The following is a 137,889-nucleotide window of genomic DNA, read 5'->3' as shown; positions in this document are numbered from 1 at the left end:
TCATAACAGCCCGTGAACCAAAGGTTATAATCCTGCATTTACAATGATGAGACTAAGAAGTGACAAAACTAAAACAAGGTCATTTATGTAGCTCCCGGCACTGTATTTTTTCTACACTGCTACTGACAGCTTAAGGAAGAGGTGAAGACAGGTGAGAGTTGGGGTTAGTACTAAGGGGCTGGAGACTGAGCACCTGCACTGCGAGAATGTGAAGAATAGATGACATCCTAAAAGGCCATGTCAGAGCTGGAGTAGCGGTGAAGTCGAGGCCACTTCTTCCAAACCTAGAGCCCACCGGTCTGTGCACACAGCTAATGCCAGTGCCGGAAGGGTTTTTGTGTGGGCTGATAGCATACACACACAGAGGAACTAGGTGCCTGGGCAGATTCATTCAAAGGAGGTTGGGTAGAAGACGGCCCCTCTCCTGGGCAACTGGGCAGTGGGACAGTCTGTCTGCTGAGTGTGCAATAAGTAAGTCCTGTGAAAGCAAAACAGTCCTCTTTAAAACATGAGCTCAATAGTAGTAGAGTGTTGGCCCAGGGTATGGAAATCCTGGGTTCGATTCCTGGCCAGGGCACACAGGAGAAGTGTCCATTGCTTTTCCACCCTTCCCTCTCTCCTTTCTCTCTCTCTTTCCTCCCTTCCTGCAGCCAAGGCTCCCCTGGAGCAAAAGTTGGCCTGGGTGCTGAGGATGGCTCCGTGGCCTCCGCCTCCGGTGGTAGAATGGCTCCCGTTGCAATGGAGCAACGCCCCAGAGGGGCTGAGCATCGCCCCCTAGTGGGCATGTCGGTTGGATCCCAGACAGGCACATGCGGAAGTCTCTCTGCCTTCCTGCTTCTCACTTCGGAAAACACAAAAATAACAACAAAAACATGAGCTCAAAATTATAGCTACATAGATGTGAGACTGTGGCTTTCTCATGATTAGATTCTCAGGATGACACCTTAGTCAAGCCAAATATGAACTAAAATGAAACAATACACAAAAATATCTTACAAGCTTTGTGAGTGTTCTCTAGAGAGAATCTGCTTTTCTTTTTCTTTTATATTTTTTAAAAGATGTATTGATTTTACAGACAGAAGAGGGGAAACGAGGAGTTTCTTCACTCTAGCTGTTCATTGGTGGTTTGTCGTATGTGCCTTGACAGGGCAAGTCCGGGGTTTCAAACCGGTGACCTCAGCGTTCCAGGTCAACGCTTTATCCCTTGCGCCACCACGAGGATCTGCTTTTGTTTTGAAGCTGAGGTGGAGTGTGACTTCCTCAGTATCACCTTCTGTGAACTTTGGAGACAGAATGAGTTGCCTCCTCCTGCACACACAATCACTGGTGGAATGGTATTTATCACAACACATCGTAAATAATTATTTGTTGGTCTGTCAATGCTGTTAGTGAGTTTCTAGAGGGCAAAGGCTGTAGTTAGTCATGTTTTATCCTCAGCACCAAGCAGAATGCTTGGCTACCTGACAGTTGCTAGTAAGATTTGCTTGAATTAGTATTGCGCTGTCCCAAAAAGACAACGCGCAGGCCCCATGGGAAGGAAACAGACAGGAAAGACAGAGTCCTTCTCTGCACCGCAGATCCTCGCTGTCTTCCTCCCTGTCCCCACCCTCAACATTATGTGATATGTAGCTTAAATGCTACTTCCTTCCACCCTGCGTCTGACTGTCCAGGGTCCTGTCCCACGCTCCCGGGCACTCTGACCTCTGTCAGGGCCCTCGAGCACTTTCCTCTTCTTACTTTAAAAATAATGTTGAAGGGAGAGGTCCCGTCTCATGTCCCTTGTAACACACCCTGTCACCTGACATTGGCCTGGCACACAGCACATGCTCAGTGAGTGTTTGTTAATTAGCAATTTATTAGACTTCAAAGTACTCAGAAGATTATAGGCAGTTTGTATCATTTCCGTGGTAAGCAGAATGAAGGCCACAGCATCTTAGGAGCCCTTTGTCTTCCTGATGAGTCCTTCTATGGTGTCCCACTGCTCCTTGGTGACCTGACACAGGAAGAGAGAGAGGCCCATTGAATGTGGTTCCTGCATGTTCTGAGAGCTTTGTATCCTAGCTGCTAATGCTATATTATATTCACAAAATGGCATTACCTTCCCAAGGCTGTTGAATTCTCCTGAAATAAATGCTTCCTCTCCACCGTCAAATCTAATGACCTAAAAATAAAAACAAAAACTCTGAAACTAACTCCTTTTTAAAGTTTCTAAACCATGAGCCACTTTCCCGTACTTGGCACCTTCCATCAAACCCCAAATTTTAGAGACAGAACTGATGATTAAACCTAAACTGATTTATTTTGTTTAGAATCTTCTTTCCATCATCTCCACAATTTCAAATTCTACTCACTCTTAGAGATCCCCTCAGAACCATGTCTACCAGAGGAATTTTCATTGAATAAAATTAATTTATTGGTGAATCAATTCTATAGGCTAAACAATGATTATTATTTTGATATTATTTGAAATACTATTTGAAATGTTTTAAATATATTTACATGCAACATTGTCACAACTGGTTCTGTAATAGGCCATCCCTCCCTCAAAACCCACCTCCCTAAAGTGAAGAGGAAACAATGCTTACAGCCCCACTAATCCAGGAAGCATAATCGCTGACCAGGAAAGCAGCCAGATTGGCCAGCTCCTCCACAGTCCCCAGCCGGCCACAGGGGATCCTGTTGATCATTTCTTTCTCAAATTCTCCAGTTGGGTCTAGGCGGCTAAAGGCACCCTTAGATATTAAGAAAATAATTAGATTGTATTTCTTTTAATGCAACTCATTTCTGATTTAAGAAACAAATTTGCATAACATGGAATGTTCCTATGGCAGTGTGTTCGTACCTTAGGCCTTGCAAGCAACAAAGAATTTTGCCAGATTTTTCTTTAGAAGAATTTTTTTAACTTTAGCTCAAAACAGGTCATTTTATCTAATATTGACCTAAAAACAGCACTGGAAAGTGTAACCATTTAAATCTTATTTCTGCATCTGTAAAATCAGGATACCTAGCTCAGCTGCCTCACACAACAGCCAGAAGCATCAGATTAGAAAAACTATGGTTGTGCTCTGACATGCACAAGCTCTGGCGTGGGGGCTGGGGGCCACTGTCAAGGCAAACAGAGGTGATGACTCAAGTAGAAATGTGTAAGAGGAAAGTGCTTTTCTTCTCCTTTCTCCTCAAATAAGAGGCACGGAGGAAAACAAGTGTGTAGGGGTACTGATTCAGGTAGATCCACACAGAGAAAAACTGTAACTAAATTTGCAAATAATTCCTGCCTCCTGTGATGGTAAGGAGCAGACCAGGGTGTGGACGTGACCTGAGGGACAAGAGGCTTGGACTTTGCTGCACTGGAGACTGGAGGTGACAGCTGTCCTTGATGACACAAGTGATCCCTGAGCCACCAGCAGTCCCCGAGCAGGTGAGAAACACCAGGGACAAAGGGGGTGGCGGTGCCCATCCTGGTTCCATCAGTGCTGTAGGCATTTCTGCATTTTGGTTTTCTTCACTCTCGGTGACACTGCATGTTTGTCATTCATCCTCCACTACACACAATGTGACAAGGTTTCACCTCTGCACACAATCGGCCCTCAATAATCCTTCCTAGATTAAGTACTAGGAAGATGCTTCTGTGACTAGAGCTCATTTCCGAGCATGCTTAGCACAGTGCACCCTGATCGTGTATGTGTGGAGTTATTTCCCATCACCTTCATTAGACTGTTTATTGTCGCAGGGCCCAATGAGCTAGTCAGTGATGTTTCACTCACCAGGGTGGTTTTCCTTTACGTTTCCACTTTTTAAACGGCTGAGTAAACTAATCCAGCTGTCTCTGTGTTAACATTTAATACCCAGACCACCTACCACCCAAATGCTCCTTAGCATTATCTTCCGTGTTTACACACCTGGGACAAGTTACTAAACTTCACCTTGGCCTTTAAACTACATTCCAACTGGGACTATAAACCTCTGTTTTACATAGAAACAAAAGGTGTGAGAGAGACATCACTGGGTGGCGGGATAGAGCAGTGCACCGTCCGGGACCCGTCCGTGAGGACCTGCTGCGCATGCGTCTGCAGCGTGAGTGCCGCAGGAGAGGGCCACCAAAGGTCTAATCAGACGGCAGTCACGTGACATGCACAGGGAACAGGCACAGACAACGGTCACAAAATGCTACCTAAAGCAAGACCAGGCCTCCTCTTAAAACTAAAAATAAACACTTTCACTATTTAAAAAAAGCATGTCAAAGTGAGATTCTTTAAAACATGGTAAAAGCTAAGTATAAGACAGAAATAGATCTTCAAAGCAAGACAAAATGGCAAAAGTAATGGCATAAAAGATTCTGGAAGATTAAGACACTGAAACCGATGTGATGAAGTGGTCACACATGGCCAGACCCCTCCTCTCATTTCTCAGACTGGATAATGCAAAGCCCCTCTACCACCATGCACCACACCCAGGCCTCCCCGGAAGTCCTTCACACACAGGCAGAATACATCTGTCCACGTGTCCTTCCTTCACGGCTCACAAGGTGACAGCAAGCAAACCGAGACTCACTTTGGTTTTTATAGGCCCGGGCTGAATCACGTTGAATCGCATTCCATATCGACCCCACTCAGCTGCAAGGGACCTAAAAATGAAAATAAACAACACAAAATTTAGACTGTATGTTACAAGGATAACACCTATGCCTGGTACACGGCAGAGACTCCAGCCCCAGGTACTGTCATCCACCCCATGTTGCAGAGCAGGCACGGAGCACACAGGTCAGTCACGGGTCACTGAGGCCAGTGCTCAGGCTCAGGGCTCACTCCAGGTCGCACCCTTGGTCACAGCTGCACTGTCACGTACATGTTGTGTCTGTAAACACTCTGCTATTCACATGTCAGAACCGAGTCTAGTGTGGAACCCACATCTCTAGAGCAGGTACAACACCTGGTGGAAAACCCTGAGGGAAGCAAAGCCCCTTGTGCTCGGGAGTCAGTCCTGCATTTATAGGCTCAGGGTAATTGGTGCAGCGCATGACATCAGCAACCTCACAAACGCTTTGATGAAGTAAGGGATGGAAGACAAAGATGTAAAATGCTGACCATGGACACGGTGAGCTCAACTGTGCTTTCATACCATTGCTGAGCTGCATTCAAAAGGAAATAGTAGCCCTGGCCAGTTGGCTCAGTGGCAGATCATTGACCCATATGGATGTCCTAGGTTCAATTTCCAGTCAGGGCACATGGGAGAGGTGACCATCTGCTTCCCTTCCCCCCATTTTCTTTCTCTCTCTCTCTTCCCCTCCTGCAGCCATGGATCAATTGGTTGGAGCATGTTGGCCCAGGCACCGAGGATGGCTCCATGGAGCCTCTTTCTCAAGCACTAAAAGTAGCTCAGTTGCGAGCATGGTCGCAGATGGGTAGAGCATCAGCCCCAGACAGGGATTGTTGGGTGGATCCCAGTCAGGGTGCATGCAGGAGTCTGTCTCTGTATCTCCCCTCCTGTCACTTCAAAAAATAAAAAATAAAAGGAAACAGGAACCTAACCAGGTGTTGCTGAGAGCCCTGAAGTAAACACAGCAGCAAAAGCAAACACAGAGCCTGGAACAACCTGTATGAAAAGCCTGCTGTGCAGACACATCTGACTTTGTTACCTATGCTTATATGAGGACTTCATATTCACGTGTATACATTTAACCTAGCTCAGAAATGACTTGGGTAACTTATAAGAATACCTACAGCACAAACAAGGAAGAGAAGATCATTTGAAAGAAAAAGAACGAAGCACAGGGATCTGAAAGAACCTGACCTGAGTGTTGTGAGAGCCCACAGAATTACACCAGGGAGTCACGCACTTCCACATGCACTCCTTCCACAGTGTCGCATGGAAAGGTGAGCCCTGTCAGTCACGTGATGAAAGTGCCCATAAGAAAAAAGCAAGCCAATTTCTCAGGAAGAACACATGGTTTCTGATAAATGATCAGAAAAGCATTTCTCCCAGAAGATGTATACAAGGAAAACTGCAATAAAATACTGTCCTTAAGACAATGTCCTTTTGCAATAGATACAAGGGGATATGTTTTATGAAATTGTACCATACCCACTCATGTCCTGACAGCATCCCTTCAACGCCAGTTCTAGGGGGAGGGGTGTGTGCACCAAGCAGTCTGTCATCTGACTTAATCCTCAGGGCATTCAGAGCAATGAGTGTCCTGCATGTTGTCTGGACAAATTATAAATAAAAGTGGCTTCTCTGCACACTCCTCTGACAGAGTTCACGGCCTCAGCTACTGCTGCGAACAGCCGGGGACGCAGTACCTTCACTCAACGGAATTCCTGGGAGGAACGAGTCCATGGCATCCTGTGAAATGCCGAGTGACCAGGAACGAGACTGCTCAGAGGTGCGCCAGGAAAATCCGCTGAGTGCTGGCTCTCTGCAAAGAGCTGCACCTGAGAACAGTTGTGACACAAGGAGGAGCCACCACAGCTGCTTGCTCTGCTCGTCAGGGTGCCAGTAAGCACAGCACGCTTAGCATATGTTAACATCACTGCCGTTCAACATACAGATTCTCACTGCACTCACCACATGCCAGCCCTCAGAGGAGGTCAACCTCTTTTGTCAGATTGCATACCCTCCTTCTCAGTTGTATGATGACTCAGTTGCTGTCCTGGGAACTGAGTACCGTGCATCATGACTATTTCAAGGAAGAAAGTGCCTAAGTCTACTGAGAGAGACTGGAAGGCTTCCCTGAGGAGGTGACACTTCAACAGACACTTGAAGAGGATCAGAAGTTTGGGTGGGGCGAGAGCGAAGGACAGGGTGAGAGGAGACAGAGGGTAAAATGGAGAAGAGGAAAGCGGGCATCAGGCCATAGGAGTAAAGGACAAAGGGGCAGGTAGCATGCAGGCCTGGGGGCCGACCAGCCTCAGCCAGGATGACCGTGTACTACACACAGGAAGAGAGGGCTGCCAGGATGCAGCTGCAGAGAGAGGCACACATCTCCTGAGCACCCACTCTGGGAAATCACTATGCAGTGATAAAAAATTGAAACCCTGGAAAAGACTGAAAGGTCAAACAAAACAAGTATTAATATTACACAAGCAGTGCCGAATTAGTCAAGGTCCAATCACTTACTTCCAATACCATCTGACCTAGATTCCATTTCTTTTTGTCTGAAACAAGTGTGTATGATTTAAATGTTAAAAGTATGTGAGACTGCAGGAAAAGCAGCATGCAGTCTGCAAGCACTGGCTCGCTGTGTCCCTGTCCTGCCACCATGAGTGTGTGTAGGTGAATGGCTACACATGACTGTGGGAAGGTCTATGCTCTAATGGCACCTGCAAAGCTGTCCCCAGAGCCCACTCTGTACCCTGCCAGACTGGTCCATGGCTTGCATCTTGGAATCGACAATACTGGACGGCCTTTATTTCTTAGGGTGTGAGTCTTCCCACTAGATGGGAACAAGGTTTTCAGGATGCACTAAGCAGAGAACAATCAATTCTGTTCCAGAGAGATGAGAGAAGACACCCAGAGGGGTGACATGCTGCAGGGTCACAGCAGGCTCCAGCAGGGCAGAGCAGGCACAGAGAGATGACAGCGGGGTCACCCTTATGGAGGCGTGGAGCAGGTGAAGGGGATGAGAGCCAAGATGACTGTGATGTGAGGACGCGGGTCAGGTGAGGCGGTGGTGCCTCTGCCTCCGTCACCTTACTCCCTCAGTGTCCGGCACACTGCCTGTACTGTGACCACTTACCAGGTAACTCAACGAGTGAACTGGGCTGGGAATGCCATACTGAGTTTTGGCTTTCATTCCAAAGAGTAACGGAAAAATGAGGTATGGCTTTAGCAAGGGAGTACCATAAACAGATACATGTTTTTAGAAAAATAATTCTGATGGGAAAACATTAATTAAACAGAATAAGGAAGGAGATGGTCGCAGAGAAACGTATTACATAGGGTGACAGTCAGTCAGACAAGCACCGGCGAGATCCAGCATCATGGCAGACAGTGGGAAAGGCTGGAGGAGAAGACTGAAGCGGCCACAGGACCTGGCACAGGGTCACTGGTCTCTGTTGCCCATTAATTTCACAAAGAATGATGGAAGGGTGTCTCAGGGGCAGGGAAGTACCAGTAAAGGTCCAAGGAGAACAAAAGGCCACAGTCCTGTGCTAATACAGCAGCCGCCACAGACAAGACTTCGTCATTTTAAATTTAAGGTAATTAAAGTTAAATAAAGTTCACTTTCTCAGTACAGAAGCATCGTTCACTGTGGTCCTGGGCAGTGCAGACATATGGAGAAAGTCCCACTGGGCGGTGCTGCTGTGGACAGAGGACTCATCAGGAGAGGGGCCGTCTGTCTCCTGGTGAATCCAAGCTTAACTTCTGTTTCACTTTTCTCCAGATAGAAACCACAGAAGGAAGAACCAACCATGCCACCACAGGTCAGTATTTACCGTGAGCAACAGAGCAGTGCGGGTGTGCTCGCCTGTTCAGGTCAGTGTTTACTGTGAGCGATGGAGCAGTGCGGGTGTGCTCGCCTGTTCAGGTCAGTGTTTACTGTGAGCGATGGAGCAGTGCGGGTGTGCTCGCCTGTTCAGGTCAGTATTTACCGTGAGAAACAGAGCAGTGCGGGTGTGCTCGCCTGTTCAGGTCAGTGTTTACTGTGAGCGATGGAGCAGTGCGGGTGTGCTCGCCTGTTCAGGTCAGTGTTTACTGTGAGCGATGGAGCAGTGCAGGTGTGCTCGCCTGTTCAGGTCAGTGTTTACTGTGAGCGATGGAGCAGTGCGGGTGTGCTCGCCTGTTCAGGTCAGTGTTTACTGTGAGCGGCGGGAGCAGTGCGGGTGTGCTCGCCTGTTCAGGTCAGTGTTTACTGTGAGCGGCGGGAGCAGTGCGGGTGTGCTCGCCTGTTCAGGTCAGTGTTTACTGTGAGCGGCGGGAGCAGTGCGGGTGTGCTCGCCTGTTCAGGTCAGTGTTTACTGTGAGCGGCGGGAGCAGTGCGGGTGTGCTCGCCTGTTCAGGTCAGTGTTTACTGTGAGCGGCGGGAGCAGTGCGGGTGTGCTCGCCTGTTCAGGTCAGTGTTTACTGTGAGCGGCGGGAGCAGTGCGGGTGTGCTCGCCTGTTCAGGTCAGTGTTTACTGTGAGCGGCGGGAGCAGTGCGGTGTGCTCGCCTGTTCAGGTCAGTGTTTACTGTGAGCGGCGGGAGCAGTGCGGTGTGCTCGCCTGTTCAGGTCAGTGTTTACTGTGAGCGGCGGGAGCAGTGCGGGTGTGCTCGCCTGTTCAGGTCAGTGTTTACTGTGAGCGGCGGGAGCAGTGCAGGTGTGCTCGCCTGTTCAGGTCAGTGTTTACTGTGAGCGGCGGGAGCAGTGCGGGTGTGCTCGCCTGTTCAGGTCAGTGTTTACTGTGAGCGATGGAGCAGTGCGGGTGTGCTCGCCTGTTCAGGTCAGTGTTTACTGTGAGCGGCGGGAGCAGTGCGGGTGTGCTCGCCTGTTCAGGTCAGTGTTTACTGTGAGCGGCGGGAGCAGTGCGGGTGTGCTCGCCTGTTCAGGTCAGTGTTTACTGTGAGCGATGGAGCAGTGCGGGTGTGCTCGCCTGTTCAGGTCAGTGTTTACTGTGAGCGATGGAGCAGTGCGGGTGTGCTCGCCTGTTCAGGTCAGTGTTTACTGTGAGCGATGGAGCAGTGCGGGTGTGCTCGCCTGTTCAGGTCAGTGTTTACTGTGAGCGATGGAGCAGTGCGGGTGTGCTCGCCTGTTCAGGTCAGTGTTTACTGTGAGCGGCGGGAGCAGTGCGGGTGTGCTCGCCTGTTCAGGTCAGTGTTTACTGTGAGCGGCGGGAGCAGTGCGGGTGTGCTCGCCTGTTCAGGTCAGTGTTTACTGTGAGCGGCGGGAGCAGTGCGGGTGTGCTCGCCTGTTCAGGTCAGTGTTTACTGTGAGCGGCGGGAGCAGTGCGGGTGTGCTCGCCTGTTCAGGTCAGTGTTTACTGTGAGCGGCGGGAGCAGTGCGGGTGTGCTCGCCTGTTCAGGTCAGTGTTTACTGTGAGCGGCGGGAGCAGTGCGGGTGTGCTCGCCTGTTCAGGTCAGTGTTTACTGTGAGCGGCGGGAGCAGTGCGGGTGTGCTCGCCTGTTCAGGTCAGTGTTTACTGTGAGCGACAGAGCAGTGCGGGTGTGCTCGCCTGTTCAGGTCAGTATTTACCATGACGGGAGCAGTGCGGGTGTGCTCGCTTGTTCAGGTCAGTATTTACCATGACGGGAGCAGTGCGGGTGTGCTTGCCTGTTCAGGTCAGTATTTACCATGACGGGAGCAGTGCGGGTGTGCTTGCCTGTTCAGGTCAGTGTTTACTGTGAGCGATGGAGCAGTGCGGGTGTGCTCGCCTGTTCAGGTCAGTGTTTACTGTGAGCGATGGAGCAGTGCGGGTGTGCTTGCCTGTTCAGGTCAGTGTTTACTGTGAGCGATGGAGCAGTGCGGGTGTGCTTGCCTGTTCAGGTCAGTGTTTACTGTGAGCGATGGAGCAGTACGGTATACTCACTTGTTCAGGTCAGTATTTACCATGACGACGGGAGCAGTGTGAATGTACTTACTTGTTCAAGGCTTCCACTCCAGATTTCGCAGAAGCACTGGGCACCACAAAGCCCGACCCCGTCTCAGCATAGATGGTAGTGACAGCGAGAAACGCTGCTCCTGAAATTTTAAAAGGACACAGAATGAACAATGCTGCTAATTCTGACATGCTCTTAGCAATGTCTTCTCAGATATGTCTCCTTGGGCAATGGCAATAAAAGGAAAAATAAACAAGTGGGATGACATTAAACTGAAACGCTTCTGCACAGCAAAAGAAACCAGCAGCAAAACAAAAAAAGACCTTACTGAATGAGAGAAGATATTCACAAATGACATATCCAATAAGGGGTTAATATCCAAAATATATAATGAAATCATACAATTCAGTAACAAAAAGTAAATCTGATCAAAAAATGGGCAGAGGGCATGAATAGACATTTTTCCAAAGAGGACATACAGATGGCCAATAGACATAAAAAGATGCTCAACCGCCTGACCTGTGGTGGCGCAGTGGATCAAGCGTCGACCTGGAATGCTGAGGTCCCCAATTCAAAACCCTGGGCTTGTCTGGTCAAGGCACATATGGGAGTTGATGCTTCCTGCTCCTCCCACCCCTTCTCTCTCTCTCTCTCTCTCTCTCTCTGTCTGTCTCTCTTCTCTAAAATGAATAAATAAATTTTTTAAATAATTAGAAAAAAAAAGATGCTCAACTGTCACTAATCATCAGAGAGGTGCAAATCAAGACCACAATGAGATACCACCTCATACCTTTCAGAATGGCTATCATCAATAAAACAACAAACAAGCACTAGTCAGGATGTAGAGAGAAGGGAACCCTTGTACACTGTTAAAGGAATGCAGACTTATGCAGCCACTGTGGTAAGCAGTATAGAGTTATCTCAAAAAATTTAAAATGGAACTGCCTTATGACCCAGCAATTCAGGTCATAGCATTGATAACTGACAGGAATCTTGGAAGACTAAAAACTAGCTTCCCTCCTTTGAAAAGTTTTAGCAAATACATTTTTAATGAAGCCCACAGAATTTTAATCCAATGTGAGGAACAAAAATAGATTCCAGTCTGTGTTAAAATGAAAAGACAATGATGAGAGAAGCAGGGAGAGTCAGAGGGAAAGCAGGGTCACAGGGGCTGGCTGGGAAGAGTAAGAGAGACTGAGAGACATGAAACTCAGAGATGAGAGATGGAGAGAGAACGGAGGACAAGGGACAAGCTGGGGGGGGGAGAGAGAGAGAGAGAGAGAGAGAGAGAGAGAGAGAGATGAGTAAGATGTGAAGAGAATCAGAAGGAAGGAGAAGAGACACAGAGACCAAGGTCCTGAAGCAGAAAGTGGAGAGAGGGGTCAGTCCATGCTTCTATCTCCCTTCCCTGTAACCCATCCCTTTTGAAAAATCAAAATCAAAAACAAATCACTCAAATTCCGACTGAGATCACATTCCCTTTGTGCATTGGGAATCTTGATGAAAGCCAGGACAAAAGGCAGGAACTCTCAGCACACATGGGAAGCTGGACCAGCCAGCGCCCTCTGTCTGCCCCAATACCTTCCCACTGTGAGCTGAGAACTACCTGGGATGCTAAGGAAGGAAGCTGGCCAGCCCCGGGTGTCCTTGAGCCCTGAGGGATGTCCTTCAAAGAACACAGGACCTTTCCCCTTGGAGCTTCTCAGAATAGTCACACCTCTCTGAGAAAATCCCCTCTTCCTTCAACATCCCCCCCCCCACTGCTCAGGGACAATGTCCGGTCCTCCTGCATCACCAGGGCTGGCCCACGAGCATCAGCATGTGTTAGATGAACACACACACTGAGACAGAGGCGGATTTTAACGACGGGCACACCGGGTGCGTGTCCTGGGCCCAAACTCCTGAAGGGCCCTGCAAAACCCCAACTTGACACTTTTTTCTAATGTAAGGGACCCAATATTTTCCTCTGCGCCCCGGGCGTCAACCGATCTTAATCTGCCTCTGGTTCAAGACACATGTGTACACCTGTGCTACACTTTGTACACATGGATTTTCATCCAGAAGTTTGTTCACAAGGCTAACTCAAATGTCCTCCCTGTCACTCCCTGAAACCGAGTGCCCCTCCAGTGTCCTCACCCTCCCCGTGGTGATCCTCACCCAGATGACTAATCACGTAAAACCCCCTGATCTGGCCAGTAAGGCCTCCTCTAAACACCCTGATTTATCCCTCATGCCATCCATCCATGTGCCAGAAGACACCAGCCGTCCCTGAATGGTCCCCTCATCTTTGCCACCCCCAGTGTCGTCATAACCTTCCCAACCAGCCACATCCCTCATGAGATACCTTCAAGAGATCCTAAGGAAATAACACCATTTCTTTCAGAATCAACACCAAATTTCCCCTGAGAATGATTCTAATTATACCCAACCTGTCTCCCATCCCATTTCCCATTGCTCTCCCTCCTGCCTCCAACTACATCTAAAAATTCGGCTCAACCTGACCTTTATCCCAGGGAGAGGGGGTCTCTCCTACCCTGGAATGCCAATGCTCTTGAAACACAGTGATCACCGCTCATGACTGCACGTGAGAATGACCGAAGGACCCTTCCTCTCCATTACATTATGACTGTCCAGTGCAGGCACTGCCCCAGTCCGGGCCCCCGACGGCACACAGCACCTGCACAAGAGACCCAGTGAATAGGGAAGAACACACAATCATACCTTTCTGTTCTTTAATTAGTTGCTTCCCAATTTCCAGGGTCACAAAGGCTGTGCCATTCAGAACTATGTCGGTGATGGTCTTCCATGCATTAGGGGACAGTCTTTCGGTGGGAGAGATAAAATTACCTGCTGCGTTGTTTATAATGATCTAGTAAAAGAAGACGGCGAATTAGAGGAACTTTAAAATGAGGAACATTCTCCCTCAAGAGTTTCAATTTCTGAAACTTACTGACATAATAAAACTAGTCTGCTATGAAACATCATGAGGTCTGAGCCTATGAAAATCTCCTGTTATTTTACCAAATTTCAGAATCCTAATTCTTTACTATAAATCAGGGTAGAGTCTATTACTGAGAACATGAATACAAATGAAGCACCCACCCTGTGACTGCATTTTATTTCAAGGAATCTCAATTGAAATGCCTTTAATTTAAGTGCAATTTTGGTGTAGCTCCTGGCTGATGACCCTGTTTTGTCACTATCAATAAAGACTTCACTTAGTCCTTCAGCGGACTCAGTATTATCACTGTCTGGATATATCTTTAACATAAACATGAGCTCTCTGAGACTACTGGAGGAAATGGCTTCCTCCCAATATGGGACCCTAACACAGTAACACAGGTCTCACAGGGAGAAACCTGGACATTCTCCTAGGCTCCTTGTCTGTATTCCTCTCCACTGAGAGGGACGGTCAAGGAGACACAAAGAGCATGGATCCTATAAGCTAGACACTGTGTTCTTCGTAGTTCACAATCTTATCAAACAAAGTGAAATCCAGCTTGTGCTTCATGACTGTAAATGCATTTTTAAAGTATTCCTGAAGGGCCATGGTGTCGCTGTCTGTTCTAATCTGGCCCCTGCTTCTTGAAGGGACAGACAAGTGCTCCAACAGGATTGTGGTGACCCTGGTGGGCAACTCCAACACCGAGGCCTCACCCCCAGGACTCACGTCAGGGTGTCCTGCCACTTTGATCAGCTCCGACACCGCACTTTGTACCATGCCAGGATCCCGCACGTCACAGGGAACTGCATGAACCTGCGAAGTCATGAAGATAAAGGAATCCTACATTTTTCAGACTTCCTAATGCAAAACGTTGAGTGGACTACTTAAGCATGTTATAATTTTTAAATTGGAATTAAGTAACTCTTTTTAATGTACCTTGTTTCCAGTTTGAGAAGAAATTTGTTCTGCAGTGGCTTTTAAAACATCAATCTTTCTAGAAATAAACACATGGTATTTTGCATGAGTTCTAAAATTATGTCATATATGTTTTCTTTCATAGATTAAAAAACAAAGAGAATCTACAGTTTTTTGAGAAAATACAATAGCTAAAAAATCAGTTTGATTTTTAGTTGCATCAATTTTCTAGAAGTTTGATTCAAGCCCTGGCCAGACAGCTCAGTTGGTTAGAGCATCATCCTGATATGCAAAGGTTGCAGGTTCGAGACCCAATCAGGGCACATACAAGAATCAACCAATGTTCCATAAATAAGTGGAATAACAAATCAATGTTTCTCTCTCCCCTTTCCTCTCTTTCTAAAATCAGTCAATATATTTTTTCAAAAGTTCAAACAATTATGATACTAATGTATTGAATTATTTACATTTAAACCAGTTATTTTATATCTACTCATGGATTTTTTTTTAATTACAATCACTTATATCTGTTCCCAAGTCTGCTTTAGAAAGAAAGCATATTCATGGTATAATGTAAGCTTATATTATACCATATAAAATATATGCTGTGCATAAAATCTGATAGTAGATTTTTAAACCATTTATAAATAAAATGCATTGCATGCATTCAGAACCTCATACTTTTGAAAGAAACATAAAAATAAACCATGAGTATAAATTATGTAGTGCTACAAAAATATTTTAACTCTTAAAAATATTACAGCATAACAAATGTTATTTTTTGTTATTATGCTGTAACATCTGAAGGAAATTCCCTTGTAAACTATTTAGTGACTGTCAATCAGATGACTATTTCCCTACTTCAAGTGTTTACACCATGCAAAACAGAAGGGGTTGACTTTTGACCAGTCTTAAGTTCTTACAGTCAGCCTCAGTAATAAATTCCTTCCACGTGGTCTCACCTTCCTACACTTATCACAACAATAGACGTTTGAAGTATCTTCCCATCTCATGGAAAATTGAAGGATTACGTCCATCATTCTCCTACACAGCTATCTACTGAAGCAGTCATTATAACTACTTCCACTGAGAAGAAATCAATGCAATATGTTTTTTAAATTATTCATTTATTTTTTAAGTGAGAGGAAGGGAGATAGAGAGACAGACTTCTGTAATCTCCGTGACTGGAATCTACACAGCAACCCATTTGGGACTGATGCTTGAATCAACTGAGCTGTCCTCAGTGCCTGGGGCCGACACTTGGACCAACTGAGCCACTGGCTGCGGGAGGAGAAAAGGGAAAGAAGGGGGAGGGGGGGGGGAGAAGCAGATGGTCATTTCTCATGTGTGCCCTGACAGGGAATTGAACCCAGGATATCTGCATGTGGGGCCGACGCTCTATCCACTAAGCCAACCAGCCAGGGCCAATGCAGTACTTTTTAACTTCATTTCTAGGTACAGAAAAAAGTCTATCCCTGCAGTTTGGAAATGTACTCATCAACCGTTCCATAATCAATCATTATTTCTATCATCACAAGTTGTAACAGGTTTTTCTAAGGAGATTCACTTAAATAAGCTAATGGATATTTCATAGGAGATTAAGATGCAAACCAAACCACTCTGGCAAAATGTTTTCAACCTTGAGGCACAGAATGGTTGTCTAAAAGGCTCTCTCTGGATACGTGTTGACTGACTCACCGGCTGGCTATCACGCACTGTGCACCGAGGCTGGACAGAAGACTGGTCATTCCTCTGCCAAGGCCAGTGCCTCCCCCAGTAATGAAAGCCACTTTCCCCTGAAAACTGTTAGGTGGCAGCATCGCTTTTTGAAGGGGTGGAAAGAATTTAGACTGAAAAGCGTCACTGCTTTGATACAATGTTTTCGTTCCATAACTGAAAAACTAGAAGAGAAAAAAATGAATTGAAATTAGCACATATATATTTCCACGAGATGAGTTTGAAAAAAATTGCATAATCCAAGAATATGCAATTTCTTGGATTAACACAGACTCACTATAAGCATGTTGGCATTGTGATTAATCAGTGATTACTCTTTTCTATCGGAATGTTAAGTGACACAGGGAAATGGTTAAAATCATGGCCTCTGGATAGAGACTATATAGCACAGAATTTTCTCCCCAATTGCACAACCTTCAGCAAGCTGTTTAACTTCTTTCTGCCTCAGCTTCTTCTACAAATGGGGATAATAGAACCTTCCTGACAGGACACTGTGAGGATTTTGTAAGCTGATGTGAGTAAAATACCTGTAACACTGTTTATCACATACTGAGCACTCTATAAATGCTAGCATTATTATTTGCAGATGTTTTACTTAAATTTAACTTTAAAAAACTAATATAAAGCATATTTGTCTTTTAACAAAAAACATTTTGGATTAAAATCACATACCACCTTTGAATCTTATATTTTACAGCTTGCACTCTCATATTACTTGTGAAAACCACTGCCATTTTCTCACATTTAATTATAAAAGCAAGCTTTAAGTGTTGAGCATAATAACAAAAAATAAACAGCCAACACTCATTAAGTGCTTACAATGTGTCAGGATTAGATGTCAAACTAATTCTCCCCACCCCACAAAATAGGTGTAATTGTGACTCTGTTGTACAGAAAGGGCCCTGAAGATTAAACCTATTGCCCCGGTTGCAGAACTAAGATTCCAACAACATGGACTGTGTATAGCACCTTGATACCTACCACTTCTCTCCCCTCACTGAGCTCCTACTGAACTCAATAATCCCACCAAAGGCATGGGATATTCTGGTAGTACTCCAGCCCTCTGGGAACTACCAGTGTCGCGTGGAAGAAACCTACTCAACATACAAACTTATGTCAAGAGGAAGAGGGGCAGATTTGCCAAGGGAGGCAAAGAAGACCTCCTGAATCTCCTTCTCCCTTAGCTTTTATTGATCAGAAGCAGAACAGAGGTAACAGGATTACAAGGGAGGGAGGCCAGGTGATAAGGGGAAAGAATGACTAGTGACCATTTTGCTGACATGGACAAAGGGCTAATTTGGGTCAGTACATTTTTTTTCTTTTGCTAATTAACAAGCACAAAGGAAGGGGCAATCTAGAACCTCAAGGCTAACTTTCTAAAGCTCATTCGTATGTATTCCTTTGTGTCTGCACAAAGGTCACTCACTCACACAGCTTCTCGGTGTTTGGATCCAAGACACATTCCCTCAGGGCTTTTAACTCAAGTTCACCTTTCTGAGTCAGAGGGTTCAAGGTTAGATGGGTGATTCCCTACATGTTCCCCACTGGGTCATGGGTACAAGTTTTAAACTCCAGAGTCTATCTTTCCTGCTAGATTCCCCCGCAAGCCAAGTGGGCCCCATGGTTAATCAGGACATCTAGAAATTTACGAAAATAATTAGAAATGTGGTCAGTAGTTTCGAATAAGGCTGGTCATCGACAGGAAACTGCACAAGAAAATGCTTATGATATAATAATAAGTAAAGGAAGAAATACCCAGTATGTTCCTAACTATATATAAAAATACATACATGCTTAGAAAAAAGACCAGAAGGAAACACCAGGAAGCAGTTATTCAGTACCACATGCCAAGGTCTACTAGACTTTCAATATGTTATCTCATGACAATGCTAGAAGGTAAATTCTGTCAACATGCCCATTTTATAGATGAAAATATTGAAGCACAGAAAGGTCAAGTCAATAATTACAAGAAAGAACTGACTCAAATCCAAGATGTTGGGCGGATAAAATGCATTATGCTCACTTTGTTAAAGATGGCGCTGCCCAAGTGGAGGCCGTTGCCCAGGTGATATTAATGTGTGTCTCTGTGGGCAGGCAGAATCCTTGTAGCCTGGGGCTTGGTTTTGGGATTAAGCCTTTCCCACCCGTTTTAATGTGGGGTGGTACAATCCTATCATGCCTCAGAAAGTGACTTTGTATTAGAGACTTCCCTATTTTGTATATTGGATTAAAGGTTTGGATTTCTACACTATAAAATAGGGGCAGAACGGGAGCTTGCTCTCTTGGTTCCTGAGATTATCATTAGAGGAGAGAGCAGAGAGAAGAGAGCAGAAAGAGGCCATGTGGCCAGGAGAAGCAGCCAAGATGGCGGAGTATTGAGTGAAAGGCCAGTTTGTGCAGTTTGACACTGGAGAAGGAAGGAGATGGGGAACAGAGGTGAATAAGTCTGGTGAGCTAGAAACCTTTGATTCTAGAAAACTCGGATAAGTCAGTAGCTTTATGAGCACTGAATGTGAGTGGGTTTTGGAGCCCAGTGTGTGTTTTTACTTGCCCTCCGGGTGCAAGCTAGCATTAAAGATGACAGCCCATCAGTTTTTGGTTTTGGCTCCGTTGTTTCTTTACCGACTGTCCGAATCCAATGCGAACCTGCATGGGCCGGGCTGCTGTGATGATAGTGGCAGCCGCGGCCAATGGCTTTACACAAGATGTGTGTGATTTGCGAGACTTCCGTTACTTCACCCACTGGTCATCTCTAGGTGAGGAGGTTATGGATGATTATTTGCTCTTTTTGGGTAGTTGGTTGGATTTTAGTATCTTCAAAATATATTCCATAAATATAATTCGATTTTTTAAATCAAAAAGAAAATGTTATTGTAAGGCCAGTAGCCATGGCCACCATCACAGCCACCTGGTCCATGCAGGTTCGCATTTTATTCGAACAGACGGTAATGAAACAATGGAGCCAAGAACTGGCTATTACATTTAATCCTAGCTTGCAAATGGTGGTTGGGCGAGAAATACACATAGTGGGAAAACACTTCCCTTTTCACTCAGGGCTCCCAAAGCCACTGATTCATCCGAGTATTTCTAGAATCAAAGGTTTCTACCTCACCAGCCTTATTCACCTCTGTTCCCCATCTCCTTCTCTCTGCACACACTCGGCACAAACTGGCTTCTTCTTCAGCACTCTGCCATCTTGGCTGCCTCTCCTCTGTAATGCTAATTTCAAGAACCAAGAGAGAGAGCCCCTGGTCTCCCTTATTTTATAGTGTAGAAATTAAAGTCTTTAAGCCAGTATATAAATAAGGAAGTCTCTGATACAAAGCCACTTATCTGAGGCATAAATGAGATTCCTCATAAGAGTGCACACCCCACATCATGCAACAGTCAAGGATGTGGGGAAAAGCTTAGTGTTGAGAAGATCTTAGTATTAATAGGGTGAGAAAGGCTTACTCTTCAAACTAAGCCTTCAGCTATAAGGACCCTGCCTGCTTACAGCTGTCCCCTACACCCAATGCAAACTATAAGCAAGCAAACATATACATCATATTTGCAAACTTATTTGACCCACAGATATTGAAAAACAAAATCCAAGGAGTATAAAATAATTTGGTGAGGATACATTTGCAAATCTGGTTATGCCCCACACTGGCCATTTCATTTCCTTTGGCCTCATGTTGACAAAGCACTTTCTTTTGTATCCTTTTGCCAAAGCATGAAGTCCACGCAGGCCACAGTAATCTTTCTCCATTTAAGCAGCAGCTTTACCTTAGACTGCCACTGCCTCTGAGCAATTTCATCAGGATGATGAACTGGGAAGATTCTGAGAGTAGGCTGGTGAGTTGGTCATTATCAAGTAATAATGAAAAAGTGTACTCTCATTTTCTACAGGCTCTACAATGAATTTTTAATTATTTAATATTGATTTGCATGGCAAATTTGATGTGGTGTTTTATAAAAGATGAATTAAGCAAGATATTTGCATACAAACTTTTTTTTTATTTAAAACATTTTCCAATCTCCTAACAGGCAGATGAATGGCTATAAAAGTAAAAAAAAAAAATCACATTTGATATTAACAATTCTCAACAAGTGTCTATCCTATAACAGATGTCAACCCAGCACCATTTCACCCACTGTATCTGAACTGATCTGGTCAATACTAATCATGGCCCCCCTTCACCATGATGAAAAGAAATTGACATGCTATTTTAATTCACATTACCTTCTGATAACTCATAGCATGTATGCTGTTGAATATTCAACTTGAGCCATCTGTTTGCCTATAAGCTAGCTGATTTCAACATTCAGACCCACAGAGAGGACAAACCTCAAAGGATCTTACTGTATTCAACCTCCTATTTCTACAAAAGATCCTGAATACACTGAAATGGTATTTTGGCCATTTCATTCGAGTCATAAAAAGTGGATAGGATATAGTCTTTTATAGGTTTTTCAAATTTCATTTTGTAGTTTTTCTGGATATGTTGTTTTTGAGAATATAAATGACACCTATATGATCAAGATTGATTCTTCTGGAAATCTTTAAATCTCTAAAATTCTCCAAATGAGTCTTTTTATATGGGCAATACAACTTTATTTTTTTAAAGTAAGAAAGTTCTAAGATCTTCCAGAAAAACAAAATTAGCCATCATTTGCCTCCCCATCCACACTCCCCACTTGCCTACATTGTATAAACTGTGTCCTCCTCCTTCATGTGTCCTTATATTCCATCATCTAGGAAAGTGATCCTACCACTCAGCCTCAAAATGCAATTCTGAGTGTCTTGAATTTCTCTTCCCTAGTGGATGAGCACTGAGATCGATGAAACTGGTTCCTAAAATACTTAAGTATCTTGGCTTACCTAAAATGACTAGAATAAACATCTAAAATAGAGATAGATTGGTGAGCAAAGGCCAAATGCCTTTGCCTAGGCCTGCCTAGTGTTTTGAAAAATGTGAGCCAACATTTTGACCTTGGGAGAATTCAGAAAACAATCAGAAGCTCCACCAACACTTTGGTCCGTCTTCCTACCTGGCTGAGATCAGGCACCCTTAAGATGAGGCCTGGGCTCTGTCCAGCCCAGTCACACCTTGTCACTGGATGGGCTATCAATACAGGACCTTCAGGGATCCAAGACGTGTGAGTGTGTGACTCTTATCTAAAACCCAAGAAACCAATGCAAAAAAGAAGGGGGGAAAAGTGTGGTATATTTTTATACCATAAATAAGTTTCATATAAAACAATTATCTGTAAACATCACTGTTTAATGTGCTTGGTGCATTATTCTAGAAATCCTTTCAAATCTGCAGAAAACACATAATAATAGACCGTCATAGGGAAGTTGTGGGTCTAACTAAATCCATATTTAAATAATGCTGAGCTTGGCTATTTCCCCATCATTGTCATGTTGCTGTTGGCTAGGCCTCTACATTAAAATCTCATCCCTCAGAAACATTAATGTCCTCCAGTCAAAATATAAAAATTAAGCTCATTAACATAGCATTTGAGCTGCTGGACAACATGGCGTCGGCTACCCTTTTCAGACCCCCTTCCCCCAGCTCCCCAGGGTAAGGGAGTAGTCTGCGCTCACCAACTGCTCAGCATCCCTGACACTCACTGAGCACTTTCACCTTCTGGCCTTCGCCTCTGCTTTCTCTTCAGCCTCAACCACCTACTTTCTTTCTCAATCTGGCAGAATAAGACTTCAAAACCAAGCAAAAGTGTCAAAAACTCTGTTGACACTTTAAAACTGGTGCCTCTTTAAAAATGGGCTGAGTGACTCCCTGCAACAGGGTGACAGGCTTCCACACTCAACTGTGACACCAGGAAGGCAGAATTGTCTCATTCCCCTCTGGGAATGGGGTTTCTGACACCAGAGCCTTCAGCACATGCTTATGTGACTGGCTGTAACTCTGATGATCAGGCTTCCAGTGTCATAACTCAGGAGAGCAAGCAAGTGGAGTCACATATAGGCATGAGATACAAATCCAGCTCTTTTAAATTTTCCCTTATTTATTAATTTTAGAGAGAGAGGAAGGGAGTGAGAGAGAGACAGGAACATAGATCTGTTCCTGTATGTGACCCTGGGCAGGGATTGAACCAGCAACCTCTGCAGTTCGGGACAATGCTCTAACCAACCCAGGTATCCAGCCAGGGCCAAATCCAGCTCTTTGCCACTTGTTTTAACAAGTTAAAATAGATATTTTCAATTCCAATAACTTCAAATATTGGCATCTTTAAATTAGTTTACATCTAGGTAAAGAAAATCCAAGTTTATTGATATGAGTATTAAGAAGCCACTTGCAAGTAGAAAAACTGGGCAAAGAGCTTTAAAAGGTAGTCCCCACAAAGAAAATACATACAAATATATTTACAGCTCAAAAATCACATTTAAACAAAGGAGAAGGATATCTTAATAAGAAACAGCTTATTAAAGTCATTTTTACAATCTGTTGATATGAATTAGGGCAATGTCTTTGGAGGCCAGTTAGGCAACATTTATGAAAATGTTAACTATAGGCCCTGGCAGGTTGGCTCTGTAGTAGAGCATTGGCCCAGCATGTGGATGTCCCAGGTCTGATTCCCAGTCAGAGCACACAGAAGTGACCATCAACTTCTTCACCCTTTTTCCTACCCTCCTTTTCTCTCTCTCCCCAACTCCTACAGCCATGGCTCAAATAGTCTGAGCAAGTTGGTCCTGGTGCTGAGGCTGGCTCCATGGCCTCGCCTCAACATGCACATCTGGTTATGCTCCACACGTGCTAAAAGCAGCGGCTCTAGACAGGCAGAGCATCACCTGGTAGGGGGTTTGCCAGGTGGATCCTGTCAGGGTGCATATGGGAGTCTGTCTCTCTGCCTCCCTGCCTCTCACTTAATAATAATATATATTTTTTAATGTTAACTATAAATATCATTTGAGCCAGTGATTCCATGTTTGGGAATTTTTCCAACAGATATATATTCACTTATTTGGGGTGGGGTGGGGGAGAAGCTATGTTCAAAGACATCCATTAAGATGTAAATAAAACTTAAAGAGCAATTTCATTTATAACCACTTTAAAAAGAATAAAATACTAATAAATTTAGTAAAAGCAATGCAAAAGTTATAAAGACACTCTGTGTTCTTGGATTGGAAACTCAATTTGGTTAAGATGGCAAAACTCCCCAAGTGATCTACAGATTCCATTTCTATCAAAGTCCCAGTGTGCTTTTTGCAAGAGTTGACACACTTATTTTAAAATTCATTTTCAATTATTATTTTTTTAGGGACTCGAAATAGACCAACATACTCTAGCAAACACTATTTGTAACAGAAAAGACTAGGGAGAAAAATCTGCATTTCCATAGGAGATATAATCAGTTAATCAGGGCCCATCCATATAACAAAATACTGTGCAGCTATTAAAAGCAGGATCTCACATGCTTAATAATGCTTAATATGTATATACATTGCTACATCTACAGTCATTAGGGCAGAGAACCAGTTGTTAAATTATTTGAATCCCACCACTGGAACCATTCCAGCCACTAATGCCAACAATTTTTAAATGTCACAAAAATAAGAGACCAAACTAATACCCCATGGCTTGCCATAGGCCATGTGAACCTCCTGCCCTGTGCCTGTGAGGATTGCCGGAGCTCCTCCATGGGGCTCCTTAACTCAGGGATCTGCACAGATGCCTTAAGCTTCTGTAGAACACAGAGACTTTGTTGCCACAGCAACGTGAAGGTCCAGCTGAGCAAATATAAAAGGAAGTTATCTGGACTCCAGGCTCCAGTAGCCAGGCTAAATGATGCAGCTATTCCCAACAGCAAGGTAGAAATTACATCTTTGAGTAATGACACATCTTATAGTCATGAACATGAGGCCTTGGGAAAGTAGTAGCTATGTGCTATAGGGTGTGCTTCCTGTTTCTTGTTAGTTATCTATCTGCACTTAGACGTGGACCGAACAGATACTTCACCAATGTACTTCCCTGTACAATAGGGAGATGAAAGCAGATGAATTCACAGGCAGTTTGAAATATTCAACTGGGGTCTTCATGCCTGCTGGCCTTCTATTCACATCATCTCTTATTTATTCCCTATTACATTAGCCAAAACTAACACGACTCTTTTGTATTAGTCATATTAGTTAGAAACAGAAACCCTGCTCTTGAGTAGGGTTTATTTTGATTTGGAAATGGGCTTATAAAAGCAGCAGTGAACAAACTAGATGAAAATCCTTGCCTCTAGGTCTATATTCTGGAATTTCTGTTTGGGTAAAGAAAGATTCCTTATGCTTTCCAGATGAAAAACACAAACAAGGAGGAAAAATCCAGTCAGCCTTACACTTGTCCCTGACAATATTCAGTGTCAGAAGACAATGAACCATTGTTTAGTTCTAAGAAAAAACAAATGTGATACATCCAAGTCAAATTATGCCTACACACCAGCCCTTTTACCAGCACAGCAGATGTTTGGAATGATGGTCACCAAACGATAACCATAGTTAGTTCTGGGTGACCAGTGTAAGGTCATGTGTTACTTTGTTGTTGTTTTTTATTTTATTTTATTTTTTTTAATTATAGATCAGCTTTTAGAATTCTTTTTTTTTTAATTTTTTTAATTCATTTTTAGAGAGGAGAGAGAGAGGGAGAGAGAAAGACAGAGAGGGAGAGAGAGGAGAGAGAGACAGAGAGAGCGAAGGAGGGAGGAGCTGGAAGCATCAACTCCCATATGTGCCTTGACCAGGCAAGACCAGGGTTTCAAACCGGTGACCTCAGCATTTCCAGGTCAACGCTTTATCCACTGCGCCACCACAGGTCAGGCTGTTGTTGTTTTTTAAATGTATTTAAATGTATTACCTGAATTTATATTGGCCAGGTATTTTTATAAAAGCAACAGTTATTACTGTTAATAAAAACAAAAGAAAAAGCTTGGCTGTGTGTGTTACAGATCATCAAAGAATAAATCTGCAAAAGAATAGCAAATTAAAAGAAAGTCTCATGGCCCTGGCCATTTTGCTCAGTGGATAGAGTGTTGGCCCAGCATGTGAAATCCTAGGTTTGATCCCCGGTCAGGGCCCACATGAGAAGCAACTATCTAATTCTCTTTCTCTCCAGCTCTCCCCCTTCTCTCTCTCTCCCTTTCTTGCAGCCAGTGGCTCAGTTGGTTTGAGCGTGGTTCCAGGTGCTGAGGATAGCTGGGACGTGGGCCTTAGGCTCTGAGGATAGCTCCATTAATTCCAGCATTGTCCCCAGATTGGGGTTGCCGGGTAGATCCTGGTCAGGGTGCATGTGGGAGTCTATGTCTCTATCCCCACTCCTCTCACTTATAAAAAAAGTCTCATAAAGTAAACTTAACCTTACTACATGAGATGGATTGTTATTTTTCTTAGACTTATTTTGTTCTTAATGCTGTTGATTTTAAGGTCCATTTATTGGTTACCATCCATAGCTTTAAAAAAGTACATAGGACTCAATGACAGTAGACATCTTTTTCAACCAAGGAATGCCAAAGAATGCCCAACACTCAGTTGGCACTTAATTGGCATTTCCTGATGAACAACTAGAAAAGCGAATGTTTCCCTCAATACAACTGAGGACAGGGTTTTAATTTAATTTTTGAAATCTTTGTTCCCGGGTCCAGGTACAGAGCCAGTTATTGAATAAACATTTGTTTTGTAGCTAATCACACAACTTAACATAGCACTTCTTAAACAGGATGTGTAGAAGAAACATTTCTCTTGGTTCTTGGTAACAAAAATACTCAAATAAGGGTGTTTTTTTTTCCTTCTTTTAACTGTATCAAGTTGTATTTGCACTCAAAATCAGGTTTCCGTTTCACAAACATGTAGGCAGACTTGTCTCCTCCCAGGAATTCAAAAGAAGGGACTCACACCCCCGCTCCCCCCACAGCAGGGTCTCTGCCTCCAAACCCCATCCTCAAAATAAAATGTTTCTTTTTTTTTTTTTTTTTTTTTTAATTTGGAAACGGGGAGGCAGTCAGACAGACTCCCTCACACCCACCAGGGGGCGATGCTCTGCCCATCTGGGGCGTCGCTCTGCTGCAATCAGAGCCATTCTAGCGCCTGAGGCAGAGGCCACAGCACCATCCTCAGCGCCCGGGCCAACTTTGCTCCAATGGAGCCTTGGCTGCTGGAGGGGAAGAGAGAGACAGAGAGGGAGGAGAGGTGGAGGGGTGGAGAAGCAGATGGGTGCCTCTCCTGTGTGCCCTGGCCGGGAATCGAACCTGGGATTCCCGCATGCCAGGCCAACACTCTACCACTGAGCCAACCAGCCAGGGCCTCAAAATGTTTCTTAAGCAAAAGAATTTTAAATTGCAATTAATTTCTAAACGAGTTATTTTTTCTTCCTCTCAACCTATCGTGTCCAGTGGTCTCAGAGGAGCTGGGATGCAGTCTGTGTGACCTTATCACCACAAGCCTAATGATCTGTGTTATAAAAGAAAACGGAGCTTTTTCTACCCCAGGATGTTTGTAGGATTGAAATGAGAAATACCCGTGAGAAGGAATCAGAAACCCAGAAACCCGGAGCTTTGCCGACGACATGTAACCTAAATCCTCACAGGCAGAGGATACAATATCAGCAAAACTACAGCCTTGAACAAATATGACTTTTTAAAAGAAAGTTCTGCTGCATGGGAGACTCGTCAGACCATTTCCTCGTGTTCCACCGTATCTGGAATTTGTCTGTGCTCTCAGGAAAGAACACTAGGGCGCCCATTCCATGAAACTGTCAAAGGCGTAGTCACAGTGGACAGGTTATTTTTCTTGTACCTGGCTACGGAAACTGTGCTTAGTTGAGTCTAAAAGGCTCTTTTAATTTTGTCGGGGGAGGGGCTACCTTGGACACTGGCTTCCTTTCACTTTTTGCCCTTCGCTCAGCCAATGGCAGGCCTCGCGGGCACGCTGTCCGGGGCACAGGTGGGCGCCGCCAAGCACCACCTCCAGGTGGGGCGTTCCTACAGCGGGGTGCTATCTCTTTTCTTTTGTGAATGTGTCTGTATAAATGTTTACTCGCACAGACAGCACGTGAACGAGTGTTCCTCATTAGAAAGGGCTGCAAATTCGGCCAGCGGGCCCGAGCCAGTCCCCCGCCCGACCCCGGCCGCGAGCACACGGTGCCCTTTCACCCAGTCCGCTCACAGCAGGGAACGTGACGGCTCTGAGAACCGCGGCTTGCCCTCCCACGCAGCGCGCGTCAGGGACCCCCCACCCTCTCCTGCGCCCCGGAGGCGGGCATTAGCCGCCCCTCCAGCGCCGTCTTACCCGCCGAGGACTGCGTCCCCAAGCAAAGGAAACGCAGCCCAGCAGGGTCATGGCGGACACAGCACGGGTCAGGAAACTCGGGGGCCCAAGAGCTGGGGAAGTGACGTGACGTAGCTCGAAGAGTGGCTGGGCCCAGGGGGCGGAGTCGGGACCAGTCTAATGCAAAGAGGGCAGAGCCAGAACTAATCTGACGCTAGGGGCCAGGCGGGAAACAACAGCGGAGTCATGCGGGAACTAAGGGGCTGAGTCAGGCGGGTCTGAGACCAGGGGGCGGAGTCAGGGCGTGTCCAATATTAGGGGGTGGAATCGGGCGGAGTTGGGGCGTGGCCTAGACCAGATATAGGGGTGGGGTTTGGGGGGTGGTTGGGCTTTGGCTGAACTAGGGGACGGAGTCGAGGCGTGGTGTGGAGCAGAGGGCGGAGTCGGGACTGGCGGGGACCAGGGGCGGAGTCGGGGCGTGTCTGGGATCCTGCTAGGACTGGAACTGGGGACAGGTGCACCTGGATGCAGAATGCCTCAAGCACATTACCCCGTCTGAGTTGGGTGGTGCGGGGCTATGCTCTTCGAGGCTCCCGCTCGCTCTTCATTGTTGTCCCTGATGCTATGTGTGCGGCCTGCAGGTGTCCTCGTAAGAGTGCTCTGTTGACGTCAGGTTGTAGCTCCAGGGCACGGCCTGAACCTTTCTTCCTGCCGGCGTTCTGCTATTCAAGTTGGATTCAGCAGAATCCTCAAGTGTATTGGAGGCCATAGTGAGCCCGTACATTTTCTAGTAAAAAGGACCAAAAACCCATACTAATTGGTTAGGATCCACCAAATCAGTGAAATTTAGGGATGCTGCGGTCCATGGCATAATTTTTCTATGTTCTGTTTAAAAAAGACTTGTGTCTTTTAAAATATATATTTATATTACTTTCATATTTAGATCTATGATGCAAATGGAGTTAATTCATGTTTTGCGTGTGTGAGATATAAGATCAGTGTTTATTTCTTCTTTAGTGTTAACCGATATCCCCAGGATCATTATTGGAAGGAAATAAATAAACAAACCTTTTCGTCATTACTCAGTCTGTATTAATACTTTTGAAAAATTAAATTACTTTGTATGTGTGGATAGTTTTTGGGTCTTTTTATTTTGACTCATTTGCCTATTTTCTATCTTTGTGCCAATAAAACACCGGTTTAATAACTATAACTTTATAATACATTTTGTTATATAGTAGTGTAAGTACTTCAGCTTTTCCAAAAATTTCTTGTCTATTCTCAGTCTATGCATGTCCATATACATTTTAGAATATGCCTGTTAATTTCCACTCAAAAAAATCTGCGACATTGAAATTGCATTCAATGCATAGATCAGTTTTGGGAGAAATGACCTCTTATTAGTTCATGAATGTGGTGTAAATAAATATTTAGGACTTAATTTCTGTCAATAATGTTTTATGTTAATATTGCTTTATATCACATCTTTTGATAGATTTATGAGTATTTGATGACTGATGCTATATGTTTTTATATGTCATTTTCTATTTATTTTCTCAAATAAAGGTATATAATTAAATTTTTATATAGACTTTGTATTCAGTAACCTTATTAAATTCACTTAATTTAAATAGTATGCCAATATATTTCTTTTAGATTTTAAACATACACAGTCATGTCTTGTGAATAAGGACAGTGTGGTTCCTCCATTTTTAATTCATATGCTTTTTCTTTTTATCCTTTATTGCAGCAGTTCTCAACCTGTGGGTCGCGACCCCAGCGGGGTTCAAACGACCAAACACAGGGGTCGCCTAAAGCCATCGGAAATTTCCGCCGGGGTCGCGACCCACAGGTTGAGAACCACTGCTTTATTTCATTGATTTGGACATCCCACGCCATGTTGAAAATAAGTGGCAAAAGCAAATATGTCCTTGTTTTATTCCTAATACCAGGGGAAACATTCAGTTCTTCACTTTAAGTGTAACATAGGCTGCAGTTTTTTCATAGATGGCCTTTCAGATGAAGGATGCTCCCTCTATTCTTACTTTGCTGATAGTTTTTTTCCCTCAATCAGGAATGGATGTTGAATTTTTTAAATGCTTTTTCTGCAACTAACAATATAATCATATGATTTTTCTCCCTTTTGTTATTTTGATTAATTACATTAACTATTTCCCCCCCGCCCCCACAACATCCACCCTTCCATTTCTGAAATAAACTCTATTTAGTCTATATACCACCTGACTCAGTTGGCTAATTTTGTATTTAGGATTTTTGCATCTGTGTTCATAACAGAGACTGGTAAACCAGCCTTTATTTTAAGTGACATATTTCTTCTTATTACAGAATGCTTTTGAAAACCAGAACTTCTATGATTAGAATTGTGCTGTAGGGCAGTGGTCCCCAACCTTTTTTGGGCCATGGACTGGTTTAATGTCAGAAAATATTTTCACAGACCGGCCTTTAGGGTGGGACGGATAAATGTATCACGTGACTGAGACAAGCGTCAACAGTGAGTCTTAGACGGATGTAACAGAGGGAATCTGGTCATTTTAAAAAAATGAAACATTGTTCAGACTTAAATATAAATAAAACGAAAATAATGTAAGTTATTTATTCTTTCTCTGTGGACTGGTACCAAATGGCCCACAGACCAGTACCGGTCCGTGGCCCCGGGGTTGGGGACCACTGCTGTAGGGTGTTCACTTTGTCGGGTGGACAATGTGGAATGGATCTGCGGCACAGGCTGAGGGTGGTGAAGGAGTAGAGCAGGGGTCCCCAAACTTTTTACACAAGGGGCCAGTTCACTGTCCCTCAGACCATTGGAGGGCTGGACTATAAAAAAAAAACTATGAATAAATCCCTATGCACACTGCACATATCTTATTTTAAAGTAAAAAAATAAAATGGGAACAAATAAAATATTTAAAATAAAGAACAAGTAAATCTAAATCAACAAACTGACCAGTATTTCAATGGGAACTGTGGGCCTGCTTTTGGCTAATGAGATGGTCAATGTCCGGTTCCATATTTGTCACTGCTAGCCCTAACAAGTGATATGACGTGCTTCCGGAGCCATGAGGCGTGTGTCCCACATCACCAGAAATATTACTGTACGTGAGTGACGCAGTGCTTTGCGCCACCATATACAGCAGGGGTCCCCCAAACTTTTTACATAGGGGGCCAGTTCTCTGTCCCTCAGACCGTTGGAGGGCCGGAGTATAAAAAAAACTATGAACAAATCCCTATGCACACTGCACATATCTTATTTTAAAGTAAAAAAACAAAACGGGAACAAATACAATATTTAAAATAAAGAACAAGTAAATTTAAATCAGCCCTGGCCGGTTGGCTCAGCGGTAGAGCATCGGCCTGGCGTGTGGGGGACCCGGGTTCGATTCCCGGCCAGGGCACATAGGAGAAGCGCCCATTTGCTTCTCCACCCCCACCCCCTCCTTCCTCTCTGTCTCTCTCTTCCCCTCCTGCAGCCAAGGCTCCATTGGAGCAGAGATGGCCCGGGCGCTGGGGTTGGCTCCTTGGCCTCTGCCCCAGGCGCTAGAGTGGCTCTGGTCCTGGCAGAGCACGCCCCGGAGGGGCAGAGCATCGCCCCCTGGTGGGCAGAGCCCCCCCCCCCCCGTGGGCGTGTCGGGCGCATGCGGGAGTCTGTCTGACTGTCTCTCCCTGTTTCCAGCTTCAGAAAAATACAAAAAATAAAATAAAATAAAATAAAATCAACAAACTGACCAGTATTTCAATGGGAACTATGCTCCTCTCACTGATCACCAATGAAACAGGTGCCCCTTCCAGAAGTGCGGTGGGGGCCGGATAAATGGCCTCAGGGGGCCGCATGTGGCCCGCGGGCCGTAGTTTGGGGACCCCTGATATACAGCATCCACATCCTGTGCTCCTCACACTGACCACCAATGAAAGAGGTGCCCCTTCCGGAAGTGCCCGGTGGGATCAATGGCCTCAGCGGGCTGCAGTTTGGGGACCCCTGGAGTAGAGGCTCGTGGAGTAGGTAAAGCAGAGGCTGCATCAGTTAGGTCAAAGTGGAAATGGAATGAATTCAGTTCCTGTTTAGATGAAAGTGTCACTTATGAAAAAGAAGTTAGAAATGTTGCTTTGAACTTGGAGAAGAGTAACAATAATGAGTTGACGGGGTGAAATCTTTGTTAATCATCACCATTAAGATGCTTACAAAGGAACTGAAATTTAAGATATTGCAAACGCATGGATTTACATATGTGGTTAGTGTTAGTGTGTGAGTGTCTTTAAGTATAAGATTTCTTTACATTGCTTTGGAGTTCATTTTTAAAGCTATTTCAATTTACAATCAGAAAGATACAGATAACCTAATATTGGCGGACACCTTAAAAAGGGAGCAGTACTCCCACAGCACACTTCCAAAGGATTGAGCTATTTCCTCCTATCCACCAGGTGGCGACCAGGCGACACGCCACCCTCTGCCGCTGTTTTCTACGCAGGCGCAGTCTCGAGGCGCGCACGCCACGGAGCCCGCGAGATCGCAGGCACATCTGGTAGCTGAGGCTTCGCAGCCCTACGTCACCCCGACACTGAGACCGCATCCATGTGGAAGTTACTCCCAGACGCGGGCTCGGCCGGAGGTGAGGCGGAAGGGAGGTAACCGAGGGCCGATTTCCGCGGGACACGCGGGTGGGAGTGGGTCTGAGCAGCGCTTCCGGCTCGGCCACGCCCCTGTTGCCATCTTCCGGCGACGGTGGGCGTCGGGCACGTGGTACGGGGTGTTAGGCAAGTCCGGCGAGGGGCTGGGCTTCAGGTGTAGAGGCTATGCTGTCCTCCGAGTCTTCCGCGCGGCGCTGCCCGGTGTCGCTCTGCGGGTACCTCGTTATGGCCCGGCCGCTCCGGTGACAGCGGCCCTTGAGGGTGGCTGTCCGCCCACTGAGTGTGAGCAGCAGAGGCGGCGGGCGCCTGAGTTCGGAACACCTGTGGAGCTTAGACGTGAACGCGGTGAGGGTTCACGGTCCGCAGTGTGGTTTTTCACCTTCCGCGTCCTTCAGAGAGGCTTCGCTGGAACGCCACAAGTTCATGTGTGGGTGCACCGTTCACATTGAAACAGCGAGATGAGCATACTCCGTTGAAGTACTGTACCTGTGCCGTATGCACCTGCGCGCGTGCGCTCACCAGTTTTCTCTGTGATCCTCCCAGGGCCGCACCGACTTTTGACGGGCGTTGAGTACGAGGTGGGAAGGAAGAACTGTGGCATCCTCATTGAACAGGACAAGTCCATCAGCCGCAGTCACGCCGTGCTGACCGCCAGCTTCCCGGGGACCAGTGCGGTGTGTTCCTGTGGCGCTTACTCCACTTGGGGCCAGGGTGGTCCCGAGTGCCTTGCCTGTGGGGGCTTGTAGGAGCTTGCACTGTAAAAGCTGTTACAGAGTTTTTTTATCTTTTAACTTTTAATATCTTAGCTTAATTTTTTATTGACTTTTTTTAGAGAGAAAGGAAGGGCAAGAGAGAAGCATCGGTTTGTTGTTTCATGTAGTTGTGAATTGATTTGGTTCTTATTTATTTACTTACTTATTTATTTTGGGTGAGAGGAGGGAAGATAAGCAGACTCCCGCATGTACCCCGACTGGGTGACTGGGATCCACCCGCAACCCTATTTGAGGCGAATGCTGGAGTATACTGGGCTGGTGCGCTCCAACTGAGTTATGGCCAGGGCCACTGGAACAAATCCAGCTACTGGCTGTGGGAAGGGAATAGAGGGAAAAGGGGGAGAGTGAGGGGCAGAGAAGCAGATGGTCACTTCTCCTGTGTGCCCTGAAGGGGAATTGAACCCTGGAGTCCAGGGGTGGGGAGGCGCTCTATCCAATGAGCCACCAGCCAGAGCCAATTGGTTGCTTCTTATATGTGTCCTGACCGCGGATGAAACTCCCAACCTCCGCAGATCCAGATGCTGCTCCAACTAACTGAGCTACCTAGCCAGGGCAGCTGTTAGGTTTTTGTTTTGTTTTATAAGTGAGAGCAGGGGAGGGAGGGAGACAGACTCCCACATGTGCTCCTACCGGGACCCACCCAGCAAGCCCTCTATAGGATGATGCCCTGACCATCTGGGGCCTTGCTCCCTGGAGCAACTGAGTTATTTTTAGTGACCCGAGGGGGATGCCAGGGAGCCATTCTTAGCACCCAGGCCATCTCCCTCTAATTGATGGAGCCATGGCTGTAGGAGATGGACGTGGGGAGAGAGAGATGGGAGGGAGGGGTGGAGAAGCTGATGGTCACTTCTGTGTGCCCTGACCGGGAATCAAACCCAGGACTTCCACACACTGGGCCAATGCTCTACCATTGAGCAAACCAGCCTGGATTTTTTAAATGTTAAAAAATTAAGTACATTTCAGTGGCCATACCAGTGGTGTTTGTTGTTTTTGTTTTGTTTTGTTTTGTTTTTGTGTGTGTGTGTGTGTGTGTTTTTCTGAAGCTGGAAACGGGGAGAAACAGACTCCCGCATGCGCCCGAACCGGGATCCACCCGGCACGCCCACCAGGGGGCGACGCTCTGCCCCTCCGGGGCGTCGCTCTGTTGCGACCAGAGCCACTCCAGTGCCTGGGGCAGTGGCCAAGGAGCCATCTCCAGCACCCGGGCCATCTTTGCTCCAATGGAGCCTTGGCTGCGGGAGGGGAAGAGAGAGACAGAGAGGAAGGGGGGGGGGGAGAAGCAGATGGGTGCTTCTCCTGTGTGCCCTGGCCAGGAATCGAACTGGGGACTTCTGCACGCCAGGCCGACGCTTTACCACTGAGCCAACCGGCCAGGGTTTTTTTTAATAATCATATCTTTTTATGTCTTTGCACTCATTGCTTTCTCATTTGTTATTCACATCTCATCAACTTTCTCTTTCAGACTACTATTTTCTTTTCAAGATTTTATTTATTGATTTTTAGAGAGGAGAAAGAGAGAGAGAGAGAAAGGTGGGAGAGGAGAGGAATTGGAAACATCAAGTCATAGTTGCTTCTCATATATACCTTGACCAGGCAAGCCTGGGGTTTTTAACCAGGGACCTCAGCTTTCAGGCCCATGCTTTATGCGCTGCACCACCACAGGTCAGGCTGTTTGTTTAGTTATTTGAAATTCCTTTCCCAATATTTTACATTTATTGAATGATTTAGAAACTCAGAGGACATAGAACATACTTATATTTATTTATTTAAATGTTCATTGAATGCTTACTGTATGCCAGCCTGGGGATAGAGCACTGAACAGATCTTTAGGTCTCCTGCTCTAAAGGGTTGTGCAGCCCTGTAAACCGGGGTATTTCCAGTACAAGGTGGGTTTGCACACTGGGAACCAATTTGTTTTATTATGGAAAACAGGTGTTGTTTGTGCCCTACAACTCTTTTGAATGGCTTTGACTTGAGGTTGGTTGGTTGGTTTAATTACAACTTTGGGTGATAAAGGTACAAAAATATATATACAAACGGCTGTGCTGGTGATAATACTGATTGTAATAAGAATGAAAACCCATTATTCTTAGCAAATGCATATCAGCAAATATTCCATCTGTTCAGTGATATTTAGGTTTTGTGTCTCTGTTCTTATAGGTATAGAAAAACACTGTTGAATATTTACTAAGTGGTAAAACACTCTAAATTATTTGTTGACTTTTTTTTTCCAGAGTCAAACACTTGAAATCCCCATCTTGACGATAAAAGATACTTCTAAATATGGCACCTTTGTTAATGAGGAAAAAATGCAGAATGGCCTTCCCCGAACTTTGCAGACAGGGGATAGAGTTACTTTTGGTGTGTTTGAAAGTAAGTTCAGGTAAGAATTTTTAAAATTGATGTACAAATAGAGTGCCTTATTTTATACTAACCAGATTCTGAATTCCCACTCAGTACAGTCTTGAGCTTTGTACCACTCACATGTATCAGTGGGCTTTGTCAGTCACAACAGAAGGAGGGAGAGTTTGACTGGGCCGTGGGTACCTTGATTTGGCACCAGTGAAAATATAACGTTAACTTGATTGTTGTTTTTCTTAGTTGTAACTTCAGATTTAGAGAATGATGATTTCATTATCCAGAAAGTTTAGTAATACATAAAAATTAAAATAATATGTGTGATGTGAGCCTCTAGATTAAAGTTCTATAAGTTGCCATTTCTGTACTTACGATAATTACTTTATGTAACTCATTTACAGAGTGGAGTATGAACCTTTGGTTGCATGCTCTTCTTGTTTAGATGTCTCTGGGAAAACTACTTTGAATGAAGCCATATTGCGTCTGGGAGGACTTACTGTCAACAATTGGACAGAAGAATGCACTCACCTTGTCATGACATCAGTTAAAGTTACCATTAAAGTAAGCTGAATGACTTGTCACATTAAAATGCATTCTATGAATTTAAGCTTACTCATCCACTATACACAGCTGTTTTCAAAGTCATTTACTTTAAATCTATTACAACTATTAGTTGTAGATTTCTATATGCCAACCCCATGCTTTTGTATCCCATTTAGGGTAGAATGGCTTTTTGATGACATATTTATTATGTGAAACAACAGAAGCACATGAAATTGTATCTCACATTTTGACTTGGCATTTAAAAAAATGACTTATGTTTTCTGTTCCCCAAGTTTACACAGTGGAGCAAAGTGACTAGAGAGCAACTGCCAGTCTTCAAAATTACTGTCTTCTGTCTCCTCATTAAGTCATCTTCCTCTACTCTTGGTCATCTCGTGCTCTTTTATTTGGTTTACGACCCTAATCAAAAATACTTTTAAGCCTGACCAGGCGGTGGTGCAGTGGATAGAGCGTCGGACTGGGATGCGGAAGGACCCAGGTTAGAGACCCCAAGGTCGCTAGCTTGAGTGCGGGCTCATCTGGTTTAAGCAGAAGCTCACCAGCTTGGACACAAGGTCACTAGCTTGAGCAAGGGGTTACTCGGTCTGCTGAAAGCCCGCAGTCAAGGCACATATGAAAAAGCAATCAATGAACAACTAAGGTGTTGTAACGAAAAACTAATGATTGATGCTTCTTGTCTCTCTCCATTCCTATCTGTCCCTATACATCTCTCTCTGTGTCTCTGTAAAAAAAAAACCCCAAAAAACCTTTTAAGTTCTTGTAGTTTAATATTACTCTAATGTATCTTCATAATCTAGAGATTTTAGGTATGTACCTTTAGATGATACTGATTATTCATTAAAACAGGAATATATTTTGGTATGCATTCAGATTTTGCATCTTGATCAGATTTGGTTATATCCAAAGCTAACTGAAGAAAGATACAGGAAGATGATTCGTCTCCTTTTAAACAGGTTGATTATAGATATGTAGCATTGTTTTAGGTTAATATCTGTAGTGAAAAGCAACAAATGCTAAGATTCCTTTATTAGATAATAGAAAAATCTTTTGGTAGCTAATATAATTAAATCAGAATGTATGTATTATAGTTACAGAGGTGTCGTAGAGAATGACTTGCTGCTCAGATTGAATCTCATTGTATCTTGGGTTATCTCTGACCAAGGATCGTGTTATCTTTGCAAGTTTATGAAATTGACATAAATTTAACAGTACTAATTTATGTCAGTACACTCACAGATAATAAATTCATATATCAAATTGTCCACTTACTAGTTTGCAGTAGGGATGCACCATTAAATGATCAGAATATTTATGTGTGGACTCTCAGAGAGCAAGGTAGCTGAGAAACAGAAAAGGTAATCATGACCTTGCTTGGCGGCTGTGAAATAGCCGAGTCTGACAGACCTGGAAACTAGCACCTATTCACCAGAGCATACACTTCCAGTGATTGGTCCAGCTGCCATCATGCGGCTCTTCCCATTAGCAAGTCCTGGATATATACCAACAAAGGTTTGCAGAATTGGCCTTTTCAATATTTCTGATCAATCATGTTCCAAAAAAAGGAAAACTTGTTACTTTTGGGGTAAAATTTCCAAAAGTACAGGTTAGCTTATCTTTTTAAAATTGTTGAATATTAGAACAACATAAAACTTATAGAATATTCAGTTCAATTTTTATTCTCTGAAGAGGAAACTGAGGCACAGAACAGTGAAATCCTTTGCCCAGGATTACATGTTTTGGAGCTCACTCGGTCCACTATGGAATTGCACACTTTTACTTCATACAAGAAGTCAATTATTTCATCTGTTGGTGTCTTTCAGATTCCATTCTTGGGAGATACCCCACCTTGCTTGCTCATATTTAGGGAGTACCCCATGGTTTTGGAAGCATACATAAATACATTCTTTAGCTGGATTATTTTCTAGAATTATGTTGGATCCTCTTCATTTTCTTGCCCATGATAGTATTTTCTGATATTTCTCAATTTTGTGGCTGTATCTTATTTGAGACTTATCATATAATGCACTTGCTACTTAAAGCCCCCACCCCATCTGTAGATACTTATTTTGAGCTTTTACCCAACCACAAGCAGTTACTCCTTTGTTTACTTCTGTGAAACTACTTTACTCCATATCACAGTCTGTTGGAAAGGCAGTTAGATAAGAAGGTCTTTCCTCTCATGTTTATCTCTTGATTCTGTCTTCTCTAGGGCAGATGTTACATTACCTCAATCTTAACATATACAGTACTTTGTAGCATTTTAATGGTTTTGAAATTGGAATACATTTTAACACTGATTTATGTTTTGTTTTGTTGTTCTACTTCCCCCAAGAGGTTTTTAAGTTAATTATTTTAATGGGTGGGTTTTATATGATAATTGACTACATAGTGATTTGTATACTAAATTAAGCAGTTGACCGAACTGACTTCTTTTTTATAGATTGTGGCTTCTTTTTTTGTTTTGTTTTGTTTTTTTCTGAAGCTGGAAACAGGGAGAGACAGTCAGACAGACTCCCGCATGCGCCCGACTGGGATCCAACTGGCACGCCCACGAGGGGCGAGGCTCTGCCCACCAGGGGGCGATGCTCTGCCCCTCTGCAACCAGAGCCACTCTAGCGCCTGGGGCAGAGGCCAAGGAGCCATCCCCCGCACCCGGGCCATCTTTGCTCCAATGGAGCCTTGGCTGCGGGAGGGGAAGAGAGAGACAGAGAGGAAGAGGTGGGGGGTGGAGAAGCAAATGGGCGCTTCTCCTATGTGCCCTGGCCAGGAATCGAACCCGGGTCCCCCGCACGCCAGGCCGACGCTCTACCGCTGAGCCAACCGGCCAGGGCCAGATTGTGGCTTCTTTATAGAGAGATAAGGAGGGAAGAAGACTAGCCCCTTTGTAGTCTATAACTTACAACTCTTTAAAATAAGCTTAGCGGGACTGGTGGTGGCACAGTAGATAAAGTGTCGACCCTGAATGCTGAGTTTACCAGTTTGAAATCCTAAAGTCGCTGGCTTTGAGCGTGGGCCCTTCAGTGCAGGGTTGCTGGCTTGAGCAGGAGGATTGTCCACACAACTCCAAAGCCCACCAGCTTGAGGCCAAAAGGTCTCTGGCATGAAAAGCCCAAGGTTGCTGGCTTGAACAAGGGGACACTGGTTCAGTCCTCATCAAGGCACATAGGAGAAGCAATCAATGTACAGCTAAAGTGAAAGCAACTGTGAGTTGATTCTTCTTACCCTCTCTTCCCTCCTGTCTCTCTCACTCTCAAAAAACCCATTTTTTAAATAAAATAAACCTAATAAGTAAATAAATAGCATGAATACATGTATTCACACATGTTCTTTTCTTCTTTCTAGACAATATGTGCACTCATTTGTGGATGTCCGATTGTAAAGCCAGAATATTTTACTGAATTTCTTAAAGCAGTTCAGTCCAAGAAACAGCTTCCACAAATTGAAAGGTATATTTTGTACTTTAAATATAATACAATGTGACATATAAAGAATGATAGCACTAATTTAGGTTAGTTCCCTCTTTAATGACTTTCAGTATGTAAGGTTATAGTTCAATTTTATTGAGGTTTTTGTTAATATGTAAAAAAAGGTTCTCCACGTTTTTTGTCGGTTGTTTCTTATCTTAACAAGACAAATGTTATTTATGTGCCACTATTTAAAGAAAAACATTGAAGGACAGTGAATGGTACAGAGGTGCCGTCAGTAGAGCACATGGGCCAGTGCCGCATGCCCTGCATGTGGACACTCCGGTCTGTGGTGCAGAAGCAGCCTGTTCTGCAGACACATAGTCCCAGGGCATCAATCACAGCATCGGGCCTCACTCAGCAGTACTTGACCGGCTGATGGTTTAAGTATGCACTGTTCTTAGTGTAAGTGTTGGGTTTTTTAAGTAATAGTATTTGCAAAGCTGAGCACATTGCCTGGAATCATAGTAGGTGCTTATTGAAAGAAATGTCACTAAGTACAATATTTGGAAAGATTCATAATAGCTTTATTTGCTTATTTGGATGCTTTGCTAAATGAGTGATCCACCAGGCTAAAGGATATGATATTTTTTTTAGTAATGTTTGAAGTAATACAAACTATGGTTGAGGAGAAAGATACTTGGATTTTGTGTTTCAGATCGCATGGTTAAAGTTCTGGCAGCTAAAATGGTAGGTGTTTTAGTCATCTTAGCATAAGACCATGCTTCTTAAAATACATGTCAGTAGATTATCGTCTATATGGAGTAATAGAATGACAACGTTTGTAAGCTCATCTTATCTCTATAAGATAGTTTTGAATGTTTGAAGAGATTAGAAAATCTAAAATATTATTCAAGTTAAGTATCATTAATTTTAAAACATTACTAGCGAGTATAAGCTATTTTGCCTAGTGCAGGTTACTTTAGGGAATTATTTATTTATTTATTTTTTTTTTTAGAGAGGAGAGAGAGAGAGAGCAAGGAGAGAGAGACAGAGAGAGAGAAGGGGGGAGGAGCTGGAAGCATCAACTCCCATATGTGCCTTGACCAGGCAAGCCCAGGGTTTCGAACCGGCGACCTCAGCATTTCCAGGTCGACACTTGATCCACTGCGCCACCACAGGTCAGGCCGAATTTTTTTTTTTAAGACTTGATTTGCCTGACCTATGGTGGTGCAGTGGATAAAGAGTTGACCTGGAATGCTGAGGTCACCAGTTTGAAACCCTGGCTTCCCTTGTCAAGGCATATATGGGAATTGATGCTTCCTACTGCTCCCCCTGCCCTTCTCTCTCTTTCTCCCCCCTAAAGTAAACAAATTTTTAAAAATGACTTTATTCATTTCAGAGAGAGAGAGAGAAGGGGGAGGAGCAGGAAGCATCAACTCCTTTAAGTGCCTTGACCAGGCAAGCCCAGGGTTTTGAATTGATGACCTCAGTTTTCCAGGTTGATGCTTTATTCACTGCGCCAACACAGGTCAAGCTAGGGAATATGTTATACCTGATAATATACATCTCCTTAAAGTAACTGAAAATCAGATTTTTCTTTTTGTTTTTATTTTTCATTTGGGAGGTCTCTTGTATTTTATAATCTGGTAAACAAATAATATAATGTCTTTTGACTCTGGAAAGCAATTTTCAGATTTAAAAATAGTGGATTACAAACTTATTTTGAGTCTTGGGCCCTGTAAGAACAGCTCTTTAACTTGTGCACTCCCAGCTTGCGTGGCACTTCAACAGTTATATTTTCCCCTGAAGCCTGTGTATGAGCCTCCTCAGGAAGGGGATTAATCCGGTAAATAACCACCCTTGTTACAGATAGTGAAACACTGTTTTTCTGGTTGACCTGGCAGTGCAGGGGACTGGGGCTTCCACTGCTGAGAATGTGTTTCATGGTCTTAGAGATTTTAGAATTAGTCATCGATTCCTGCTTATTGTTCAGAGTCTCAAATGGTTTTGACTTTAGGTTCAGTGTAATGTGTTTTTTTTCTGGCTTCAGGTTATGACTTTATTAATTTACATGGCGACGCTAAAACATTTCTGCCATGAGATTGTTCAGTAACTCCTAATTCATTGTTAACTAGGAGAGACCATTGGTTTAGCCCACGTTTGATGAAGGCAATTGATAATAAGATTTTTAATATTAATTTAAAATACACAGTTTTTTCCTTCATTTATTCCTGCACCTGTTAGGATCCATTAGACATGCTTGCTGAAGACATTTAACTGCATGCATACTCAACTATTAAATAGAAAAAAGGTTACATTTGAGTGGTAGGACGGGTTACAAAGGGATATAAAATAAAGTCATATGGTTTTTTTATTACACAACTACCTCCTCTTTTAGTAGAAAGCATCATTACTAGTTCTGGATTTGAATTAGGAAGGCATACCGCAATGTTTTCCCTCATAGAAGGTCTCACCCTTCTTGGTGCAGTTATGTCTGCAACACGACACTGTCACCAAGAGACGGGAAGACGGTTGAAGCATCCTGTACCCGACCTGATATGTGAGATCTCGTTTTCCTGAACTGTCATCAAAATACCAGAGAAGATGAAGTCAGTGTTAGAAGACTCCAATTAAAAAGACTATTTCATTTTGATAATCTAAACTCTGATAAAGGAAGTTCATTAAAATGTTGTTTATATCTGAATGTAAGGAAATGATCCCTTAGAAAGGAGAGGGAGTTACCATTTATCTGAATTTTTACAAAGTTGCAGATCATGGAGTACTCTGTCAGTTACTTTATTTCAGATTGCAAGGTTAGTTTTGGAAGAGAGGCTTTGCATTCATCCAGAACTTGCTGGATGTGCCAGCAGTGCAAGGTCCTGACCTGCCTGTGCTCCGGCTGTTTCTCAGGATGTTTGCAGTGAGAAAGCTTGAGGGTTGAGGTAATAGTTCCCTCCCAGAACAGAGACCATGCTTGCTTATAGACTGTTACAAAACTGATGGTTTCCCACACTCGGTATAACACACCCACTGTGTGTCCCTTCAGTGGCATCCCCGGGATTTGTTTGGGCAGTAGACCTGCCGTAAACATGCTGAGGCTCGCTGCTTGCTTTGTCTCTGATTTAGGAGTCTTGTGTCTTCTGCCAGCATCCATGAAACAGGAACAGGTTAACTTAGTAGCTTGTCAGACCCAACAAGCCATTATCCTAAAACAATCTCAGTAAATGACGGTTTAGAAGCTTATAGAGTTGATTTTACATAATCAATTAAAATTCAAGGCAAAGAACTATGACCCTTACTAGGAGTTTTTTCCTGGATTTATAAGTTTGGATGTCAGCCTGACCAGGTGGTGACACAGTGGATAGAGCGACGGCCTGGGATGCCGAGGACCCAGATTCGAAACCCTGATGTTGCCGGCTTGAGCACAGGGTTGCTGGCTTGAGCCCAAGGTCACTGGCTTGGCTGGAGCCCCACCATCCCCATCAGGGCACACATGAGAAAGCAATCAATGAACAACTAAGGTGCCACAATTACAGGTGTATGCTTCTCATCTCTCTCCCTTCCTGTTTGTCCCTGTCTCTCTCTCTCACTGTAAAAAAAAAAAAGTTTGGCCTGACCAGGCGGTGGCGCAGTGGATAGAGCGTCGGACTGGGATGCAGTGGACTGAGATTCGAGACCCTGAGATCACCCGCTTGAGCGCAGGCTCATCTGGCTTGAGCAAAAAGCTCACCAGCTTGGACCCAAGGTCTCTGGCTCGAGCAAGGGGTTACTCAGTCTGCTGAAGGCCCGCAGTCACAAAGCACATATGAGAAAGCAATCAATGAACAATTAAGTTGTTGCAGTAAAAAACTGATGATTGATGCTTCTCATCTCTCTTTGTTCCTGTCTGTCTGTCCCTGTCTATCCCTCTCTGTGACTCTCTGTCCCTGTAAAAAAAAAAAAAAAGAAGTTTGGCTGTCACTATAATTCAAGCCTTTTAGCTATCACCTAGAAAAGCAACATAACAAGTAGTTCTGGAGATCGTGAGCATATACCTGCAGGAGTGGTGCAGAAATAGCTGTAATTTGTTTGTAAGTTGTTGTGTGAGAAACCACCAAACTGCCTTCCAGAGTGGCTCCACCAATTTGCATTCTTACCAGCAGTGAATGAGAGTTCCTGCCTGCTCCATATCCTCATCAGCACTTGGTGTGGTCAGTTTTCTGGATTTTGACCGTTCTATAGGTATGGAGTGGGATCTCATCGTAGGTTTAGTTTGCATTTCCCTGGTGATATATGATGGATGTGAGGCACGTCTTTCATGTGCTTATTTGCCATCCCAATGTTTCTTTGTAAGGTGTCAAAGTCTTTGGCTCATTGTTTATTTTTAGCGAGAGAAAGAGGGACACATAGGGACAGGCAGACAGGAAGGAAATGAGATGAGAAGAAGCATCAGTTCTTACTTGCAACACCTTAGTTGTTTATTGATTGCTTTCTCATATGTACCTTGACTGAGGGGCTTCAGCCAAGCCAATGACTCCTTGCTCAAGCCAGCGACCATGGGGTCATATCTATGTTCCATGCACAAGTCAGCGACCTTGGGGTTTAGAACCTGGGTCCTCCGCATCCCAAGTGGACGCTATCCACTGTGCCACTGCCTGGTCAGGCTTTACAATTTTTAATGTAAAATTTTTATTGTACTTGGGGATGTAAAAATACAACATAGGGAATGTATAATCAACAATATTGTAATAACTATGTATGGTGTTGGTAACTGTGTCTGAGGGATCACTTTGTATAAAGTATGCGATTGTTTACTGTTGAAATTTAGAAGTTATTTGTATATTTTGGACAACAGTCCTTTATTATTTGTCTTTTACAAATATTTCAGTCCATGGCTTATCTTCTCATTCTCTTGATACTGTCTTTCACAGAACAGAAGTTTTTAATTTAATGAATTCCAGCTTATTATTTTATCTTTTATACCACATCTTTGGTGTTGTGTCTAAAAAGTCATCTCCATATCCAAGGTTCTCCAGGTTTTCTCTTGTGTTATCATCCAAGAGTTTCATAGTTTTGCGTTTCACATTTACGTCTGTGATCCATTTTGAGTGAATTTTTGTACCTGGCGTGAAGACTGAGTCTAGATTGATTTTTCTGCACGTGAATGTCAGTTCCAGCACCATTTGTTGGAAAGACTGTAAGCTCCATTGTACCGCTTTTGCTCTTTTGTTGAAGATCCGTGACATTAATGTGGGTTTGTTTCTGGTCTGTTCTCTCCTACTGGTCTGTTTGTCTATTTTTACATCAGTACCACACTGAATTGATTACTGTAGCTTTATAGTAAGTCTTGAATCCAGGTAGTGTTGGTCCTCTGCCTTTCTTTTTTTTTCAGTATTGTTGGCAATTCTGGGTCTTTTACCTCTCCATATAAACTTTATAATTGGCCACAAAATAACTTGCTTGTAATTTTGTTGGGATTATTTTTTGAATTTATAGGTCAAGTTGAGAAGAACTGACAGCTTGACAATATTGAGCCTTCCATTATCCATGGACATTGGTAATTTTTGCTAGAAGGTAGAGAGATAAACTGAAAGGCTGTCACCTGTGAATAACTTAGAAATATCTGAGTATGTAGAAAGTTGAAACTGGACTGCTGAGAAACTGAAGAGTTACCTGTTGATTTTTTCTCTATTTTCTTTCTTTCCCTCATTTCCATGAATGATTAAGATGTTTTTATAGCATTATGTTAAAGAGGTAAAAGATATTTTTAAATCTCACTTTGGAAATTGTGTTTAGACTGACAACATAAGTCTTAATTTCCTGAATGTCTTCAAAGAGATTTATAGCAACATTTACAGTAGAAATTCACAGAATTGGACTGTGGACATTATTAATACATCTTGGTTCCTAGGCAAACACAAGATACTGATAAAATTTAATATTTATGGGTGATGTCTCTCTCAGCCTTTTGTAACTTATGTAACTTTAGCCATATATATTTAATTGTATGTTTTTATGATTGGCTACCCTTAGATTATATATTTCCAGGAAATTTCCGTGGTACCTGTCACCATATTTCTACGGAACGCATTTAGATACTTTTTGTCATTTTGTAACAGATAAAAACTTTTTAAAAATGATTTATTTAATGGTATTATGGAAAGCCTTTACAGTGTCTAGAGAACTACTCCATTTGCAAATTTATAATGACATAAATACAGAATAATTTATAATTAGAATATAGTTTGTTTGTTTGGTTTTTACAGTTTTTACCCACCTATTGGTGAGTCAGCCATTGGGAATAAAAATGTTGATCTGTCAAGACGGCAGGAGAGAAAACAGATCTTCAAAGGGAAAACATTTGTATTTCTGAGTGCCAAGCAGGTAATGTTATAAGCTAAATTTTTCTAAAGAAAACATTACACTCTAGGACAAATTAGTAATGTTTTTAATAGTTTTAGTGCATTTTCTTTTGAGATTTTGTATAGAAGCGTGACATGGAATAAAACAATGCCCAGGTACCAGCACTAGCCCTTTCTTCATGTATATGATTATAATTCTTAACATCTGTCAGTTGGCCTGTTAAGTTTGTATAAATATGTAAGTTCCCCAGTCTACAGACTGGTTTAAATTCTGACTTGTCGGGTTAGTAAACAGGTGTTGAAATGGGGGTTTCAGGCGGCCCTGTCGGAGGGGAGCCCTGCCAGGCGGCCCCACAGACAGTGTGATGTACGGGGGGATAGGAGAGGGTCCTGCTTGGCGGCCCCACAAACAGTATGATATCTAGATCCACAGAGAGCCCCACAGGCCGTGTGATGTCCAGGTCCGCAGAGGGCCCCACAGACCATGTGATGTCCAGGGCTACAGAGGGCCCCACAGACCATGTGATGTCCAGATCCACAGAGGGCCCCATAGGCAGTGTGATGTCCAGGTCTGCACGAGGGCCCCACAGACCGTGTGATGTCCAGGGCTGCAGAGGGGCTTGTGCAGAGGGGCCTGCGAGCCAGGACTTCTCTCAGAGTGCAGCTCAGTGCGTCCTCCCAGGAGCAGGACCGTCTACTCAGCTCTTTCATTTTATCCCCATCACACTTGTGCCATTTCTAGAACATACTCCAGAAATTAATGGTGGCTGTTTTATTATTTCTCTTCTTTTCATTTTTAGCATAAAAAATTAAGCCCAGCAGTTGTTTTTGGAGGAGGAGATGCTAGGTTGATAACGGAAGAAAATGAAGAAGATGATAGCTTCTTTTTGGCTCCTGCAACTTGTGTTGTTGATGTAGGAATCACAGATTCGCAGACCTTAATTTCTGAATCTCAGAAAAAATTGATTCATTCAATTATGGATACACTACAAAGGTACTTTTTATTCTTTATTTATAAAAAATATGTAGGTAGGAGGTTTTATATGTAACTTTTGTTACACTCTACATGACAATGAAAGTGTATATAAAATATTTATTACAAAGCTTATATCGAATATGGTATTTGTATTTTTTTAAATAATCTTTTTCTATTCATGGATAAGATTATTCACCTACAGTTTTTACTTGTATTTTAATGTTTTGTTTTGAAATTTGTTTTTAATCTACCTGGATTCTGTTTATACCAAACCTCTACTGATCAGCCATCTGTGTTGCACCCATACTGCATTAGCACCTTGGTGTCCAGCAGGACGGGCGCTGCATTCTCTTCTTCAGAAGCTCCCTGGCTGCTCTTGGCTCTTTATTTTTTTGTATACATTAAAGAATCATTTTCAAAAACCTTGTTGGGAATTTGATTGAATCCACAAATCCATATGGGGAGAATTAACTTTTTATAATTTGCCTGTAGAGATCTTAAATACTGTTTTTTAGATATTCCTAGATACTTCATATTTTCTGGTAGATACTGTATCTGTGATAATGTAAATATATGGTATTTCTCTAAATATGATTTCTAGCTGTTTACTGTTGGGTAGAAATCAAGTGAAGTTTAGATACTCTTCTATGTTGTTGCCTTGCTGGACTTCCTTGTATTTCTAATAATTTACCTATGGTCTTTTTTTGTATAAACCATATCAGCAAATAATGACATTTCTTTCCTATTTTTAATCCTCATGTCTGTGATACCTCCCCCTCTCCGTCTCTGTTATGTGCTCACTGGGCCTTTCCAGGCAGTGTTGAATGGGAGTGGTGACAGTAGTAACATGTGTCTCACTGTTGAATTTAACAGGCTCTTCCACTATTTCCCTATCTAAGATGATGTCATGTCTGTATAAGAGTTATTAAATATGTATTTTAAATGTTGTTATTTTATACAGCCAGTCTTTATAACTAATATTTGCAGTATATAGTTTTAAAAACATTAATAGTGCAATAAAAATTCTAAGTAGGTATATGTAGTCACTTGTTTACAATACTTTGTAAAAATTTTTTTAGTATATTACTATTATAATCACACATACAATTGAACTGTTAACTCAGTCAATTCATTCCAAAAACAAATGTTAAAGCATCTGAGAAATATCTTGCAGTGAGTATTAAAAAGTTTTGTAGTTCTTAAAATTTGAGGTGTAGTTTCTACATAACATTATACTAAATTATTTTTGTTGCATAAAGTTAGTCATTCACATTATAGAATAACAGAATTCAGGTTCAATAAGATTCCTTCACTGACATTCAGCTCATACACAGTTCTTTGTGCTTCTATCCCCTTCCATTCTCCCTGCTGCTGCTTTCCCAGGTGTTCTCTGAGAAGTTTAGTTATAGTCATGGGTCTGCTTATAACAATCTTTTTATTGCTTCAACTGGGTATTGCTCTTTCTTATTCTGAAAGTTACAGAATTTTAGAACTGAAGGATTTGTATCCTTTACCCCAGACCTTTACAGATGAAATAGCTGAGTCAGTAAAACATGTGGACTTGCCCAGTCTAGCATGGTTCAGTGAATAAGCCCACAGGCGTGTATTTGAGATTCCCTTCTTACCATAAAATTGCTGTCGCTTTTGCGGGGAAATGGGGTTTATTCAGCTTGACATCACCTTAATGAATTGGTTAGTTGGAATCTTACCATACTTAAGCCCTTTTATTCTAACAGGCAGGGTCTGAGGCCTATTCCTGAAGCAGAGATTGGATTGGCGGTTATTTTCATAACTACAGAGAATTACTGCAATCCTCAGGTTCAACCCAGTTCAGGTAACCAAAGCATCATTTTATTGATTCTCTAACAACTTTATTATGTAAACTGATGGTAGGCTCTATACACATTATTCTACACTTGTCAGTGGTGACCATTTTTAATGTCCTTTAAAACTCACCTTTTCCATTCAGTCATTTACTTATTTGATAAGTGTTTGTGTCCGCTCATGCTGGGTACTATTCTAAGTGCTGAAGATACTGAGGTGAGGAAAGTGCACACTTAACCTGTTACTGGGAACTTTGTATTCGAAGGTCAGGATTCAGACAGTTTACAAGTACATAGACAGACACTTCTGTCCATCAGGCCAAGTACAAAGGGACAGTTGCAATACGGTGAGGTGATCATGACTGAGAGTGGGCTGTTTAGATGCTGGTCAGGAGAGTCTCACTGAGGATGTCACATGGAGCCTCAGGTACTCTGCGTGATGAGAAAAGGCAGCATGGGGGATTTAGGGAACAGGATACAAGGGAGGAGGACCCCATCACGGTGGCGTCTGTGGAGAGTGGACTCCTGGCTGAGGATGGGGTTGGGAATACAAGTGGAAAGCCCTCATGGTGGCCAGATGGGGGCGCTGGTGCCTTGGACTTGCGGGGGCAACAGTGGAGAAGCAGAAGAGTCAAAATATATTTTGGAACTTACCTGGGGAGGAGTTGGAAACAGCTTGTAGCTTTTGGCCTGAGTCACTGGTGGCTCTGGAGCCATTTCTGAGGTGAAGGGTGCATGTGGTCAGCTCAGTGTGGACTATCACAGCCTGTGGACCTGGAGACAGCAGCTTGCTCCATTGTGATTTAAAACACATTTCCTGCCTGACCAGGCGGTGGCACAGTGGATAGGATGTCGGACTGGGATGTGGAGGACCCAGGTTCGAGACCCAAAGGTCACCAGCTTGAGGATGAGCTCATCTGGTTTGAGCAAGGCTCACCAGCTTGAGCCCAAAGTCGCTGGCTCAAGGAAGGGGTCACTCCATCTGCTGTAGCCCCTCCCTTCCCTCCCCTCCTCGTCAAGGCACATATGAGAAATCAATCAGTGAACAACTAAGGAATTGCAACGAAGAATTGATGTTTCTCATCTCTCTCCCTTCCTGTCTGTCTGTCCCTATCTGTCCCTCTCTTTCTTTCTGTCTCTCCCACACACAAAAAATAAAAAAATAAATCTAAAACACATTCCCCTACTTTTCTTGAAAGTGAGCGTGGTGACCTGTCATTCCAGCTCCTCAGGAGGCTGAGGCAGGGGGAGCACTAGAGCCTAGCAGTTCTAGACTGTAGTGTACTGTGTTGGTCAGGTGTCCATAGTAAATTCGGCATCAATATGGTGGCCTCCCGGGAGTGGAGGACCACCAGGTTGCCTAAGGAGGGGTGAACCGCCCCACGTAGGAAAGGAAGCTGATGGTGCTATCCTGATAACTCACGTATTCTTCTTTGCTTTTGGGCCTAGATATTTTTCTGTGTGTTCTCCCTAGGAACTCTCTCATCTCTTTGTCTGGCTCTAAGAGCATACATTCTCTATTCCTGTACACATTCATTTTTCTGTGGTTGCTTGTCAACAGTTAATTGGATTTTGGATAAAGGAGGCAGCACTACTTCATCGTGCACCCAGGGGCTTTGTTTACTGGTGCCCCACTGAATGGCCACCGTGGACTTGGCCAGTGTTCCTCCTGAGTGGCTATACCTTGCATCCTGGTGTAAGCTGAAAGCAGATTAGGAATGTGCTAAACTAGATTTTGGAAGGAGTGAGCCATTAGAGCCATGTGACCAGGAATTGATTAGGTGTGTAGGTCATTACTGGTAATGATTAGTAATAATGACAGCTATCTCTGGAGTTTGCAGAGACTGAAGGAAATGATTTACATTGTCATCAAAATTTAATCTGCAAAACAAACCTTTTAGATAGATGACCTCATCTGCACTTTATAGATCAGAGAACGGATGTACAGAGAGGTTAAGAAATTAGCCAGAGTCACGTAGCAAATCATTGGGTTCAGACTGACCCTTAGTGAATGCTGTCAAGATCTCACTGCTCTGCAGGCAGATGGCAGGGACCCTGCTGCTTCCAGCTTTGAGAAATGGTGGTCTGGGGGATGGGAGTAGATTGAAAAGGATAGATGGTAAATGAATTTGATAGGCTAGTATTTTACTATGAATAAGACTGCTCATTCACATGATAACACTGCCTCTCCAGGGAGCACACCAGGTGTGTTTCTGTCTGGATGTAGCTGACCTTCAACTGCAAACAGTTGTAAGTACTTGTGTGAAGTTTTCAATATGTCCAAGTAACTTATTTTTCTCCAATTTTAATATTTAGAGTATTTCTACAAACTCATGACTAACATTCCCAGAATTCACCCAGGGAGTTAGAAGCCTTCTGGAGAGAGCTGCTTCAGTGTGAGAAGCACACTCCAAAGCAGTGATTTTCAACCTTTTTTGAGCCGCGGCACATTTTTTACATTTACAAAATCCTGGGGCACACCACCTACCAAAATGACACTCTAACACAGTACATATTATATTGAATACATATAGTTAATAATATAGTTTCTAAATGTATTTATACTCACTTAGTGTGAAACCTGGGCCTGTTTCAATGAACACAAAAGGGATATCCTGGCAGGAATGGTAGAAAGATACACACGAAGCTCTTCCTCAACAGTTCTCAGTCTCTCTCTGTTTTTAGTTTTTATCACAGTCAAGCTTGAGAAGCTCAGCTCACATAGATATGTGCTTGAAAATGGGAGCAATGTCAAAATAGCTTTGTTGGCCAGAATGGGGAACTCCTTGGCAACAGATAACCAAAAACTGTCCAAAGGAAGATCAGCAAACTTTAGCTTTAAAGTTAGATAACATTGTGATGCATTGTGATGCATTATATATCACCCTCTACAGGGCGTCTTTTAAAAAGAAAAAGGTAAAGTATCTATATTAACCAGCTGAGGCTGAGGCTTCATCTAGTGGTGGCAACATTTACTTCCAGTCCTGACCAGGATTAGAAATCAGGACCATGGGGAGGAGTAGACGCTTCAACTACTTGCCTCGGCCACACAATGACAAGTGTGCGGCAGCCCCGATCGGGGACCTTTCTGGGTGTGGATGAGAGGCGGCCTACTATTGGTTCATCGCTAGTGGTCGGGATGAATCCTAGAAGGTGATTGGTCAGTGAGCGTTCCCTGTGCCTCCACTCTTCCTGTTGCTGGTAGCTAGAGGGATTGTGAGGGGAATGTTTATGTTCGGATGGAGGCAGCTGGCGGCGGGCTGGATAAATAGCCTCCGTGGGCCGTAGTCTGGGGACCCATGTTTAATTTCCCACGGCACACCTGACCATGTCTACGGCACACTGGTTGAAAAACACTGCTCCAAAGAACCATATTCTTGAAGGAACTGCACAACCTTCAGAAACAGCATGCGCTGTAGCTGTTCTTTTGTTGACAATGGATTTCTGTTCTGTTACAGAAACAAACAAACCCATTGAATAATTTCAGGCTTTTAACAACACAACAAAAATGTGTGAGAACAAATAGAATTGTTGAGTCAAAGTGAGTAGCTCCCCTGGCCCTGCACCTTGTGTGGACAACTGTCCTTTCTTTTTCTTTTAGAAAACTAGTCCTCAGCTAGATAAATGCTTCAGAAAGATTTTTAAATGCAGATTCACATTCTTGGTAGTTCAGAATATTCTGGGATGTGGCCAGGTCATCGTGATTGGTTTGTTTTTCTTGGTTTTATGCTCATGTTTCTCATACAAATGCCACGAACCACTGGGTTAGACTGTCTAGGGAAGGACTGGCTAGAGAGGAGCCTCCTTTTATGTGAACAGAGGAGACGCTCCTATTACAAGCTCTAGCCAGGGGTCCCCAAACTTTTTACACAAGGGGCCAGTTCACTGTTCCTCAGACCGTTGGAGGGCCGCCACATACAGTGCTCCTCTCACTGACCACCAATGAAAGAGGTGGCCCTTCTGGAAGTGCGGCGGGGGGCCAGGTAAATGGCCTCAGGGGGCCATGCCGGCCGTAGTTTAGGGATGCCTGCTGGAGTCACTCCTCATTCTGACAGGAGCTGAAGTTCTCCATCTGCAGAGACCTGCTCCTACCTCTACCACTGCCATACCGCGTGTGAACCCTGCGTCTCTGTCTGTCCTGGGGCTCTGTATTGCCCCAGTAAAGGTCCTGTGTTGACATTCATCTCTGCAGTTAACATTTCACTTTGGCACTGCAGTCTCCCTTTAGAACCTTTTCTACTCATCATCTAAATTAGATAAACCATTCGGTAACTCCCTAACCCTCTGTCTTGTCTTATGAGCCCTCAAGAGTTTAGCTACAGCCTGTCTGCCCTCATCCTCACCTTTTCAGATACACCTCCCTACAGAACACATTTGTTGTGTGGCTCATAGTGCCCACCTGCTGTGACCTTGCTCATTGTGGTCCCCGTTCCTAGAATGCTAGCACTGCTGTGTTCCAGACATGACCCCGTCCACGCCTGCTCATCTCCTTCATGGAGTTTCTGAGTTGTTTTCTCTCCCATAACTCTCCCCCAAGTCAGAATTGATGATTCTGTTTCCCATGCATCAGCAACCTATTTTTGCATTGTAGTTAGAGCTTCTTCCTCCTTGTAACATGGTTCCCATAGCTTTCAGCTGCTGGATGGCTGAGCTCTCATTGGTTCCCCTGGCAGCACTGCGCAGCCTGCTTGTTTGCAGGATGCACACAGGTTTACCTAACTAGACTAGGTTATTAGTACATGAGATTATCTTTGCCAGTGTGGTGCAACAAAACGTTATCATCCACAGTTGGAAATTTATGGATTTATGGCCAAAAGGACCCTACAGGTCATCTCATCTGTTGTTTTATTAAAAGGTAAGAGAGCTCAAGGCCAAGAAAAGCTAAGGTCCCAGAGACACTTTATGGACAAGGCAATCCTAAAATTTGGGTCTATAGATTAGTACCTTTTCTGTTGTATCATTTCATATAGAAACAAGGTCATGCCTGACCAGGTGGTGGCGCAGTGGATAGAGCCTCGGACTGTGGTGCGGAAGGACCCAGGTTCGAGACCCCGAGGTCACCAGCTTGAGTGCAGGTTCATCTGGCTTGAGCAAAAGCCCACCAGCTTGGACCCAAGGTCGCTGGCTCCAGCAAGAGTTACTTCGTCTGCTGAAGGCCCCCGGTCAAGGCACATATGAGAAAGCAATCAATGAACAACTAAGGTGTCGCAATGTGCAACAAAAAACTAAATGATGCTTCTCATCTCTCCGTTCCTGTCTGTCTGTCCCTGTCTATCCCTCTCTCTGACTCTCTCTCTGTCTCTGTAAATAAATAAATAAATAAATAGAAACAAGGTCATAAGGAATGGTCAAAATCTATATTATAATTAGTAGCATTACTTCTTGTGCATAGTTATAGGGAGGTCTGTGTGGGTTCCAAGTCATAGACATCTGACTTAGGTTTTTAGAAGAAAGCCAGTTTAAGGGGGACAGAGAGAATGAATTTCTACTTCCCTGTCTTTCCTTCCTTTTTTTCCTCACTTTTCTTCTGTATCCATTCGTTTTCTTATTCAATGAGTATTTATTGTACATTTGTTATATACCTGTAATTATTCTAAACACTGGAATAAATAGCAGATCAGAGCACATCCCTGCCTTCTGACATTTTTAGTAAGGAGAACATTGTAAATAGTCTTATGGTTGACAAACATCAGTTATTCTGGGTCATTTGATTCCAGTTATAAATGTTTCTTTAGGGATTATATTAGCGTCTGTAAATATTATTTTTTGCAAACTGTGCACGCAAAAATGAATGTTAAGGATATGTGTGCTCAAGGAAATGCCAGTGAGCTTCTAAGGTGGTTACATAAGGACAGTGGCAGAAATCTAAATATCTGAATTTGGAATCAGTAGTATACATTTATTAAACACATCCTATGTCATGAGAACCTAACAATGATAATTTAGCTTAGACACTTAGAAAATGCCATTTAAAAAAATTTCCAGTTAACCATGTAATTCCATTAACTTATTTATTTATATCCACTGTATACAAAACCTTGCTCAGGCACTGGAGACAGAGGTATGAGCAGGCTCTGTCTAAAAGGAGGGTAGTGGGTGAATAGCGTGCATGGTGAGCAGTGGTGGCCCTCAGACTGCACAACGCGTACTGGGCACATTTTTACAAGTACTCTCATACATCAGTTCATTTTGCTTCAAAGCAGCTTTTTAAGAAAGTATTATCATTTCCCCATTTTCTAGGTGAGGAAATTGCATCCTAGGGGGGTTAAATAATGCAGGCCACACAGTGGAGATGAGTGTGTTGAAGTTAATGAAGTGATAATGTATGGAGTGGCCTGGGCACAGGGAGCAGAATACATTTGCAGGAAGGTGAACTGAGTTAAGTTGTTCTCCCAGTAAATACAGTGATGAAGTAATTGTGATTTTCTGTTAGTGCCCAAAATTTGTTTGAAACTGTTTATGTATTTTTTCAAATAGTGTATTCCTTCTAATAATAAAACTTGCATTGACTTTGATTTGTGTAGATGGTAGGGTAGGTATACTTTGTATGGGGAAGAAATTTAATTTTTTTGGTCTATTGACTTTAAGCATTATTTGAATTAGGATTTAAGTTGATTGTTTTTATTTATGTTAGTAATACTGTACTATGAACATGTGATGTATCTGTAAAATTATTTAGTCCAGATAAGCTCATCACAGATGCCAACAGGCTGCTTGTAGGCCATTTCCTAATGGATTTGTTGGCTCCCCTGCCTAGAAACAGCTGTGTGGAGTCTAACCTGTTAAATTCCCTTGGCGTGACTCAGTCTAACAGTGTCAGTGACCAGGTGTCCTTCTTGTGTCTATGGTTGTGTTCTTCCTTCCACAGAGTGCAGGACAACAACTCCAGGGCCAAGCCTTTCCCAAGGCTTGTCAGTCAAAGAGAAGCTCCTGCTAAGTGCCCCCCTGAACACCATGACACATGTAGCTGACACAGAGTCGGAGCAAGCAGACACGTGGTAAAGCTCAACTGTTAACAAACTGTCATTGTGATTCTGTCCAATTACGTTCAGTACCTTTAGCAGGTCATCTCTTGGGAAAATAATATTTTAGAATAGGGATCAGCAAACTTTCCTTAAAGGACCAGAGAATAAATATTCCTGGCTCTGTCACAGCTTCTGAACTGTCATTGCAGCCAGGAGCAGCCACAGCAGTACATGAATGAATGAGAAGCCGTGTTCCAGTAAGCCTAGGTCACAGAACAGTGGCAGGCCAGGTCTGCCTGCAGGCCATTGTGGGCCCACCATCTGGTGATCAAGTTTTTTTATATGTTCCTTGCAGATATACACGGAAGGCTATAAAGAATTATGCAGCTTTATTTGTGACAGGTGAAATAAGTATGAAAGGAGTTTGTGTTATATGATGTAGCTTGTATTTGAGCATTACTTATAATTTTAGAGATATTTCATGTGGCCACCTGGCTAATCGAAATATAATTAGTGTATTTCATTTTAAATAATCCATAATGACCTTTTCATACCGAAAGATACCTATGATATCACTAGATATGACCACATTACAGTTTTTCTGCACCATGTTTTATATTGACACCAGATAGAACTTTTTAAAGAGAAACTATTATTTTGAAAGTTACTTGAGTGACAGCTTTACTTGTTTTTCTGTGAATTAAGAATAGCAAAGGCAGTATCTATTCAGCTATACATTGCAGAACTGCACACACACATACGTGTATGGGTGTGTGTGTGTGTGTCTAAAATATTTTTCTGACAGTCTAGACTTGAATTTTATTGTAGAGACTGCTATCTGGCTGGAATATGACCACATCATGTTATCTAAAGTGATCTGAATACCCTAGTACATGATACTGGAATAGTGGGAGATTTTTTTTGTTGTGTTTTTACAATTTTAATTAATTCTTTTTGTGTGGAAATAATTTAAGAGTCTTAAACCAAGCAAAAACTACAAAGGATTACCATTTAATTTACACTAGGACAGTAGGAGTAATTTATACTACTCCCCGTTTGCTTGGCATGTTTCCTGGCAATTGTGCTCGGGGAGGAGAAGAAAAGTGTCATTGGTCCTCAGGGAGTGATGATGACACAGGAATTGGTTTCCTGGGGGAGCAAACAGTCGCTGAAGGTCTAAGGATAAGGGTATTCTAAGACTATGTGTATTAGTACTACGTATAGGACTTTGTTTCAGGATAAAGTGCTTTGAACTTGATTACCTTACATTCTTTCCTTTTGTTACAGTATGGATTTGAGTGAAAGGCCAGAAGAGATGAAAATCTCTAGAATGGAACAGAAATTCAGACTGCCTTCACAAGAAACATCCACTCTAAAGGAACCCGCCCAAGTAAACTCTGGTAATAAAACTGCAGTCTCAAATGCTCTAGTTAGGACGAAAATCCCAAACTATCAGCTTTCACCAATGAAGCCTCCAGGTATAAACAGAGCTAGAGATCAGGCTTCCCAGCAGCTGCAGGCCAACTCCATCCTCAACTATTTCCAGCCATCCTCCAAGAAAAGGTACTTCTTTACAACAGCTCTGTGTCTGAGAAACTGATGTTAGTCGTGTACTTTTAGGATGGCGTTTAGTCTGGAGAGCTGTGTGTGACCTTCGACCTTGCTCCCTACCCTTCCCTCCTGCACCCAGCCTCTCGCTGTTCCCTGGCTGCACTTGTCCTTCAGCTGCCTGTGTGCTTGCTGTCCTCTCATTCCCATCAGGTGATGCCTGCTCCATCAGTGTCTTTGCTGTTCCTAGTGCCTCAGTGTCTCCTGGGTCTTCACATTCATGAGCTCTGTCTCATTTCTGAAAACCTTCCCTGGACTTGTTTCTTCCTCTTGTGACCACCTGTTGTCTTTTACAGTCACTGTTACCCTTCTCGGAAAGGGAGGTGATTGTTGCAACTCCTGTTTCTGCATGAGATATTCTAAACCAGCAGTTGTCATCTTGGCACAACATCCTGGAAAGTAACAACGGCATTATTACCAACATGAGTGGCCTGTTGGTGGCACGCAGCTCCTGAGCCTTCCTTCTCGTGTCCCTTCTCGGTAGTGTGGCAGTGGTTACTCTTTGGCTCTCTCCTTCTTTGTCCCCTTGCCCCTTTTTTGAGGATTTTCCCCCTCCTACTGCTTTTTATCCTTTGTATAATCTGCCTGCAGGGATTCATGACATTATTATCGATGGTCAGTACATTGGGCCCTAACTCATCCTTGAGGCTTCGCTTTTCCACAGGAATTTCCTGCTGGTTTCCCAATGATAGTCCTGAAACCTTTCCTTCCCTGTGACTGAATGTGTATTTTTTTTTGTAGTTAAAAATTCACTTTGTCAAAATCTTTACCTTTCTTCTCTGCCCACCCCCAAGAACCAGTAGTTTGATTTTATTTTCAGTGTCTTATAAATTCCTCTCTTTCTCTCTGTTTGTGTTGCTAGCTCTCTAGTTCAGACTCTGACTACCTACTTCAGTTACTTCCAAAACCTCTTGATTGGTTGGTCTGTCCAGTGCCCTGACTTAAGATTAGAATTACTAAAATATCACCTAACTGTTCCAATGCAGTGTGAACCCAGGAAACTCAGAACCCAGAGACCTGACCTTTTGTGTCCTCTAGGGTGGGCCTTTGTACAGTGTAAACGAATAGTGGTCATTTGGTACAGTGTTGTTAGAAAACACCTAGTCATGTGTGCACAGGTCACATGCAGTGTGCAGTCTATACTGCGTTCTGGATCAGCCTCTCTGACTTACTGTCTGGGATCCAGTTCATTAACCCACCAGATTTCACCCCTGAGGTGCTCCCACAAGTTCCCTGCATTATAAAGTGAGCTGTTGTTTTCTGGCAGCAAGTCCTTTATACAGTGTGTCCATAAAGTCATGGTGCACTTTTGACTGGTCACAGGAAAGCAACAAAAGATGATAGAAATGTGAAATCTGCACCAAATAAAAGGAAAACCCTCCCAGTTTTTGTAGGATGATGTGGCAGCATGTGCGCATGCGCAGATGATGACGTAACACTGTGTATACAGCGGAGCAGCCCACGGCCTTGCCAGTCAAGCTGTGGACGGTACAGAGGAAAGTTCAGTGTGTTCTGTGGCTTGCTAAATTCGAATCCATGACCAAAGTGCAATGTGAATATTGGTGCGTTGATAACAAAGCGCCACCACATAGGAATAACATTACTGGGTGGGATAAGCAGTTGAAGGAAACCGGCAGTTTGGTGGAGAAACCCCGTTCTGGTAGGCCATCAGTCAGTGACGAGTCTGTAGAGGCTATACGGGATAGCTACCTAAGGAGCCCTAAAAAATCTGTGCGTAAGCCCACATCAAACTGCACTGAATAGGTATGAAACTGGGAGAGTTTTCCTTTTATTTGGTTCAGATTTCACATTTTTATCGTCTTTTTTTCCTGTGACCTGTCAAAAGTGCACCATGACTTTACGGACACACTATATTGTGTTATATTTTCCTACTCTTCTCTCCTCATTGGTTTGTCAGCTAGTGCTAATTCAGCAAAGATAGACATCTACATGTCGTTTTAGCTGTGCAGTTGGTCAGTCCTCTCAAAACAGTAGAGTAGGTATGAATTATGTACTGTTTTCAGGTGCCTTTTTTTAATTTTCAGGGTTGTAGTTAATTATAAAACTGAGAATACTGTGAATTAAGTGTGGGAGGGGTGAATATTGCCAAACTATTAAATTACTTAGATGTGTTCATGGTCTGTTTTTGTTTTTCCTCTTCTTTTTTAAATTTAAGGGAAAGGGATAAAGAAAGCCAGGAGATTTCTTCGTGTAAATCAGCAAGAATGGAAATGTCCTGCTCTCTTCTAGAACAGACACAGCCTGCCACAGCCTCAGTGTGGAGAAACAGGGAGCCGCATCTGTCTCAGCATGGGCCTGGGGGGAAGAGACCAGACCACCTCTGTACAGATACACAGTCAGCATCCACTATGGAAAGTTCTGCCAGTAAATCTCTCTCTACAGAAAGACTAAGATCAGAAAAAAGGAAAATCCATGATTTAGACATAGAAAATGAAGTATTGGAAGAGTTATTTAAGAACACAAAATCAGAGTTAGAAACTAAAGTGAAAATTGAAAAACAAGAGGAAGATGTCAAAATTAGAAAAATGCCAAGATTGGATATAGAAACAAATGGCTCCTTTAATGATGAAACAGTACCAGAAAGTTGCAAAATATCCGTAAGTAACATGTTTAATGGAAAACATTGCAGATAGAAAATTAGAATGTTAAAAAGTAGTTTAGATGTTTGTGTTGATAGTATGAGCATCCATTATGTTTTCTTGAAAAAAATGAGTATCTTCAGCACCTTGTATTAAGAATTTGAGGGTTGCCTGACTGGGTGGTAGTGCAGTGGATAGAGAGACGAACTGGGATGTGCAGGACCCAGGTTCGAGACCCTGAGGTCACCAGGTTGAGCACGGGCTCATCTGGTTTGAGCAAAGCTTACCAGCTTGAACCCAAGGTCGCTGGCTTGAGCAAGGGGTTACTCGGTCTGCTGAAGGCCCACAGTCAAGGCACATATGAGAAAGCAATCAATGAACAACTAAGATGTCGCAACGAAAAACTGATGATTGAGGCTTCTCATCTCTCTTCGTTCCTGTCTGTCTCTGTCTATCCCTCTCTCTGACTCTCTCTGTCCCTGTAAAAAAAAAAAAAAAAGAATTTGAGGGTTGATAGGTAAATGTTAAAAATACAGAAATTATTTGACTATATAATAAGTGACAGCTAGTAAAGCTATTATTCATGATTGTTTAATAGATTTCTAGTCTATACTATTGTATCAAACATTTGGCCATGACTATAAGTATAGGAGATGCCTAATACAGGAAGTAACGACAGAAACAAAGTATGTACTCAATAAATTTTTAGGATAAAACATGTATAACATCAGTAGGAGTTCTTTTTCATTTTGATCTTTAATGTCCTATTTTTATGCATGTTAATAATCGTCTTGCCCACTTTGTTCTAAAAAATCTTTTCATACTACTTTCTGTTTTATGCACCAGTTAAGTTGCCTATCTGTAGACAAGTTAGCACATTAGATGAGAGCACAGACCTCATGAAATCAAAATGTCATGTTCTGATTTCCGATCTTGGTCTGTTAGCCCTGCTCCCATTCATGAATATGCATGATCCTCCCTCCTAGAAACAGCTACAGGTTAAGGACAGGATTCAGTAACAGGATGAGGATTAAGTGGTTGGGAGGTATAGTGGTTATTGAGAACATGATGGGTATCATGCACTATATGAGTGAATAACTATTATTGAAAGAAAAAAGCGGCATCCTACTTGGCCTGTATATTGGCATCTTCACATGAGGGAGAGAATCCCCATTACTGTTTGTCAGGAGTGGGTCCCAGACGCCCTTGTGTGGAACAGCTCCCTCAGCACCACCAGGTGAGCTTTCTACAGATGGCTTCCCAGACCAGAGCCCGGAGGTCCTGCCTCAGCACAGTGAGCTTTCTTCCCAGAAAAGCTCCCTTTTTGTATTAGTTAGATTTCCTTTGCGGTTTTTATATTCTAAAATCGGTGGCTTTAATAAGACAGGGTAATTTTTTCCCTCTGAAAGAAGCCCAGAAGTAACGACAGGAGGTGAGCAGTTCCATGCTCTGCGAGAAAGCTGCCTCAGCCGGAGGAAACACGGCGGAGAGGGGGCAGCATGAAGCCCTTCCCCTTGCATTCTCCCCACTTTCTAAGGAGCTTCATCAGAAGCCCTACTTGATGACTTGAGTTATTGGCCAGAATTTAGTCATGGTCTACTCCACTACCCATCCATACTTCTCCAGTCTCCTAGAGAGTCTGGGAGATACTTTAAGTTTGGCACATGGTTGTCCCTAAAGTCCCTAAGGAACTCATCATTGTAAAAAGAAAGAAGAGGGATACTGAGACACCTTCTAGCTGGATTGAGGGCGTCAGAGACCAGGGATCTTTTATTAGAGATTTAGATTGACTGTCAGTGAGAGATTAATTGAACCAAGTGGTAAGGTATCCTATAGGTCACTGTGAGCAATTGCCACCGCAGTGGAGAGCCAAGTTGTTTAATGTGGCATGTGGCGAATACAAAGGATGATTTTGTAGCCAAGTTCACTAAAATTATGTCTCCATAGAGTGGAGTTCATTCATCTTACGCTGTGAATTTACAGTGTCATGTTAGCTCCAGCCTGTTCCAGAACCTGTTCAGGCTTGTTAATATGTTAATCAGGAGTCCCCAAACTACAGCTCATGGGCCGCATGCGGCCCCCTGAGGCCATTTATCCAGCCCCTCCCCCCATGGAAGGGGCGCCTCTTTCAGTGGTGGTCAGTGAGAGGAGCACTGTATGTGGCAGCCCTCCAACGGTCTGAGAGACAGTGAACTGGCCTCCTGTGTAAAAAGTTTGGGGACCCCTGTGTTAAATGTTTAGTTCTGTTACTATGGCCTCACATTTGGGAGTACATTTGCCTCGTGCTACCATTTCTTCCTGTATTTGTTTCTAACTTTTTTCTGATATGTTTTTGTTTTCTTTCTCTTGCCATCTTGTCCTGTTACATATGTTAATCCTTTTTTAATAGCCTTTTTTTTCCTTTTCCTTCAGTTCTCTCTATTGGTCCACTGCTCAGTGGTCACATCTCTGTGTGGAAATGGTTGTGGTTTTAGTCACAGAACTCTTTGGTGCTTCCTATACAACTGCTAATTAATCTTCCTAACTATCTCCTTTGACTGCTTTTTCTCCCAGGGCTCATGTCACCAGGAAGTAGGCATTAGAGCCAGGCTGGGAGAGACAGGAAGTGCACACCAGGCCCAGAGATGCGGGACCATTAGGTCTTTTGTGGACCTGAGATCTTTCACATTAATGCCAAAGTTTACATGATAGGTAATATATTAGGGAATATTATTATCTTATTTTATTCTGTAGCATAATTTCCTTTGTCCTTATTTTACTATTTCAGAATTCATGACATTCTGAGTAAACATGGTACAAAATAAATATATTGCATAGACTTTTGGAGAGTGAATAGCAATTTGTGGCACACCTTTTGATATGCTGAAAGTTAAATCACTGTATTCTAGCACTGTAATTTCTTAGTAACAACCTTATTACAAAAGTATTTTTACTTTCAATGTAAGATAATTTTTAAAATCTTTTTATTTTGAGGTAATTGTTGATTTATGTGCTGTCATAGAGAATATATAGAGATTCCATGTACCTTTTACCCTGTTTCCCCTAATTGTAATATCTTACATAACTACAGTATGTATCAGGGAATTGATGTGGGTACAATTCATTAACCTTACTCAGACAATGTAAGATCATTTTTAATTCTTTCATTTTTGTCACTTAAGAATTTAAAATGTCTGAAAGTCCTTGTGGTTGCTTGTGGATGAAAGAAATTGTACTTGCCCTGGCTGGTTGGCTCAGCGGTAGAGTGTCGGCTCAGTGTGTGGAAGTCCCGGGTTCAATTCCCGGACAGGGCACACAGGAAAAGTGCCCATCTGCTTCTCTACTCTTCCCCCTCTCCTTTTTCTCTCTCTCTTCCCCTCCTGCAGCCAAGGCTCCATGGGAGTAAAGTTGGCCCCGGGCGCTGAGGATGGCTCCATGGCCTCCACCTCAGACGGTAGAATGGTTCTGATTGCAGTGGAGCAACACCCCAAATGGGCCAGGGATCGCCCCCTGGTGGGCATGCCAGGTGGATCCCTGTAGGGCACATGCGGGAGTCTGTCAGCTGCCCTCCACTTCTCACTTCGGAAAAATACAAAAAAATTTTAAAAATTTTAAGTAAAAGAAATTGCACTTAATATTCCTAGCTTCAGAAGTGATTATCAGAAAGAATCTTTTCATTTAAACATATTCTGCAGTTTTCAGAAGGTAGATTCCTTAGTTATATTTCGGAAAACCAATTTCTAAAGTATGTTGATGGTAGAGCTGCCATTTTCCTGTTTGGATGTAAACATAGTCTGACATGTACATGAGAGTCTCTCTAAGCTGAAGTAGAAGCTATGGGCTAGACCAGGTGTGGCCAATGGTTTTTGCCCCCAGGCCAGATTAGAAAGAAAACTTTTTTCACAGGCAGGACGAAATATTAAAATTTAAAAATGTTAAATACAAAAATGATTCATTTAAGTAAACAAAATTTTATTATGTAATTTGTTTATGAATAAATATGAGTGAAAAAATTTTAATATACAGTATTATTTTAATTAAAATATAATTACATACCATATAAATATCCAAACTGTATCACAATCAATCGAAACAATATTTAATTAATAGAATGAACTTGAAGGGATTATAAGGCAAATAAAACAATTATTTCGTTTTACAGACAGCCTGGACACGTTTTCAGTTATCAACTGCAGCTATTGTCTATGCTACAGTGCCACTTGATTCAGCACACTTGACTACAAAAATAACGAATTGTTTGACCTTGGGTGCGCACTGGCAAACTCCGCCTAAAAGAATGTGGGTTTCACATCGCCACTAAAAGTCAAACAGTTCATACCAAGTACAGATGAGTACAAAAGTTGTAAATCTTTATAATGGAATTTTTTTTTTTTAAATAAAGAAGTATCACGAATCCATTTGACCAATTTATTGTAAGTTAACCCTAGATTAGTCACACGCGGAATTCTTTTCCGCATATCACTATCTTCTTAAATATCTCGATTTCCAATAATCAAAGACGCTTCCACTTCTGAGTAGCTGAGATTTTAAAGTAGCGGAGAATATTAAAAATTTAATCGCGGGCCACATGTTGGCCATGTCTGGGCTAGACACTCCTGTGAGCTCATGCTGATGTAATTGACAGCTGGGCCTGAGCCTCAGCCTTACATTCAGTCTTTAGCTTTCATAAACGCAAACATGACTTGGCACCCTTGTTAACATGCCTCTTCCTGACAGCACCCACTGTCTGCACAGTAGCTCTCTTTCACCTCATTCCAGCTCCTTTTTCCAAGTTAAGCTTTCCTCCCCTCCAGTAACTGCAGCACCTTCCAGCGCCCTCCGTCCTGGTACAGCAGGCAGCAGGGAAGCCTCGACGCACTGAACAGGTTGGGACGCTGACAGTAGGAGGTGTTAAGTAACTTGTCAGGGTGGTTACCCTGCTGGGGTAAATTCGAGTGACTGGGGTAGGTTGTAGTGTCTCTGAGAAAAGAAATAAAACTTGCTCAAGAGGATGAGCACATCTGAAGGTGTGGGGCAGGGTGGGGAGAAAGTGCAGGGAGTGAAACGTTGGCTTTGAAAACAGCTGGCATTGGGAGGCAGCTGTGAGAGTGCTCAGGAAAGGCACCTGGCAGACTGGGAGTAGACACTTCCAATCTCACCACTGGTCGACACAGATGTGAAAACTCGGTCGTCCCTGAGCAAGTGCAAAGTGCTCCTGTTTCCCTGCCCTTTCCTACTTTCTTACTAAAATGTTTCTTAATTTTTATTACTGAATCATTGAAAATTTGATGTAAAACAGTCTGCCCTCTGTTGTATCCAGAGGGATTGTAGTTTTCACTGAAAGTGTTAGAAAGCCATCTGTGTAAATACGCTCTGAGCACGGTCTGGGTACATGAATGTGAAGGAAAGTATGTACAAGGAGATCTTCAGTTTATTACAGAGAAACAGCTCGAATAATTAAAGTAGCCCTGCTTTCTTTCATCAAGGGTGATTTAAAGTTCAGTTCTAAACAAATTTAGATAGGATCCCTTAAAAGTGTTCTTATTTTTAACTGTAAATGTAATATAAAGTAATGTAGAAGTATAGAAAATAAAATGACAATTTGTTGATGACCCTGTCTGCGGATAACTATAGTTATATTTTGTTGTTTCTCTTTTTATCATGTTTTGCAAACTGGAATCCACTGTTAATGCAATTTTATAGCCATTTTATGTACTTATATTGTGATCATTTCTCACATTATTAAATATGTCTTACATATATAACTTATAGGAACTTAGATAGCTTCCAGCTCTTTGCTCTTATGACTAACTCATACTACAGAATGTTTCTACATATATTTCTATTCCCATCCCATCGTTTCTGTAGAAAGGTACTTGAAAGTCAAATAACTGGCCAGAAGCATAAATGTCTGAGTTTTTCAGAAAGGTAACATTTTATAACTTTTCTGAACAATATTTTTTCTTTAGCAAGAAAATGAAGTTGGGAAGAAACGTGAGATCAAGAAAGAATTACTATGGTCAACAAAAGAAGAACTGTCTGTGAGGAAATATTTTTAATTTAATTTTTATAAAGATTTTACCTATATGGATCCATCATCTCAGCAGTGTCTGTCAGTGTACATTCTTGGGATTAATTATTTCTCTTCCTATATTTTGGTCTCATACCTCCTCTGGAAACAGGGAGATCATATAACCATAATATAGCAAAAGGAGCATGGAGAAACGCTTGAGTATAATTTCCTGCCGCTGCTCCATCATAAGTGACCTTGAAAAGTCATTTTTCACATTTATGAACCTCAGGTGTTGTTTATATAAATAAAATCAAGTTGACACTCTTCTAACAGGGCTGTAGTTTCTATCAAGTCGAGTAATGGATTGAAAATCTTCTAAACTCTACAACACAGTATAAAAGTATAAGACCATTGTTATTTCATTAGAGTTCCTGGTTATAGGCTGATCAGGTGAACCTTTTCTTTTGATTTTTCTTTTTTTTCCCTTCTTTCCCTGACTTTATCTTAATCCTATTATCAGCTTTCTTATGAAAATACATAGAAGCAGTTTAAAAAAGTGGTCAGCCTGGCCTGACCTGTGGTGGCACAGTGGATAAAGTGTCGACCGGGAATGCTGAGGTCGCCTGTTCAAAACCCTGGGCCTGCCTAGTCAAGGCACATATGGGAGTTGATGCTTCCTGCTCCTCCCCCCTTTCTCTCTCTCTCTCTCTCTCTCTCTCTCTCTCTCTCTCTCCCCTCTAAAATGAGTTAAAAAAAAAGTTTCCTTAAAAAAAAGAAAAAAACTGGTCAGCCTGAACAGCTGTAGCAATGTTGATGTGTAACTGTCAGTAACAAATGATACAGTCTCAGTGTGCCACAGAAAGGGACCTTCAGGCTGATCTGGTAACTATTCATTCAGAATGAAAAAGTGGCTCTCAGTTAAGAAGGTAGTGTGTCTAGAATTAATTATTGATTTTCTGAGGTGTCAAGAATAATAAAAAAATACAAATTACTAAATCTAAGAAAGAAATATAGTAGGTAAGAACTTGTGTAATGGATTGTATAATAATCTTGGAGTATGGTTTTAGCAGACATTGCAGACAATACTGAGATTTCTTGCAACATGATAAATTGTTGAGATGATATTTATTAAAATAGGCTACTAAGTTAAAAATACTATATGGTTTTTTTTTGTGTTTTTTTTTTTTTTTTTACAGGGACAGAGAGAGAGTCAGATAGAGGGATAGATAGGGACAGACAGACAGGAATGGAGAGAGATGAGAAGCATCAATCATCAGTTTTTCGTTGCAACACCGTAGTTGTTCATTGATTGTTTTCTCATATGTGCCATGACCGTGGGCCTTCAGCAGACTGAGTAACCCCCCGCTCGAGCCAGTGACCTTGGGTCCATGCCAGTGAGCTTTTTTGCTCAAGCCAGATGAGCCCATGCTCAAGCTGGCTATCCTGGGGTCTCGAACCTGGGTCCTTTCGCATCCCAGTCTGACGCTCTATCCACTGCACCACCGCCTGGTCAGGCAAAAATACTATATGGTTTTTAGCCTGTGATAGGTTAGTATGTTATAAGTGTTTCTAGAGTACTTGAACAAACAGTTTTCTGGTTTTGAAATAGATATAATTTGATTCCAAATACCAGAGTTCAGGTGCCAGAAATAAACCTTTTTAACTGTTTTTTAAGGTATTTGGACTTCTGTTTTGTAGACCCCTAAATGACAAGTAATTTTTCTTTTTCTTCTGTCCATCCCTCTTACCCCCATGTAAGAGCAATGACAGGCTTCAGGATGATGGGGAGATGCCTCCAGGGAAGCTGTTACTGACCGAGTTTAGATCGCTGGTGGTCAGCAACTCTGCCTCCAGAAATGCACCCCATGTGAGTGATGATTGTCATCCAGGAAAGAATTTCAAGAGATTCAGAAAGGTACATATTCCTCTAACTGAAAATATCACAAGTGGGCCGTGTTTGAAATGTTTTTAGAAGTGCTGTTGATACTAACTAGTAATAGAAGCAATTCATGTTGAAAACTGACGCTGTTCCTTCTGCTTAAAACATGAACTGACAATTAATATATGGAATACCTAGAATGAAACAGACTTCATTAAGACTGGATTCTTTAAAGTTTGTATTTACCTCGTTTTTCCAATGTAATCAGCAGGCATTTGGCTGTACTGATAGAGTCCTTTCAGCCCTAATACTGATCTATGACTACCTGAAGGGATTCTTTATGAAGATAATGGGTTTGTTGAAAATACGGCATTCAATAAAAAAACTAGGCATTTTTTTATTGCGTGTATATATAAAATAAAATGTGAATATGTACACTGAGTATCACTATCAGACCTGAGTTTCTCCTCTTTTAGGAACTGATAAGATCATTGTTTTATCAATGTGCTTAAAAGAAGACTTCTGACCCAGTCTATTCTTCTCTGTCTGTTCTGTGATGTTTGCTTCCATCTGTAACCCTGCTACTGACTGCTAGCTTTTGCTTATGCATTTGATGAGAATACAGTAGTGATTTTTTTAAAAGTGGTTTCTGTGGAAACAACTTATTTCTAAACCATGATCTTTAAGATTCTGGCTTTGACCATGAGGTATTGGAGCTTTTCCCTCTAATATGAGCCACTATTAACATTTCTCAGTTTAGTTACTTTTCTACCTACATGGCGAACGCTGCAGGGTTCTAAACTCCGTAGAAAAGAAAGCATCTCTTCTACTGAGAGTGGAAGATGGGAATCTGTCCATCACAAGGCTTGCTTACCCTTTCCCAGCCCACAACCCCAGCTCATGAAGAGCACGGGCATTCTTGTCACCTGCTTACTTCATGTTCAGTATCCTGTTACAGAATCTCATTGTTAAATCACATTCCAGAAGGCATACTATTTTTTGTTAATGAAGTTACCAAAGGAAAAGTAATACTCTTCACTGTTGGCACAGGGTGGTGAAGAGATATAAAGCAGTATGAACTTGTGGAAAGTAGTTTGGAAAAAATTAAAACCCTTAAAGGTATTAATATCCTTGACAAGGAAATTTTTTGAGAGTAGAAGAGAAATTCAACCCAAAATTTGTAGAAAAGATGTTTAATTTGAATAGCTCTAATGAAAGAATTTGTCTGAGATTTTTTTTTTTTTTTAAGTGAGAGGAGGGGAGATAGACAGCTTCTCACATGTGCCTTGACCAGAATCCACCCAGCAACTCCTGTCTAGGGCTGTTACTCAAATCAACCAAGTTATCCTCACCACCCATGGCTAATGTTCAAACCAGTTGAACCACAGCCTGCAAGAAGGGAAGAGGGAGGAAGAGGAGTGAGCGGAAGGGAAGAGAAGCAGATGGTCAGTCTCCTGTGTGCCCTGACCAGGAATAGAACTATTTACTGAGCCGTTGCGCCTGAGGTCTTCTTATATGCCCAGATCAATGACAGTTATATTTGTACTTTTAAAATACAGGATAATGATGGAACCAAATTTGACATTTTCTCTCCAGTTCCTATATTGGAAATTTAAATGTCCATAAATATTAAGGGTTTATTACTTACTCCTTAAATACAGCATTACCAGTGTGCTTGTTCTGCATTTTCACATTATTTTTTAAGTACTTCTTTGTTTGTAAGCAATTAAAATTTCAATTAAAAGTATAAACTGTTGCCTTCTGCAACATCTCTTTCTAGGGATGTATAAATTAGAAAGTTTGACTACTTGAATATTCACAAGGACTAGAAAGGACTTAAGCTTTAAAATCTTTAGAACACAATATAATACCCTATTGTGTCTGTGTTCACCTTGAGTCACTTTAATTGGATAATGAGCTAAGGTCATTTTTGAGTCAAACCTCCAAATTCAAAATCTTAAATTTTCTTGGAACATAAATTCCAGTTATGTATCTAAACCTGGGTATAATAATAGTAAAAGAATAGGGCACAAACTTGTGGCTCTAACAGTTACTGATGTCTCACGCACTGTCAGTGGTGCCACATACACATCTTTCTGTGGACTGCCTGCACTTACAGTACATAAGATTTACAATCCTGGCTTTTTTAAAGTCTTTACGTAAATCTCTTAATTTGATAACGCATTTACCCTACTATTTAACAGGTTGCATTTCCTGGAGCGAGACAACGTCCACAGGTCATTACAGGATCAGCTCTAATAGCTCATAATGCTAGAAAGAATACAGAGTTGGAAGAGTGGTTAAGGCAGGAAATGGAGGTGAGTAGGAAGTGAGACCTGCTAACTTGTTGATTGGCATTTTGATTCCCTGTAATTTCCTTAGAGTAAATTCTTCTTAAAACCAGACTTAAGCGACCTGAGGTTAGTTATTCAGGCAAATTCCTGAACTACACAACATTGAGATTAATTTGTGCCTTTCCATCACACTTTTTAATAGGACTTACAGATTTACCAAATTTTTCGCTCCATAAGACACATCCAACCATAAGTCACACCTCGGGTTTTAAAGAGGAAAATAAGAAAAAAAAATTCTGAACCAAATGGTGTGTTAAAATATTTGATAAAATACCATATTTTTTGCTCCATAAGACACAGGGGCATTTTTCACTCTACTTTTTTGGAGAAAAGTGCGTCTTATGGAGTGAAAAAATATGGTATTTATTTTAAAAATGGGACCTAACAAATGAGTTAACTTTGCATCCTAATGTAAAAGGAGAAGAGGCTTAACTAAAAGAAAAAGAGACAACTCACAAAAATTTAAAAAGAAACTAAAGGATAACTATTAAAAGGATGACTATATAGTCATTGAGGAATAGACATTACAAATATGTCAATATAGTGGGAAGGACTGGGCTTTTTAAATTTAGGAACTGTCAATAGTTCTGAGAATCCTCTTTTCTTGAATATTACCTTCTTTCTGTTTTCAATAGTAACTGCACCATTATACATTCCCACATTCCCATCAACAATGCACAGGTTCTATCTAGCACTTGTTATTTTCTGGGCGAGGGGGGAGTGGTTGGTGTTTTTTGCTAGTAACCATCCCAGTGGGTAGTATCTCATTTGATGTGCATTTATTTCCCTAGTGATTAATGATATTGAACATCATCTCTTATGCCTATTGACCATTTGTATTGAATATATCATCTTTTGAGAAATGTCTATTCAAGTCTTTTCCCATTTTTAATCAGATATTTTGTTGTTGAGTTATAGGAGCTCTTTATATGGCCTGGATATTAACCCCTTTTCTGATATATGACTTGCAAATATTTTCTCCCATTCCCTGGGTTGCCTTTTCTCTTTATTGATTGTGTAATTTGATGCACAAAAGTAGTCCAATTATCTATTTTTTTTCTTTTATTGCCTATGCTTTGGTGTTGTATCCAAGAAATCATTTCCAAATTTGATGTCAGGAGGTTATAGTTTTGTTGTTTTTTAAGTGAGAGGAGGGGAGATAGACCCCTGCATGCTCCCCAACTGGAATTCACTCAGTAACCCCTGTCTTGGGCTGATGCTTGAATCATCCGACCTATCTTCAGCACCTGAGGCCAATGCTCGAACCATTCGAGCCACTAGCTGCGAGAGGGGAAGAGACAGAGAAAGAGAAAAGGGAAAGGGAGGGGAAGAGAAGCAGATGGCCACTTCTCATGTGCCCTGACCAGGGATCAAACCCGGGCTATTCACACTCCAGGCCAGCACTCTATCCACTGTGCCAACCGGCCAGGGCAGGAAGCTCTAGTTTTAGCTGACATTTAGATCCTAGATTCATTTTGAGTTAATTTTCATATGCAGTGTTAGGAAAGGTCTAACTTCATTATCTGTGGTTATACGTTTATACTTTGGTTTAATGATACTTGAGTACAGCCTCTGGAAGGTGAGGGGAGGGCTTTAAAGTCAGTTTTATACACAGCTGCTTGCTGAGGGAAACTTATCTTAATGCCCCCTTTCCTGGGTGGTTGTTACTGATTTGTCTCATTTTTCTCCAAAGAGTCTTTCTAAGTTTTGAGAAGGTAAGATAAATTGTTAGGTATTATTAATAGTTGAGTACTAATGAGCTATAATGTTTAGTTTAGGTTCTCAAAGTTTTTATTAGGAAAACTTTTCAAATACACACCAAGTAAAGAGAATAGTAACACAGCCACGCACAGCTTCAACAAGTGTCAGCACCTTGCACGTCTTGCTTTATCTACTCCATTTCCAAACTGCTTTTCTTTCTGGAGTATTTTAAGGCAAATCCCAATCATTTTATCATCTCACTCATATTTATATGCATAGTGCAAGCAGAGAGGTTTCTGATCAAATATGTATTAGAGCTTTTCTGTGCACTTTATACTTATATAATCAATTCATACTGTTTTAAACCCTACAAGTAGGACCAGCAGCATAATTTTGATATTGAAATTGCTTTAGAGTTCTGTAAGTACATACCTGCTTTATGTTTCTGATCATTTCTGCACACTATTTTCCAGTTCAGGCCTTTCCTCTTCTCTAATCTGGTTTGTATTCCGTTTATTCATTGAATTTTCATTTAACCTGTTACAGTTTTTCATTTCTGGAAATCTGTTTTACTCATTTCTAAATATTTTTTGTTCCTTGCTGCTGTTTTTAAACTCCTCTTATATTCTTTGCTGGATGATACCAATACCTCGAGTATTTGTCACCTATTTCTGCTAGTTCTCCTTATGGTGCCTTGTTTCCAAGCGTATACTCTGACCTATGAGTGTGTACTCGCATTTTCCTCGGAACTTGATCAGTGGGAATCCCTGTGTCCTGAGTTCAGGTTTATTTCCTCCAGAGAAGATATATTTGTGTGTTTGGTAGTCTTGTTCTACCATGAGGCCAGTGTAGTCTCCACATTGGTGAGACGTTTTGGTCACCCCGGCGGTTTATGTGTGCTTGGCTTTGAAACCTGAGAGAAAGCTTGTCTCATGCATGATGTGAGAGTTGTTATTTTTCCCTTCACCCCGTGCCAGCGTCCAGGACAGGTGTGTATCTTTGCCTTTTGTGTTGTGGAGTTTACCCCTTTGTCAACCTTGACCCCGTCTGGATTTTCCTTCATGTTGCTCCCCCCACACACTGACGTCAAAGCAGAGCCCCACTGGTTGTGCTACATGGGAACTTCTCAGGGTTTCTATTTTGCTTTATTGTGGGTTTCATGTAGGCATCAACAAATTGTTTTCTAAAATGCTTTTATAATAAAAAAATTGTTAGGAAAGTCACTCAGGATATTGACTGTCAAAGATGGAAGAATGGAGTCACATCTTCTCTTCCTTTCTTGAAACAATACTTGGCTTTAGTAGTTTATAAATGTGCATTCCAAAGAATCATGGTGGTTCACAGAAGAATGAAGAAGCTAAAATCATATGGCCCCACATTTTCCATTTGATGATTACGTGAACGGTACAGACATCTGTTGACAGAAGGCCTGGGAGGTAGGGCCAGGAGCTGGTGGCACTGCGCACCCTCAGCACGCTTCACCCCCTGAGCGCCCCTACGGCTGATGGGTGTGAGAAACTCTGCCAGCTCCCAACCAGGGTTTGTGTCCACCTGCATGTTTTGAATCTTGAAGCTGTTTTTTGGCCTCCTGCTGTGAAGATCGAGGGGTGTGTGTGTGTGTGTGTGTGTGTGTGTTCCTCCTCCACCTCTGTCCTCCCTGTCAGGTGACCTGCTTGCCTGCAGTGTCCTTAGCCCAGAGTCAGTAACAGTCAGTACACCGCAGTGCGTCTCCTTGGTCCCTAGAGCTCAGCACGGTGTGCTCCCCTGCAGACATAGCACTTTCATCTCAAGGAACTTTTCTTATACACCTTTAACAACAGTTTTTTATTTACTGGGTTCTCTACATTTGAAACCCAACTATCCTCAGCCCACTTAAATGAAGGAGGGCACTGAATAGTTGTTGAGTAATGATCCTTGAAACATGGTCAGGTGTGGGAAGAGGAGAGAAGAGGTAATCAGGGGATCGAGGGAGGGGCATGGACAAAAGCAGAGGGAGTCACAGGGCATTTATTAGTGGTGAGTCTGGGATTTTGTGTGTTTCGTTGGTTCTCCCCTCTGATTCAGTTGTGACTGGCATACGGGGTCACAAAGAAGAGCGGAGAAGTGAGGGAGCAGACAGGAGTGGCTGTGGGGGGTCTGTCTGCTCTGGTCAGTGGGAGAAGGCAGCTGGCCAGGTCACAGCTGGCCTTCAGGAAGGGGCCCTAGCACAGGCTTTGCTGGCCCTTACTCTGGAAGGGCTTTAGGAGTGTGGCAAGTTTGAGTTTAAAATTGCTTTGTGGGTGAGGTAGGTCAGCAGTGTTGTAAAGTATCTAAATCCACAAATCCACTGGTGTTGTAGAGGCACGTAGTCCAAATTAAGTTTTTGAAAATTTTTATTAAAGGAGGAAATTTATTAAATATGCCGGCCGCATATGGCTGACACAGGGCAACAGACCCAAATTGTGCAGCCCCCCAAAACAGTTCAGGGGCTGTTTATATACTCCTAATTATACATGGGAGGGGAGAAAACCTGACATCACACATAAGTTTATACCTTTTGTTTAGAGATACATACATTAATTACATGCTTTCAGGAGAGGAGGGGTGGTTTCCATAGGGACAAATGCCTGCAAATGGTCCATTAGCTCAAGAAAAGATTTAATTCCTTTCTCCCTACACCTGGCTAGCCATTGACCCCTCCCCCATAGGGGTCACAAAATCTTTCTGCACGCTTAGCCCAAATTAATAAAATGTTCTTTAAATTTCCTAAAGTATTAATATTCTGTAGCTTTTGGCACTTGACAACAGCAGCAGCTTCTGAGCCCTAGTTTGGGACAGTGAGGAAGGAAGCTGCTTGACCTGGAGAGCTGCTTTGGTCAAAGGTGGAGTGCGTATTGCCTACACAGCCCCTTCATCAGAGCTGTGACCTCAACACAGGTTTCACCGAGTACAAGGGCTCTGCTGGGGACAGTGTTCCGAAACTCAGCAGCCAGCTTCCACGTCACTGCCTTTGAGAGCAGATTGGCTGGTCGGGTTTCTTTATTAGAGGACTTTGCAGTACCTTTGGCAAAATGGGAGGGCCTGTTGACGGGGAGACGTAGAGCCAGAACGGGACCTGGAGCCTTCCTGGATGTGGAAACCCAAAAGTGACTGGACACCCAGCATTGTGGTTCCTTAACTGTACACGCATCATTGAGAAAATGTTTGAAAGGATGTTCATCTTTACAGGTGCAAAAACAACGTGCAAAAGAAGAATCTCTTGCTGATGAACTCTTCAGGTAAAGTTGAATTTCAGCTTTCTCATGAATCTTAGATGTTTATAAAATTCAGTTCTGTTCATAGGGATTAAATATTTCTTTTTCTTCTGTCCTTAGAAATAAAGACCTAGTTCCTTTACCTACATATTTTTTAAAAAGTTGATTGATTTTAGAGAGGTCTGACACAGAGCGGAAGGGGAGTGGGGAAAAGAAGCATTAATGTATTGTTTCACTTAGCTGTGCACTCGGTTGCTTCCTGTATGTGCCCTGACCAGAAATCGAATCCACAACCTTGGTGTTTCAGGATGATGCTATAAATGATGGAGCTAACTGGCCGTGGTCAAGTGCCTTGTGTTTTTGTGTTTTTTTTGTTTTCTTTTTAAATTAATTTTAATGGGGTGACATTGATAAATCAGGGTACATATGTTCAGAGAAAACATCTCTAGGTTATTTTGACATTTGATTATGCTGCATTCCCATCACCCAAAGTCCAGTTGTCTTCTGTCACCTTCTAACTGGTTTTCTTTGTGCCCCTCCTCTAAGTGCTTTGTTTTTAATGTTGCTTTTTACTACCTGAGCACCTCTCAGTTGGGTTTACTAGGTAAGGTTTCAGAGTTTGGGGTTGATTTCAGATGTACCGTACCACACAGGATATTTAAAATTTGTTTGGAGGCATTCAGGTAAAAGAAAGTTACTGAGCTGGGTGAATTTGGGTGATACATTTGTGAGATTTTCACTTCTGAGTGGAATTATGAATGGATGGGTTTTGAATTAAGTAGAATATCAGACCATTTGTTGAGTTTTAATTGGCACATGTATAAAAACTAGAGGCTGAATTAGAGTTTCAAAGCAGGTTCTTGTGGGAAGTTTAGTGGAGTTATAACGCGTAATTACAATTTAACTCTGATTTAACATTTTTAGCATTTTTACAGGCCCAACAAAGCTTAAAACAATTTGCTCTCACTCATAAAATACTCTATTGTAGGTAAATACTGGATATACTGGATAGGGCAGAATAACATTTTCCCAAACTTACTTAAAGCAAAATGCAGAGGGTAATAAATTCTTTAGTCTGTTTTACAGCTGATTTGATTCTTTAATTTTATTATTGGCAATATTAATCATTGGTCAAAATGTTGACAAACAGTGCTGATTTTTCCTAAGTAGGCAAATGAGACGGTCTGTTTGTCCAGCTACATTTGTGTAATTACTATCGGAGAAAATTGTGTGAAGTAATTATATTTGAGGCTCGTTATTGGTCTTTTGTGCAAATGGTATACTTTAATTTGGGGGGGTGGAGAAACTGTTTGAAGCCACGCTCAATAAATATAACCATTAATTTGAAACTTTTTTAAAATCTATTTTAGTGCCTTTTATACATTTTGTTTGTTGATGATTCTTTATTTTTATTAAATATTCATCAAAGCAACATTGAAAAGATAAGTGAAAGTAAAAATATCAGTGCTTAAATACATGATTCCAGGGATAAAATTGGCACTCTCACTCTGTTTGCTAACATGTGACAGTATTTTGAAAGCCTTTAACTTTACAAGTGGAGGAACTTCATCCTTTATCCCATCTTGTTGAACATGTTTCTTTCTTTTGCAGATACAATCCTAATGTCAGAAGGAGACGATAACTGAGGATTTTATAAAGGAGGCCCGGAAAACATTTCTTGTCAAGCATTACTTCCTTTTTCCTCAGGATATAAGCATACAGCAAATACAGGGATTATGTTACAAATATTCTGTGACCTGAATTTGTTAAATAAAACGCATAAGCCTCCATTTCTCTTGTGTGTGAAAAGGAGTGTGGTTTCTTGTTTTCAGTTGTTGTCACCTTACCTCTTATGGTAATTTTTTCATTTTTCAATTTGGTTTTTATTTGTTACTGAGTAGCATAGCCACAGTTCATAATTCTAAAAGTATAAAAGGGTAAGGATTAAAATGTCCACGATACTCATTTCTTGTGAGTCTTTCCAGATATTTTTAATGTCTGTTCAGATGTCTGTGCCTGTCATCTCTCAGTGACTTCCTGTAACGGACAGCATAACACACGCAGGGCTCTGACCATTGCCCTTTTTTCCTGCATAGACTGGAAGGTCATAGGCACATTAGAACATAATTGTTTTTCTTTTCCATTATGTAGTAGTCTTTCCTGAGCAGAAGTGACTTGGATGAAATGGATTCAGTGGTGAATGTGTCGCCACGGGTGTAGTACTTCATCGAGTTTGTGCACAATGAGAAGGGAGAGACCTCTGTGGTGGTCTCACTGAGCTGGGTGTCCCTCTGTTTTTGAGAGACCTGGGTTTTGTATCTGTAAAGTACAAATGGTAAGGTTGTCTTCTACCTTGAAGGGAGATGGTAAGGAAAACTGAATGCCTTTCCAGTTTTATAATATAGCAACTTAGTGCATTAGAAGTGCCACACAGTCTTTCTCACCACTCTGAGGACTGGTGGGTCATGTCCTAGGAAGCAGAACAAGGTTTAGATACTCACTGAAAGTTTCCTGGGATCACACAGGTTCTGCCACCCTGAGCAGCCGGCCGTGGTAGGCTGTTAGAGCGCAGCACGGAGAGTGACCTATAAAGTGTTTGTGCCACTGCTGGGCCTCCATGAAAGAGGCACTGCTCCACACTCTGTCCAGCTGAGATACTGCACCAGTCCTCAAAACAGATGTCACTTCCTTTTAGGAGATAGTTTGTAAATGTCTTAGCTTTTTCTTGTTAGTGTTTTTGTTTCATTAGCCCTTCAAGTTTGTTTGGAGTTTTTTTTAGATTTATTTTACATAGAGTAAGTGTGGGTGTATGTGTGGCAGGGGGAGAAGTAGCAACTCATAGCTGCTTCACTTTACTTGTTCATGGGTTGCTTATTGTATGTGCCTTGACCGGGCAAGCCCAGGGTTTTGAACCAGCGACCTCAGCATTCCAGGCCAACGCTTTTCCACTGCGCCACCATGGGTCAGTCTCAAATACTTTGTTTAGGAAATATTAAATATGTATCATATGCAGGACATTGCCTTCCACACACAGAAAGAATCCAAACATTAATGAGCAATGGGTCTCTACTTTCTAGGAAGTAATGCTCTGAGTCTTTAAAATTCCCATTTAGTATGTTCAGCATAGAAGGCATTGCTGAACAGACAGAAGTTCCCCCCTGCTCTGCATGGACTGCACATCTTCCCAAGGCTGTTGGCTCTGCCCTCAATAATTTGAGTCATAGCCCTGCTTCGGTAGGTCTGCACCTCCCCCTGGCTCTTGGGGACACCTTTTTCTAGGCCTTTACATGTTTTAGGAGAAAAAGGGGGAGAGGTAAGTTACTACCTCCCTTTCTTAGATGAATGGGAACTGCACCCACTGCAAGCCTCGTGCTTCAGGAAATGGGGTTCAGCTCAGCTTCCTGATAGCAAGGAGAAAGTGGCCTGACTTGGGCCACAGTCTCACCATGGTCCATTTCTCAGCAGTACTTGGGGAGTGCCGCCTCCTTCCCTTCCTCCAGGCATAACTCCCCTGAGCGTCCTCTCTCCAGACTGCCTCTGGGTCCACACGGAAGCAGCCTTGCGGTTGGCCACACTCCTGGACATCTATCTCCATCTGCTTATTTGAATGATGGTGATGATTTAGATTCCTTCTTAAGAGATTGAAGCAAGGTGAGACTTAAGCAAAGCCTTGTCCCTCAAGTTGAACAGGCAGCCTGTGTGACTTGCTGTTGACCGGTAGTGCCCTTTTTGTCAGGCTGACAACTGGGAGTTTATAAGCCTAATAATAATGGTATTGAATCACTCTGCTTCCTTTTTTCAGAGGATTATATGGGGGTAGCATTTACTGCTCTAAGCCATGCAATTGAATGTCACTCAGATCTCTGCCACTACAGGCTAGCCTCCCAAACTAGGAACAATACTTCTAGAGTGGATTTTGTCAGTAAATTAATTGCAAGACCTTAAGTGTGGACCAGGAGGTCTGGGTTTTATTTGGTAGGGAATGGGGAGCTGTGGAAGATTTCTGAACATGAACTTCAAAGTCACTATGTATAAGGTATATTAAGAAATAAGATAGAGACATTTCCATAGTGAACTCTAGTTGAAGTAAACAGAAATAATAAGTATTTTAAGCAGGCAAGGGTTTAATACAGGGGATCAGCTGCTTAAAATATCTAGACTAGGAGCAGGTTCTTGTCTGGGCTTTCCAGGAAAACTCCCAGAACTGGGCGGAGCAGATCTTTCTGATCACTTCTAACTCCAAGGCCTCTCTGGGGCCATGTTCAAGAATCTGCACCCTAGATCCAGGCAAGAATTACCTGCTGCAGCTGCTCAGTTGTCTGGAGAGAGGAGTGGGCAGTGCTGCAGGGGAAGGCATCTTCCTGCAGCTCCCCTGTGAGCAGGACACGCCTTCCCATCTTCCCTGTCTTCCCTGTCTCAGCAGAATGCACCTCCCTTCAGGCGGGACTCCCGCTGAAGGAGTCAGGTAATGTTTTAAGATTCTCAGCCTCTCTAGGAAGTGGAATGGGATGAGGCAATCTATAGTTTCTAGTATAGGCATCAAAACAGACGTTAAAAACCATCAATAAGAGATTATTAAAATAGTGTAAGGGGTTATACAAACTTTAAATGGTGATGGTGGTGACACCACAGCAATCATGGACAGTTTATTGATTGCTGCAACAGAGCCATTTGAGTCTCTGGATGGTCTTGCTGCGTAATGAGCAGAAAAGCTGATGGAATATATATGGGCTCCATTCTTCAGGGGAGGAATGTAATTAGTGGACAGGTTAACATTGGTCCCTGTCATGTCCACAGTCCCTAAAGAAGACTGCCCTATCTACACCAGTATGAGTTCTCCGGCCTGTAGATATTGGTGGTATCACAATTTTTCCTTTTTATCCCTTATCTTGGATGTGTAGGAATGTCTCATTCTGATTTTAATTTGTGTTACCCTGACAACAATAATTTGAGTTATAGAAGTTCTTTATATAGGATATGGATATAATTCTTTTGTCATATATACGTATTGAGAATATTTCTCCTAGCCTGAATTTTATTTTCATGTTTTACTCTTTTTTTGGCACGATATCTTTTGATGAACAGATGCTTTACATTTTGATAAGGTCAAATTTATCAATATTATTTTGATGTTTCAGTATTTGTTCCAATATCCAGATTTCAAAAATACTGTTTTAGTCTATGAACTATATATTTTTTTTCTTTTTTTTTAAAGATAAATTTTATTTTATTATTTTTCAGAGAGAGGGCTAGACAGGGACAGACAGGAATGGCGAGAGATGAGAAGCATCAATCATTAGTTTTTCATTGCGCGTTGCAACACCTTAGTTGTTCATTGATTGCTTTTTCATATGTGCCTTGACCGTGGGCCTTCAGCAGACCGAGTAACCCCCTGCTGGAGCCAGCGACCCTGGATTCAAGCTGGTGGGCTTTTTGGTCAAACCAGATGAGCCCGCGCTCAAACTAGCAACCTCTGGGTCTCGAACCTGTCCAACACTCTATCCACTGCGCCACCACCCAGTCAGACTATAAACTATATATTTTTATATTTATGTCTGGTGCACTGTAAATTAGTTTTGAGTATAGTGTGAAATCTGGGTTAGGGTTCATACTGTTATCTCTCTGGGTGGTAGCCACACAGCCTGGGGCACTAGATATTTGCACTAGCTTTTTCAGAAGACACCAGCGAGCTGGAGCAGTTAAAGGAGAATGAAAAGATGACACCTGCTGGTCTTGGAGAGCATAGCAGTCTGTTGAGTGCTAGATTAGCAACTGAGGTGCCACAACTACGAGTTGATGCTTCTCTTTTCTCCCCTTCCTGTTTGTTTGCTGTAATCTTGTGGGTTTTGTGGCCACAAGCCCAGTTGGCTTTCAGAGCTAGGTGTTTTGGGTTACTGTCCCTCAAGGGGAAGTTAAAAGTTGGGGCACTAGATGTAGGGTCAGATTTCTTTCAGAGGTAATTGTTCTGTGTGTAGCTGTAGATTCAAGAGCACATTGTAGGAGGTGAACTCAGGAGCCTCATATTGTTATCATCTTGGACCAGAATATCCCTTCATATATCTTGAAACTCAATGTGCAAATACATTCAAAATTGGTTTGTCTTCCTGGATTGACTAAATCAGGGGTCCCCAAACTACGGCCGTGGGCCGCATGCGGCCCCCTAAGGCCATTTATCTGGCCCCCACCGCACCTCTTTCATTGGTGGTCAGCGAGAGGAGCATAGTTCCCATTGAAATACTGGTCAGTTTGTTGATTTAAATTTACTTGTTCTTTATTTTAAATATTGTATTTGTTCCCGTTTTGTTTTTTTACTTTAAAATAAGATATGTGCAGTGTGCATAGGGATTTGTTCATAGTTTTTTTTATAGTCCGGCCCTCCAACGGTCTGAGGGACAGTGAACTGGCCCCCTGTGTAAAAAGTTTGGGGACCCCTGGACTAAATCTTTTTTTTTATGAAATACTTCCTTATCTCTGGTAATACTTATGCTTGAACTCCCCTTTCAGGTTGAAGTTTGCATTCTTTTTCTATCCTTTTATTTATAACTTGTCAGTATTTACTTTTCATGTGTCTCTTGTAAACACCATTATTGTTGCAGTTTGTGTTTTACCTATTATGATGATTTTTGCATTTAATTTGGTGATGCTTAACCCTTTACATGTTATATAATTATTGATGTGCTTAGATTGAAGTCTGTCATGCTTTTCTCTTTGTTCCATCTGTTCTTTTTTCATTTTCTGGCTTCCTTTGGTTTAATCAAATTTTTTTAGTGTGCCATTTTATTGCCTCTATTGGCTAAGCTACACCTTTTAAACTTTTTTTAGTAGTTGCTGTAAGGATAAAGTCTTTACTTCTTGCAGTCCACTTTAAATAAATAACATACAACTTCCTGTATAAATGTATAATATGTCTTACAAATATGTACTTCCAGCTATCCCATTATTTACATTATACTTATATATTTTACTTCTACATGTCCTAAGAGTTAGTTTATTAATTTCTTCTTTAAATTGTTTCTGGTTAAACACTATTATTTTCCTTTCTATAGTCACTTAGATTTTAAGTAATTTAAGGAACTAGAAAAATAATTTTTATTTATCATTTCTGGAATTCTTTTTCTTCATACAGATATGTTTCATCAGATATCATGTACCTTCAATGTGAAGAACTTCCTTTAACATTTCTTACTGCAGGTCTGTTACTAATGTTTCTCAGCTGTCATTAAAAGATATTTTCACGGGACATAAACTCAATTTGACAGGGTTGTTTTTTGTTATTTTTACTTCATCTGGTTAAAGATACTATTGTCTTCTTTATTACATTTTTTTCTGGTCAGCTTATTCATTCTTATCTTTGTTCCATTAGGTGTCTTATTTCCTGTTTTAGAAATTTCTTATCTTTGTTCTCTAGCAACTTGATTATGGTGTTCATACTTGTGGTTTCCTTTGATTTATCCTGTTTGCAATTTGAGTTTCTTGGATCTGTGGGTTGCTTTTTATTTTTTAAATCAAATTTGGAAATATTTCAATTTGTATTTTTCCACATATATTTCTCTGCTGTGGTCCCTCTCTCCTGGATTACAGCTATACGTGTTAGTTAGACTATGTGTTATTTATCCCGTCATTGAGTCTGTTTTTATTTTTTGATCCTTTTAGCTCTGAGCTTTAGTTTGGATAGCTTCTATTACTTTGTCCTCAAGTTCATTAATCTTTTCTCTGGTAGAGTCCTATATTCCTATATATTTTTTACTCACCCAGTGAATTTATTTTAGAATGTATTTTTCAGCTGTAGAAGGTTCATTTATTTTCCTTCTGAGAGTCACCACTACTATTCACTCATTTGTTAACCTTTTCCTTTAATAGTTTTGAACATACAGGGCGGGGGCCAAAAGTAGGTTTACACTTTGTATGGGAAATAATACAATAATTAATAAATAATACAAGAATAAACTTTTGAGTACTCACAACTGTAAACCTTCTTTTGTCCCACCCCTGTATTTACTAACTTTTAAAGTTCCTGTTATTTCTAACATCTGTATCTACTCTGAATCTATTCTGATGGCTTTTTCTCCTGGTGATGTAACATTTTCTTCACATCTAATAATTTTTTATTGTGGTTGCTTAGCGTCTGGATTTGGTTGTCTTCCTTAAAGATTATTTCGTGCTGGCAGGTAACTGGCATCAGCTTGATCTTCTGAGGCTTAGTGTTAGGCTAGCATGGATTTAGAGTAACCATATTCCAAGGGCTAACCTTTTTGGATCTCAGTTCGTGTCTGGTGTTCAGCAAGGTCTTGATACTCTGGCTGAACAGAACTCCAGTGTCTTACAGCAGTGGTCCCCAACCCCCTAGCCACGGACAGGTATCGGTCCATGGGCCATTTGGTACCGATCCCCAGAGAAAAAAATAAATAACTTACATAATTTCCATTTTATTTATATTTAAGTCTGAACGATGTTTTATTTTTAAAAAATGACCAGATTCCCTCTGTTACATTCGTCTAAGACTCACTCTTGATGCTTGTCTCAGTCACGTGGCACATTTATCTGTCCCACCCTAAAGGCCGGTCCGTGAAAATATTTTCTGACATTAAATGGGTCTGTGGCCCAATTTGGTTGGGGACCACTGTCTTACAGGACAGTTTACCTTCAGAAAGTTCTTTCAGCCCCAGCTCACAGTTACTGATCTCTGCATGGCCCATGGTTTGTCCCCCTGGATTATTTACTTTTGAGACAGATTTAAGGAAATCATCATGCGGATTTCTGGAGCTGCTTCTCAATGCAGCTCCTTCCCTCCAGCACCCTGCTCATCATACTGCAGCAGGCTCCAGAAACTCATTTTCTGGTGTTGTTTGGAAAGTGGCCTCAGGCAGAAAATCAAGATGATAGTACACCTCTGTCTCTTAAAATGCAGTCCTGGGTTGCTGTCCATGTTTTTGTTTTTTTTTTTTTGCCATGGTTGATTACAGTAAAACGCATCTTAATTACCATTACTCTCAAAACTGAAAGAAGGCTGTTCTTTTAAATTTGAAGGTTTATTTTAGTTCTTTTCATGGTATAACTGTTACTTTTCTGCCCTGCTCCTTTCCCCCAAAACATCATTTTTCTTAGATAGCCTGGTTGCAGGGATGTACAGAGACATTCAAAATCAGCACATGTTTAATCTTACTGCAATGCTCTTTTTCAAGATAGGTTTAGCCACCCCAGCCCCCTTTTCGCCCCTGGGAATATATACAGTGTAGCTTAAAAGACTATGCTCTGTTCTGATCAAAATGGCCTTATGCAGTATGCATCCCTATAACCAAATTAGACTTTTAAGATGATGTCTAAATGGTCTAGTTTTGTTTGATTCTTTGTCTCAGTATTTCACAGGCTGGGATATAAGAGCTTTCATTTAAAACCAAGATTAGAAGAATTTTTCACCATTTCTGTTGGGCAGATAAAATGTATTATGCTCACTTTGTTAAAAATGGCGCTGCCCACATGAGGCCGTCGCTCAGGTGATATTAATGTGTGTTGAGAATCCTTGTAGCCTGGGGCTTGGTTTTGGGATTAAGCCTTTCCCACCCTTTTTGATGTGGGGTGGTACAATCCAATCATGCCTCAGAGAAGTGACTTTACTAGAGACTTCCCTATTTTGTATATTGCATTAAAGGTTGTGAAGCTACAATATAAAATGGGGGCAGAACGAGAGTTTGCTCTCTTGGCTCCTGAGATTAACATTAGAGGAGAGAGCAGAGCAGAGAGCAGAGGAAGGCCACGTGGAGGAGGCCAGGAGAAGCAGCCAAGATGGCGGAGTGTTTAGTGAGAAGCCAGTTTATACAGAGTTTGTGCGGGGAGAAGGAAGGAGTTGGGGAACAGAGGTGAATAAGTCTGGTGAGCTAGAAACCTTTGATTCTAGGAAACTTGGATAAGTCAGTAGCTTTGTGAGCACTGAATGTGAGTGGGTTTTGGAGCCCAGTGTGTGTTTTTACTTGCCCACTGGGTGCAAGCTAGAATTAAAGATGACAGCCCATCAGTTCTTGGCTCCATTGTTTCTTATTATTTTATTTATTTATTTATTTATTTATTTTTATTTTATTTTTTTTTTAATCTTTTTTTTCTATTTTTTTATTTATTCATTTTAGAGAGGAGAGGGAGAGACAGAGAGAGACAGAGAGAGGAGAGACAGAGAGATAGAAGGGGGGAGGAGCTGGAAGCATCAACTCCCATATGTGCCTTGACCAGGCAAGCCCAGGGTTTCGAACCGGTGACCTCAGCATTTCCAGGTCGACGCTTTATCCACTGCGCCACCACAGGTCAGGCGGCTCCATTGTTTCTTTACTGACTGTCCGAATCCAATGCAAACCTGCATGGGCCGGGCTGCTGTGATGGTGGCCCTGGCCATGGCCACTGGCTTTACAATTTCCTATTGACTACATATATTTTTAAATACTTTTCAGTCTTTTTAAAATTCTGTTACCTAGATTTTGATTCCATGGGAACATTTAACAATGATAAACTTAGATTCTCAAAAAACTTAAGTTGAATGGCTAGCATACTTAACACTGCCTAAAATACTTAGAGGTGACTTAATCTTATTCTTGTGTACTTCTTTTAATACCCAGATTCTTTCCTAACCTATGGTGGCACTGACCTGGAACACAGGTCACAGGTTCAAAACCCTGGGCGTGCCTGGTCAAAGCAACAACAGGAAGCAATTCCTGAGTTAATGCTTCCTGCTTCTCCCTCTTCTTTTTCTCTCCTATAAAGCCAGAAGCCACCATCATGGCCATTTACATGCAGGTTTGCATTGGATTCGGACAGTTGGTAAAGAAACAATGGAGCCACAAACTGATAGGCCATTTTCTTTAATCCTAGCTTGCACCCGGCAGGCAAGTAAAAACACACACTGGGCTCCAAAACCCACTCACATTCAGTGCTCACAAAGCCACTGACTTATCCGAGTTTTCTAGAATCAAAGGTTTCTAGCTCACCAGCCTTATTCTCCTCAGTTCCCCATCTCCTTCCTTATCCTAGATACAAACTCTGCACAAACTGGCATCTCACTCAGCACTCAGCCATCTTGGCTGCTTCTCCTGGCCACATGGTCTCTTTCTGTTCTGCTCTCTAATGCTAATCCCAGGAACCAAGAGAGCAAGCTCCCATCCTGCCCCTATTTTATAGTGTAGAAATTCAAACCTTTAATCCAATATACATAATAGGGAAGTCTCTAATACAAAGTCACTTATCTGAGTCAAGATGGGATTGTACCACCCCACATCAAAAAGGGTGGGAAAGCCTGACCTGTGGTGGCGCAGTGGATAAAGCGTCGACCTGGAAATGCTGAGGTGGCCAGTTCGAAACCCTGGGCTTGCCTGGTCAAGGCACATATGGGAGTTGATGCTTCTAGCTCCTCCCCCTTCTCTCTCTCTCTGTCTCTCCCTCTCCTCTCTAAAATGAATAAAAAAAATTAAAAAAAAAAAAAAAGGGTGGGAAAGACTTAATCCCAAAACCAAGCCCCAGGCTACAAGGATTCTGCCTGCCATTAGCCCACCCCCAATACACATTAATATCACCTGGGCAATGGCCTCCTCGTGGGCAGCGCCATCTTTAACAAAGTGAGCATAATATATTTTATCTGCCCAACATCTCCCTTCTCTAAACATCAATAAAAGAAAATTAAAAACAAAAGAACCCCAGAGATTCTGCTTTTTAAACATTCTTTCAAGAGCTAGACTTTGAGGATGAAGGAGAAATGCCCACATCATGGTAGGAGTAGTCAAATACTTAGTGCTTTGTCCTCTCCGTGAATAGGTAGTTGACACTGAAGAGTAAGGAGAGATTAGAATTCTGGGGCAGAAATAAAGCAGCTGAGAGTGCAAAAGTATACAGTACATCTGATAAAAGGCTTTCATGTTCTATGTAACCCAGACAGCTAGGTCTGAGAGGAAATTGAGAAATGGAGGATGACTAAAGATGAATCTATTCACCAGAGTAAGGCCTCCTGGAACCTTTGTTTTCCTCAAATTATTTTTTCTTAATTAATGACCTCATCACAAAAATGATATTGGATGGGTAAGAGCAAACTTTTGCAACAAGGAGATGTCAACAGTTATCCTTCCCTAACCATCTTTGTAACAATGTCATTTCAATTTAGAAATATTAAGTAAAACATCCAGTCCAACTCATTCAGAACTCAAGAGAACTGGCCAGCAAGAAAGGGCTCAATCAAGTATAGTCAGGATATTACAGCATTTCCAGTAGAGGTGAAATTAATTTCAAACATGTTACCATTATAAGGATCTCATAATTTCTAAAATTATTAATCAGATGAGTTATCAAAAGAATTTACCATTTATCAAAAACAAGTAGTTGTAAAGACAAGTATGTTCTAACCAATTATATTTTAAAGTGAGTTATGATCCTGTTGAGCACATAACAAAGATGGACAAAAAATACTTACACTTTAGTCCATTTTTAATACTGGTAAAAATTAATTAGATCTCAATGAACACATTCTTGATGAAATGAATTCTACCAAAAAAGAAAGACATTCAATTTGCCATGGAGAACTTCAGAGGACTTTTTTGTCTAATACTAAAAATTCTGGGATTTGTATGGAAATACAGACATTAAGAATAAGACCTGTGGTGGCACAGTGGATCAAGTGGCAACCGAGAATGCTGAGGCTGTGGGTTTGTAACCCTGGGCTTGCCTAGTCAAGGCACATATGGGAAGCAACCACTACGAGTTGATGTTTCCCCCACTTCCCCCTGCCCTTTTTCTGTCTATACTGTCTCTAAAAAAAATCAGTAAAAAGAAAATCTTTAAAAAAGAACACCCTAAATAAAGACAGCACATACAATTCAATAAATAGCCACAGAATGAGCTGCTGTGTCACCTGTGAACAAAGTAGTCTTGGGAATGACAGATTTTAACCTTATTTGCAACTTTAATAATTCTGGCAATATCCAAATAGTATTATAATAGAAGAGCTTAAAATAGTAATTAAGTCAGGGATCACACAAGGAGTAGTTATTGCACTCAAAATGTACTGAATTGCAAATTAGATTGTTGATAGTTTAGGAGAGAATATATCTCCAAAAAATATTTTGACAAGTTTCTGGATGTCGTGTATGCCAACATTATTGGATTATTTAAATTATTAGGAGCTATGAATATGAAATATTTGTGAAGTTTTCAAGAATAAAATTATTTTAAGATTACCATATTTGGTAATAAATTTATACAATAGCTAATTTCAAAATAAGTAAAACCTGAGTTGTAGAAGCCTCCTATCCCCACCCCACCTCCAGCATACATACTTTAAATTCCATTTTCTTTTAAGCCAGTTGACCTTTAATGAGCATACATATTTCTAGAGGATATCATTGGGACACAGTTTCTGATGCAGTGAGTCTGTGGTGGGTCTGAGAGTCTACTACACTTATAACAAGCTGACCCAAATTGGAGGACAACTTCTGGCCTAATGACCCAGTATAGAGTGAGGACAACTTCTGGCCTAATCACTGTATGGTTTTATAGATTGAGGCCATAATGTTTTGGAATTGATCATAACAACAAAAAATAAGCACAAAGAGTGCTTTTTGGAAGAAGAGAATGTTTTAGTTAAGTGAGATCTTAAAGTATACTAAATTGGCGGTGTTCCCACTTATCTGACAGTTGACACCTTTGATACATTACAGCAGTGATTTGTGCCACAAATAATTTTAAAACACGCAACTAGTTAGCCAAGGTCATTGACCTCTTTTCCCTTAGATTTTCAAATATAAAAAAATGACAACCACCACACAATAGCTGCCCATGTGAATGCCCCCCCCCTTTTTTTTCCAAAGTTAGAAGCAGGGAGGCAGACAGACTCCAGCATGCACCCAACTGAGATCCACCTGGCATGCCCACCAGGGGGTGATGCTCTGCCCACCTGGGGCATTGCTCCGGGGCAACCAGAGCCATTCTAGTACCTGAGGCCAAGGCCATGGAACCATCCTCAGTGCCCAAGCCAACTTTGCTCCAGTGAAGCCTTGGCTGTGGGAGGGGAAGAGAGAGAGAGAGGAAGGAGAGAGGAAGGGGGTGGAGAAGCAGATGGGCGCTTCTCCTGTGTGCCCTGGCTGGGAATCGAACCCAGGACTTCCATACATAGGGTCAACGCTCTACTGCTGAGCCAACCGGCCAGGGCCATGAATGCCCTATCTTGAACCACACACATATATCAATATATAGGTCATATAAAAATTGCATCTTATTGGTTACATCACATAATAAGGTTGCATCTGATTAATTCGTGGCATCAGAAATCCTATTGCAAATATAGATACCTGATATTTTAAAAAGTTACTTTGGACCAAAAAGGGTAGAAAATTCATATTTTTTTTGTAAATCAATATTATACCTATATTTTTTGTCAGATTAGCAAAATATATATTTCTTGGTGAGCTGCAGAATTTTTATTAGTTTGTGTGTGCCATGACAGAGAAAAAAGGTTGAAAATCACTAGTTTAGAGTATAAATAGAAACACCAAGTTTTATAACTAAGTTACCATAACTTGAGACTTTTTTCCAGTTAGTTCAAGTACAGAAAATTTAAGCCATGACACTGCAAAAAACACTGTTAAAAATTTTTAATAGTAAACTGTTCATATAAATTACTTATAAATCTGCTTTAGGCTATCCCATCTCCTCCTCCTCTTTCAACAAATAAATGCTTTTTCTTCAGTCTTGTTGCTAAACAGCGTGTAACACCCAATGCCCCTCCCTTTAAAAATCGAACAAAATTATCGCCAACTAAGGGACCCAGTGCAAAGAGGTGGGCTTCTTTAACACACTCATAGGTAAATGCATCTATTTCAACAGGATTACCCTTACAAGTGATTGGCTGACTTGAGTTATGGCCCAGGTAGCAGCCTTGCTCCTTCAGAAAAGAGAGATTTGGGTGAGAACCTATCAATACTACTGCCGCAGAAAGTTTAAATATTTTCTTCAATCCAGAGACGCTCTGAAGAATGCATTTCATGTCCGACCTAAAGGAGAGCACACGGTGCTCAGGAAAACTGGTATAATCAGATAGAAGACTGGAGTCTGCAGAACACGACTGAGTACACATCATATGATAGACCTTATGGTATTCTGGATACAGCTTTTTAGGAAGCTGTTTGAAAATTAAACCTGGATCAGTTACTCGTCTGCGAAACACATGGATCACTGGGATGCTGTTGTTGTACGCACATAGTATTGCATCAGCTGCAGCAAGCCCAGAGCCCACAATTAACACTGGGTCCACACTGCCACGCAACTTCCTTTTGCTTACAGCTGCTCCAAACTCAGGCACTGAATGAAACACAAAAGGAAAATCTTCCCCTTCAACCTCTAGATGGGCAGGAGAGTCCAACGTTCCAGTTGCCAGAGCTACATTCTCAGCAAAGAGACAGAAAGGAACATGGGAACCATCCGCTACTTGCTGATAACCCCGGATCTCCCAGTTTCTCTTGATAAACTTTGACTTCTCTGTCTGTAAACGCTGTGCTGAAATAGCTCTGTCCTGACCACCAGTATCATCCTGATCCCTGTAGAGTCTTGACACAGAGGTGATATAAGTGTTCTCTCTGAAATTCTTCTGAAGACCCATGACTTTTACATAATGTTTATAGTAGCGAGCTACTTCCTCTGGCATAACTCGATCCCCTTTCAGGTTCCTGTAAAAGAAAAAGGAAGAATATCCTATGAGAACAGAACTTTTAGTTTCTATGACTATTACTGGTACTTCTCCTTCTATGTAGTAAGCTATTATATCCTTTTTAATCCTTTGAGAGTACAAACGTTCACGTACATCCTCATGCCTCCTGACCATCCAGAGTACAACTGATTTATTTTAAAAATGTGTAAGGCAACATTAAAAAGGCCAATGTTATGTTCTTCTTGTTTCCATAAATTGGTTATCAAACAAACATGATTTTAAGTTAATAAAACTGGAACTAACTTCATTTTTTGAAAAAACACTCACTCCCAGGGGTCAGCAAGCATGAAAAAAGTCATTACTCAAAGGGTTAATTCCTCTGAACTGTTTTTTTTTTTTTAAATATATATTTTTTTATTTATTCATTTTTTTAGAGAGAGAAGACAGAGAGAAAGAAACAGAGAGGGGAAAGAAATAGAAAGAACAGAGGAGGAGCAGGAAGCATCAACTCCCATATGTGCCTTGACCAGGCAAGCCCGGGGTTTCAAACCGGCGACCTCAGCATTCCAGGTCGACGCTTTTACCCACTGCGCCACCACAGGTCAGGCCTGAACTGTTTTAGCTACAAATTATCCTACAACTTACAAAGAAAAAAAGCTTTTTTCTTTTCAGTTAAAAAGAGGAAGCCCCTGCCTGACCAGGTGGTGGCACAGTGGATAGAGCATCAGACTGGGATGCAGAGGACCCAGGTTTGAAATCCTGAGGTCACTGGCTTGAGTGCAGGTTCACCAGCTTGAGCGTGGGGTCACAGATGTGACTCCATGGTTGCTAGCTTGAGCCCAAAGGTTGCTGGCTTGAGCAATGAGTCACTTGCTCTGCTACCCGCCCCCCCCCCCCATGTCAAGACATATATGAGAAAGCAGTCAGTGAATAACTAAGGTGCTGCAACAAAGAATTGATGCTTCTCATCTCTCTCCCTTCCTGTCTGTCCCAGACTGTCAAAAGATTAAAAAAAAAAAAAAAAAAGGAGGAAGCCCCATGAGGGATAGAGACTATATTGAATGCACATCTGTTTCTCTAGTCTCTTTTCAGATGAGCTGCCTTTATCAATAAACTTTTACTAAATAAATGGATTAAAATGTGGACACATAAAAATTTGACTTTTATAGTTTGTCACAATTTTAATTAAATAATTCAGTCTATAATTTTATTATTCGGTCATTGATTTTCAACTGGTGCGCCACAAGTATTTTTTTTTTTTTTTTGTATTTTTATGAAGTTGGAAACGGGGAGGCAGTCAGACAGACTCCAGCATCCGCCCGACCGGGATCCACCCTGCATGCCCACCAGGGGGCAATGCTCTGCCCATCTGGGGCATTGCTCTGTTGCGACCAGAGCCATTGTAGCACCTGAGGCAGAGGACATGGAGCTGTCCTCAGCGCCCAGGCCAACTTTGCTCCAATGGAGCCTCGGCTGTGGGAGGGGAAGAGAGAGACAGAGAGGAAGGAGAGGGGGAGGGGTGGAGAAGCAGATGGGCGCTTCTCCTGTGTGCTCTGGCCAGGAATCGAACCCAGGACTCGTGCACGCCGGGCTGACGCTCTACCACTGAGCCAACCGGCCAGGGCAAGAATTTTTAAGATATGCAATACCTGACTATTTAGTCAGGGGCACTGACCTCTTTTCCCTTAATATTATCAACTAAAAAAATGACAATAGCCAACACAACAATAGCCGCCTGGTGTAAAGGAATCAAAATTATAACAACTATTTTTCTTTTTTTGGTCTAGTTAGCAAAAATTTGGGGGGGGGGGGGCGTGCCACAAAGTTTTAGTGATTAGTTTATGTATGTCATGACAGGAAAGAGATTGAAAATCATTTCTCTAAATTATTTAGATTAAATTATTTAGACTAAGTATAGACTAAATTATTTAGATTATAATTATTGAGATATTACAGAACTATAATATATATATACTTCTTAAAGATAATATATACCATCCTGACATAATTTTTAGTAAGTTGCTTTCTATTCTCCTAATGACCAAAAAAGGTCACACTAGTCTTCTGTGAATAAATCATCTTACGTCTGAGTAAATATAGGACATTTCTGCTTTCTCATTCACAGAGATATATAAATAAAATATCTTTATGAAAAAAGTACATTAGTACATCTTCCCTTTTTCATTTGAAATATAAAACAATGGCTGTAGCACCCCTAAACACTGTGCCCCAATTAGAGATAAGTAGTAGGAAAAACAAACCAAATCACTTAATTTAATTCATTATAACTTGTATTTGGAAGAAATTCACAAACATTGTTCTTTTTAAGTTTGACTTGATAACTAAGATTCAGGATGTATTAACTTTCCATTTTTATAAAAATACTATGTAGTAGTTACTACTATTATTATCTCCATTTTACAGACAAGGAAATTGACAGCCAGTTTAAGTTCTGTGACCAAGGTCAAAACATAAGAAGTTACAGAGTCAATCTCTAGAGATCTAAGAGTCTTCCTTAACTCTTAACATGACGCAAAGGCAGGCACTAAAGGTAGTATTTATCACAATTCATTTTCACAAAATAATTTTATACACAATGTCCCCACTTTAGAAGGATGAATTCTCCAGTACATCAAGTCATAAGGCTCTCCTTTCTTACCCACATCACAAAGGGAAGATTGCCGAGCAATCTTATGAAAATCTTTCATAAGTCTTGCTGGCTTATGAAAGTCAGGAACTTGTACAACTTGCCTGATTTTGCAACTTTACATTTCAAAACCATATACATTAAAAAAAAAAGGAGTATTTGAGTGGATTAATCTTACTAATGCTGGTCTAAATTTGCTCTCCTTATATCTTGTCAAATTAAGAATAATTTCTGTAGATTAACATTCTTTCTGTCTAGTTGGAAGTCAAGCATTCAAATGTTATAGCTCTATTCTAATAAAGGTTAATTAACTTTCTGCTTTCATTGTTTCTGTGAGTAATAAAATGAGATAAGGTAGGCTTTTTATATTAGTAATTCCTACCTAATATTTACTATCCTTGAAAATGATAGGGCTTTTCAAATTTTCTTTTTAAATTTTGGGTTCTTTCCCCCAAATAAACTTGTATTCTTCCAAGTTTTGAGATTTCCTTTCAGTTACTCAGACTTTCTTATTAAATTTTTACTTCTATACCCAATCATACCATCGGCTCTAGTTTATTTCATCACTCTAAATTATCATACACACTCTTCTACTCTGAAAGTCAAACACTTTACATATGTGTATATGTGAAATATACACACAAGAAATTATAGGTCCACTCACTGGAAAGGACACGGGGGTACATGAAAAAGTAAACAGAGTAGTTGAACAGGATGGGGTAAGCCCATGATTGTCAGAGAAGGCAAGAATTCCACCTACAGACAAGCCCCTCCTTACATCTGTGCTTAGTCTATAACATCTATAAGTAAAAACTTGCTCACAGTCTGCTGCCAAGAGGCTTTCTAATTGAGAGACAAAGACATTTATATTATTCATCTAAGACGGGATCACAAATATTGTGAAATTTGCTGACACACTCTTCCTGTTATACCAAAAAGTTTTAATAGTTTGATCTTTACCTTCGTTTGCTAGTTACCCAGTCTTTAAATTTAAGTCCAGGTAGCTCCATCCAATTTCCAAAGCTGATTGTCAACATGGAGCCTTCCATATTCTATTTGAATAAAAAAAAAATGTACAATCAAAAAACACATTTAATTAGTGGTACAGCATCGGCCTGACATGTGGATGTCCTGGGTTCGATTCTCCGTCAGGGTACACAGGAGAAGCTGCCATCTGCTTCTCCACCCCTCTTCCTCTCGCTTCTCTCTCTCTCTCTCTCCCCCTCCTACAGCCATGGCTCAATTGGAGCGAGTTGGCCTCAGGAGCTGAGGATGGCTCCATGGCCTGCGGCTAAGAGCTCGGTTGCTAAGCAACGAAGCAATGCCCAGATGGGCAGAACATCGCCTCCTAGTGGGTTTGCCGGGTGGATCCTGATCAGGGCATATGTGGGAGTCTGTCTCTGCCTCCTCTCCTCTCACTGAATAAATAAATAAATAAATAAATAAATAAATAAATAAATACAACAAAACACATTTAAGTAGTAACATGTTTTTTATTTTTTTTTTAACCAAACCCATCTATTTACCTTATGAGTCTAGATAAGGACAGCTCAAAGAAATTCTAAATAATTGTATAAATTACCTCAAAGATTATTCCAATAAACTTTCAAACAATACTTTCATCATTTGGTTGTAGCTATATTCCTTCTTTCATATAGATATATATTTACCAAAACAATAATACCTGATGCCTACACAATATTGATAGCTTTGGCCTATAATCAACATAATTCAGATGTAGAATATGTTAGAGATACAAATCAGTATTTTCACTTTTTAAACAAAACAGTCCATTAATTTTCACATTTTAGATGTCTTTTCATTTTAGTATTAATATTTTTAAAATGGGCAGCACAAAAGCTCCTCTGCTCCCCAGTTATAACTGTGAAGTCTAAGCTGGTTTGGATATAGCAGCATCTCTTTCTAGAACTAGGAAAAGCAGCAGTGGTTACTTGATTAAGAACAGATTCACTGCTAATGCTGCCTTTAAGGAAGTGAGCCCTTCAAGCTCCCATGTCCTACTTCTGCTTTGTTCAAAACAAAGCAAGAAAAGCTCAAGGGCCAACAGCCCCTGTCCCAATGACCTTAATGATCTCTTTTAGGATATAGCTTCTTTTCTCTTCTCTTGCCCTGTGTCTACACAGCCCAGTATTGAGAATGGGGCTTACTATTATTAGCTAACATTTATAGAACACTTACTAAGAGCTGGGCCTTATGAAGCCTATTATTTGTGATTGATCCGCAGAGGGAAAGAGCGCAGCAAGCTGCCCCTGCTCTGAGCAGGCTGGGGCTAGGACCAGGATCAGAACCTAGATGGAAAACTAGGATCATCAGAAGGGGAGCCGTTAAGAATTTATTATATGTCAGATGTTATCTGAAGCCACATCTCATCTGAAACTCAAAACCCTTAAAGCACTAATATTCTATTTCTGTGAACAATGTCTTAACCGTATTCCCACTGCACCAGTTCTTCCATCCCTTAATTTCTTCATGTTCCTCCCAATCAGCTCTTCTTTTTTCCTCGTGTAACCTACATGCCACAAGTGCCTGCTGTCACGGAAACGCAGTATATTAAGGGATGCAAACCTGACAGAAGTACTGCAGAAGCACACATAGACATTTCTTAAAGGACACAAGTGGACTAAAGAGTGCACCATTAGAAAAGGGGGACTATTCCAGGCAGAACAAATTATGCGACTGTTTAATAAAAATTTCAGCCTCATGAAGAAAAAGATTAATAGGCTCAGGTTGTATAAGCCCTGCACACTACTAAGAAATGTATATGTCCAGAACTGGCCCTTACCCACTTCCTAGGAGACATCCTCTGACCCCCTTGGAATATTCTACCTGATGATAGTGTTTTTCTGCAGCCAGAAGCTATGGGCCATCCTGTGCAGTGTTACCATGCATATGTATCCTAACAATGTAATTTATGATGAATACCTCCTGTTTGCTTTGGGAAATGGATTAGTCACGGGCCAGTCACATGGGAGCTGCTGGCCTATATGACTGACCTTCCTCCCCAGAAAATCCCCAGACACCAGTATGAGGATGAGCTGTCACTTGATAAGTTAAAGGTAAACAACTTTTAGACATATAACACTACACTAATAGGAACATCCAACTGAAGTTCATGCTAAAGATTTGATATATAATGTTAAAATTTCCATGAAGTCTGCATTTCGTAACAGTAAAATTTATTTAACATTTATTTGTACAACACATGGGCACTCTCAACACACTGGATACTATACTGATTGCTAAGCACACAGAGTGAACAATAATTGTTAGTCACTATCTCCTAATGAAATGCACTGAATTTTTTTTTTTAAGTGACAGAGTCAGAGAGAGGAACAGATAGGGGCAGACAGACAGGAAGGGTAAGAGAAGCATCAATTCTTTGTTACAGCTCCTTAGTTGTTCATTGATTGCATTCTCATATGTCCCTTGACTGGGGGACTAGAGCAGAGTGAGTGACTCCTTGCTCAAGCCAGCGACCTTTGGGCTCAAGCCAGTGACCATGGGGGTCACGTCTATAATCCAATGCTCAAGCCAGAGACTGCGCTCAAGCTGGGTGAGCTTGCACTCAAGCCAGATGAGCCTATGCTCAAGCCGGCAACCTTGGGATTTTGAACCTGGGTCTTCTGCATCCCAGTCCAATGCTCTATCCACTGTGTCACTGCCTGGTCAGGCTTAACTGCACTGACTCTTATGTTATCAGTTCTCTGGTTGGTTAAACCTGTGCTATGGACAAAACTGTTTCACCTCCAAATTCCACAGGAAGCCCTAACCACAGTGTGATAGTATTTGGAGGTGGAGCCTTTTCAAGGTCATCAGTCCTACGATGAGATCATGAAGGTGGTGCCCTCCTGATAGGATCAGTGTCTACATGAAGAAGGCAGAGATCATGCTGTACCTGCCATGTGAGGGCGCAGCAAGAAAGCAGCTGTCCGCAGACCAGGAAGAGAGCCCTCACCACAAAGTGAATATACCAGCACCTTTATCTTGGACATCACAACTTCCAAACTGAGAAATAAGTATCTGTGGTCTAAGTCACTGGGTCTATGGTAGCTTGTTATAGCAGCCCAAACAGACTAATACAACTTCATTCTTTTACAATATGTTTTTCATTTAAGATTTTGAAAATATAGAGAAATAGTGAATATTAAATACTGCATAAAATTTTGTAAATTCTAAAATGAATAAATTAAAAAAATTTTACTATGAAAAATATTAAAATATTTTCTATATAATTCTTATAAAATAGTATAAATGCTTAGTCTAGGGCTATCAGATATGGCTTAACTTCTACTAGTAATTAACCACATTTAATCGAACAGGATCAAAATCCCAGATAAAAATCTAGTGAACATCATATATAACATTCTATCATAATAGTTAAGAATCAAAATGGTCTTAATAAGACATATATAACTCACATAAAATAAAATGTTAAGAAAAGTATACTCACATGCCAAGCTCCACCAGGTGGACCTTTACCAAGAACCAAGTGAGGGATATAATGATGTTGTTCTAATTTCCAATGCAAAACAGATGGGTAGTCATACCCAAAGTCAGCATCTGGATGCAGAAGTGTGTCAAAAAGTACTGCAACTGGATTGGATGATCGACCCTCAAGGCCCTCAGACAAGTATTCCAGGTCCTGAGTGATTTTTTTTTTAAATAAAGAAAAAAAGGCAGGTAGAGTTTGAGAAAAGGAAAACACAAACTAACACTATCCTAACAAAACTGAAGGCCATTACTGTATAATCCAACATTTTCCACTCAGTGTGCTACTATAGAACACTAATGTTCCTTGAGATTTAATGGAGATTTTGGTCAAATAAATATGGGATAGGCTGGGTTTCAATAAATCTAATCAGATTCCTGTAACTGTAAAATTTGAAGATGCCTTTAATATGCTAATATGCTTTAATACATCTACAGTCACACTGCAGTAGTAAAAGGCGGCACTTTCCAAACTTACTGGAGCACAGAGCACCATTAAAACATTAGGAAATCATTTGGAAAATTCTGCTCTTACACTGTAATTCGGGACAATAAATAGAAGTAACTCAGCAAAATGTATTTACAAATCTAAAATAAAAATAAAAAGTGTTATTGGAAGGATTTTCAATTAAGAGACAATGCTTCGGTAAGTACCAATTTTGTTTTAGTATAAAAAAATTAAAAGAATTGACATGCAAGAAATAGTACCTGATCAATAATGGAAAGATGTCTTGCTTCTTGTAATTTACTATGTAAGATTGTATTTGGATGTATTGCTTCTGATGATAAATATGGTCTGTAGCCTGATAACATATAAGAAAGGCAGATTCCTGAGGGCCCATTTCCTATTAAAAAAAAAGGTTGAGAGGTTATGTCATGCATCAGTACTTTTATTCCTTGGCTTTTGTCCTATTTCACAGATGTGGTTTCTCCCTCACCAATTCTATCTTCTCTAAACTCTGAAAGTATTCACAAGAATCTGAGTTTTGTCTTCACTCCTGGTTTTTGTGGGGAGTTTCGTCTACTCAAAGCTTCAACTCTATGCTACAGGTTTCCAAAATTAGATCCCTAGGAGGACTTCTTCCCCCAAAATATACCCCACATTTCCATACGCTCCTTCTTTATTCGTTCAGATAGACCCATTAAAAACTTAATCAAAATGTGTTCAAAAGCAAATTCATTTAGGTGCTCTCTCCTTCTAAACACCATCCCTTCTCAATACATGGCGCTAGCAAAATTCTAAGTTAATCAGGTTCTGGTTCTAAACCTATTTTGTCATCTATAGCCATTCAGTTGTCTTTGCTTTTTCCACTCTTATACTTTCAGAAGACAAAAGTTTCCTCCCGCTTCTCCTCCTTAGATTCATCTATTCTAAAATTATTTCATGTTCAGATGTGTCCTGTTCAGATGTGTTTTGGTAACACATGGTCTTCAGCATGTTACTCCCTTTATTCTAAATGCCTTACCTGCTTGTTTCTGACCACACAGTGTTCTGTCCCAAATAAGCTCCAAGATGTAAATATTAAAAGTGAAATCATAATAGAATTAGTAAAGTGGGTAATATTTCTATTTATAATGCTGGAGTGTGAAGCCTTTAAACATGACACAAAACTCAAAAGACAGAGTAAAGTAAACCTTTTGCCTTCATAAAAATTATCAACAAATGACAAGTAGTGGTGTTAAGATCTGAGGCAAAGAGCTAATTTCCTTGAATCAAAGAGACAAAACTAAAGAACAAAAATCATGACAATATCAACAGATACAGAAAAAGCACTTGACAAAATCTAACACTTATTAATGACAAAAACTCTCATCAAACTATAAATAGAGGGGAACTTCCTAAGCTTGAAAAAGAGTATCTACAAAAAGCCTACAGCTAACATACTTAATGGAAAGAAACTATGTGCTTTCCCTTGAAAGGAAATAAAAGGTGTACAGATTGGGGAAGAAAAAATAAAACTGTTTATAATGCCATGATTATCTCCATAGAAAATCCCAAAGAACTGACCAAAAAGCTCCTGGAATAGGCAACTATAGCAAGGCTGTAAAAAACGAGGTCAATATACAGAAGAAAAATGCTTTCCTATATATCAGCACCTAACAAATGGAACTTGATATGCAATACACAACACTGCTTTTATTTGCACAAAAAAAATACTTGAGTATAAATCTAACAAAATACATGTAAGATCTAACAAAATACATGTATGAGGAAAACCACAAAACTCTGATGAAAGAAATCAAAGCATATCTAAATAGCTGTCAAGATATTCCATGTTGTGGACAGGAATATACAAGCTTGTTAAGGTGTCAGTTCCCATCTTGTTCTACCGATTTAATGAATCCAGATCAAAATCACAGCAGTTACTTTGTTGATATTGGCAAACTGACTCTAAAGTGTAAGTGGAAATGTGGAAAATCCAGAACAGCCAACACAATATAGAACAAAATAAAGACTGAAACCATCCAACTTCTAGTCTTACTATGAAACTACAGTCAACAAGACAGGGTGGAAATAATGAAAGGACAAATCAATGCAATAGAATAGAGAGCCCGGAGCCTTACAAGTACAGTCAACTTATTTCTGACAACAAAGCAAAGGCAATTCAACGAAGGTAAGTCCTTTACTGACTTTCCCACATGCCAGTCAGAGAAGAGGACACTACTCTCTTTCCCACTGACTTTGAAACAAAATGTAGGCTGCCATCACTATCGGGACACTGTCCTATAATCAACACAGCTGATATTTTAAAATAGTGGAGCAGTATCAACTCTTAGTGAATGGATGCTACATTCTAACACAAGACCTAAAATCAGATACTCCAATTTATCTTTCCAAATATTTGGTTATTGTTTTTATTCCTATTTGTTTTTGCAGAGAGATAGAGAGAGGAACAGATAAGGACAGTCAGGAAGAGAGATGAGAAGCATCAATACATTGCAGCACCTTAGTTGTTCATTGATTGCTTTCTCATTTGTGCCTTGACCAGGGGGGGCTACAGCAGAGCAAGTGACCCACTGCTCAAGCCAGCGACCATGGGGTCATGTCTACGATCCCATGCTCAAGCCAGAGACCCCCTGCTCAAGCTGAATACCTCGGGTTTTGAACCTGGGTCCTTTGCCTCCCAAGCCAATGCTCTATCCACTGTGACACCACCTGGTCAGGTGGTTATTGGTTGTTTTAAGATATCAAACCTAATAATATATACTTTCAGTATAATCCTAAAAACTTGTAACTATGTAACTGTAAATTTATGAAAGTAGTAAAGACCATAACTGTAATTTTAAGAGATAAAATGCAATAACTTACCTATTACTACCACAGGCAAAGTCACTGAGGAATCTTCATGTAAAGAAGTTTCTTCAACTAATGGCATTGCTTTAACTTTTCGCCCCAAATTATCACCAAAATATTGCACTAAGGAATTATAAATCTCTCCTTCGGTTTCAGTGTCACCATAGTTTCTTTAAAAAAAAAGGGAATTAAAAAAAAGAGCTATATAGTGAATATAGCCTTTATAAAGATCTATCTTTATTCAGATTTTTATTTAGGCCAAAACATATTCAATATTTTCATAAAAGGAGAAAACCCTTCTGATTAATGCTGTCAAATTAGTAGCTTAGCTACATTTCAACCTACATCACTTTGAATGTCTCTGAAACCCAAAAAAGATACCAATGTCTCTTTAGTACTTTATAGGCAAGTCCTAAATAAGAAATTATCTTTAATGACTAAAGACACAGTATTGTAGAGATTCTGAATTTTCTGAGATCAAAGAATGAGTACTTTTTCTTTTACCTTTCTATATTAACAGAAAGTACATTTGAGGCAATATATTTAAAACAAAAGTCACATAATATTTTAAGGATGTTACTGTACTTAAAATTATGCATTCTGGTAAAAGAAATTAGGTTTATATATTTTATTCTCAGAGATACTGAAATATGGAAAAATCTTTGCGTTGATTTTCAATCTACCTTCTTTCCCAATTGCCTTCCTAGAAACTAGTTTTAGTATTGTGATATACAATATATGCTCATGCAATAAATGGACTAATGAAAACATCTTTTCATGTATTTATTGACCATTTATAAATCTTTGGATAGTCAAATTCTTTGCCCACATTCAAATTGGGTTGTCGTCTTCTTGTTATATAAAGTTTTAAAACTCCTTTATATACTCTGGATACAAGTCCCTTTCCAGATACAGTATTTCCCCATGTATAAGATGCACCTTAATTTTGGGGCCCAAAATTTGAAGGAAAAAAAAGTATTACAAAAAGTTATTGAATTCGTTTTACTCATTATAAAATTCATACTACTCAATAAGCATGGAAAAAAAAGGAAATGCAAGTAAAAAAAAACAACCACTGTATAAGATGCACCCAGTTTTTAGACCCCAAATTTTCTGAAAAAGGGTGTGTCTTATACAGGGGGAAATACAGTATGATTTGAAAATATTTTCTTCCATTCTGTGAGATGCCTATTCTTCTCTATGTTGTCTTTTTAATGACAAAAGTTTTAAATTTTGACCATGTCCAATTTATATCTTCTTTTGTTGCTGTGCTATTCGTGTCGTATCTAACAAACCAATACCTAATCCCAGGTCACAAAAATTCCAATACTTTCTTCTACACATTTTATAGTGTCAGTTTTTACATTTAGTTTTTCATTCGAGTCCGTTTTTGTATATGGTGTGAGAGGGGTCCAACTACATTATTTTGCTTGTGTACATCTGTCCTGGCACCAGTTGTTGAAGTGACGATTATTTCTCCTCTTTCTGAGGATCACATGGAAAACCATGACCATATGTAAAGGATTTATTTCTGGACTCTCAATGCTATTCCACTGACTATACGTTTTTCTTTATGCCAGCTCCACAATTCTTTTGTTTCCTTATAGTAAATTCTGAAATCTGGAAATGGAAACCTTCCAACTTTTTATCAAGACCGCCTCCACTCCTCGGGTTCAACCTTCTTGGCTCTTCTGGGTTCTGTGCAATTCCATATGCTTTTCTGAAGAAAAAAAGGAGCTAGGATTTTGATAGGATTGCAGTGACTTTGTAGATCAATTGAGAAATACCGCCATCCTAAGTACATACATTAAGATACTCAATCCATACACAAGGAGTTCCTTTTTATTTACTGAGGCCTTCTTTAATAACTCTCATGACGTTTCGTGGTTTTAAGTGTACAAGTCTTACATTTCTTTATTAAAAATTATTTCTAAGTGTTTCATTCTTTCGGATGCTAGTATGAATGGAATGAACTATAGTTGCTGATTCTGCTGGTGACAAAGTCCCAAACATTACTTTGATTTGTTGCTTCTACTCATAATTGAATATTAGATTTCGGTTATTAAAATTTAGTGAAAATATTTCTGTACTTTCTTTACAATTAAGTTCATGGGCCACGTAAATTCTACGGACCTCAATGTAAGAGCTCTTGATGAACGTTTCGAATCTGACCAAAACGAGAACTTATCCGTCATTACTCAGGTGCGGTCAGACACGGAGGGCGGGTCACCGGGCCTCCCCGTCCGCGACGGCCCGCGGCCCGAACGCACTGCCCATCTCACACCGTCTTGCTCGCAGCGGGGGCACAGGCCCGCGTGCCTTCCAGGTTACCGCAGCGCCGGCGGCCTCAGATGACGGACATGCAATCCGTCAGAACCCGCTGTGACCGGACCCCCGCACTGGAAACTTGGTTCCCCGCCGCCTTCCCCGGGAACTTCGCTTTAAAGAAATAAAAAGCCTTCCGGGGCCGGCTCGCGACCCCGCCCTAAAACTTTGCGGCTGAGCAGCGCCTGGCTCGGGCCTGCAGGCTCTAGAGCGTTACCTGTGGCCAGGCTGCAGGGAAAGGGAGGCCTGGAACCCGGCGCCAGCCCGGCCCACAGACCCGGCCTGTCCCCAGCTTCCCGCGTCCGTCCTCCGCCCCCGCGTTCCTCTTTCCCGATGGGGAAGTCACCTGAAATGCCCGGCCAGGGAGCAGCGGCAGCACCACACCGGCATGAAGCGCGGCCCCGCCGCCCTCGGCGGGGCCGCCCGGCGGGGTCAAAAGTCGGGGGTCAGGAGTCCCAAGCCCGGAAGCCGCACTGAAAGGCCGGCGGGGCTTGGAGCCCGGTGGTCCGAACGCAGCTTCCGCTCCCGCCGCGCGGACTCGACGCCGTAGGGACGCGCAGAACGCCCCGGTGGGCGGGGCGACGCCTCTCGGCAGGTGCAGGACCCGCGATTGGGCGGCGGGCATGGTTGCTCGGGGCGGGGCCAATGACCGGCTGAGGGGCGGTGCCGAGGGAGGCCCCATTTCGCCCGCGCGGCCCCCAGGCCCGGCACCGCCTCAGTACCGCCCCTCGGCCCGGCGCCGGCCCAGCGCCGCCTCAGCACCGCCTCAGCGCCGCCTCAGCACCGCCACCCGGCCCGGTGCCGCGGGTTCCCGCGCCTTCGGGTGGGTGGGGACAGCGGGTCTCGGCCCTCAGCTACGTAGTCGGGAAGGAGCCCAGCTTGCGAGGGGCGCGGGGATCTGGTAGGACGGCCACCCCCGCTGCCCACATGGGGCTCTCTCTTCTTCCCCAGTCTTCTCTGTTGTTTTCGTACTTAAAACGCAGATGTATACGTTTCTGTTTTCAAACAGTTGCTGTTAAGTCCTCAAGTGCTGCCGACTGTTTTCATTGACCAAACTCGCACCCGGGGGGGGAGGGGGGGGAAGGCAGACTGTGCGCGTGAACCTGCACACGCGCACAGACACGCACAGCAGATTTGAAACGCGTGTCTTCTCTGGATTGTGGACACCTGACACGTGCACGTGACGCACTGTGGTTTGGGGAGGAGCAACCTTCTTGCTGGGCTGGTTACGGGAGTTTGACCAGCACAGGGCATGGGGTTGGGCTCCCAAGCCTGGGCTGACTTTCCTCGCGTGACAGTTTTCTGTCGCGTTTCCCGCAGTATTTTCCCACCCAGCATGTGCATCACGGCTGTCCCTGAGTGGGACGGACAGCGTGCCCCTTCCCCCCCAACCTCGCTCTGCGCGCTATGGGCTGATGCAGGCTTTCTCCGGGGGTGCTGGGAGCCCTCTTTCCACCAAAATGGACCTTTTTGAGGTGTGGATTATTTGGAGGAGCTTACATTTAAGAAGCAGGAAACATAGGAGACGCTGTGAAACCGGAGTAGCAATTCCCTTAGAAAAGCGCATCTAGCCCTGGCAGGGTAACTCAGTTGGTTAGAGCATCCTCCTAGAGCTCAGGGACTGCAGGTTCGATCCCTGGTCAGATCATATACAGGAATAGACTAATGTTCTTCTCTCCCTCTGTCCCTCTTCTCTCCCTGCCCCTCTTCCGTTCCATCTCACCCTTCCTCTCTCTCTCAAATCAATAATTAAAAAAAAAAAAAAAAAAAAGCTCATGTGTGTCCACAAGGGTGGCCTCCCTGTCCCCAGACTTCCCTCTCTGTCAATGGACTTCTCTGACAACCACACGTGTTCGTTGAGATGTTCCTGGTGGCCCCCAGACTTGACTCTCCACCCCGGAGTCTTCTCTCTTTGGTTTAAAGAGATGGCCTCCACCATCTGGAGAGTTCCTCAGTGTTCCTTGGTCTCTCATGTGTATACAGGAGGCATATGTGTTATTAAATTATAATTTTTTTTTCTTGTGTCAATTTGATTGTTAGTCTAGCAAGAAGAACCTCAGGATAGAGGAAGACTTTTTCCCCCAAAAGTTACCACTCATTTCTCTGTCTTGTTGCCTGCAGGTCAACTTGAAAGCTGTGTTTGTATTGTGACAAAATTGGAGGAAAGGAGAAAAGCAAAGAAAGAGAGTTGGAGACAAAAAGTATGTCAGAAAAGGTAAATCTTACAGAATCCATGGAGGTTTTCAACATCAGGAGTGCCTGAAAGTAACAGCAGAGAAAATAGTTGGATGGAACTTATAAAAAAAAATTTTTATAACTAAAGGGAGACAGGAGTGTGCAAATGTGTAAGACCTACTGAGTTCTGTGCAGGTAAAAGAAAAAGATCTACATGTAGGCATATTATGAAATTTAAGGATAGCAAGAATAAAGAGGAAACTCTGAAAGCTTCCAGAGAGTAAATATATGTCCTCTAGAAAAGAATGGGAATCGGGCTGACAATAGTCTTTTCATCATCAGATCTGGCTAGCAGGAGACAAACAATGCTGTGAAAATCCCATGGGGAAATAACTTTGAACTTGGAATTCTGTACCAAGCAAAACCATCAATAAAATATGGGGGCAGAATGGAAGAGGAAATTAAACTTATACTGAGAAAGCTTTGTCTCCCAAGTACTTTTTTTCAGAATGTGGCTGGCAAAACAAGGAAATTATTCAAGAAATTGAAGCAGGCTAGCTCTATGAACAATGGAGTAAATTTAGAAAAGCAATGAAGGTAAGTCCCAGGATGACAACAGTGTAGCAGGCCTGAGAGCCACCCATCCAAATTGAAAGGTGACCACAGGTCACAAGAGAACTTCCTATAGAAAAAGAGTTCATAGATGTTATCAGCACATGGAAATGTGGGAAGAACCTATTCTAATGATGCCATACAATTCAAGACAAAAGGAAAAAGGCTGTTAGAAGTCCAGTAAGGGAGGGTATAATACAAACAGTATAAAAAAATGAGTACAATAGTCATAGCCTACAACTTGCCTGGGCACAAAACAGTGTTTATGTAAGATGTAGATACTGATTTTCAGATTTATAGTCCACCTGTAACAAAGCAAGAATCCCTTATTTATGGTTGCAAAATATATTGTAAATGTGAACTGTGATAATATAAAAGCAAGAGAGATGAAGAGAAGTGTAGGGGATACAATAGTTTATATCTGAGGATGAAACAAGAAATAAGAGTTTATATACAGGCTGGGGAGGAAGTATGTTTACAGTTATTTGTATGGAAAATAATAATTAATAAACTGTGCTTCACGTGCTCACAACTGTAAACCTACTTTTGCCAAACCCTATATGTAAACCCTATATATAACAATAGTGATATAATTGATTAGGTGGTGCAAGGAGAGAAAATCTGGAGTTAATTTAGTAAAATCTCTATATATCTTGACAGGAAGTGAGTATGGAAGATGTAACATTGATCCATTCAGAGCTATCAGCATCGGTGTACTATTTAGAGAGGAGGGTAACAGTGATGTTAATGCCATTACCTCTGGGAACAAGATGGAAGGGATTGGGAAATAGTAGGTTTGTTTCTTTTTGTGTTGGGCCAACTTGAATTCATTCATTTATTCCTATAAAAAATATTTGTGGTGTGCCAGAAATGTGCTAGGCTCACATAAAATTAAACAGATTTGGAGAAGCAGGATATTTTTTGCCATGACAATGCCAAAATATGAAATGAATATTCGACAGCCTTATTCTTAAAATTGGTGTTATGCAACTGATGCCACCACATTGCTCCCCTATTCTCTCACCTTTCCTCTGACATAGTCGTTTTCTGACACCAACTTTTCAGTCATCTGACATTCACACCAGTCTTGTTTGTTTGTGTGTGGGAGCTTATGAATTGGGCAGCAAAGGAAAAGTGTGGCCTGTTCTACTTCTGCCTTCCAATGGGGAGGCCTGAAAGGTCCAGGATTTCAGTGACTGCGTTTGTGGTTTTGGAGTTTCAGGTGGTGATGATACTGAGTGAACTGGAACAGCAAGGATGATGAGCAAACTGAGCAGACTATATGGAAGCAGGAGGGAGAAAGGCCTTCTCTTTTTCACAAATGCCAGTGTAGTGCTTCCCAACTACTGCTGAGCTGCATATCAGAATCACTGGGAAGCTTAAATGTAGCTCAGTACCCAGCTTCAGCTCCCTCAACTTCCCACCCCCAGTTACCGAATTAAAAAGTCTGGTGAAGGTGTTGTATGGGAACAGCGAGAAACAGACGTCTTGCCACACAATCAATTAGCCAAATTAGGGAATCTTTAATTAACCGGCTCTGTGAACCACACGGAGGCCAAAGCCTTTCAAATCAGTGCAGCGGGAAATAGTTTGGGGCTGGCTTTTAAAGGGAAAATTACATACTGACTGAAGAGTGGGGAGGAGAGGAAGCATAGTAATAAAACAAAGCGGTAAAACAAGCTTTCTTACAGTGTTTATCTATAGGGTTAATTCAGGGAGAAACATTCTGAGAACACCTGCAACTTTGCAAAGCTAGCCCAAGGCCACAGTCTGGGAGACCAGCCTCAAGGAAAGGGTGTCTTTTCAGAAAAAGTAAGTTCTGCTAAAAGTCTCTGTTTTAGAGAGTAAATTTTGCCAAAAATTATTCATGTTACGAGCCTTTCTTTTCTACACTTCATTCCCTACAGGTTTTAATTAAATTTTAATCAAATCATTGATTTATTTTTGTTTTCATTGCTATCCTCTTGTATTGGTGTGTACTGATTTCTGATTAATATTAATTTGATAGAGTTTATTCTTTCTCGAACAAATCTTTTTATAAAATTGATTAAACATGGTCCTATTATCAGACAAGTTAAAATTAAAGAGGATCAATTGCTGCAGACAAAAGGGTAGTGAACTATGGTGATTAATTAAACGTTCTTTGGAAGCAATTCTCTGACTGTTCAAATTCTTTTCTTTTCTGTTTGCCCTAACTAAAGATAGGCTTTCTTACACTAGAATTTTTAGCATAGAAACAACAAGTTTTCCTTAATGCTGCACATAAGCTACCTTGTTGAAGGAAAAATAAATCTAAGCCTCTTCTTCTATTTTGTAAAACTATTTCCTTTATACAAATAAACTTGAGGCATAACATTTGCTAGAATATATAATAGAGGCTTATTCTGTTCCCTAAACCTGTTTTTTTTCTCTTTGTATAAACTGCTTATAACCTGCACAAACCTGCAACTTACATAAACCCTTAGCTTTCATGAACTTTCTTATCTATTCAGAAATAACTAGCTTTTATAACAACTTACTTTTTATCTTTTCTTAAAAGTACATTTATATCTTATACCTTTTATTATCAAAACTATACAATCTCTTTTAATCAGAACTCTTAATTTTAAAGATCCTAAACTTTAGTGACAATTTAAGTTAGTAATAAGTAATTTTCTTTTAAAATATGCTTCTTTTTGGAGGTGTCCTCCTTCTAAGTAGCTTGTCAGGTACATGATTAATATTTATACGTTACTTTACAGTGGTAGCTATGAGCACATATATTTTTTCATTTACCTTGTAGCTTCTCTCAGTGAAGGGACTTATACCCCCCCCCCTTTTTCATGACTCATAGAAGCACATGTATTAAATCTTAAGTTGATTTACTCAGGCCTTCCCCCAACCCGAGCTCCCCCTCTTCCCAAAGTTTAATTATAAAGGAGTCCCACCATGAGGTTCCTCAACCTTCGGAGAGATTCCTCAAGCTTCTGTCATATGTAGACCAGCCAGCTTCCGATTTGTGGCTGGAGCAGGGCATGTCGTCCTTCTCAGGGTCTTAGTCTGTTTCTCCTCGAGGGTGTCTGTTACTATAAACTTTCTGAGCTATTTCTAACAATTGGGAAATCACTATCCCCAGGAAGCCTTCTAAATTTTTGTAGCTTCCTCCTGATATCTGGAGTGGACTATAACACGAAAGCTAAGTTAACTGCCCTAGCATTCTCTGGTGCTTCAGGGTCTAGCGGTGTATAGACCCTGTAAGCTTCCTGCAGTCTAAGAAAGCTGAAGGAGTTTCCTGGGGGACCTGAATAACCTTCAACACCCTAGACAAATTCATGGGTTTTTAGCAGCTCCCCTGATCCTGGCTAACAAAAACTGGTGAAAAGCGTTCAAAGCTTCCCATCCACAGTAGTGTTAGGGTCCTATTTAAGCCAGACAAGTGTCAACACCTTCTCAAGGTGGTCCCGATTGTCCTCCTCAGAGCCATTTCTCCCTAGCATGACAGTTTTTCTTGCCTCTGATTTGATTCTTTCTCTCTCTTCAGTAGTAAATAAAGTAACTAAAAGCTGCTGGCACTCGTCCCAGGTGGGGCAATGTATGTACAGCACAGATTCTAACAGTCCTGTTAGAGCCTGAGGCTTCTTTGAGGCGGATGGAGCCGACGGAGGAGGAAGATATGAAGGGGCAATCCTGAACCTTTCAGAACAGCTTGTAAAGCAGAGACCTTCTTTTCTGATTTTGAGGCTGTTGATAGTAAAACATGATGACCGGCTCTGACAGCACTGCTTTTCAGCCAGGGAGGGAATTCTCTGCCAGAGCCCTCCACTGATCTATATATGGGAACTGGTCTGGGTGACCCAGTGACTTAGCTATTACATTCCATACAGCTCTGACATCCCTAGGATCTAATGAGCCCTGTTTTGGCCACTTTACCCCAAAGGATGGCCATTCTAGTTCACAAAGAGTTTGAAGTCTCCCCTTGCTTAGTTTTACACCATAATTATCATAAAATCTAATTTTGAAATTCTTAGGCATACACTCAAGAGGAGTTTGACTCTTACTTTGCCCTTCTCCTATTGTTATAAACAATATGAGTACAAATGAACTTCCCAAAATCACAAAAGGGATCAAGAACCGAGGTTGGTGCCAGTTTTCTAAAATGCCCCACGTTGAATCGTATCCTGGAGAACCAAAGGACAAAGAACTTTTAGACAAAAGGAAAAGGGGTGCCAGTGAAGAGCCACAAACTGGAAACTTGGGCTCAGGTACCTGAGCCCTTTATTCACACATTTACTCAGGGGTTTTTAACACAGACAGAATAACAAAACAAAAGCGAAGAACGAGATCTTGGCAGGAGTAAAATCAGAGAGGGACTCTTGAAAATAAAGGTCCTCTATCCAGTGAAGAATGCAGGAAGGAGATCCGAAGAGGGACCAAAGCAGGAGATGTCCTTTAGGATATCCTGTAAAAACAAACAAAAGCGGTAAAACAAGCAGAGGGAAAACACATGAGAGCAGATCCATACGTGTCCTGGGAAGCTTGAGGCGGGACCTAGTCCCAGCAACTGTCCTCCCAAGAGCACACAAATCCCTCTTCCATATAACTCTCTGCTAACGTCTTGGCCCTGGAGAGCCCATTGTGTGAGTTCGATCACGTCTGATCCTCAGTCACAATAGTACAGATGGCCAGCCACAAACAAACCACAAATTGAGCAGATTGCAAATCTACTCTGCTCACCTCCAGAGGCTTTCTTGATGATTCCAAATGGGTGGATGGGCATGCTGATTGTCTTTGGTTGACTGTCGGCCAGACAGAAAAGACCAGTGGCATCCTGGAATGTCTCAGGTGGCACCTCCCTTGCTGGGTTTCTGCTCCTGGCAGTCAGGCCAAGGAGGTCAGCTGCCCCGCTTGTGTTGCAAAGACAAAAAGACAAAGGCGTCCAAAGGACTCTTTCTGGGGCCTCCAATCATATGTTGTATCAGAACAGCGAGAAACACCTCTTGCCACACAATCAATTAGCTAAATTAAGGAGTCTTTAATTAACTGGCTGTGTGGACCACCGGAAGCCAAAGCCTTTCAAATCAGTGCAGCAGGAAGAACATAGTTTGGGGCTGGCTTTTAAAGGGAACATTACATACTGACTGAGGAATGGGGAGGAGAGGAAGCATAGTAGTAAAACAAAGCAGTGAAACAAGCTTTCTTACAATGTTTATCTATAGGGTTAAATCAGGGAGAAACATTCTGAGAACACCTGCAACCTTGCAAAGCTAGCCCAAGGCCACAGTCTGAGAAACCAGCCTCAGGGCCAGGAATAGCTTCTTTCAGAAAACAAGTTCTGCTGAAAGTCTCTTTGTTTTAGAGAAAGTAAATTTTGCCAAAAACTATTCATGTTATGAACCTTTCTTTTCTACACTTCAAAAGGATCTCAGGCATATTGTTCAAATCATTAACGTACAATTCACATGCAATTTTTACATGATTGAGTTGACAAGTTAGAGCTTCAAAGTGCTTTTCATTCTAATATTCATAACACACTGAAAAATCTGAGAAAGATCTACACTTGTTCTTTGTTACCCTTGAAGGTTGTATTCTAAGACCCCCATGGGATGCCTGAAATATTGTATATAGTTTTTTCTTTTCCTATACACACATACAATGCCAAAGCTTAATGCCTTTTCTACCTTGACTAAGCACTTTTCACATACTGTGGCTGAAACTTTGGTAGTTTAGAGATTTCATCATGCTGTGCAGAATGGCACAACGTATAACTTGTTTGTTTCTAGAATTTTTCCCTTTAATATTTTTGGACTGTGGTTGATTGTGGCTAACTGAAACTGTGGAAAGCAAAACTGGGTAAATGGGGACTACGGTATACTTTGTGTGTGTGTGTGTGTGTGTGTGTGTGTGAGACAGAGACAGAGAGACAGAAGGACAGATAGGGACAAACAGGCAGGAAGGGAGAGAAATGAGAAGCATCGATTTTTTTGTTGCGGCACCTTAGTTGTTCATTGATTGCTTTCTCATATGTGCCTTGACTGGGGGCTACAGCAGGCCGAGTGACCCCTTGCTCAAGCCAGCTTCCTTGGGCTGAAGCTAGTGAGCCTTGCTCAAACCAGATGAGCCTGCACTCAAGCCCTCTACCTTGGATTTTCGAACCCGAGTCCAACACATCACAGTCTGACACTAACCACTGCACCAGTGGTTAGCTCTAGTCTCACCTTTTATTCTTAGTGTCCCCTATTCTGTTCTCCTAAACAGAATAGGCAGTCTCTCCAAAGAATTTTGTGTTGGCTATTCCCTCTTTCTGTATTACTCTTCCCATAATATCCACATAGCTAACTCGCTTACCTCCTTAGACACTACTCAGATATTGCCTTCTCAATGAGGCTGACCCTGATCACTCTGTTTGAAATTGCAATCTGCCCTCCTTGTCCCAACTGGTATTCCCAATCTGACCCTGCTCTACTTTTATTTTCATCACAGAACTTATTACCTTCTAACATACTATACAATTTTCCTACTTAACATATCTATAGTGTAAATTTGTAAACCAATAAGAAAGGTTTTTTTTTGTTTTGTTCACTAATGAAGCATAAGTGTCTGGAACAGCTCCGATACATAGTTAGCACTCAGTAAATATTTGTTGAACTTCAGTGGTCTCTTAAATAACATTTAGGTCATTATATCCACAAAAGATATGTATTTAGCTATGTTATAGAATATGTGTTTGGCATGTGATAGCATTATACCATTGCACAAAATCTTTGTGAGGTTAAAAATCTCTTCAGGCCAATGTTCTGTCTCCCTGTGGAGCATCGAGGATATTGGGCTGGGAGTCAGAAGATCTGGGCTTTTGTCTTGCCATGTGTTAAGTAGATATGATATTGAGCAAGTTACTTTCACCTCGCTAGGCCTCACTTAAGTAATCTATAAAAGAAGGAGATTGGTGTAACTGAATTCCAAATTTTCTTCCTCCTCCATCACACAGTATTTAATTACCAGTGGTGAGATGAAAACACAATATTAATTTTATGTTGTCTTCTGTTTTCTTATGAAAACAATTGAAACATGCCCCTGTCTCCATATTTCAAGTTGAATTTGGTAGAGTGGTTAAGAGTTACCCTCTTTCGAATCAGGTTGTCTTTATTTTAATCCTTATTTATTCGTTAACTGTGTATCAAGTTAATTAACACCTCTCACTTCAGTTTCATCTTTAAAATAAATGTAGTAATAGTACCAATTTCAGAAGGCCTCATTATATTTACTGTGTAATTAAATTAGGCAGTGCATGTAAAAACATTTACTACAGGGCCTGGTTCATAATAAAGGTCAACACTTGTTAACTGTTACTTTTCTATGAAATACTAAACTTAACAATGTTTTCTGTGATGTGGGGTTGTGGAAATAAATGAAGACCAACCAGATCAGAAAGGTAAAAGCTGTTTATTCTTAGCTTGCTACAGAAATGGAATCAGCCACCATTGCTCGCATTTTGGCAGAAACTCAAAGGCAGGAAGACCAGTGGGAAAGCTTTCAGTGGGAAAAAGGGAAATCTTCAAGTGTGCCCTGATTGGAGGTGGAGGCAAGCAGAAGGTTAACCAGAGTAAGGCATCTCTGGTTGGGGGGGGGGGGTATATATTTGGCCTTTTGTGCTTGGTACTAAGTTGGAAGCTGGGACAAAAAATAGGGAAACTGTAAGTTATTTATGAAGTTCTAGACATGTGGGGCTGATTGTTAAAGAAGTTACTGTTTAGCTTCCTGTATTGTTGCTAGAGATAGCAGTCTGACTTCTTGCAAGTCTGACATAGCCTTGCTTCTTGGGCTGTTGTTATACATAAACGGGTTAATTTCCTGGGCAGGTTGCTGTAGGTTGTGAGTCTAAGTTCTGTTTTATATATGGTCTGGCCATGGTCTGTTTGCATATTCAGTCTCTTAGGTTCAAAAGAAAAAAAGTGTTTTCTGCCTGAACTGTGGTGGCGCAGTGGACAGAGCATTGACCCGAAATGCTGTGGTCACCAGTTCAAAACCCCAGGCTAGCCCAGTCAAGGCAAATACAAGAAGCAACAACTATGAGTTGATGCTTTCTGCTCCTCACCCCCTCTTTCTCTTTCTCTCTCTCTCTTTCTTTTTCTCTCTCTTCCTCCCTCTTTCTCAGATCTCTAAAATCTCGGAATTTTGAACCTGGGTCCCAGGTCGATGCTCTATCCACTGCGCCACACTGGTCAGGCCATTGTTAATGCTTCTTGCCATAGATTTCAGAGTCTTAAGAGGTACTTAACAAGGAACAAGTGACTTATTGGAAGATTCTCACTCCTATTGAACATCCATTGCTATTTTGCATTTGCTTCTTACAGATTTGAAAAAAGAATTGTACTGTCAAATATATCACAGTTCAGATTATTTGGAAAGAAACCGTGAATATCCACCATTACATAATTTATTCTTGATTGTTTCAATGGTAAAAGAAGAGGAATTGTTAACTTGGCATTTTAAGGCATTTAAAATTATAAAACTACTTGAAAATAAGACAGATGACCTGTAGTTATGTCAAAGTGATATTATCAGATATGCAGTATTACTAAGCTATATACTGGTCCTTGTTCTCAATCTTAAAACAGATTATTATAAATCCCTCAAATAAAAGCTTGAGTCATAAATGTGAACATATAGTTATATCATAATATTTACTTTAAAATATGTACCAGTCATGACGTAGTTAATATAATCATTTGATCAACTGTTTAATTGCCTGTTACATTGCTATAAATAGAATGTTTGATAGGGTTGTTCTTTTGAGGTGTTACCAAAGAATGTACTTATTTGTGTGCACCCTTTTTATGTAATTTATGAAACATAATAGAAGTCAATTAAACTCATGCTAAGTGTGTTAGAAACTTAGTATTGCATCCAGAGCTTAGAACTATAATTTATAATGGAGTTCTGTAAAAGCATGTAAACACATATAGCTTTCTAGTGCAACTCTGTGCAACTCTCTAGAGCCAAGGGGATTAATTTCCTTCCCTATTTTAAACTACTGTGTATGCTAGAGTTTATCTACAGAGTTAACTAACAAAAGATGTCAGCATTTTAGATAAACTAATTAAAGACATTCACAATCTATTATTTTTTTCTTATGAGTATATATATTTTATTGGTAGAAAGAGTCTATTTGGCTCCTTTACCAATCTGTCTACACTTAGGTAAAATACTGTTTTATTCTTTCATTGTATTTATATTCCTTTCTTCTTTATAAACATTTATGTCAAAGTATCTTTCAGACTCTATTATACCCCTTTTCCTAGTTGTTGGTGTGCAGATTATTGGGTTTGTTGTGTCTGCTAGTCTTTCTCACAGTGAATCATTTCCTCAGATGGAGCATACTCTCTGGCTGTAAATCCACCTCCATCAGGGCTTGATTTGAGGGTTAAACCATGGACTCAGGATGTAGAATATTTTTTTTTGACAGACAGAGACAGGGACAGACAGACAGGAAGGGAGAGAGATGAAAAGCATCAATTCTTCATTGTGGCTCCTTAGTTCATTGATTGTGTTCTCATATGTGCCTTGACAGGGTGGGGGGCTACAGAAGAACGAGTGACCCCTCGCTCAAACCAGCAACCTTGGGCTCAAGGCAGCGACCTTGGGCTTCAATCCAGTGACCTTTGGGCTCAGGCCAGTGACCATGGGGTCATGTCTATGATCCCACACTCAAGCCAGCGACCCCTCGCTCAAGCTGGATGAGCCTGCACTCAAGCCAGCAACCTTGGGGTTTTGAACCTGGGTCCTCCATATCCCAGTTCAACATTCTATCCACTGCACCACTGCCTGGTCAGGCAGGATGTAGAATCTAAACACAACCCAGTTTTACATTTGCCTCTGCCCAGCCTGGATGAATTTTACCATATCTAGACTAGTTTTAATGAAAATACCGTACCTCAGTTTAGCCTGCCCAGGCAGTGGTACAGTGGATAGAACATCAGCCTGGTATGCTGAAGACCCAGGTTTGAAACTCCGAGGTTGCCAGCTTGAGCATGTGCTCATCTAGCTTGATGCAGGGTCACCAGCTTGAGCATGGGATCATAGACATGACCCCATGGTCACTGCCTTGAAGCCCAAGGTTGGTAGCTTGAACCCAAGGTCGCTGGGTTGATCAAGGGGTCTCTGGCTTAGCTGGAGCCCCCCAGACAAGGCACATATGATAAAGCAATCAATGAACAACTAAAGTGCCACAACTATGAGTTGATGCTACTTATCTCTCTCCCTTCCTGGCTGTCTATCCCTGTCTCTCCTTCCCCCCACCCAAAATATCTCTTTTTAGGATCATTGGACCCTGCTGAGTCCAGCTTGGCAATGGGTATGCAAGAAAGGGAGGTGCTTTTTAAGAAAAAACACACAACACACAACATAGAGAAAAGATGGGTACAGGGGACTCTCAGCCTCTAGGACTGAGAGCCCAGATCTCTGCAGCCTCATTGTATTTACTCATTTCTTGACTCATCAAGCTAAATATTAGCAGAGCCTGGGTTAACCTGTTGAGTAATAAGCTTTTGTTAACCCTTCGAATGAGGACGCACATGAACCTTTGTACTACTCAAAGGGTTAAATTAGCAGAGCATGGATTCAGATGCAGAGAAGGATGATTAACTAATACCTTTTAGGTATGCAGAAAATGGCTATAGGGATCAGCTTCTTCCTTTACAGTTTAAATAATCTTATCAGTGCTTGCCAGGGCAGCATTCTGCCCCTGTATGACTTGGCGTTCCAAAGTCTGCACCAAAGACTTGTTTCAGGGCAAAATACTAATCTCTGGCCATTTTCCTACAGGAGCCAAGCAGACAGAAAGAATTTGGATTCCACTCACAGGCTGCTGGCTTCCCGTGGGCAACTTCTTTTCCACCCAAGCTTCCTTGCAGTCCGTTAGGCAAGATCCGTGGCTGAATTTTTTCCATTCCATGAAAAGGTCAGCTCCTTATAACTCCCGGTTATATGTAGGAAGTTTATAGTTAGGTTTTTAGTACAGGACACTCATCTTTTGTGTTTATGAGAATCCCAGCACTCCAGAGGTTTCAACATGCCCATTAGCTAGGAGTAAAAAGCTAGTGGCTTGTTCTCATGTGTTAACCTAAAATCTATTAATTTCTTTAATTTATAGAAATCTTCCTCATCTTTCCTTGTTTCACTGTTTCCTGTGAGTTCCAATTTGGTTTATTAGTTATTTCCTTATTATTATAATTACATTTGCTTGAATCATGAGTCCAGAGATGAAAAGTAAAGAACTTTTCCCCTTTTTTCTCCCTTGAAATAGTTGACTAAATTTTGTCTAATATTATATGGTTTCTGAATATTCATCATTCCTAGGATAAAGTAAAATAAGTCTTTGAACTTGAATTTCCTGCTGATATGCACAGTACTTAATAATAGTTTATTATTATTTGGCACCTCTTTACAGCCAACAAAACCCCTTTGGCCGTGGAATTTATATCTAATTGCTCATCACTTTAGTCGGGATTGCATTCCCTGAGAGTGAGACAAGGAAAAGCCCAGAAAGTTCTGAATAGACTGAAGTACCAAGAAAACTAACAGGAAATGACACTGACACATGGAACAAAGCAGGCCTGCTTTTTAATCTGAATTTTATTTATTTAATCATGTTGGGCACTAGGGTTTTGGCTTGCAACAGAAGCCTCGTTACCAGAATTGAGGCATAGGTGGATGAACTGAACCCATCAGACAGAGTCTCAGACGTGCTGAGTTTAGATAGCCACACATGCAGTGGGGCCAAGTGGGTCATGAGCTCTTAGAGAAGGAGCAGATTCACTGTGTCACACTGACTCTTCAGTCCTGTACTTGTTCCAATTTCAGTATTCATGCTGCTGAAGCAAGCACCAATCCATTACTAGTTCATTCCTTTAGACATGGATCTCTTCCCTCCAACATGATCATCTGGTTGCCTCTTTAAGACGAATGGCCCAAGCAGCGCACTAAGGACTGCGAAGGAGAAACTTGGTAAAAAGGCCGCAGTTGGCGGTGAGCCTCCATGACTGTAACTTGGCTTTATTATACCTCTGGAAATTGCCACCCTGCTCTCTTCCACTTTTTTGGTTCCAACTTTTCCTTAGTGAACATAATCCAGCTTTGCTTCCTCCTTTCTGTTTCCATTTGTGGCACTCCTATCGCCAATCCATCCTAATGGGCTTTCCCAACAGAGCTTTCACTTCTTAAACTGAAGAGTTGTCTGTAAATCCTATGTGATCCATTGATATGTTACATTTCTTAGCTTCATCTTATGAAAGTGTATTTTAGAGAGAAAACCTGGAATAAAATACTGTAGAATTAAACTTCATTTACACATACTTTCTTTCCTATTTACGGTATTGTATATATCTCAGTACCTGCCTCTTTGCGTATCTTTCCCAAATTGAATTATAGAGATGATCCCTTCACCAAAAATATAAGCCTTAAGCCCTGGTGGAGCAGTGGTTTTCAACCAATGGTCTGCGAGAGTTAATCATCCTGATATTGTATGAAAGTTATATACCAAATGATTATAGACTCTTATTATCTTCGTGCAACATTAGGGTGATTAACTCTTTCGTGGACCAGCACGAAATTTTTGGCAGACTGGAAACAGTCTGCAGACCAGTAGTTGAAAACCAGTGGGAGCTGTGTCATTTTAATTGCTGCCTAACCCCTTACACCAAACTTTCCAATGACTTCCAAATCCTAGTAATGACAGCAATACACCAAGATATTTCTTGTATTAAGATTTTGTGCCAGCTTTTTTATTTTCCTAACAAGTCTTCCTTTTTATTACTGAGTGATATTTCAGTATATGAACTACCACAACTAATTTACCAGTTGATTGACTTTGGAGGTATTTTCAGTTTGGGGCTATTGTGGATAAATATTTAAAAAATGGCTATAATCGCCCCCTGGTGGGCAGAGCGTCGCCCCTGGTGGGCGTGCCGGGTGGATCCTGGTCGGACGCATGCAGGAGTCTGTCTGACTGTCTCTCCCCGTTTCCAGCTTCAGAAAAATACAAAAAAAAAAAAAAAAAAAAAAAGGCTATAAACATTTACATACAGGTCTTTGTGTAAATGTATGTTTTCATTTCATTTGAAGAAACACCTAAGAGTTGGGTTGCTGAATAATATGGAATCTTTATTACCTTTGTGAGAAACTTCTAAACTGTTTTACAAAATGACTATCACTTTTGTGAAAAGAACTCAAAAAGAGAATGGGGGCTTTGCTAGAAATAAGCGATAAAGATTCATTTAAGGGTTTTAGGATTTGCAAACCAGAAATACAACTAAAGAACACCCAGAGTGTTCCAGAGAAGAAAGAAAAGCTGAATTCTCCTCAAGTGCACTCTTGAGGAGAATTTAGTCCTGCGTTCTTAGCCTTTGGAGCTGTCCAAGATGGCGATCCTCTAGATCAGTGGTAGTCAACCTGGTCCCTACCGCCCACTAGTGGGCATTCCAATTTTCATGGTGGGCGGTAGCAGAGCAACCAAAGTGTAAATAAAAAGATAGATTTAACTATAGTAAGTTGTTTTATAAAGATTTATTCTGCCAAACTTACCAAAAATTCGACATAAAGTACTTGGTAAGTAATTATTATTATATGCTTTAACTTGCTGTTACTCTGCTTTATAAGTTTTATAAAGTAAAGTTACTTCCCTACTTTATAAATCACCATGACTGTGGAACCGGTGGGTGGTTAGAAAATTTTACTACTAACAGAGATACAAAGTATAAAAAGGTTGACTACCCCTGCTCTAGATGACTGGTGGTGAATTCTGGATATCAGGTAGATAGGATACATGGACATTCATCCCTTATTTTTTTTAGGGGGTAATCAGTGTTATCTGGAGGTTTGGTGTATATCCAGGCATTGAAGAGGATTGGAATGTTGAAACATTTCTATTTCTAGGCAAGTTAAAACAGGAATAGAATTGTTTCCTCATATCTTGAACCACTTGATTTTAGTAACTTCTCAGCTCTGATGTAGCAATTGCATTTTACTTCCTCACTCTCTCACTTTGCCTCCCCACCAGTGATGTATGAGAGTTTCAGTTTCTCAGTATCCTCAATAACACTTGATGTGTCCACCTCATTCTGGTTTTAATTTGCTTTTCATAAATGATGAATACTGTGAACATCTCTTTATGTGATTATTTAGATTCTGAGTATTAAATCTTTATCAGATAGAGGTTCCCTGTGGAAGAGTCCACTCAACCAATTACTTAGTATCCCCTGGTGCACTGGAGCGAATGCAATAGAATGAAGCCACACTCCCAGCCCTTTATGACTTAATTCTACAATTCACGTCAGAGGATCTGTTAAGCCATGGTTATTTTGGGTTTCTCTCCTGAGTAGTTGAACCTAATCCAAACAGATACACTATAGAATTTTGCTGGTTTCTTTTTAACCTCCTGGAGAATTGTGTTAAGTTCCTTCAAAACGCCAATATCAAAGCCAAAGGAGTTAGAGAAGAAATATTAGTAGAGTTCTTGGTTGATAGGAGGATCCCAAGGAAGCAAGTTTTTGTTCAGCACAAGAAAACTTTCTAACAAAGCATCATGGTTAGTGTAGAAGGAAGAGGGCTGGGGTTTCAATTCAGTGCTGGGCTGGCATTTGCTGACTCTGTGGTCTTAGATAAATTGCGTAAACTCTCAGATTCTGTCTCCTCGTTTATTTTTTATTTATTTATTTATTTTTTGTATTTTTCTGAAGCTGGAAATGGGGAGAGACAGTCAGACAGACTCCCGCATGTGCCCGACTGGGATCTACCTGGCACGCCCACTAGGGGCGAAGCTCTGCCCACCAGGGGGCGATGCTCTGCCCCTCCGGGGCATCGCTCTGCCAGGACCAGAGCCACTCTAGCGCCTGGGGCAGAGGCCAAGGAGCCATCCCCAGCACCCGGGCCATCTTTGCTCCAATGGAGCCTTGGCTGCGGGAGGGGAAGAGAGAGACAGAGAGGAAGGAGGGGGGGGGGTGGAGAAGCAAATGGGCGCTTCTATGTGCCCTGGCCAGGAATCGAACCCGGGTCCCCCGCACACCAGGCCGACGCTCTACCACTGAGCCAACCGGCCAGGGCCTGTCTCCTCATTTATAAAATGGGCATAATAATTTATGGTCCTCCCATGAAAGGATGTTTGTAAGATTCAGTGAGATAATATATGTGAAAGTTCTGTGCAAATATAATGAAATCAGTAGTAATGACAATAGTGGTGGAGGAAGTGGTGATAGGAAAAAAAAAAACAGAAGTAAAAAGTAGCATTGATCAGCAGAAAGGGCTGAGCTTCCTGCCTCCTCAGGTGGGGTTGCTCAGCACAGTGTAGAAAGGAATTTGTTGGCTGGGACTTGGACCACCTGTTCTAATGTTCTTTCCAAGTGTTAGCCTCTGTGTCTTTATTATCATCAACTCTGTGCTTTTTTTGATGTCAATGTCAATGTGCTGCAGTCAGTACTGCAGGAACCAGGGACACGGTCTACAGTAAAAGATAGTGAGATATTTTAAGTGTAGTTGGAAGCTGTTTAATTTCTACCACCTTCTTAAAAAATTATTATGAATAGGAGGTAAGATTCACTACTAGTCATCTTCAGGAACACTGAGCTGAAGTTCATTTTGTTAAAGATTAGTCATGGATTTAAATTGTGGACAGTGCTCACATTCTGGAATTCTTGTGAGCAAAAATTTTGGGGTTACTAATATTTTTCATAATGTTCTTATGCTGATAGACTGCTACATCTAAGTAGATCAGTATTCAAGCAGCAAATTAAAATCATAATCTAAAATGAATAAATTTATAAAAGTATAGTTTTTTTAATACCCTAAGACATGAACAAGTATTAAGGGGGGAAATCACATATCTCAGATACATGCAGTTCAGTGATTAAAAAAAATTATTGGAAACAGACATTTTGGGTTTATCAACTAAAAAAATGTTTAAAAACCTTTTATATTTAAATAATTTTTAAACATGTTTAAGCTAAAGCCGTGTCCCTTTATTTTTTATTTTAAAATTTTTAAAATATATTGATTTTAGAGAGAGAGGAAGGGAAAGAGAGAGAAACATCGACTGGTTGTTCCACTTATTTATGCATTCATTGGTTGATTCTTGTATATGTCCTGACTGGGATTGAACCCAGAACCCTAGCATATTGGGACGACGCTCTAACCAACTGAGCTAGCTGGATAGGGCCTAACTCTGTCCCTTTAAAAAATAAATTTGAATTTCTACTTTAGAAGTAATTCCTGGTCAGTAGAGAAAATTAACAACAAGGTTATATGTTTCTGTAAAAAGAAGAAAATGAGAATCAACCACACAGTGTAACCACTCTTAATTAACATTTTTGTGTATTCCTTTTTATAATATACTACATATATGATATATACTTTAAAAATTCTGCTTTAATTAAATATTCCTTAAAAATAGTACTTTAATAGTTTCCTAAAAGTATATCCTGTACTAAACAAAAACTTTCATGGTCCAAAGCTTTTCTGAAAGAAAGGATTCATTGAGCCATAAGCTAGTAAGAAAACACATTAGGTCCTGGGGCATGTGGTCCAAACCCCCAGCCGCAGGCGAGATGGGAAAGACATGTCTACTGGCCTGGAGTTGATGGTACTTTTATGGAAACAGTTTGGGGAAGAAAGATGTATGTTGTTTTGATAGAATTTACTTAGATGAAGGGGTGGGAGGAGGTGAGAAGGGACCAGTTCTGTGACAAGAGCAGAGTTAGTAAGGAAGAAGTGTGTTTCTGAGGATCAGTTGTGGGCAGCAGCCTGGAGAGTTCATGCGTAAGCAAGATGCAGTGACTCTTGGCTTTTTGCTAGATAATCGAGGCACTAGCTACCAGAAAGGTAATTCAAAGTTTCAACATACATTCAGGCATGTTATCAGTCCTTGTTGGTTTTGGACTACAGCTGTTTACTGATTAACCCTTTTTTTGTCTCATCCTTATACCCTCTGGCCTGCTGCAATTTAGTAAGGCACCTGAGAATTTTCTCCTTGTTACCTGTATTTTATATTTGACATTTGACCATAATCCCTCTTGTTGAACATTTAGATGTAAATCATGGGATGTACTAACTTAAGTTTCAAAGCCAGGTAACTTACAGTCTGAACTCTTTGGTGTGTATGTGTGTGCTTTTCATTACCTGCCAGTGCAGTGTAGGTTTGGGTTGGCTCAGAGATTCAACTCTTTTTGTATCAGACAGCTGTCTTCAGAAAGCTAGATCATCATGGGCCTTCCTGCCACACTCTTGTCCCTCTCTACATACAGCCGTGGTCTGACAGAGATTTATCCCAAAGAAAGAGGGAGAAGCTGTGTTCTAATGGATGCCACACATGGCCAATCACAGATTATATTAAAAATCAGGTTGCTCAGTGCCTTAAGAACCATATTTTCCATATAGTTTTGGAAAAATCAGTCAGATAAGTAACAGAGCTTAATGGCTAGCTAAACTAGGTCGGAAACAAGGTAACCCTAATGAAAACTTAGAAATATAGTGGTTCAGAGGGTTAGGCAGAGGGGAGGAGGTGAGGCACGATCCTTCATTCCTGAGAAATTAGAGGGAGTTGCTACCACTGGGGCAAGGACTGATTTGACATAGGCAACTGTAGCCTTCCAAGTAACTCAGTTGTTTTGCCCCAGGCTGAGCAAATGCAGAGCTGATTCTCTCCAAGACCTACTGTCAGATGCACACTCAAGTGAGACTGGGGATTATTTGGGAGTGAGATCAATGGGACTACATCTTTGCATGGTTAATCTATTTCAACCTCATAACACCAAGGACATTTTTTCAGTATAAAATTTATTTCTAATTATATTATAATCATTCCATATCAGTCATTGGACAAAAATGAAGGAGGGGGGACCTAATTCTTGAGTTACATGCAGGCAACAGAGGAGAGTGTAAAAATATTGAGTTGTACACTTGAAGCCTATATGGTTTTGTGAACCACTGTTAGCCCAATAAATTCAATTAATAAAAAATATAAATTAAAAAAGTAGTTTGAAGCCCTGGCTGGTTGGCTCACTGGTACAGTGTTGGCCAAGTGTGTAGATGTCTCGGGTTTGATTCCTGGTCAGGGCGCACAGGAAAAGCGCCATCTGTCCACTCTCCCCACCTTTTCTCTCTTTCTCTCTCTTTCTCTTTCTCTCTCACTCTTTCACTTACCCTCCCACAGCTATGCTCATTGGTTTGAGCACATTGGCCTGTGTGCTGAAGATGACTCCATGGCCTTGCCTCAGGTGCAAAAATAGCTCAGTTGCCAAGCAGTGGAGCAGTAGCCTCAGATGGGCAGAGCATCAGACAGGGGTTTCCAGGTGGATCCTTGTTGGGCCATATGCAGGAGTCTGTCTTTCTATCTCCCCTCCTCTCACTTGGAAAAGAAGGGGAAAAAACAGTTTGAAAGGTCAGTTGTTGATTGACTGCTTAAGGGAAAATGGGAGGGTTTGACTTGAAGAGCTAATAAAATCACCAGGCTGCTCATTTATATTTTAAGAACAAGTGGCTTTTTGGCCTTTGACAAGTTATCACTGGTGAGGGATCCACTTCTACCCTCTGTATGGAGCGGCCTCCTAGGACAGCTGCCTTCCCTTAGGTTATTCCCCTATTTTATAATGCTATCTGATTATTGACTTAAAGTTAGGTAAACAGTATCAACTAGAAACAAAAATGTTAAATTTTCCTTTTTCTTAAAAATTATCAGGAGATTGGGAGATGCTAAAACATGGGGAGTGAACAAGACCAAACACAGGGCATGTCTGTTGATCCAGAACACTTTAGGTCAGTAAGCACACTGATGCCCAACTCAGTCTCTGGACATCCCCAGGCACAGCAGAGGGAGGTACAATCACCAAGATTACACAACTCAAACACTCTGAAGTCTAGACCCTAGCCCACACTCTCAGCCACTGTTCTCACAGGACTTGGGTCTGCTGTTGCTGGTAGTTTGTTTTATGTCAGTTTAAGTCTTAGACATAGCTGGAGACCATAAGAGGGTAGAAGATAAATTTTTACCTTTTCTGCACAGATCATGATTATGACTATTTTTCTATTACATTGTCTCTAGGAGCAGTTTGTTTATAAAGGGTATAAATTATTTGTCTTACATGTTGCAAATAATCTCTTTAGGTCTTATATCTATAAAGTCAGAGATTTAAATATTACTTGAGTATAGAGGAGATTTAATTTTTTATTACAAATTGAGAATATAATGGTTAAAATGATGGGCCTTAAAAGTGCTTCCCGACAGAAAAACAATTTCAGGATCATCTGAAATACACATACATCAAACAAAGTGTTATTAACAGTACCACTCTCGCCTGACCAGGCAGTGGTGTAGTGGATGGAGCGTCAGACTGGGATGCAGAGTACCTAGGTTCGAGACCCCGAGATCGCCAGCTTGAGCATGGGCTCATCTGGCTTGAGCAAAAAGCTCACCAGCTTGAGCCCAAGGTCGCTGGCTCGAGCAAGGGGTCACTCGGTCTGCTGAAGGCCCGCAGTCAAGGCACATATGAGAAAGCAATCAATGAACAACTAAGGTGTCGCAATGAAAAACTGATGATTGATGCTTCTCATCTCTTTCCATTCCTGTCTGTCCCTATCTATCCCTCTCTCTGACTCTCTCTCTCTGTCCCTGTAAAAAAACAAAACAAAACAAACAAACAAACACAAAAAACCAGTACCACTCTCAAATGCCATTAAAGAAAAAGAAATCAAATATCCGGATACAAAAGACAGATATAGCTCAGATAGATAAGGAAAAATCTATAGAAAAAAATTTCAATAGCTTGGAAACCTTGGAGTTAAATGACAGAGAATTTAAAATTGAAGTTCTAAAAATACTCAGGGATATTCAAGAAAGCACAGAAAGGCAATTTAGGGAGCTCAAGAAACAATTCAATGAACAGAAAATACATCACCAAGGAAATTGAAACTATGAAAATGAATCAGAGATGAAAAACTCAATTCATGAACTGAAAAAATGAGGTAACAAGCTTAGCTAATAGAACAGGCAAGATAGAGGAGAGAATTAGTGACATAGAAGACAGGCAACTAGAGGCACTACAGAGAGAAGGAGAGAGAGACTCACAAATTTAAAAAAATGAGAAAGCCCTACAGGAATTGCCTGACTCCATCATAAAGAGCAACATAAGAATAATGGGCATATCAGAAGTAGAAGAGAGAGAAAATGGAATGGAGAACATATTCAAACAAATAATAGATGAGAACTTCCCAAGCCTGTGGAAAGAATTAGAGCCTCAAATTCAAGAAGCAAACAGAACACTGAGTTATCTTAATCCTAACAAACCTACTCCAAGGTACATCATAATGAAATTGGCACAGACCAATGACAAAGAAAAAATTCTCAAGGCAGCCAGGGAAAAGAATCCAACATATAAAGGAAGGCCCATTAGATTATCATCAGATTTCTCAGCAGAAACTCTACAAGCTAGAAGAGAGTAGACCCCAATATTTAAAGTTCTGAAAGAGAAGAACTTCCAGCCAAGAATACTATATCCATCAAAGCTATTCTTCAAATATGAAGGAGAAATAAAAGCATTCACAGATACAGAAAAGATGAGGAAATTAATCACCAGAAAACCCCCACTTCAGGAAATATAAAGGGGGTTTTCCGGCCAGATACAAGAACAAAACAAAACAAAACTACAGGTAAAAGCTTCATCAAGATCACAATAAAAACAAGATTAATCTGTGACAACAAAAACAAAAAGAGGAGAGGACAAAGATTAACAGTAGCAAAGGAGGATGGAGTGCAGAAGCATTCATGAGATAATGTATTACAATGAACATGATAGTTATCCTTTCCATTACTCAATGGTAACCAACCCTGAAAAAGTCACCACAGAAGTACATGGCTTGAAAAAAGAAGTAACAGAGGAAAGAAGTATGGATTACAACCAAACAAAAACAAATGATACAAAAACAAAAGAGAACAACCAAAAATGATACAAAACTATCAGAAAGCAATATATAAAATGGCAATAGGAAATCCTCAAATGTCAATAATTACACTAAATGTAAATGGATTGAACTCACCAATAAAAAGACACAGAGTAGCAGAATGGATTAAAAAAGAAAATCCAACTGTATGCTGCCTAGAAGAAACACATCTAAGTTACAAGGATAAAAACGAATTCAAAGTGAAAAGTTGGAAAACAATACTCCAAGCAAATAACATCCAAAAAAAAAAAAAAAAAAGCAGGTGTAGCCATACTCATATTTAACAATGCTGACTACAAGACAGCAAAAGTAATCAGAGACAAAGATAGTCATTTCATAATGATAAAGGGGACATTGAATCAAGAAGATATAACACTTCTTAATATATATGCACCAAGCCAAGGAGCACCAAAATATATAAGACAGCTACTGACTGACCTAAAAACAAAAACCAACAAAAATATAATCATACTTGGAGACCTCAATACACCGCTGACGGCTCTAGATCATTCATCCAAACAGAAAATCAATAAAGAAATATCAGCCTTAAACGAAACACTAGAACAATTGGATATGACAGACATCTACAGGACATTTCATCCCAAAGCACCAGCGTATACATTTTTCTCCAGTGTACATGGAACATTCTCAAGAATTGACCATATGTTGGGTCACAAAAATAACATTAACAAATTCAGAAAGATTGAAATTATACCAAGGGTATTTTCTGACCATAAAGCTTTGAAACTAGAATTCAGCTGCAAAAAAGAAGTAAATAAACCTACAAAAACGTGGAAATTAAACAACATACTTCTAAAAAATGAGTGGGTCAAAGAAGAAATAAAAGAGATCAAAATATACATACAAACGAAAATGACAACATGACATATTAGAATCTCTGGGATGCAGCAAAAGCAGTAATAAGAGGGAAGTTCATATCACTACAGTCCTATATGAACAAACAAGAGAGAGCTCAAGTAAACAACTATATTTCACATTTTAAGGAACTAGAAAAAGAAGAACAAAGGCAGCCCAAAACCAGCAGAAGAAAGGAAATAATAAAAATCAGAGCAGAAAAAAATGAAATAGAGAACAAATTATAGAAAAAAATCAATAAAATAAGAAGCTTGTTCTTTGAAAAGATCAACAAAATTGACAAACCCTTGGCAAGACTCACTAAGGAAAAAAGAGAAAGGGCTCATAAACAATCTAAAATGAAAGAGGAGAAATCCCACCGATATCATAGATATACAAAGAATTATTGTAAAATACTATGAAAAACTATATGCCATCAAATTTAACAATCTAGAAGAAATGGATAAATTCTTAGAACAATACAATCTCCTAGACTGACTCATGAAGAAGTAGAAAGCCTAAACACCCATAAGCAGGGAAGAAATAGAAATAACTATCAAAAGCCTGCCAAAATATAAAAGTCTAGGCCCAGATGGCTATACTAGTAAAATCTATCAAACATTCAAAGAAGACTTGGTTCCTGTTGTACTCAAGTCTTCCAAAAAATTAAAGAAGAAGCAAAACTTCCAAACACATTTTATGAGGCCAACATAACCCCCATACTGAAACCTGGTAAGGACAACACAAAGAAAGAAAACTACAGACCAATATCTCTAATGAATACAGATGCTAAAATACTAAACAAAATACTAGCAAATCGAATACAACAACATATTAAAAAAAGAATTCATCATGATCAAGTGGGATTCATCCCAGAATCACAAGGGTGGTTCAACATACGTAAAATGGTTAACATAATACACCATATCAACAAAACAAAGAACAAAAACCATATGATCCTACCAAGAAATGCAGAAAAGGCATTCGATAAAATACAACACCATTTCATGTTTAAAACACTCAACAAAATGGGGTATAGAAGGAAAATATCTCAACATAATAAAGGCCATTTATGATAAACCATCAGCTAACATCATATTAAATTGCATAAAACTGAGAACTTTTTCTCTAAAATCAGGAATAAGACAAGGCTGTTCACTCTCTCCACTCTTATTCAGCATAGTGCTGGAAGTTCTAGCCAAAGCAATCAGACAAGAGAAAGAAATAAAAGGCATTTATATTGGGAAAGAAGAAGTAGAGGTTTCACTTTTTGCTGATGATATGATCCTATACATCGAAAACCCCAAAGACTCCACAAAAAGACTATTAGAAACAATAAACCAATACAGTAAGGTTACAGGATATAAAATTAATATACAAAAAAATCTATTGCCTTTCTATATTGCCAGCAATGAAACATCAGAAGACAAACTCAAAAAATAATCCCCTTCATGTTTGCAACCAAAAAAATAAAATACCTAGGAATAAACATAACAAAGAATGTAAAAGATCTCTATAATGAAAACTACAAAGCATTGTTAAGGGAAATAAAAAAAGATACAATGAAATGGAAAAATATTCCTTGTTCTTGGATAGGAAGAATAAATATAGTCAAAATGACCATATTACTCAAAGCGATACACAAATTTAATGCAATGCCCATCAAAATTCCAATGTCATTTTTTTAAAGAAATGGAACAAAAAATCATCAGGTTTATATATGAACTATAAAAAACCCCAAATAGCCAAAGTAATCCTAAGGAAAAAGAACAAAGCTGGGGGCATTACAATACCTGACTTCAAATTATATTATAGAGCCACGATAATCAAAACAGCATGGTATTGGCAGAAAAATAGACACTCAGACCAAAGGAATAGAATACAAAGTTCAGAAGTAAAACCACATATATATGGTCAAATAATTTTTGATAAAGAGGCCAACAACACACAATGGAGAAAAGAAAGCCTCTTCAACAAATGGTACTGGGAAAACTGGAAAGCCACATGCAAAAAAAATGAAACTCGACTACAGTTTGCCCCCTTATACTAAAATTAATTCAAAATGGATCAAAGACCTAAATATAAGACCTGGAACAATAAATTACATAGAAGAAAACATAGGTTCTAAACTCATGGACCTTGGTTATAAAGAGCACTTTATAAATTTGACTCCAAAGGCAAGGGAAGTGAAAGCGAAGATAAATGAATGGGACCACATCAGACTAAGAAGCTTTTGCACAGCAAGAGAAACTGACAACAAAACAAACAGACAGGCAACTAAATGGGAGATCAACAGCACAGATAAGGGCCTAATATAAAAAATATACCAAGAACTCATAAAACTCAACAACAAACAAGCAAACAATCCTTTAAAAAAATGGGAAGAGGACATGAACAGACACTTCTCCCAGGAAGAAATACAAATGGACAACAGATACATGAAAAGATGCTCATCTTCACTAGCTATTAGAGAAATACAAATCAAAACTACAATGAGATACCACCTGACACCTGTTAGATTAGCTATTATCAACAAGACAGGTAATAACAAATGTTGGAGAGGCTGTGGAGAAAAAGGAACCCTCATCCACTGTTGGTGGAAATGTAAAGTAGTACAACCATTACGGAAGAAAGTATGATGGTTCCTCAAAAAATTAAAAAAAGAACTACCATATGATCCAGCAATCCCTCTACTGGGTATATACCCCCAAAACTCAAAAACATTGGTACATAAAGACACATGCAGCTCCATCTTCATTGCAGCATTGTTCACAGTGGCCAATACATGGAAACAACCAAAAAGCCCTTCAATAGATGACTGGATAAAGAAGATGTGGTACATATATACTATGGAATATTACTCAGCCATAAGAAATGATGACATCAAATCATTTACAACAACATGGATGGACCTTGATAACATTATACTGAGTGAAATAAGTAAATCAGAAAAAACTAAGAACTATATGATTCCATACATAGGTGGGGCATAAAAATGAGACTTGGGAACATTGACAAGAGTGTGGTGTTTACTGGGGGTGGGAATGGGAAGTGAGGGGGTTGGGGCGAGAGGAGGGGCACAAAGAAAACCAGATAGAAGGTGACGGAAGACTATATATATGACTTTGGGTGATGGGTATGCAACATAATCAAATATCAAAATAACCTGGAGATGTTTTCTCTGAACCTGTGTGCCCTGATTGATTGTCACCCCATTAAAATTAATAATAAAGGAAAAAAATTCATCACTGAGGTTTAAATTCAACCTCAGAAACATAATCAGGATATTTTGTTTTCAAACATATTTACATACTGATTTTCTTTTGATAATGTAGGCATCATGATTTTCTATTCTATGAAAAATTCTCCAACTGATCATCAGGTTGTGAAGACCTTTAACTCTGGGTAGTTTTTGTTTTTTTTTTTTTTTTTTTTTTTTATAATTTTATTTTTTTAATGGGGTGACATCAATAAATCAGGATACATATATTCAAAGATAACAAGTCCAGGTTATCTTGTCGTTCAATTATGTTGCATACCCACCACCCAAAGTCAGATTGTCCTCTGTCACCTTCTATCTTGTTTTCTTTGTGCCCCTCCCCACCCCCTATCCCTCTCCTATTCCCCCCTCCCCCCCGTAACCACCACACTCTTGTCAATGTCTCTTAGTTTCAGTATTATGTCCCACCTACGTATGGAATAATACAGTTCCTGTTTTTTTCTGATTTACTTATTTCGCTTCGTATCATGTTATCAAGATCCCACCATTTTGCTGTAAATGTTCCGATGTCATCATTTCTTATGGCTGAGTAGTATTCCATAGTGTATATGTGCCACATCTTCTTTATCCAGTCATCTATTGCTGGGCTTTTTGGTTGTTTCCATGTCCTGGCCACTGTGAACAATGCTGCAATAAACATGGGGCTGCATGTGTCTTTACGTATCAATGTTTCTGAGTTTTGGGGATATATACCCAGTAGAGGGATTGCTGGGTCATAAGGTAGTTCTATTTTCAGTTTTTTGAGGAACCACCATACTTTCTTCCATAATGGTTGTACTACTTTACATTCCCACCAACAGTGTATGAGGGTTCCTTTTTCTCCACAGCCTCTCCAACATTTGCTATTACCTGACTTGCTAATAACAGCTAATCGAACAGGTGTGAGGTGGTATCTCATTGCCGTTTTGATTTGCATTTCTCTAATAGCTAAAGAAGATGAGCATCTTTTCATATATCTGTTGGCCATTTGTATTTCTTCCTGTGAGAAGTGTCTATTCATATCCTCTTCCCATTTTTTTATTGGATTGTTTGTTTGTTTGTTGTTGAGTTTTATGAGTTCTTTGTATATTTTGGATATTAGGCCCTTATCTGAGCTGTTGTTTGAAAATATCATTTCCCATTTAGTTGGCTTTCTGTTTATTTTGTTATCAGTTTCCCTTGCTGAGCAAAAACTTCTTAGTCTGATGTAGTCCCATTCATTAATTTTTGCCTTCACTTCTCTTGCCATTGGAGTCAAATTCATAAAATGCTCTTTAAAACCCAGGTCCATGAGTTGAGTACCTATGTCTTCTTCTATGTACTTAATTGTTTCAGGTCTTATGTTTAGATCTTTGATCCATTTTGAGTTAATTTTTGTACAGGGGGAGAGACTGTAGTCCAGTTTCATTCTTTTGCATGTGGCTTTCCAGTTTTCCCAGCACCATTTATTGAAGAGGCTTTCTTTTCTCCATTGTGTGTTGTTGGCCCCTTTATCAAAAATTATTTGACTATATATATGTGGTTTTATTTCTGGACTTTCTATTCTGTTCCATTGGTCTGAGTGTCTATTTTTCTGCCAATACCATGCTGTTTTGATTGTCGTGGCCCTATAATAGAGTTTGAAGTCAGGTATTGTTATGCCCCCAGCTTCATTCTTTTTCTTTAGGATTGCTTTGGCTATTCGGGGTTTTTTATAGTTCCATATAAATCTGATGATTTTTTGCTCTATTTCTTTAAAAAATGTCATTGGAATTTTGATGGGAATTGCATTAAATTTGTATATTGCTTTGGGTAATATAGCCATCTTGATTATATTTATTCTTCCTAGCCAAGAACAAGGTATATTCTTCCATCTCATTATATCTTTTTCGATTTCCCTTAACAATGGTTTATAGTTTTCATTATATAAGTCCTTTACATTCTTTGTTATGTTTATTCCTAAGTATTTTATTTTTTTTGTTGCAATCGTGAAGGGGATTATTCTTTTGAGTTCCTTCTCAGTTGTTTCATTGTTGGCATATAGAAAGGCTATTGACTTCTGTATGTTAATTTTGTATCCTGCGACCTTACTGTATTGGCTTATTGTTTCTAGTAGTCTTTTTGTGGATTCTTTGGGGTTTTCGATGTATAGGATCATATCATCTGCAAAAAGTGATACCTTTACTTCTTCTTTTCCGATATGGATGCCTTTTATTTCTTTGTCTTGTCTGATTGCTCTGGCTAGAACCTCTAGTACCACATTAAATAAGAGTGGAGAGAGTGGACAACCCTGTCTTGTTCCTGATTTAAGGGGGAAAGCCTTCAGTTTAGTGCCATTTAATATGATGTTAGCTGATGGTTTATCATATATGGCCTTTATCATGTTGAGATATTTTCCTTCTATACCCATTTTGTTGAGAGTCTTAAACATAAAATTGTGTTGTATTTTATCGAAAGCCTTTTCTGCGTCTATTGATAAGATCATGTGGTTTTTGTTCTTTGTTTTGTTGATATGGTGTATTACATTAACCGTTTTACGTATGTTGAACCATCCTTGAGATTCTGGGATGAATCCCACTTGATCATGATGTATTATTTTTTTAATATGTTGTTGTATTCGATTTGCTAGTATTTTGTTTAGTATTTTAGCATCTGTATTCATTAGAGATATTGGTCTGTAGTTTTCTTTTTTTGTGCCATCCTTGCCTGGTTTTGGTATGAGGGTTATGTTGGCCTCATAAAATGTGTTTGGAAGTATTGCTTCTTCTTCAATTTTTTGGAAGACTTTGAGTAGAATAGGAACCAAGTCTTCTTTGAATGTTTGATAAAATTCGCTGGTATAGCCGTCAGGGCCTGGACTTTTATTTTTGGGGAGGTTTTTAATGTTTTTTTCTATTTCTTCTCTACTGATAGGTCTGTTTAGGCTTTCTGCTTCTTCTTGACTCAGTCTAGGAAGGTTGTATTGTTCTAGGAATTTATCCATTTCTTCTAGGTTGTTGAATTTAGTGGCATAAAGTTTTTCATAGTATTCTACAATAATTCTTTGTATATCTACGGTGTCCGTGGTGATTTCTCCTCTTTCATTTTGTATTTTGTTTATATGAGTTCTTTCTCTTTTTTCCTTGGTAAGTCTTGCCAAGGGTTTGTCAATTTTGTTGATCTTTTCAAAGAACCAGCTCCTTGTTCTATTAATTTTTTCTATAGTTTTTCTGTTCTCTAATTCATTTATTTCTGCTCTGATTTTTATTATCTCCTTTCTTCGGCTGGTTTTGGGTTGTCTTTGTTCTTCTTTTTCTAGTTCCTTAAGGTGGGAAGTTAAGTGGTTCACTTGGGCTCTCTCTTGTTTGTTCATATATGCCTGAAGCGATATGAACTTCCCTCTTATCACTGCTTTTGCTGCATCCCATAGATTCTGATATGTCGTATTGTCATTTTCATTAGTCTGTATATATCTTTTGATCTCTGCACTTATTTCTTCTTTGACCCATTCATTTTTTAAAAGTATGTTGTTTAGTTTCCACATTTTTGTGGGATTTTTTTCCTCTTTTTTGCAGTTGAATTCTAGTTTCAAGGCTTTATGATCAGAAAATATGCTTGGTACAACTTCAATTTTTCTGAATTTGCTGATATTGTTTTTGTGGCCCAACATATGCTCAATTCTTGAGAATGATCCATGTACACTGGAGAAAAATGTATACTCAGTCACTTTGGGATGAAATGTCCTGTAGATGTCTATCATATCCAGGAGCTCTAGTGTTTTGTTTAAGGCCACTATGTCTTTGTTGATTCTCTGTTTGGATGACCGATCTAGAGCCGTCAGCGGTGTATTGAGGTCTCCAAGTATGATTATATTTTTGTCAGTTTTTGTTTTAAGATCAATAAGTAGCTGTCTTATATATTTTGGTGCTCCTTGGTTTGGTGCATATATATTAAGAATTGTTATGTCTTCTTGATTCAGTGTCCCCTTAGCCATTATGAAATGGCCATTTTTGTCTCTAAGTACTTTTCCTGTCTTGTAGTCAGCATTATCCGATATGAGTATTGCTACACCTGCTTTTTTTTTGGATGTTATTTGCTTGGAGTATTGTTTTCCAGCCTTTCACTTTGAATTTGTTTTTATCCTTGTTACTTAGATGAGTTTCCTGTAGGCAGCATACAGTTGGATTTTCTTTTTTAATCCATTCTGCTACTCTGTGCCTTTTTATTGATGAGTTTAATCCATTTACATTTAGTGTAATTATTGATACTTGTGAGTTCCCTATTGCCATTTTATATCTTGCTTTCTGTTAGTTTTGTGTCTTGTTTGATCCTTCTCTTTCGTTTTTCTATCTTTTGTTTTTATTTGGTTGTATTCCATACATCTTTCCTCTGTTGCTATCTTTTTTATCTCATGTGCTTCTGTGGTGGTTTTTTCAATGGTGGTTACCTTTGAGTAATGAAAAGGGTCCCTACCCTGTTCATTGTAGCGAACTATTTTGTGAGTACTTTTGCACTCCATCGTCCTTTGCTACTGTTAATCTCCGTCTTCTCCCCCTCTTTCTTTTTGTTGTTGTCACAGTTTAAATTTGGTTTTATTGTGTTCTTCTTGGAGCTTTTACTTGTGGCTCTGTTTTTTTTTTGTTTTTTGTATCTGATTGGAGAACCCCCTTTAGTAATTCCTGGAGTGGGGGTTTTCTGATGATAAATTCTCTCATCTTTTCTGTATCTGTGAATGTTTTTATTTCTCCTTCGTATTTGAAGGATAGCTTTGATGGGTATAGTATTCGTGGCTGAAAGTTCCTCTCTTTCAGGACTTTAAATATTGGGGTCCACTCTCTTCTAGCTTGTAGAGTTTCTGCTGAGAAATCTGATGATAATCTAATGGGCCTTCCTTTATATGTTGTATTCTTCTTTTCCCTGGCTGCCTTGAGAATTTTTTCTTTGCTGTTGGTTTGTGTCAATTTCATTATGATATGCCTTGGAGTAGGTTTGTTGGGGTTAAGAAAACTTGGAGTTCTGTTTGCTTCTTGAACTTGAGGCTTTAGTTCTTTCCACAGGCTTGGGAAGTTCTCATCAATTATTTGTTTAAGTATGTTCTCCATTCCATTTTCTCTCTCTTCTCCCTCTGATATACCTATTATTCTTATGTTATTCTTTTTGATGGAGTCAGATAATTCTTGTAGGGCTATCTCATTTTTTTTAATTTTTGAGTCTCTTTCTTCTTCTCTCTGTTGTGCCTCAAGTTGCTTGTCTTCTATTTCACTAATCCTCTCTTCTATCTGACCTGTTCTATTAGCTAAGCTTGTTACTTCGTTTTTCAGCTCGTGAATTGAGTTTTTCATCTCTGTTTGATTTGTTTTTATAGTTTCAATTTCCTTGGACATATATTCTTTGTGTTCATGGAGTTGTTTTCTGAGCTCCCTATATTGCCTTTCTGTGTTTTTTTGTATATCTCGGAGGATTTTTAGGATTTCTATCTTGAATTCTCTGTCATTTAGCTCCAAGGTTTCCAATATATTAAATTTTTTCTCCATAGATTTTTCCTCATCTAGCTGTGTTACCTCTCTTTCTTTTGTATCCATGATATTCGATTTTCTCTTCCTTAATGGCATCTGAGGGTGGTTTTGTTGATAGTATTAATGAGATTTAATAAAGAATAAAAAGTTAAAAAAAATAAAAAAATAACAAATCAAAAAGAGTTGTTTTTTTAAAAAAAATTAATAATGAAATAAATAAAAATAAAATAAAATAAAAATTTTTAAAAAAGGAAATTATTCCCCCCCTCTTTTTTTCCTCTCCTCTCCTCTCCCCTCTTTCTTGAGAAAATCTTGTGGTGGACTGTGAGTTATAACAAACAATGCCTGTGATGGAGGGCCTGAATTGGGGAAAAGTAATAAAGGGGCAAAAAAGAGAGAAAGAAAAAAAAAAAATAAAAAAAAAATAAAAGAAAAAAGAAAAAAAAAAGAGCGTATGGACCCACAAAAAGCAAATAAGGAAAAAATTTGGGTCAAGAATAAAATGATTTGCTTTTAGGTGTTTGTTGTCTAAGAGTTATGATGAGAGGAATAAGAGGAAAATGGAAAAATGGGGGGACAAATTAAAAACTTACTATTGTATTTAGTGGAACAAGAACTAGATAATATGGAGAGCCAGGGATGGGAGCACTGCTAGTGAGTTAAAAAGGTGAAGTAAAAACCCCCCAAAATGCCACAAACATAGGTTTGAGTCCCAGATAAGATAATTTGTTTGTTATTGAGGTTTGAATGAGAGGAGATGTAAAGGAGAAAGGAAGAAACTAATATAGAGGGAGAAAAGAAAGAGAGAGAGAGAAAAAAAGAGGGAACCACTAAAAGAAGAAAAAAGAAAGGAGAGAGAGAGAGAGAGTTAAGGGTTTTGGAGTGCAACCCTCATAGAGAGAAAGGAAGAGAAGAGAAATGATAATGGGAGATGTAACACTTATGGGTAGTGTAGTTCAAGGAGAGGAGAGAGTAAGACCGGTAGAGAGTTAATCGGCCAAATTGGAGGAGGAAAAAAAAGTCTCAAGAATGAAGATAAGAGAAACAAATGAACAAATATAATAAAATGGGATAGGTTATAAAGTCTGCAGATTATTCTTGATTTTGAGAGGTTATCTTCTTGCTTTTTCTTTTCTCTCCCTCTTCCTGGTCAGTGACTCTGTACCCCGGGTTCTGCCCCTTTGGCACGCTCAGGTAGAGGTTTGCAGTTGATAAGTCTCTATGGCAATGTCATGTATTGTGCTTTATTCTCGTTGGGAGTCGAGGCTCATTAGCATTTATAGGCTCCGACAGTGAGAGAGTCCGTGTTCCTGGAGCCTTTCTCCTAGTCTTTCCTTCCTCAATTAGTAGCCTGATAGTCCAGGTATGGGGTTGCTGCTGCCTCTGCCTGGATAGTAAGAGGCTCAAAGAGCTGGCAACTCCCCACTCTATTTCCACTCAGCACAGGGCTCTGGGTAAGGCTCAGTCAGTCAGAGCTGCTAGCATAATCAGGCGGGCTTTCCGCCCACTCGAAGACCTCTGGCTCTGCCACT

At 41.0% G+C, this 137,889-nt stretch overlaps 3 protein-coding genes across 9 annotated transcripts; 1 reads left to right on the top strand and 2 right to left on the bottom strand.

Moving 5' to 3' along the window:
- Positions 1-1,835: 1,835 nt before the first annotated feature.
- On the bottom strand, positions 1,836-27,540 carry DECR1 (2,4-dienoyl-CoA reductase 1). The gene is made up of 10 exons (XM_066266508.1): positions 27,385-27,540; positions 16,071-16,273; positions 14,394-14,451; positions 14,184-14,270; positions 13,235-13,382; positions 10,556-10,655; positions 4,552-4,624; positions 2,586-2,732; positions 2,099-2,161; positions 1,836-1,993 (listed from the first exon to the last, which is right to left on the bottom strand). Exons 1-10 carry the CDS (start codon positions 27,433-27,435, stop codon positions 1,934-1,936), a joined length of 990 nt encoding a protein of 329 aa, XP_066122605.1. The 5' UTR covers positions 27,436-27,540; the 3' UTR covers positions 1,836-1,933.
- Positions 27,541-31,861: 4,321 nt separating this feature from the next.
- Positions 31,862-76,366, top strand: NBN (nibrin). Of its 7 annotated transcripts, none has more exons than XM_066266500.1 (16): positions 31,862-31,988; positions 32,551-32,681; positions 35,015-35,153; positions 35,581-35,699; positions 39,045-39,148; positions 45,355-45,472; positions 46,251-46,444; positions 48,163-48,260; positions 55,118-55,247; positions 56,502-56,777; positions 58,999-59,440; positions 65,371-65,442; positions 67,174-67,329; positions 69,498-69,611; positions 74,556-74,605; positions 76,193-76,366. In XM_066266500.1, exons 1-16 carry the CDS (start codon positions 31,952-31,954, stop codon positions 76,221-76,223), a joined length of 2,211 nt encoding a protein of 736 aa, XP_066122597.1. In that variant the 5' UTR covers positions 31,862-31,951; the 3' UTR covers positions 76,224-76,366. The 7 variants fall into 7 exon arrangements, with proteins under 7 accessions (XP_066122597.1, XP_066122594.1, XP_066122598.1 ...); XM_066266497.1 differs by having other exon boundaries at positions 35,015-35,163; positions 35,540-35,699; XM_066266504.1 differs by having other exon boundaries at positions 31,868-32,004; positions 35,015-35,163; positions 35,540-35,699.
- Positions 76,367-89,179: 12,813 nt separating this feature from the next.
- OSGIN2 (oxidative stress induced growth inhibitor family member 2) lies at positions 89,180-103,554 on the bottom strand. The gene is made up of 6 exons (XM_066266492.1): positions 103,371-103,554; positions 100,715-100,869; positions 98,113-98,249; positions 97,367-97,558; positions 93,856-93,947; positions 89,180-90,267 (listed from the first exon to the last, which is right to left on the bottom strand). The coding sequence occupies exons 1-6, from the start codon at positions 103,412-103,414 to the stop codon at positions 89,238-89,240; spliced, it is 1,650 nt and encodes a 549-aa protein (XP_066122589.1). The 5' UTR covers positions 103,415-103,554; the 3' UTR covers positions 89,180-89,237.
- Between the last annotated feature and the right edge of the window lie 34,335 nt (positions 103,555-137,889).

This window comes from Saccopteryx bilineata, chromosome 3, assembly GCF_036850765.1.
Source record: "Saccopteryx bilineata isolate mSacBil1 chromosome 3, mSacBil1_pri_phased_curated, whole genome shotgun sequence".
NCBI lineage: Eukaryota > Metazoa > Chordata > Mammalia > Chiroptera > Emballonuridae > Saccopteryx > Saccopteryx bilineata.
The sequence above is the reverse complement of the archived record's forward strand: the minus strand, read 5'-3'. Positions and strand labels throughout refer to the sequence as shown.

Coding starts and splice junctions, on each gene's coding strand:
- DECR1 (XM_066266508.1), bottom strand. CDS start 27,435: ATGACCCTGCTGGGCTGCGTTTCCTTTGCTTGGGGACGCAGTCCTCGG. Junction 16,274..27,384: donor GGGGACGCAGTCCTCGGCGG/GTAAGACGGCGC, acceptor TTTCTCTTCTAG/TTTTTCAGTTATGGAACGAA. Junction 10,656..13,234: donor ACTAATTAAAGAACAGAAAG/GTATGATTGTGT, acceptor TTAAAATTTCAG/GAGCAGCGTTTCTCGCTGTC.
- NBN (XM_066266497.1), top strand. CDS start 31,952: ATGTGGAAGTTACTCCCAGACGCGGGCTCGGCCGGAG. Junction 31,989..32,550: donor AGACGCGGGCTCGGCCGGAG/GTGAGGCGGAAG, acceptor TGATCCTCCCAG/GGCCGCACCGACTTTTGACG. Junction 45,473..46,250: donor TATTTCTGAGTGCCAAGCAG/GTAATGTTATAA, acceptor TTTCATTTTTAG/CATAAAAAATTAAGCCCAGC.
- OSGIN2 (XM_066266492.1), bottom strand. CDS start 103,414: ATGCCGGTGTGGTGCTGCCGCTGCTCCCTGGCCGGGCATTTCAG. Junction 98,250..100,714: donor TTTGCCTGTGGTAGTAATAG/GTAAGTTATTGC, acceptor TTTTTTTAATAG/GAAATGGGCCCTCAGGAATC. Junction 93,948..97,366: donor CACCTGGTGGAGCTTGGCAT/GTGAGTATACTT, acceptor TTATTCAAATAG/AATATGGAAGGCTCCATGTT.